Source organism: Rhizophagus irregularis, chromosome 4 (genome assembly GCF_026210795.1).
Source record: "Rhizophagus irregularis chromosome 4, complete sequence".
In the NCBI taxonomy this organism is placed as follows: domain Eukaryota; kingdom Fungi; phylum Glomeromycota; class Glomeromycetes; order Glomerales; family Glomeraceae; genus Rhizophagus; species Rhizophagus irregularis.
In genome coordinates, this window is record NC_089432.1 from 347,357 (window position 1) to 480,857 (window position 133,501).

General features: G+C 27.2%; 30 protein-coding genes across 30 annotated transcripts; 13 read left to right on the forward strand and 17 right to left on the reverse strand.

Annotated features, from left to right (window-relative positions):
- Window positions 1–2,865: 2,865 nt before the first annotated feature.
- On the reverse strand, window positions 2,866–7,147 carry OCT59_023451 (uncharacterized protein; the record flags this gene model as incomplete). Its single annotated transcript, XM_025309219.2, has 9 exons — window positions 2,866–3,228; window positions 3,310–3,626; window positions 3,694–4,114; window positions 4,187–4,311; window positions 4,381–4,827; window positions 4,967–5,080; window positions 5,152–5,257; window positions 5,318–6,609; window positions 6,682–7,147. The coding sequence occupies 9 exons, from the start codon at window positions 7,145–7,147 to the stop codon at window positions 2,866–2,868; spliced, it is 3,651 nt and encodes a 1,216-aa protein (XP_025180884.2).
- Window positions 7,148–7,659: 512 nt separating this feature from the next.
- OCT59_023452 (uncharacterized protein) lies at window positions 7,660–8,853 on the forward strand (the record flags this gene model as incomplete). The annotated part of the gene is made up of 2 exons (XM_066134699.1): window positions 7,660–7,923; window positions 8,104–8,853. The coding sequence occupies 2 exons, from the start codon at window positions 7,660–7,662 to the stop codon at window positions 8,851–8,853; spliced, it is 1,014 nt and encodes a 337-aa protein (XP_065990796.1).
- Window positions 8,854–10,460: 1,607 nt separating this feature from the next.
- Window positions 10,461–12,744, forward strand: OCT59_023453 (uncharacterized protein; the record flags this gene model as incomplete). Its single annotated transcript, XM_025331874.2, has 5 exons — window positions 10,461–10,718; window positions 10,800–10,866; window positions 10,937–11,121; window positions 11,199–11,529; window positions 11,612–12,744. 5 exons carry the CDS (start codon window positions 10,461–10,463, stop codon window positions 12,742–12,744), a joined length of 1,974 nt encoding a protein of 657 aa, XP_025180883.1.
- Window positions 12,745–14,941: 2,197 nt separating this feature from the next.
- OCT59_023454 (uncharacterized protein) lies at window positions 14,942–15,336 on the forward strand (the record flags this gene model as incomplete). Its single annotated transcript, XM_025325509.2, has 2 exons — window positions 14,942–14,972; window positions 15,038–15,336. The coding sequence occupies 2 exons, from the start codon at window positions 14,942–14,944 to the stop codon at window positions 15,334–15,336; spliced, it is 330 nt and encodes a 109-aa protein (XP_025180882.2).
- Window positions 15,337–16,623: 1,287 nt separating this feature from the next.
- OCT59_023455 (uncharacterized protein) lies at window positions 16,624–20,117 on the reverse strand (the record flags this gene model as incomplete). Its single annotated transcript, XM_025316278.2, has 13 exons — window positions 16,624–16,646; window positions 16,727–16,763; window positions 16,846–16,884; window positions 16,949–16,995; window positions 17,063–17,083; window positions 17,187–17,278; window positions 17,504–17,565; window positions 17,651–18,250; window positions 18,333–18,501; window positions 18,651–18,753; window positions 18,880–19,692; window positions 19,792–19,903; window positions 19,983–20,117. The coding sequence occupies 13 exons, from the start codon at window positions 20,115–20,117 to the stop codon at window positions 16,624–16,626; spliced, it is 2,253 nt and encodes a 750-aa protein (XP_025180881.2).
- Window positions 20,118–22,348: 2,231 nt separating this feature from the next.
- Window positions 22,349–23,434, forward strand: OCT59_023456 (uncharacterized protein; the record flags this gene model as incomplete). The annotated part of the gene is made up of 4 exons (XM_066134700.1): window positions 22,349–22,352; window positions 22,426–22,459; window positions 22,721–23,079; window positions 23,163–23,434. 4 exons carry the CDS (start codon window positions 22,349–22,351, stop codon window positions 23,432–23,434), a joined length of 669 nt encoding a protein of 222 aa, XP_065990797.1.
- A 1,540-nt stretch (window positions 23,435–24,974) lies between these two features.
- OCT59_023457 (uncharacterized protein) lies at window positions 24,975–26,342 on the reverse strand (the record flags this gene model as incomplete). Its single annotated transcript, XM_066134701.1, has 3 exons — window positions 24,975–25,712; window positions 25,951–26,035; window positions 26,182–26,342. The coding sequence occupies 3 exons, from the start codon at window positions 26,340–26,342 to the stop codon at window positions 24,975–24,977; spliced, it is 984 nt and encodes a 327-aa protein (XP_065990798.1).
- Window positions 26,343–29,715: 3,373 nt separating this feature from the next.
- On the forward strand, window positions 29,716–29,967 carry OCT59_023458 (uncharacterized protein; the record flags this gene model as incomplete). The annotated part of the gene is made up of 1 exon (XM_025325508.2): window positions 29,716–29,967. The coding sequence occupies one exon, from the start codon at window positions 29,716–29,718 to the stop codon at window positions 29,965–29,967; it is 252 nt and encodes an 83-aa protein (XP_025180877.2).
- Window positions 29,968–32,913: 2,946 nt separating this feature from the next.
- On the forward strand, window positions 32,914–34,421 carry OCT59_023459 (uncharacterized protein; the record flags this gene model as incomplete). The annotated part of the gene is made up of 3 exons (XM_066134702.1): window positions 32,914–33,176; window positions 33,263–33,711; window positions 33,820–34,421. The coding sequence occupies 3 exons, from the start codon at window positions 32,914–32,916 to the stop codon at window positions 34,419–34,421; spliced, it is 1,314 nt and encodes a 437-aa protein (XP_065990799.1).
- A 2,010-nt stretch (window positions 34,422–36,431) lies between these two features.
- On the forward strand, window positions 36,432–36,653 carry OCT59_023460 (uncharacterized protein; the record flags this gene model as incomplete). Its single annotated transcript, XM_066134703.1, has 1 exon — window positions 36,432–36,653. One exon carries the CDS (start codon window positions 36,432–36,434, stop codon window positions 36,651–36,653), a length of 222 nt encoding a protein of 73 aa, XP_065990800.1.
- Window positions 36,654–40,495: 3,842 nt separating this feature from the next.
- Window positions 40,496–41,150, reverse strand: OCT59_023461 (uncharacterized protein; the record flags this gene model as incomplete). The annotated part of the gene is made up of 4 exons (XM_066134704.1): window positions 40,496–40,651; window positions 40,716–40,857; window positions 40,929–41,030; window positions 41,104–41,150. The coding sequence occupies 4 exons, from the start codon at window positions 41,148–41,150 to the stop codon at window positions 40,496–40,498; spliced, it is 447 nt and encodes a 148-aa protein (XP_065990801.1).
- A 1,411-nt stretch (window positions 41,151–42,561) lies between these two features.
- Window positions 42,562–42,900, reverse strand: OCT59_023462 (uncharacterized protein; the record flags this gene model as incomplete). Its single annotated transcript, XM_025325507.2, has 1 exon — window positions 42,562–42,900. The coding sequence occupies one exon, from the start codon at window positions 42,898–42,900 to the stop codon at window positions 42,562–42,564; it is 339 nt and encodes a 112-aa protein (XP_025180874.2).
- A 2,628-nt stretch (window positions 42,901–45,528) lies between these two features.
- On the reverse strand, window positions 45,529–47,523 carry OCT59_023463 (uncharacterized protein; the record flags this gene model as incomplete). Its single annotated transcript, XM_066134705.1, has 15 exons — window positions 45,529–45,548; window positions 45,623–45,685; window positions 45,758–45,812; window positions 45,981–46,037; window positions 46,112–46,144; window positions 46,230–46,258; window positions 46,334–46,353; window positions 46,449–46,467; window positions 46,563–46,582; window positions 46,712–46,717; window positions 46,792–46,924; window positions 47,047–47,114; window positions 47,249–47,254; window positions 47,415–47,453; window positions 47,513–47,523. 15 exons carry the CDS (start codon window positions 47,521–47,523, stop codon window positions 45,529–45,531), a joined length of 579 nt encoding a protein of 192 aa, XP_065990802.1.
- Window positions 47,524–51,747: 4,224 nt separating this feature from the next.
- OCT59_023464 (uncharacterized protein) lies at window positions 51,748–53,010 on the reverse strand (the record flags this gene model as incomplete). Its single annotated transcript, XM_066134706.1, has 4 exons — window positions 51,748–51,930; window positions 52,014–52,102; window positions 52,165–52,510; window positions 52,573–53,010. 4 exons carry the CDS (start codon window positions 53,008–53,010, stop codon window positions 51,748–51,750), a joined length of 1,056 nt encoding a protein of 351 aa, XP_065990803.1.
- A 137-nt stretch (window positions 53,011–53,147) lies between these two features.
- Window positions 53,148–53,468, reverse strand: OCT59_023465 (uncharacterized protein; the record flags this gene model as incomplete). Its single annotated transcript, XM_066134707.1, has 1 exon — window positions 53,148–53,468. One exon carries the CDS (start codon window positions 53,466–53,468, stop codon window positions 53,148–53,150), a length of 321 nt encoding a protein of 106 aa, XP_065990804.1.
- Window positions 53,469–57,257: 3,789 nt separating this feature from the next.
- OCT59_023466 (uncharacterized protein) lies at window positions 57,258–58,206 on the reverse strand (the record flags this gene model as incomplete). The annotated part of the gene is made up of 3 exons (XM_066134708.1): window positions 57,258–57,569; window positions 58,057–58,083; window positions 58,168–58,206. The coding sequence occupies 3 exons, from the start codon at window positions 58,204–58,206 to the stop codon at window positions 57,258–57,260; spliced, it is 378 nt and encodes a 125-aa protein (XP_065990805.1).
- An 801-nt stretch (window positions 58,207–59,007) lies between these two features.
- Window positions 59,008–59,442, reverse strand: OCT59_023467 (uncharacterized protein; the record flags this gene model as incomplete). The annotated part of the gene is made up of 1 exon (XM_025325505.1): window positions 59,008–59,442. The coding sequence occupies one exon, from the start codon at window positions 59,440–59,442 to the stop codon at window positions 59,008–59,010; it is 435 nt and encodes a 144-aa protein (XP_025180868.1).
- A 4,781-nt stretch (window positions 59,443–64,223) lies between these two features.
- On the reverse strand, window positions 64,224–66,941 carry OCT59_023468 (uncharacterized protein; the record flags this gene model as incomplete). The annotated part of the gene is made up of 5 exons (XM_025331102.2): window positions 64,224–65,805; window positions 65,880–66,210; window positions 66,290–66,474; window positions 66,562–66,628; window positions 66,708–66,941. The coding sequence occupies 5 exons, from the start codon at window positions 66,939–66,941 to the stop codon at window positions 64,385–64,387; spliced, it is 2,238 nt and encodes a 745-aa protein (XP_025180867.1). The 3' UTR covers window positions 64,224–64,384.
- Window positions 66,942–68,593: 1,652 nt separating this feature from the next.
- On the reverse strand, window positions 68,594–70,893 carry OCT59_023469 (uncharacterized protein; the record flags this gene model as incomplete). The annotated part of the gene is made up of 6 exons (XM_066134709.1): window positions 68,594–68,621; window positions 68,702–68,744; window positions 68,812–69,176; window positions 69,405–69,461; window positions 69,533–69,726; window positions 69,796–70,893. The coding sequence occupies 6 exons, from the start codon at window positions 70,891–70,893 to the stop codon at window positions 68,594–68,596; spliced, it is 1,785 nt and encodes a 594-aa protein (XP_065990806.1).
- A 1,635-nt stretch (window positions 70,894–72,528) lies between these two features.
- OCT59_023470 (uncharacterized protein) lies at window positions 72,529–74,719 on the forward strand (the record flags this gene model as incomplete). The annotated part of the gene is made up of 5 exons (XM_025310583.2): window positions 72,529–72,735; window positions 72,819–72,882; window positions 72,959–73,143; window positions 73,225–73,549; window positions 73,620–74,719. The coding sequence occupies 5 exons, from the start codon at window positions 72,529–72,531 to the stop codon at window positions 74,717–74,719; spliced, it is 1,881 nt and encodes a 626-aa protein (XP_025180865.2).
- Window positions 74,720–77,328: 2,609 nt separating this feature from the next.
- OCT59_023471 (uncharacterized protein) lies at window positions 77,329–79,595 on the forward strand (the record flags this gene model as incomplete). Its single annotated transcript, XM_025330275.2, has 6 exons — window positions 77,329–77,544; window positions 77,646–77,709; window positions 77,781–77,965; window positions 78,053–78,383; window positions 78,463–79,053; window positions 79,246–79,595. The coding sequence occupies 6 exons, from the start codon at window positions 77,329–77,331 to the stop codon at window positions 79,593–79,595; spliced, it is 1,737 nt and encodes a 578-aa protein (XP_025180864.2).
- Window positions 79,596–83,147: 3,552 nt separating this feature from the next.
- OCT59_023472 (uncharacterized protein) lies at window positions 83,148–84,770 on the reverse strand (the record flags this gene model as incomplete). Its single annotated transcript, XM_066134710.1, has 5 exons — window positions 83,148–83,161; window positions 83,231–83,275; window positions 83,343–83,618; window positions 84,150–84,201; window positions 84,270–84,770. The coding sequence occupies 5 exons, from the start codon at window positions 84,768–84,770 to the stop codon at window positions 83,148–83,150; spliced, it is 888 nt and encodes a 295-aa protein (XP_065990807.1).
- Window positions 84,771–87,944: 3,174 nt separating this feature from the next.
- OCT59_023473 (uncharacterized protein) lies at window positions 87,945–89,121 on the reverse strand (the record flags this gene model as incomplete). Its single annotated transcript, XM_066134711.1, has 5 exons — window positions 87,945–88,054; window positions 88,123–88,206; window positions 88,278–88,343; window positions 88,700–88,830; window positions 88,898–89,121. 5 exons carry the CDS (start codon window positions 89,119–89,121, stop codon window positions 87,945–87,947), a joined length of 615 nt encoding a protein of 204 aa, XP_065990808.1.
- Window positions 89,122–92,550: 3,429 nt separating this feature from the next.
- OCT59_023474 (uncharacterized protein) lies at window positions 92,551–92,859 on the forward strand (the record flags this gene model as incomplete). Its single annotated transcript, XM_066134712.1, has 1 exon — window positions 92,551–92,859. One exon carries the CDS (start codon window positions 92,551–92,553, stop codon window positions 92,857–92,859), a length of 309 nt encoding a protein of 102 aa, XP_065990809.1.
- A 2,878-nt stretch (window positions 92,860–95,737) lies between these two features.
- OCT59_023475 (uncharacterized protein) lies at window positions 95,738–95,950 on the forward strand (the record flags this gene model as incomplete). The annotated part of the gene is made up of 1 exon (XM_066134713.1): window positions 95,738–95,950. The coding sequence occupies one exon, from the start codon at window positions 95,738–95,740 to the stop codon at window positions 95,948–95,950; it is 213 nt and encodes a 70-aa protein (XP_065990810.1).
- A 2,467-nt stretch (window positions 95,951–98,417) lies between these two features.
- Window positions 98,418–99,951, forward strand: OCT59_023476 (uncharacterized protein; the record flags this gene model as incomplete). The annotated part of the gene is made up of 3 exons (XM_066134714.1): window positions 98,418–98,641; window positions 99,479–99,869; window positions 99,943–99,951. 3 exons carry the CDS (start codon window positions 98,418–98,420, stop codon window positions 99,949–99,951), a joined length of 624 nt encoding a protein of 207 aa, XP_065990811.1.
- A 2,814-nt stretch (window positions 99,952–102,765) lies between these two features.
- OCT59_023477 (uncharacterized protein) lies at window positions 102,766–103,547 on the reverse strand (the record flags this gene model as incomplete). The annotated part of the gene is made up of 3 exons (XM_066134715.1): window positions 102,766–102,768; window positions 102,879–102,968; window positions 103,038–103,547. 3 exons carry the CDS (start codon window positions 103,545–103,547, stop codon window positions 102,766–102,768), a joined length of 603 nt encoding a protein of 200 aa, XP_065990812.1.
- A 1,941-nt stretch (window positions 103,548–105,488) lies between these two features.
- On the forward strand, window positions 105,489–107,377 carry OCT59_023478 (uncharacterized protein; the record flags this gene model as incomplete). The annotated part of the gene is made up of 8 exons (XM_066134716.1): window positions 105,489–105,502; window positions 105,682–105,757; window positions 105,818–105,941; window positions 106,174–106,289; window positions 106,406–106,965; window positions 107,045–107,070; window positions 107,229–107,258; window positions 107,328–107,377. 8 exons carry the CDS (start codon window positions 105,489–105,491, stop codon window positions 107,375–107,377), a joined length of 996 nt encoding a protein of 331 aa, XP_065990813.1.
- A 753-nt stretch (window positions 107,378–108,130) lies between these two features.
- Window positions 108,131–116,285, reverse strand: OCT59_023479 (uncharacterized protein; the record flags this gene model as incomplete). Its single annotated transcript, XM_066134717.1, has 2 exons — window positions 108,131–108,892; window positions 108,969–116,285. 2 exons carry the CDS (start codon window positions 116,283–116,285, stop codon window positions 108,131–108,133), a joined length of 8,079 nt encoding a protein of 2,692 aa, XP_065990814.1.
- A 15,511-nt stretch (window positions 116,286–131,796) lies between these two features.
- On the reverse strand, window positions 131,797–132,173 carry OCT59_023480 (uncharacterized protein; the record flags this gene model as incomplete). Its single annotated transcript, XM_025329764.2, has 2 exons — window positions 131,797–132,089; window positions 132,161–132,173. 2 exons carry the CDS (start codon window positions 132,171–132,173, stop codon window positions 131,797–131,799), a joined length of 306 nt encoding a protein of 101 aa, XP_025180857.2.
- Between the last annotated feature and the right edge of the window lie 1,328 nt (window positions 132,174–133,501).

The window sequence follows — 133,501 nt, forward strand, 5'->3', positions numbered from 1 at the left end:
GATTTTATGTATTTGAAAATAACAATATGTTTTAATACTTTTAAATTTTAAATTGAACGTCAAATTTTGTAATTACTATTTATTAATTAATACTTATAAAAAATTTGAATGAGTAATTTTTTGGATGAAATTGGGACTTTGATAATCTTTAATGTTTTCACTAAAAAAAAAATCAATTAGAGTTAGTAAGAAACAAAGTGTAAGGATATAAGTTAGAAATAAAAATAAAAAGAAAAAAAGAAAAATACCTCGAGACTGAGAAAACGAACCTTGAACCTATAATAAAAATGAGATTTGACAAACAAATAAATATGACAAATCTGCCAGACCCAGGCGATGTTTACCAATTCCCAATATAATTTAATATTATAATTATAATTTAGTACATATTATTTTGTTAACTAATTATTACCTATATTAAATTCCTAATTATAATTATAAACAAAAAACTGCTGTATCCATCTTTAATTTACTTAGTATTACATTATAATACTAAAATTTTCTATTTAAACAAACTCATTGGTCCCGGTGCGGAGCAACAGGTAACTGCTAGTAATAAACTACATTTTTAATGATTTTCAAGATTTTCAACTTAAATAAATCAAAAACATATACTTTACGAATTAAAAGTTTAAATAGCCTAAATGATTAGATCACGAAAAATAAGTACCTAAGGTCTTAGGTTCGATTCCTAAGGTAAGTAAATATTAAATTAATTATTTAAATATATAATTTTTTCAACAGCTCGAACGTTCATATACCTGAAATTTACGGTTTATAGATGTACATAATATAACGTCCAACCTACGGAAGGTCCATCAATGGACAGTTAGTGGACATATGTCCAATAATGGTTGCCGGTCTACCTGGAAATTTAGTGAAGTCCATTTAGGTTATATGAAATTACCTTTTATGCTTAAGCTGTTCAGCAAGTTGAACTTACAAGGCTAGGTATGATATTTGTACGTTTTACATTTAGTGTTACATGATCTTATAAACAAAAAAATAAATAAATGAAAATTATTTATTCCTATCAATTACAGATTGTTTAATTATGTTAATTTATTAAAAAAATTAAAATAAACAATGAACTAACAATGGGGTTTAAGATTATAATGGATTTTTGGTAAAGATAACAATTTGCTATTCACATATTAAATATAGGTATTTTGTTATCCAAAAGTTTTTAACATGAGCTAAAGTTATAAGAAGTTGTAAGGGTTCAGGACCTTAGGCAAAACTTGGTATGATTTATTTCTTTTTTGTTTATATTATATTTGTTAAAGATATTTAAGTTAGGGCAAATTTTTATTCAAAATCTGAGACTGAGAGTGGCTTCCTATTAATAAATATTATTCTACAAAAAAAAAAATAAATAAATAATCTAGTCTATTTTTTGTTATTTTTGAAATTTCAAAATTTTACGTACGTTGATAGTGATAGTATCGTTCATAGTATTAATGGATGATTAAGATCATATTCCGTAGATCGGCCCAAATGTAAAATTTTTTTTTTTTGATTTTTAATTAAATAGAATAAACTAATGTTGTTAATTAACAGAATATTCTGGATACATTTAGATATTTTATTAACGCTCTCCAAACAATATTTTCATGATAATATGGTAATATCTATATACATTTGTAAAACATTTTTAATTTATTCGGAAAATTACAATAAAAAGTCTTATTTATTAACACCTTAAATTTGGGTAATATATTCTATTCATTTTACTTAGTATCTGATATCCATAGTTCCATAGTTGACATGCAAAACATGTAGCCTATAAAATGATCACGTGATGTTTAAATTTAAAAAAGAAAATTATCAAGGTAGGGGCGTCTTTAACTCTTTAACGTACAGTACATCCTACCAGAGTTTAGGAGTTATGCACTTGCACTGTTGCACATGATACTGTTAACGTTAACTCCGGCCAGTTCGTACGTTAATATCGTACACCCACACTGTGCATTCCCATCTACAAGATGAAACTGAAATGACGAATTAGAAATAATTACAAATGATGCGGCAAAATTGTCTAGCAGTTGGAATATTCAATAAAGTTAATTTTTAACAAAATTTATACCACTAGTCGTCCGTGATTTTCCTATCAGCGCGGTATAAACCAAATATTTCGCGAATCAGATATCATTGATCACCGTGATGATACGACTTCTACGGCTTTCCGAGAAATAACTATTACATAATCAATATTTTTAAATATTATTGAATTCAATTACTTAAATTATTACTTTGTTTTTTTATTTATTTAAAGAACGTAAAAATTTACTGAATGATATACAAAAAGTTTTGCCGTAAAATTGATCAATGGCAAGTGCTTACCATCACGTGATTAATAAGCTAACCAAAAAAAAATTCTTTCTGGAATTTTAAGCGTTTAAAATAAATGAAGTGCATGATTAATGGATCACTACATCGACGATCAATACATTCATTACATTGACGATCACTATATCTATGATGGGTAGTTAAGGTCTGTTGATAAAAGTAAGATTCTGGGATTTGGCCAGAATTATATAAGGTCGGCCTACATTACGATTCTCAAATTCCGGCCAAATTTAATATTAGCCAGCATTATGAGGGCCCCTGAATGCCACTGTGGCGCATATATGAAACCTCGTCCTTGACAGTTATAATAAGTGTACATAAAAATTTTAATAAAGAGTGTACATATATTTTAAAATTTATTATTAAATGTACTACATAAATTTATATATAATTTTTGCGTTCTAATAGAGTGTACAGACAAAGTTGAATCAAAAGCAAATACAATGTACGACAAAAGTTTATTGATAAATCACATGTACACTAAAGGTTATAGAAGGAAAAAAAACTATTTTAAAACTATTCATCGTTAGAATTAGCATTATTTTTTCTCATCCGCATTATTTTTTCTGCTTCTTTAATGGATTGTTCAAGTTCGCAGGACTTTCCAACAAAATGGAAATATGTCGCATATTGAAGATCTCCTAATTTTAGTGTTTTTCCTAACCAGTGAGAAGTACCATGATATTCTTCTAATACAGAACCCAAATGTGCAATGAAACGAAATGGATTAGACTCACATGTGAATTGTGTACGGTCTTTGCTTATAATCGGAATAAATTCACATGCTGAATCCGGCTTGAGATCATACAAGCGTGCATGAATTTTTCCTTCGTTTAAACCAGATAATAAATCTACACGAACATAGCTTGATCCACGTTTCTTAAATTTGTAAAAAAACCATAAATTTTGAAGAATAATAAAAAAATTTAGTAAAAATAATAAAAATTTAAAATAATTTACCTCAAATACTGCAATAATTTCAGCAATGACAATAGAATGACTATTTTCGCAATAATAATAAAAATCTCCTCTTTTGAATTTAGATGATTGTGGATTTATTTTTGTGGAATCAAAGACCTTTTTGCATGCAGTTTTCCATCGTGTAATTCGTCCTTTTGTTCTTGCTTGATGTTCAGTATTACTTAATCGGTCCTGACGAACGGCAGCCATAATATCCATTGTGCCTAGTTCAGTGACTACTGTGAGATTATTTTTATTGAGTGTAGCTTTATTTCCAACTTTTTTCTTTTCCTTTTGAGTAAAGTAATCATATTTTTCTAAAGTATCAAATAATTTATTAAAACATTGAAAATAAAGAATAATAAAAAATTAAATTCAAATTACCTCGATAATATGACATTGCTTGCATTATTGCTAATGGACTCAATTCATGAGTTTTTCCAAATGCCTTATTTATCTTTTCAAAAAAATTATCCTCAAAATCCAGTTCCAAAGTTGATTGAGTATTTTCATTATCCATTTCATCTAAATCATTATTAGGAACGTCAAGATGTTCAGGAAATTTGGATCTATTCAATATGCGTTGTTGATGTCGTGTGAGCAATTTGCCAATATCACATTCATTATCCAATTCATCCTCTGATTCACCCTCAAGTTCATCAGTTTCACTTGTGTTCTCCATAGGTATATTATGATTATTTATTTTTTTAAGTGAATGTAAGGATTGTTGAATTAATTCTGAAAAAATTTCCTTATTTACTACTATGCCAAGACTGCAAAGTATAATTTTCATAGCATACGAAGTCTAAAATTTCAGTAACATACAATTAATAATAATAAATGATGGATAAATATAAGATAATAATGTAATATATACCTTTTCTATCATATTATCAATATCAAAAATTGATGGAAAATCCGTCAAATTTTTTGGCAATTTTTCTTTAACTGTGGATAATTTGATATTATAACCATCATTATTATCGGGTCTGATTAAATCACCTAAGATTATATATATAATTAATTTAATTATTTTTAAAATAACTAATAAGTTTTAGTTAAATTACTAACCTTTCATTTCAATCATAATATTTTTTAAAATTTTTTCATTCATTGATAAGAAATCTAGTACGGTAAAATCTTCAATAATCCGTCGTGCACAGCCAAATATATGCTCAAGAAAGGCAGTAGAAATCATCCACGGACATAAAGGATAATTTGAATAAAAATTTGGCCATTGTTGAATTAATAATATCAAGGTTAATCCCAGATAGATAAAATCATCGCATGATTGCCAAGATATTCCAAATTTATTTCCATTACACGTGGCTTGATTTGCTTTTAAAAAATGTTGTACTCCTGCAAAAAAAATGCATGCGCCCCAAGCAAATCCTACACGATCTATATGGGCCATGCTATGTGATTTCCATGATTCGAACAAAATTCCACAAAAAAAATGGTAACAAGCGTCACCATACATTTCGTCATCATTATTTTTCACAGAATAATCTGTAAAGCCTATGAATAATAAATAAATTATTAATTGTATTTTTTAACTAAAATTACTTCACATTTTACTTGCCTTTTAAAACAGATGATGAAAAAAATCTCTCAGCTGATTCATCTGCCTGCTTATCTTTAGGATTAAGAATATTACTTGTTAAACCTGAATAAATTTCAGAATTTTCTTTTAAAATCCACAAATGTTCAGTAGACATAATGTAATATCCAATTGGACACACTCTTGTTCCACTATTATGCATATTTCGTCCTTAATAATCAAATAAAAATTTATTTATATAAAATCAAATATAACTACAGCATATATTTACAATATTTTACCCTTTTTCACACAATGATAAATATCCGTTCCACAAATAAATGGTAATGAATTATCCATCAAATGTAAGGCTATAGGATATTTCATTTTACTGAATATAGAAGTATTCTAATAAAAAAAAGTCCATTTTAATTATTGCTATTTAAAATCTTTTATTAAAGATCTTACCTTTTTAAGTGCAAGTTCACAAGTAAAAGTTGGATCTTCGCTATAAACTTCACCTAACCAATTCCGATCAAGAGTAGCACCATCAAAATATAAACCAATTGTCATAGCTCCTGCACGATTTAATTCTCTCATAATTAAATTGTTATCATGTGTATTAATTTCTGCTTTTTCCGTTTGGTCTGACGGATTGACAGCAATCACAATTGGCGGTATTCCAGGAATACAAGCTGAAAGAGCATAAACTGTAATATATGTTGCTTTTTTAAAATTGCTAATTTTATTATGAAGTTCCTCTATTGTCATTGTTGTTGGAATTATAGTATCTTCAATAGGCACACATCCAATCCATTTTTGCCGCTGTTTACAAACTTCAATCAATTCTGCAACTTTTGTTTGATCTTTTGCACATATTGTAGGACCAGCATAATCATATGCTTTACGCCACATTGTAATAATATCTGGAAAACTTGATGTATTTATTCCATATATATTATAATAAATATCTGATTCATTTCTTTTATGCCGTAAAAATCGAATTGTTGGTCCAGCCAAATTTGCTGTGAGCCAACGTGTTGCTAAAGTGCTAATAGACATAAGCACAACTAAAAAATCAATAAAACTTTCATGATACTCTCCAATTCCTCTCATAGAAGTTACACCACGTTGCAATTTATCAATAACTTTTGTTACAGCTTGTGCCATTCCAACAAATATAGGTCGATTTTCTTCCAATGTTTTGTCAATTAAAAAGGTTATACATTGGCTAACCCAATTCTCAAGCCCATGGGTCTCAACTGCTTCAATAATACGTCCAAGTGCTGGATATTTGTTAACTATTACATAATAGGAATGATCTGATACTTCTTTTTCAACATATGTGCATAATTGTTGTAATTCTGTTGATTTTGTATGTCCAGGTCGATGTTTAAGTGAAGTAATTATTGTTTCATGCAGCTTTTTGATATCGTATTGAGCCCAACTATCTCCAAATTGAGAAATAATACTTGCAGGTATTGGTTGACCTTCTTTCAGGAGAAACAAACAATCAATTTGTGCAATAAGTTCTTGATAACGTCGATTCCTTTTTTGTACAGCATCCATTTGTGCTAAAATACCACATTTGGAACAATATTTGGATGTTGTATAACCTTCACATTCGTTGCTTTTGATATATCCATGTGCCTTAACATTTTTATCAAAAAGATTATCATCACGTAAAATTTTGTATTTATCTGTTGATGTTCCATATCGTGCTAATGCTGCAAATGATTTAGAATAAAAACCATGGCACACTAAAAATAGAGAATTTGGATAAGATTCTTTACTTTTATTCTTTGAACATTATTAAATAATTAAATAATTACCTTTTCCTGATGATTCTAAATGCATTCCTGTATTTAAAGTTTCTTTTCGTTTACTTTCAAAATTCAGGAAAGTGGTACGAAGTTTTTTGGAAGGATTTGATTCAGTATTTATTATGTTATCTTTATGCATATTTGTTTCAAGATGCTGCCATAATCGATAGCCATCATTAATCCGATGTAAAGTAATAGGCGTTCCAGTATCACAATAATGACAATAAACTTGATTATTACTAAGTTTTTCTAATTTTGGATCTTTTAAGAATTCACCAAGTATCGGTATCTTTCGATTACTTTGAGTTTTAATTTGGGCTTTTGGTTTTATTGCCTGTTTAGCATTTACAAAGAGTGTAGAATTGTCTTTTTGTATCTTTCTCTCTGTGGAAGGACTATCATTTACTTTTACAGGAAAATTCAATTTTGTTTGTACATAAGCTTTACGTTTCACTGTTGCTGTTTTTTCTTCCATTTAAAACATTTAAAACAAAGAACGTTGAAAAAAAAATTATAATTGCTAACCATAAAAATATTATATAACGCGTACATCATATGTACTACAAATCTATATTCAATTGTACATCATATACATCTGTTCTTTATGTCATGTACTACGAATTGATCTTAGATTAATATAAACCGTACAACAAAAAATTTTTGATAATCATATTAAGTGTACTTCGAACGTCAAGCCACAATACCATCAAAAAAGGCAAATTGTGTAACTGTACGATGAACACACAAAAAAATCTAGCCTGAGTGTACGACAAGGTCATTATATATGTATTCAGGGGCCCTGCATTATGATGATTGCAAATCCTAAATCAGGCCAAAATTTTAAAAATTCTACAATAATTCTGTGGCACGTCATACTTGATCAACGGTAACAGTGTCACCAACTGAATCACCATACACTTAAAATAAATTTGTAAAAAAAAAAATTTACACAAATTTTACTATTCTTTCTCCTTAAAATAATTTACGATGCCTGATACGAAAATCAATTCAAATAATAATGATTTTACAAAAATTAATGATTCAATCAATGAATTTATTCAAATTATTAAAAATTTTGATAAAATGAATATAAAAGAAATAGAACCTACAACTAAAAATATCAATAAATATATTTTTGAAGGAGATATAAGTATTGTGATTGATGAATTAGTTAATCTTATTTTTAATAAATTAAATGAAGGTAATGATGAAATAATAATTAAACAACATGTTTTAAATTATATTAACCCTGTAAAAAAAGTCAATCCGTTTTTTTTATTCCATCTTTTTTCCGTAAAAGGCTCATATTTCCGGAATTAATAACTTTATATCACGGAATTTATCGAATTATTTGCATTTTCCGTGAATGGATCCGTGAAAGGCTCATTTTCACGGAGTTTTTACAAAAATAACGGATAAAATTTTTTATAGGGTAATAATAAGAAGATAAATTCACAAGAAATCGATAATTGGCTTTTAAATAATCAAAATAATTCAAATTCTATTTATTTATTTGGATATTTTAATTATCATGGAATTGAGATTGATCTTAATAGGAAAAAAGCAATTGAATTATATCATAAATCAGCAGAATTAGGAAATTATGTAGCTCAAATAGATCTTGCTAATATTTATATTCATGGAAAAGGAGTTGAAAAAAATCCTGATTTTGCTTTTAAATTATCTAAAAAATTAGCAGAAAAAGGAATTCCAAATGCAATAAATAGATTAGGATATTGTTATAATAATGGAGTTGGAACTGTTATTGATAAACAAAAAGCATTTGAATCATACAAAAAAGCAGCAGATTTAGGAAATTCAACAGGAATAAGTAACTTGGGCTATTGTTATAAAAATGGATTTGGAACTCAAATTAATATACAAAAAGCATTTGATTTATATCAAAAAGCAGCAGATTTGGGCAATTCATATGGAATAAATAATTTAGGATGGTGTTATGATGGTGGGGTTGGAACTAATGTTGATAGGCAAAAGGCATTTGAATTGTACCAAAAATCTGCAAATTTGGGAAATTATTTAGGTCAATATAATATTGCTTTAATATATGAAATTGGAGACTTAGTTGAAGAAGATATTGATCAAGCAATTTATTGGTACAAAAAATCTGCTGAACAAGGATATAAACATGCTCAAAAAAAATTAGACAAATTAATAAAATAAATTATGTATTTTAATTTTTTTAATATAAAGCAGCATGTCAACCTTATATAGAAATATTTTTTCAAAAAAAAAATATTAATTTCGAAACTACAGATATTAATACTTTTTTTTTTTGGAAGGCTTTTTTCAGTAAGATGTTAATTTTTAATTCTTTTTTTGGAGGCTTTTTATTTTACCATTAACATTTCAAGAATATTTCCATTTTCTATTTACTAAAAGCGTTAACCACTAAACATTAATAGGTTACATACAATATGTTTATATTTCTTAAGAGGTTATGCAAATGTTAAACACTTTATGTAAAATTTACTAAAAATAATTATTAAGTTAAAAATAATTGCGTATAATAAATATATTTGTTTTGTACTTTTAAAATAAATATTCAATACTATTTTTTTTCATTTTACTCTCATCAGATAATTTCTGAAGTTTTTATATGAAAATTTAATACGGATAATGAACTTTTACGATGGATTAATTCTGAAACTCAGCGAAACTAGTTTCGTCGATTTTCAAATTTCCAAAACCTAAACTCTGAAATTTATGAAACATGTGAATACTGATGCAACCAATCAGAATGATGATGTTATTTTATGATAATTTTAAAAATATTATAAAGTGAAAATTTATAAAACGATCATACCATACACCTATTATAATATTATTTATATACAGTACTAAAATTATAAAATTGATGCCATTTTCAAAATAAAATATCAAGAAAGAAAGTAAGGTATTAGCAATACGATGTTACAGTAAAATTGAAAATCACTGGACACTGCAAATTTTGTTTCTTATCGAGAGAATTTGGTAACATTCAGAAAATTCATCTTCCGAACAAGGCATGTAGCATACCACTATGTTTGGAACATCGATTCAGACGTAGCGATATGCTTATTTCTTCAATTTTATATACAGTATAGTTCGATATTAATTATTGGTTATACGTTACTATACTTTATTGGACTGTTATTTATACATATATAGTTCCTGTTCTTGATTGATGTGGAAGAGAAATTATGGTTCCGATCTGGAACCTTTCGAATTATAATTCACACTAGCGTCTGGAACTGTCAATCTAAGCTTTAACTCTCGCTGAAATTATATTTTAGACAGAATTAAATGTCAAAAAATGATTTAGCTCTGCCCACAATTATAGTATTGGCACAAAATGAAAATAATACTGGATGGAATTAAAAAATCGAATCAATCCGTCAAAATAATCGGATAAGGTTCCGATTTTAACGAGTTTAACACTTTAACGAGAAGCTGCGGATCACAAAAAACTGATCGACGGCAAGTTTAAATTGCGTAATAACAAAAAAACGTGAAAAAAATAATACATAAAGTATCCATTTTTCCCTTAAATAAGATAATAAGATTAAGATAAAATTTTAAATTTTCATGAATTTAAAAATTTTAATTGACGTTAATTTTTTATAAGATTGTTTGTCGACCAAATTCAAAATGATAAGCATATAACGGTGCCGCAGAAAATTGATCTGCAGTACTGTATTACCGTACACACAAACAAATATAAATATTTGCTACATATGATAAAATTTTTTTTACTCCTTGCATTTTTATTATTATTTCACAAATCAACAATGTCAATTTCTAATAATACTGAAATACAAATTTTCAATAATTCATTTGAATGGATTAAAGAAGCTATTTCTAAAAAACATATAAAATATTACGATTATAAAGATTTTTATAATATTGAAAAAATTGATAATAAAAAAATTGATGATCATAACTTTGGAAAAGTTTATCGTACAAATTTGAAAAATTCTGAACAATATTTTGCGTTAAAATCATTCAACTTTGATAACGCCGTCATTGTAAAAGAAATCATTCATGAGGTAATTAATAATTATATATATCTTTGATTTACAGTTATTTTATTTTTAATATAATATATTAAATTATCATTTTTATCCCAGATTAAACTTCATCGTAAAATAAATTTTCATAATAATATTATTCAAATTTTTGGATTGACAGCCAAAGGTAATGATAAATGTATATAATTTTATTGAACTTTATTAATGAGATTGATTCAATTCTTTTTTTAAAATAGAAAATCGAAACGGTAATTTGAAGAAATATTTATTAGTTATGGAATATGCTGATGCAAATTCCTTACAAAATTATTTAAAAGAAAATTTTAAGAAACTCACATGGGAAGATAAATACAAATTATCATATCAATTAATCTGTGGGATATCATACTTGCATGATGAAGAAATTATTCATCGTAATTTGGTAATTTATTTAGAATTGTTTATAATACAGAATTTATTAATATTTGCTCATGTTTTATTATATTTTATTTATAATAGCACTCTAACAATGTTTTGATCAATAAAAATACTATCAAATTGGCCGACTTTGGATTATCGAAAAGAATCAAGGAAGCTTCTGAACGAGATCTGGATTTATTTGACACAGTCCCTTATGTTGACCCCAAAAAATTTGTCAGTAACAAGTCATACTTACTAAATAAAAAGAGTGACGTATACAGTATTGGAGTGATTTTGTGGGAGATATCAAGTGGTCAACCGCCATTTAAAGATCAACTTTATGATTCTAGTTTAGTTATGCAAATTTCGAAAGGTTATAGAGAAGCAATTGTTTCAGATACCCCTTCAAATTATTCAAGTCTTTACATTGGTAAATATTATTTAATATACTCTTATTTATATTATGCATCTAGTTTAAAATTTTTAAAGTCTTTTTTTTACGTTTTATTTAGAATGCTGGAATGGTGAACCAGACAATAGGCCAACTATGAGTCAAGTTGTTGCTAAAATAAAAGCAATTGTCACAAATTCAAGTATAATAACAGGAGATTATCAAACATTTGATCTCACATTAAACCCTTCGTTAATAAAAAATAAGCAACAGTTTAATATTGACCTATCAACTGCTGATGATTTATCTCACGAAGTAAATTTTAACAGAATAAGTATAAGGGAAGTTGAACCTACAATTCAAAATATTAACGAAAATATATATGAAGAGGATTTAAGTATTGTAGTGAATGAATTAGTTAATCTTTATTTTAAGGAGGTAAATGAAGGAATAGAAGAAAGAGTAAGAAAGAAACATATTCTTGATTATATTAATAATCTCAAGATTAATTTACAAGAAATTTATAATTGGCTTTTAAATAATCAAAATGATTCAAATTTTATTCAATTACTTGGTTATTTTAATTATTATGGAATTGTAATTAGTGCTGATGTACAAAAAGCATTTAAATTATATCAAAAAGCGGCAGAATTAGAAAATATTGTAGCACAATTTGAACTTGCTAATATGTATATGGACGGGGAAGGTACTGATAAAGATTATGAAAAAGCTTTTAAATTATCTAAAAAATTAGCGGATAAAGAATATTCAAGTGGAATAAATTTGTTAGGATATTGTCATGATATTGGAATTGGAACTGATGTTGATAAGTTAAAGGCATTTGAATTATATTTAAAAGCAGCAAATTTAGATAATAGTATAGCGCAACATAATATTGGTCATATGTATAAAGATGGAGAAGGTATTGAACAAGATTATAATAAATCTATTGAATTTTTTAAAAAATCAGCTGAAAAGGGATATTCAGATGGAATGACTATGTTAGGATTTTGTTATAATAATGGAATTGGAACCGATCCTGATAAGAAAATGGCATTTAAATTATATGAAAAAGCAGCAAATTTAGAGAATAGTGTAGCTCAATTTAATATTGCTTTAATGTATGAATATGGTAATGAAATAGAAAAAGATATAAATCAGGCAATTTATTGGTATAAAAAATCTGCTAAACAAGGTTACCAAAATGCTCAAAATAAGTTAAAAAAGCTTAATAAAAATATCCAAGAAATTTAGCATTTATTAATTTATTTATCTGAATAGCCAATAATCATTTTTAAATGTTACTATTAACATAGTTTAACAAAAGAATATCAAGTCGTATGGTAAAATTTACTTGAAGATTTTTTTTTGTATTAAACTATACTGTATTATAATTTATACTATAATCATAATAATTTAATAATAAATTTTTTATTATTTTAATCCTTAATAACTCTGGACTCTTTAACATTTTCGTTTCAAATTTCGCGAAAATATTCCAAATATCTGTCTTTTCCATAAAGTATCTCGCTTTTTTTTTAAAAAAAAAAAATTAATAATAAATCAAACCTTTCAAAAATTTTTTCTTTAGAAGTTTCAGGAGAAAAATGAGTTATTTCATGTTTCTTAAAATTCATCATATATCCATTAAAATTTACAAATTCTAATAGAGCATAAGTCATGAAATTTTAAAAATTTTAGGATAATTTACTAGTAAAATGACTCGTCCATCAAAGCAAGACTGCCTTATTGTAATATTGTGTAATCATATTATATTTAATTTATTTAATTTATAAACTGGTGAATTATTAATCGTTGTTTTTGGAAATAATACATATATTACTTTATATTTTATGTATTATGAAAAAAAATTAATTTAAATTTTACTATACGACTTGATATACTTTTGTTAAACTACACTCTAATGTTACATCAAGCAGAAAATGAGATTAAGGCCGCTGAAGATGGATAATGAAAATTATTGAAGAATGGACAGAGGATGGAATTATTGAAATCGGTTAGATATGACAATTAATGATTGGATAAAAGGCGAATTGAATTAAGTTTGCATCGGTCTACAAAATCTCAGATTTTTATTGGATGGTGTCGCATCATCACATCACCAGATACAGACATACAGTAATACAGTATTGTAAATTAAACCATATACTGTACCTATCATACATTGATATTCCAATTGAATACATTTCTTACTATTTTATTTCAAGTTCGATATTTAAAAATTTATTCTAATTGGTAATTTAAATAAAGCTAGTTAATTGATATACTACACAATTTATTTAATTCAATTATTTCGATACATGAAATTGAAAAAAAAGATATACTATATTTCAAGAATAAAATTAAAAATGTCATTATAACAATACGATAATATTATAATAAATATAACTACAGTAATAAAGTTAATGAGGAAATGGCTCGATCTCGTAGTACCCGTTTTTACACAACTAATGAAGTTATATTCTAAAATCTAAAATAATAAAAATAAGAATTACTATACCGTATAGACTGCTTATGGTCTAAATGACTAAATGTACCTTCTTATACGATACTAGAGCACTATATTTTGGCCTATTGTATGTCCTTTTATAATAAAGAGATGTGTGCGTAGAATTAGCATAATTACATTCAAATTGTCTTATAGATTAGTATCACTTTACATGAATTTCCCTAGCACTGTTCAAATTAAATTCCAGATTTTTATTAAACCTAATATGATCAAGTAATTTACTGTTATCTTTATTTCATGTGAATTCCAAAATTTTAACTCATTTTACTTTACTAGATGATAAGGTCATAGGATTTAAAATATAATACAACTACCCCAAGAACACCCCAAAAATTCTGCGTAAATCATGTGATCATCACGTATCACATGATTGTGATTAAGTAATTTACATAAATATTACTAGTTAGTTAATCTTTTATTAAAGTTTCGCCTTTCCACTTTCAATATGGATATTGTAACTACTAATAATTTACAAAAATGTAAAAAATGTTGAAAAACATTAACGAAAATACTCAGCAATTTAAAATTTGTAATATTGTCATCATAAAGCTACTTTGCAATATGAACAATCTAATTATCTACTAACACAGAGGTAGAACTTTAACTCTAGAAGAAATGTCAAAACAATTATTTGAAAGAATTTTAGAAATCAACACTAATGGATATTTAGAAAATGATTTAACTAGTAGTATAGATTTTAATGGCAATATTTCAAAAAAATTTTCGACCACGTCTTGATTTAGTAATTTATATTCTTCTTACACATCATTAACAACAATAAATATTTATGTGGTCGTGAAAAACCTTCATGGTGAAAAGATTTTAAATTGTAAGCATCTTCTCAATTTACAATACTTTTTTTACAAAGTTCAACGTCAAGAGATAGTATACCCATTTATATTTTTACCAGGCGAAAAATCAATGCAAAATCCACCTTCTAATTCAAATAGAGGTAAATAATATTTATATTACCATATTGACAATAACAAAAATAAACTTTTTTTATTTTTTTTTTAGATAATACATTAAGCAATATAACAAATTTAATGGATAATAAAAAAACTGCTCAATTCGCAATTGTAAATTCAATGAGTGATGATGATGACGACCAAAAGATGCAACTTTTTAAAGATTACAAATTAATACTATGTCAAGCATTGAAAATTGTAGAAGAACAAGATAATATTGGTAATAAAAGATGGGCACAAGCAGTTCAGACAAGTTTTACTGATATTGATAAGTATGAAAGACAGATTACAAATCCACACACCATATCGGCGGATTTGGTTACTCATTCCGATAGTGTAATTTTTTAGTCAAAAAGTATTATATAAGACGCAAATAAGGTTTGGCAAATTAAAAATAAAAATAAACAAATAAAATTGTTACACGTTATTCTAATATTATGTTAGGCTAAAATTATGCTAATTCCGGCCAGAATTAAATCGTATTTCTAGTTTATCGCACTTGCGATAATGTCATGTATCATATGGACCATTTATAGTTTATTTTTTATTTTTCTAGTAACGACTTAGGACCTGGTTGTCCATATGAATTTCTCACATAAGCATTGCAATACTATAAATATTTGATACAAAAATATATTCTCTTCCAACAATAACTTCAGGCGCTACATAAGGAAGATTTCCATTTATAATTTTTAATGGATTATTGGCATATCTTTTGAAATTGGAACTTTCGTAAAAAATGCATGACGGTGTAAGTATTCATGATTATGAAAAAATAATTTTTTTTTATTAATGAAAATTTCGTTTTTTTCGTAGGGTTATCTTCGGTAGATACGGCCTTGTTCTTTTGATTTGGAGTTATTATTGAACGTAATCGTACTGGGTCGCTCATAACGGAATACTCTTGAGTGTTAGGATTTTGATTCATTAAAAATGATATATATTAAGGCTTTAAAAATATTAATGATACTCGTAAATAGTCAATTATTTTATTAATAGTTTGGGATTTCAAATGCTAAAATATTTAAATTGTACCTTTTATGAGAAACAGTATTTTAACTTAAACCCTTTGCTCAGTTTGTATGTTCTATCGTGCTCAGATCTCATAGTAAAAAACTTAAACAAACGCCAAATGTTTTATGACGGATATGACGCACTGTGATTATACAATCACATAATATAGTGGTGTATAGGGATGACGCACTTACTGCGCATGATATTTTTTCGATATCTTTCTGTGCATTTCAAATGATCAATTTCATGAAATTGCAAAGTGTGTATCTTTGTTTTATTTATTTTTATTTGGTATTTTGTGGTTTTTTTTTAATTTGAAAACATCACTAACATTCTCTTTTTTTCTTTTATTTAAGAATTCCAACAATAAAAAGAAGTAACATGAAATAAAAAAATCATCCAACTAGTTTATCTCATTGAACCTAAAGATAACCCCTCATAATAATAACTATTTTAATTAGCTACGAAAAGTACAAAACAAGCTAAGATCAAGAGATATGATCAAGATAAATTCCAAGAATCAAATCAAGAAACACAACCAAAAAATTCCTAAAAAAAGAAAGAAGGAACATTAATAATGCTCCAAGATTAAAAAAAAAGACGCAAACTACTTGTGAAAATTTATACTGAAGTCCAAGGTATTTCTAGAGTAAGAAAAAAATATTATTAATAACATTTTCAAATAGAAAAAAGATACTGAAATAAAAAAAAATGTGAAACTTACTTTTCCAATAAGGTCTATACCGAAGTGCAAAGTGTTTCTAAAGAAGAAAAAGAAAAATAATATATACAAGGTTCTCAAATAAAAAAAAAGACATTAAAATGAAAAAACGTGATACCCACCTTTCCAATTTGCAATTTTACTAAGTCCATATCAAAGTTCTAAAGAAGAAAAAACAATTGCGTTAACAAAAAGATACTGAAACGAAAAAAACAGGACACTCACCTTTCCAACCTGCGATTTCAAGGTCCATATTGAAGTGCAAAGTATTCCTAAAAATAAAAAAAAAGAGTATTATTAATAATGTTCTCAAATAAAAAAAGACACCAAAAAATTTACCTCTACATGCGTATTGCGAATCTATTAAAATCAAATTAACTGCATAAAAATTAAGTCACAAGATTTCTGCCAATTAAATTTAGTGGAGTGACCAGAGATATACATATTTATTTTTTTTATTTACGATCGAAAATAGTGAATGTAAGATTACATATAATAGAATTATAAAATAAAACTAAAAATGATATTGTTAACATTTTGCATCCCCTACGGGACCTATTTAAGTTTGGGAATAATAAAGACTGGAAAACTACGCTGCAGCCTATATTTAAAAAATAAAATGAATAAAAAAAAACGCACTGGGACCAGGAATGTGACCAATAAAAGGGGATGGAAAAAAAGCGGAAGCTAAAAAAAAACCAAAGACACCGAGAAAAAGAAAAAAGAAAGTAAAATAGAAAAAAAAAGAAAAACACCATCCTACCGATCCACCTAAATCACCTTAAACACCAATTAACTGCTTTCTTGGGTCCTACAAAAGAAATAAGCGCCACTGATTTCACCTAAAAAGAAAAATGTTATGACTGTAATACAGTTAAAGCCACTTATTCTATGCTATTTAGGATTTGATTATTCACAATCTTATACCAAAAGGTTCAGGAGTTTTAAAAGTAAAGAACGCGTGTCTTCAGTCTTTTGTTGAGTATTGGATTTGTTGCACGAACGAGTCAAGGAACTGAGCGATTTGCCCAAATTTTTCCCTTTACTTTGCTGTGAATAAGGTTTTTTGTCCTTTTTGGACTTTTGAGGAATTTTTTTTGTGGGAGGAGTTGAAATGGTCAGCTTCCAATGATGCTTAAATTCCATACATCTAAGTAGGTGTTCATGCGTTTCAAAGTAAGCAATCAACTGACATATCCCATGCACCTTTAAATGAATAAAAGCGTGACCCTTCAATTTATGACTCAATGTATGTTCAAAGGATTGATTATTGTGGTAACTGAATGCTAACGGATTAGATTTCCAGTCTTCCAGAAGAGAAAATTTTACTTGAAAATGTTCCCAAGCCTTATGTTCTCTTAATTTCCAATGTCCAGGATACCAGCGGACAAGACCATCACCCAATTTTTGTTGCCACGTTCTCATAACAAAGTCCGTGTCTACAGTTGGTTTTAGTATCATTTTAGTCCAAACGGACTGATACTTGTGTTGTGTCTTAAAGGATATTTCCAATACTTGGCCCCATGACTTTAAATGTTCCAGGATGGCATCATGTGACCAGGCCGCCAGAGATATACATCATCATACATTGATCACCATACATACATACATCGGTCACTACAATAAATACTACATAATCTTTAAAAAATATTAATTTTTTTGGTTTTGGTGTAGAAGTTACAACATAATCAAATAGGTAAAAAAGAGATCTACTTTCATACTCTAGGATATCTTTTATTACTGACTTATGCTTACTACCACCACCTTTAAAAGATTGTCTAAAAAAATAAGTAACTTGTTGATGATTTTTTTTTCTACAGGTGCGCAAGAAAACGCCTTTATGCCCCATTGCTTATGAATTTCCATAAACTTGGATATGTGATACACGAGAACATGTATGTATGGAGTAATTGCGCTTGGACTGTACAATCCTTTTTCAATGCGATTTGAATTTGGAATAACTCTATCTGGAGTTAAAAACAATTCCAGCCAGTCTTCTGCTTCAAATTGAAACTGGTGTGGGTCATAATCTTTTAATTTAAGATTGGAGTAAATTAGGTTGAATCTATCCCACAACTCTCAAATTTTTTTGGCTCGTGAAGGTGGTAATATTCAACCTAAATCAAAATCTTTTAGAACTTTTAACTTATCATTACCCATTAATGATGTATAATTCCATGTATTAGATCCATTCTCTTCCCAAAATTGAAAATGAACTCCAATTCTGTTCATTTCTTGCACAATTTCATTATGACATATGTTATCAAATTGATCAACATCTTTTAATTCTGACAAGACTAAGCTCCAAAGACGATCAAAAATTCGGAGCATAATATGAAGTTCATCTGGAATCCAATGATCTAAAGAAATCATATTAAAGAGTGGCTTTTTACTATGACCTGGATATTCATTTATTTTTTCCATTTTTTTACTAATTTTCCAATTAGTTTGATTATTAATTTGGTCATGCTTGGATATCTGACACCACGGACAGAAATAATTTGAATTAGCTGCATTAAATCCAAGACATATAGACAGAAACTTCCAGTCAGAGCTAAAGTACAACTCAAACTTCCAAATTATATTATTAATTTTTAAACCATAATTCTTAAGATCATTTAGTTCTTGAATGAATGGTGACATCATAACTTCCAAAAGTTCATAACTCTCTATTCCTGGAAAAAGAATGGTTGTATAGTGATGATCAGGTTTGTGAATGTTTTGTTCATCATTCAAAATCGCCATAGTGATCATAACCTGTTTTATTTTCCTTCCCACATTACGTCCATCTCCAGATATACGTAAATGAATTATTGGATTACTTATATCCAATACCCCTTCAAAGATGAGAGCTGGTATAATATATGTTAAAATATCTTTTGCACTACGATGCCCTCCATTTGTAATGTTTTTAATTTCAATTATCCCTTCACCAAAAATATATGAACTTTCAGCAAAATCTAATTCATCTAAAGTTGGAATAATTGGAATATTAATGAGACTAATTGCAATTTTCTGATTCATATTTTTTGTTATTTTAAGTCATTGTTCAGATACTATCCATTCACGTTCTAAATCAGGTTCCACTGCAACTAAAGCTCTATAACCCTCACGAGACAGGAAATTTTGGTCAATTACTTGTACTATTGAAGTGACTTTTTTTTCTGTTTCTCTATCATCCTTTGATCCATAAGCAATTTGAAAGCCCATATGCTTAACATTATATGATAGTATATATAATAAGGACGTTAAAAAATACTTGAAATGAGTTATTGAAAATTTCAGTAAGATTTTTTAATTGTCCTCTTCCTGGAGTACCAAACGTTTTTAATTTTATTTCTGGAACGCAACCTTTCAAATACTTTTTTCCATGTTCGATTGTAAAGTCTTCCATGGAATTTTATTATTATTATTATAGGAGAAATACTCTTCCATCCACTCGTAAATATATTCTTTTTCTCTATGCGTAAAAGGTACGTGGATGGTTAAACAGACTAAAACAAAGAAAAATTACTTCAAAGATTTTTTCTTTATAAAAAAAAGGATTATAATAATTTACTTATGTCGCGGATCCAACTTATTCCACCAACTACATTTTTGTGGTTAATAAATTAATTTAATATTTTTTCTTTAAAAAAAAGAGAGAACTGAAAAATTGGTTATTAACTTACGAATGACAAATTTGCCTGGGACTGTGTGGAATAATTTTACTCAATTCCACAAAGGAGCTTCGATTTACTCTTCCGTACTACTCCATTTATCTCATTCTAATAAAAATTATTAAAATAAATAGAAAATTAATATCTAAATTTTTAATATAAACTGCTTTAACATACATTCAGGTCAATTCTACAAATTGTTCTTCGTTAATGTTGGCATACTTGTTAATTTTAGTGAACGGAAGGTTAGTGAAGAGAATGAAGAGGATTTATAAAATTTCTAAATGCTTTCAGTTATTCTTATTATATTTATTATATATCTATTTTATTATACATTTTGTTATCATTTTAATAATATATTATTAAAATAAAATGCAGTTCAAGTCAATTATAGAAGTCGACTTTAATATACAGTGCATATGTTTAAATATTGATTGAATTATGCCTTTGTGTAAGTGAAAATTTTTTTTTGTGAGTAGGTAAAATAAAATAAAGTTATTAGGTCTAGATTGTAAAGAAAATATACATTTTAAGACAGGTAATAGATTACTCATATCTAGTTATCTTAATAATATCATGTGTTACACGTACAAATTAATCATAATGGAGAAATTAATTTGACAACGTTGACACAATTTAGTTCAATGAAAAAATCTCATCATTCTTAAATATTCGAAATTTCGAATTGTTGCTTCTTATTTTGATAAAATTCCCGAAATGATCCGTTAACATAAAAAATATTTGCTATAATTTGCTTATAATTACTTTATCTTTAAACTAGATACAGTATTTCCGATAAATATGATAAATATTATAAAATTCCATGATACTATTCCTAATAAAAGTATTATTTTTTTTTTTCACACACTAATCAGCTGATCTACTGATACGTTTTTCAATTATGATGGTACAGAAAAAATTAAATTTTTTTTTTTATATTCTTTTTTTTAAAAACGCATTTGAAAGTTCTCCTGATGTGATATCTTAATATTACTATATACAGTATGCAATATATTATGTATATATTGATTCATGTTCGGTAGATGCGGAGATTTGATCCGATCAAAATGAATGCGATCTGATATAGTGGTACAGAAAAAGCCAATAAAAAGCGGTTCTTAGATATCTCGTGACTTTTGATTTCCTTCGTTAGCGAAAAGTTTTATTTATATTTTCATAAAAAATGCAAAAATAATACATATATATATATAATTCCCATAACGAAATAATAAATAGCGTAAATAACATAAAACATAATATATGAATATTCTTGAATAACATAAATATCATAAATAATATCAAATAAAATAAAGTATATATATAATTCAAAAACAAACAAGGGTAAGAAAATACGACATAAAGCTTCAATAAATAAAAGGCATAAATTACAAATATCATAATTTTCCCATTTGTATAATTATATACAAAGAAATTATCTTAATCCTGACTAATTTTTTTCACAAGTTAGTTATCATAATTTAAAAGGCATGAAATAGAAATTTTTGAATACCCATTTTGATTTTTTGGAATAAGCAATTCATCGGAATTAACATGATGAAAAATGAATTTACGTTCATCTTCTTTAGCATCCAAATTTTTTACTTGTTCTTGTTCTTGTTTTTCGGGTCCAATCACTTCTTGTTCGTATTTTATATTTATTTATTTAGATGGATTTTAAATTACTTAATATTTGCCAGAATATATTCTGTTTTACTTTTTTTTTTATTTTGAATTATTTAAACACTAAGTATAGAGTAAGTAAAATTTTTTACAAGGTTCTTAGTTTGTAATTTAAATAATTCAATATTTCATTGTTTTCATTATTGTTATAACTTACCTGTTACTCATTAAATAATAATTTAACTTTTACGATAATATTAAATTCTTGCAAATAAATTATTTTATGTATGGAGTGGGAAGTTTAGTACTGAGTTAATGAAGCTTACAATAAATAAGTCGTAGAGGTATGAGTAAATTAACAGCTAAAATTTTTATGTTGGTATGATTTGTTTGTTGAATTTTGTTTATTTTGACTATTAAAAGGATGTAATAAAATTAACCCTTTCAATAATACAAAGTAAGTAAAACGGAAGAACTAAACTTATAAAAATTAATGATCGATCAAATTAATGCGAATAAACAATCATAATGCGGGCCGAAATTACTGACCCAATCACGTGATATGATCACGAATATTTTGGTCAATTGATATAAATACTGTATTTAAACAAATTTTGTCAACAAACCTATTAAACATTTACTATATAAAAAGAAATTTTTATTTCCTAAACAACAAGATTATACATTTTCGGTTCCTATTTTTCCCTCACTCCCACAGCAAAGGCAGAATTATCGCTGGTGTTGAATCAAGTACTGCGAAGCATATTCCCATAGTTAATCAACCATCACCTTCACTAGTCTTGATAAATAACCCTACCGATACTACTCCTCTTGTTACTACCGTAACCACACCTGCTACGCCTCTCACGACTTCCGATAATATGGAATTACCGAAATTGGATGGTCCTTCGACCCCTTTGGTCTCAATACATGACCAAATCGCTGTCAACATACCTCCTGTTGACGTGGATTTTGACAATAGTCACGCTTCTGATATTCCGGAGGAATTAAAACCCTTCATACCTGAAGGTCCCTTACTTTCAACGGATTCGAAGTTATCAAACAAACAGCACAGACGTAAGGGCGCGTTCCTTTAATACCTGGCAGCAAACGATATCTTGCAGAATTACGGAGACATAAAAAACGTCATGATGGCGAAGTTAAACAGAAAAGCATACGTTTAGCACGACAACATCAAGCCAAATGGCTCGGCACTTCCCTCAACAAATTAGAAGAACGTCAGGGTTTAACTAACGACCTCACTAAATTTCATGACATTTATCACACACGCATGACCTCGTTCACCAACAAACGCAAAAAGATCAAAGACCCTGCCAAATTAGCCAAATTGGAATCGGCATATGAAGAATTCGTATCGGAATTCTCTTTTTCGACATTCATCAACCCCAATCTTACCTCAATATCGCTATAAAGGCGATACATCTGATGATACCGAATCAATTGAATCACGCCCGAATAAGCGTGATGTTAGTACTATGGCAAGCTAGATCTGACGCCCTTGTTCATCAACTGTTACCCTGGAGACTCCTAGTTGTTTGGACTTATAGTTTTTTTTTTACTATATTTCTCTTTTTGTATTATTTTGTAATGAGTCTAGATACCCTTTTACCTGTAGGCTGTAGCTGTAGCTTTTTTAATATTAGTCTACATCATTTGTTACTTCAACCCACAACACAAAACAATTTTGAATAGTGTGAACCACTCCATCTCTGACAGTATTTACAGATGGCGGCCTTTTGGTCGAAAGAAAAATACGGATCATCAAAACCTTTTCTCTTTTTCTTAATTGATATAATTTCTTTTCTTCTTTTTTTTTCTTTGCGTTCAGTTTTAGACAGTGCTGGCTATACCTAGTATTGTTTTATCAATAACAGGCGAGGCGATTTCTTCTTCTTGGGAGGAGGTGGGTTTAAACGCGTACGGTGGTGTATGTAGTGCCTTCGTTAAGGCCTCGTTCCATAATACATTTCAAAAATAAAAATAAAATAAAAATAAAAATAAAAGTATTTAAACAATGGAAATATTTTTTAATTTATAATTTTTATGATTAAAAATATTGGACCATTAGCAAATTAAATGCGTAGATAATTTAATACTCATGTTAAAATTCAAATTACAATTTACTATTTCATCATTTATCGTAAAATTTATTATAATCATGAAAACATTTGATCCAAATTTACCAACAGATTTTTATTTAAATCATTGTAAGAATTACAAAGGATAAAATAATTTACTCTAGATTCTACTTATTCAAATGGGAATGTCAATTAAACTAACATTAATTATTCTCATTTCAAAATTAGCCAAAAAAAATACATACCCATACATTAATATTAATTAATATTACGTAATTCAAAAGTCAATTATTTCGTCACGTTATTTATATAAAAATAAAAAATCGTAAATGATCAATATAATAATAAGACATCTCACATAGTTGTAAGATACTTTTTCCTCAAAGTGGCACAAGAGTGTTCTGTATATTTGTGTGTAAATTTATAGGTTGTTCTTGTTTCTTATAATAACTGATAAAATACATTTTTATTCCTATTTAATTCAACTGCAAAAGATCTGCAGAAAATGGGAATCTGGCGTGACGTCAAATAAAAGTAAAAAATTATGTGAAAAATTTATTGTAAAAATCAAACTATTTGTAACTTTGGGATAAATATTATGCATTAAAATATGTTGGTGTCGAATGAGTTTACATAAAGAGCATTACTTTTAAGAAATGAAAATAGGGTATCGGAAAAAATTACTAATGATCGACATAAATTTGCGAATTTTTTGCAGTTGACTCACGGATTACGAATTAATCTATTTAATAAAATTTAAGATGAAAAATTAAATCTTGTCATTAAAACTCAAATTAAAAAAATTTTAAAAATGTTAACTAGGAGAATAAATTATCCAATAAACAAAAAAAAAAGTCCCCGTACACCGAGACTTTATTCCTCATTCGGAGCATCACTTAAAATCCATTTTAAATTTAAAGGATGATGATTTGATGTTATAACAGTTGACGTTTGGGAAAAATAAGGTTGAATCCATTGTGGCTCAATGGCTTGAGATGGTGGGAAAGTAGGTCCATTTTTGCGTATATTTTGAGACGGATTGCTTGCGACAAATGTTGGATATAATGGGGAAGTTGTGGTTGGACTTGTAGACGCTATCCATATTCGTTCATCCGAAGTAGTAATTGGGACACGCATTTGCTGTAATGATATATCATTTGAAGTAGTTGTTGAATAATCATTTGATGCACAAATATAAATTGCATTAGATGAAGATGCTGTTCTTAACGATGACGTGAATGAATTATTGATGTCATTAAGATCTATTTGACTTACATCGTTCATAATAACGTCACAAGGTCCGTCTTTGTTTTCATCATAAATTGTGTGATTATCAATTATGGTTTGATACATTGCTAAATTAACAATCCCACCATAATGTGTGTTTGGATCTCTATTATCAACATTTTTTATAGCTTCACTTCTTATTAATCTAGAAGAAGCAAGCCTTTTCTCTAACATTGCTATCCTATCATTTAAAGTTTTGATTTCGTTCTTTGCCGAAGTATAAAGCACTTCAAGATTTGAAGTTCTTAACTCTAAACTTCTTATATAGTTTTTCTTACTTTGACGAAATGTTCTTTGGTTGGTTAGGTTCTGAACGTGCTTTTTCTAATTGGATGAAAAAAAAAAGGTAAGAAATAAGGAATAGATACTCAAAAAATGAGAATCGTTTAGGAAGTATGTATACGGGAAAATAAATTAACGTACTTGGCTGTTATTAAGCACCCTGAAAACGGGTATCATCGAATTTGACCAGCATTATATGCAAAAAAGGGTGCTCAATAACAGTCACATACTTTAAATTCATATTGCAATCTTGTCGCGTAAAAAAAAACACAACACTCACATCCAAAGGTATAGTCGCCAATGGTTTTCCACCGCGTCGATTCGGCATTGGTTTTCCGATAGGTTGCAATTTAGAGTTTGTTGTTCTATGCAAGTATACAAAACAAAAATGAAAAGATTACGTTAAGGGAATTGGTTACAAAAAAAAAAAGTATTTATGTAATTGTTTCTTTAATATCGCGCAATTGTAAATGAAGCTCTACTTTTACGGATAAATTATAAACAAAATAACTTACGACAAAAAATGATATCTAATGATGATGCTTGAGAAAGTTGAGGGTTAGGAATACAGTTATTTATTGGAGATTCATTATATTTGAAAGACGAAAAGGAACCGTTAATAGGTTTTGGTAAAGGTAAACTGAAACGTTGGGGCAACGATCGGTCACTCATTTCGAAAGGGAAGGAGAAATAAGGAAAATTTCGTTGCACAAGGAAAGTTTTATTCAAGATTTAACATTATATAGAAAATAATCCATTAAAACGTGTCTGTACTTGATATATGATTGGCCTCAAACTTAATTCAGTTTTTAATTTGAATGCATAATTTGCATTTAATAGAAGCCAATAGTTTAAACACAGTGCTTTTGATCTACTCAAACTTAAAAATATATAAGGTAATAAGGCTTTAAGAAAAAAAATTACATTGTGATGATACAACAATGAAAATTTTTCCGTATAAAGTTTCAAAAAAGAATATCAAAGTACCTTTATATAAATATAAGAGTTGAATAAATAAATAAATAAATAAAATATATCAATATTATTTATCCATTTGACCTTTTTAAGACTCTTTTAATAAGGTTACACACACTAAAAAAATAATCAAATATGCACAGTGATATATTTAGAAATCAATTATAACATCTTTGGTTATAAATTTGTAATTGTTTGTAAAATACATACTCACACATGATTGAAATAAAACATGAAATCATATCACATTAAACGGTTGTAATTTTCTGGGGTATTTACTTAAATAAGAAGATAAAAAAAGAAGGAGAACCCAGTACTAACTATTTATTGCGCAATCAAATTATTGTTTTATAGATCTTAGGAGTAACGAATAAAATTTGTTTATTGTACACACGTGCATTTCTTAGGGCTGAAGAATAAAGAAAAAATCCCTAAAAAATAATAATAATACTTTTGAAATTTCTCTTCTTGGCGCTCATAAAAAAACAAAATCTTTAAATTTCTTAAAATAATCTTTTCGTTTTTGGTCAAAAGGCAACATGGTTTACATGATAATATGATGATTCAGTAAAAACCTCAAATAAGGCCGGGCAAAAAAAAAAATTAGATTCTTGGGTCTTTTTTACAAAAATTCATGATTTTTTTTTTATAATAAAATTTTTTATCACGTGACTTAATATAATGAAATTATTAATTGCTTTATTATATAAAATTTAATTTTAACATTGATTATTTTCATGAGATAACAGACTTAAATAACAATTATGTAAAATCTGCATGAACTTATGAGGATAACTGATAATATTAATTATTATTTCGTCACGTTATTTATATAAAAATAAAAAATCGTAAATGATCAATAAAATAATAAGGCAGCTTACATAGTTGTAAGATAGGTAAAAAAATTTTTATTTAACAAATTATATAAATTGATTTTTATGAGAAAAGAATTCCTTTCCGTCGTTAAATAATCTGACTAGTATTTACCTATCATATTATCACGTGATTTAAAATTATATTTTTTTGTCCTATATAAAAATTTAAAATGAGAATTGCAATCTAAATTTAAATAAATTTTAAAAATGTAATTTCACTAAAGTTATTCAAAATAGAAAAATTATGATTATCGTTAAATTATTTAGTCGTCGTTGTTCATTTTGTATTTATGGTCACATGATAGTCTACACAACATTTCAACATTTTTGGTAATACATAAACCGGGACGAAAACTCCCGCTCCTATATTTTTTTTAAAATTACATAAATTAATTTTTTTTTTCCATAATTTAAACATTTTACATTATGTCTGATATTCGATATGGATTAGTTCATGCTTTAATTAATAAAGTGATTATATCAATAGATTTTAATATTTACAGTATGTACATAGCAATAAAGGAAATTTTTTTATTCATTTCGTTAATTATCCAATATTTTAAGCCAAATGATATGTAATTATTTAAATAATCTTTTTCGTTATCATCCTGACTTTATTAATCATTTAATCAGATAAAATTCATTTATAAATGATAATTCAGATTTAAATAATATGTAATTATCCTTTATTACCCACCATCAGGTACACGATTTGTTAATCTCAGGTACAAAAGCACATATTCATCCAAAATAATAAATAACTGCTACTTAGATTACATACAGGGAAACGCAAGATCGCAAGCCAGTGCCATGCATATGAAGCTTGTATGAAATCTATCTAGGACTTTGTTTAATTATATACTTACTATACCCCAGTAAACCAAGGTAAAACCTTCCTTTGACGAAATCTACGGTCTCCTAATAGTTTTCTTTAATGACCGATTTAAATTTTCCTCCTTTATCTTCAAACCGCGGTCTCTGTCACGTGATCCCTCCAATTACCACGATAAGTCGATAAGTCGATAACTCGACATTTAAATATCTTGACCGTGTCAAATAAACTATCAAAAATCCAAGAAAACAAAAAAAAAACAACCAAAGGAAAAAAGAAAAGGTATGGGTAAAACAACATCACCAGAAAAAGCTATTCACCTCTAATCACTTCTATCCAATACACTTTCCTGAATATCCTTTTACCAAACAAACTCTTCCTTCAAAATATTACCTTCTATCCAACCAAAAAACTTAATTGACTTCCAAAATGCTGACGTTTTAGATCAACCCCGTCTCTAGGATTACCAGAAGACCGTTTGAGTCATTTTAAGTGTATCAAAATTCGAAAACTGCAGTTATTAGGAGCTGGATCAACCGTTATGAAGTTCTAAAAATGTTAAAAACCCTTCCCAAGAAGAAAAAAAAAAATCTTTCTAAACTTATGAATTAAGAGTGAATTTGTCAAAAAATCGAATTTTGAATAAAAATGAATGTTTGTTAGTTAAAATAACGAGAAAATAAAGTTTATAGTCTTGTAGTGATGTGGTCATGATCAGCAGTAAGAGTCACCACAGTATAATGAAGCTAATTATAAAAATCACTCGATATGTAAAAAATTGCTTTATTTATGGTAGTGAAATTTATAATGATAATTATTTCAAGATACTTTTGCCGATCTATCATGTATTCATTTTACATACTTATGCACAGGCTTTGAGCTTGATTTGTAGTTAAATATAAGAAATAAAAAGAAAAAGAAAAAATAAAATGCATCTTTAGAACCTAAAAAAAGACCTAGAAAGAATGTTATTAAAAACAAGAAGCAGAAACAAAATAAAAGTAGGAAAAATGAATAGAAGCATCTTTGGCTGCAAAATCGAAGAAAATCCAAAAGATATTAAGAAATAAGAAGCCGAATATTATTACGACTGCAAAAAATGGATCTAGATAATTTTATTTATCCTATAATAAATTAGTAAATGATAAATATTGAACTTATAGAAATTTGTAAAGACCTAATAGTAAATCCAATAACTGATGAAAAAGTTTAGAGCCAGAGTGATTATTTCGTAAATAAATCACGTGATTATGCCTTTCGGTGTTTTTTCGGTCCGAAATAACCAATCGAATATATTTAACAAATATTCTGTATTTTTTATTTTTATTCTTCGTTTCTCTGAAAAATACGAAATTCGAAAATAATGTATGATAATAAATTTTTACCAAAATTATCTCAAAGTTTACTTGAAATTTTAGAAGATAATGAATTTTATGATATTACCATTGAAGTTGTTAATGACCTTTACGTGAAAATTTTCCGTGCTTGCATGGTCATTTTAAATTATCGTTCTCCTCATTTGCGAAGAATTTTATCAACTAACGTTAATAAAAAGAAAGATGATGGAACTTTATTTTATCCGGAATTTTTCAAGGTGAGAAGAAAATTGAAATAATAAATTATGACGACTTTTTCTTTCTTTTCAATTTAGATACATCTATTGAGGAAGGCTTTCTTCAAAAGAATATGATACTCGAATATTATTAAAATATTGATTTCTTCCAGTAGACTTAGCCTTCAAGAATTAATTACTCATTTATAATTATTTTTGATTGAAAACAAAAAGGATTGAATGGAACAAAATCTTAACTTGATATAAAACAAGTTTTGAGAATAATTCTTTTGAAATTACAAAATTATTGCACTGAATTAATGTCTAAAGAACAGAAAAAATTTTCTAATTTGATTGATTTTATTTCACTTTCAGAAAATTGTTTGATTTCTCTTATTCAAAATGACAACTTTTAAATGAAGTGATGTTCAATTTGGTAACATGTACTTAAATGGGTATTGCTCAAAATTCTGAACTTTCTTCGGATCTTTCAAGTTATTCAAAAGATGATTTCAATACTTTAATAAAGAATACTTTACAACAATTTATTCCTTTAATTAAATTCTATAATTTAACTCCAAATGAATCTGTTGATAAAGTATATCCACATAAAAAATCATACCCGAAGAATTACGAGGTAAATTAATTCAAACAAATATCAAACCGGAACCAAAGATAGTAACAAAAGAAATTAGTTCAAAATTATTGATTCAAGAATTATTACATTACAACATGTTGAATTAATCTCGAAGTGAATTGATAAATTAGAAATTACCGACAAAGTGAAAATTTTGTACGAATTCAAATCAATTCTTCGTGGATCTCGTGATGGATTTTCATCTCGTGAATTTCATAAGATCTGTGATGATCTATAGTGAAAGCTACTATCCGATTTTCTAATCATGATGTATTTGGCATTACTAAAGATAGTTCTATATTCTCTTTCAAGAATAAGGTTTTATTTTTATTGAACGCCTATCGAGCATACAAAAAGTTTGACTAAATGACGTATACGTATGAAAATATATATATAGTATACAATAAAATGACACAAAAAGGATGATTCCTATTTAGAAACCTATACTGAGATAAAACAAAAAAAACTATCCTTTGAGAAGTTTTCTAGTCTTATTACTTATACTACCTACACTACTCTCTGTATCTTTTGTGCTCTTGTTGGTATCAGAAATTACCTTTTCAGGCGCACTTGATTCTATCAAACTCATGAATTCATTCCCACGAAGGAGTAATTTGGGCCTTTTTCTTAGTTTCGACATTTTCACAATATTTTATCACTTTTTAGGAAAAGACGCATGAGAACAACTCTCGTTCAAGCAGGATCTTACTCCACAATCACAAATTTAAAACTCCTCCGTTTATCTACACATATTTTCTATACCTTTCAACCGTATTAACCACTTCCTCTTCATCCAACTCATCTCCTAAAACATGCGCAATTTCTTTATTCAAATTTATCGAAGAGCAACCACTTTTTGCAGGTAAATTCACGATAGTCTTCCTTGATTCATGTTATTCCCTTCGGTAATCCATTTCCCAATTGTGGCGCTCTCGTTCTCATCGATGGCAATCGCTTCATTCTGGCTACTCTTCTTGAAAAAAGGATTCATCTAATTCTTTAACGCATCTTTAATCTCTTTCGCACTAGCCTCCTTCGTAACCTCCTTCGTAATGTTTTGTTTAGGAACCGGATGTATCGTCTGTTCCTTTCTTGACGATTGAATCTTTCGCGAAGTAAACTTAATGTGACTTGATTTACCCCTTCTACACCTTCTTCAGTCACACTTTATTTCCAAACTACTCTTAAATCCTCTTCCGATTTGAATGTTGCGACAAAAAGTGTCGAATCTTCCTCGAGCACACATTTTCCATAACTAAAATTATAATTCTCAATCAAAAAACAGTTCAAATATGGTGTTGATATATCTGACACAAAAAGAAGATAAATTTAAGAATGGGATACGTCGGTGTTATTTATAGAATTTTTTTTAGATTACGGTGATAAGTTGAAGGATATCTTTCAACAAATCCAATGTAGTTGGTACGTCATAAACGTGATCTCACGTGCGACCGCTATTTGACGATCCGCCGAAATTTAGTAACTAAACTCCTCAATGGCCCTTTACATTATTAATTAATGGTCGTACTAGAATCTATTATTGGAAAATAAGTTTTATCTGATGTTTAATTGAAAAAAGAGTGGCATTGGATATATTAGCCCTGTTCATTTCCGGTCGGTTGCATTTTTCAGTCGGATTTTGTTGTACAAAAATTATCCAATAAAATTTTTTTATTTTCGATCGCAAATTGAACTGCTTTAGATTGAAATTTAGTTCGAACTCCTTCTATTGATATATATTTTTTCTTAAATGTCACCTAAACAGAAATTATCTAATTTTGGTTGGTTATTTTGGCGTTCGACAAAAAAACCCCAAAAAAAAAATGGGCTAAAAGTTCAGAAAATGGTTGCGTTGTACAAACTGATCAGCCCAATCAAAATTAACTTAAATCTGACCGACCGACCGGAAATGAACAGGGCTATTTTGATCACATCAAATCACCCCATTTTCCGGAGATCTAATTCGTTCCTCAAAAATCTTCCGTTGCCATTTTTGCCATTTTGGGATTCCAATCGCGTGCTGAAATTTTTGCTGCGCCGGCCGGAAAACGAAAATTCCCAAGAAACCGAAATATCCAAAGCGCAGAATAAAGACCTCCACTATCGAAAAGTGTATCTTGTCTGATTATTCCTAGTCCTTTGTATGTACTTTCCGTCAACTTTTGTTAGTGCAGCACCTCGCCTTGGCTTCTTTTTGGTCGTCACTATTACAGTAAAGACAAGAAATACTATTGCTTCCAAACTCGTAAATTAATCACGTGATTAGACTTTCGGATGTTTTTTAATTACCAAATAAATTTTTTGATAGAATACTTATTTAGTTCAACAAATATTCTGTATTTTTTTTTTATTCAATACGAAATTCGAAAATAATGTATGATAATAAATTTTTACCAAAATTATCTCAAAATATACTTGAAATTTTAGAAGAAAATGAATTTTATGATATTACCATTGAAGTTGGTAATGACCCTTACGTGAAAATTTTCCGTGCTCACATGGTCATTCTAAATTATCGTTCTCCTTATTTGCGAAAAATTTTATCAACCAGCGTTAATGAAAAGAGGGATAATGGAACTTTGACACATATTAAATTACCAAATATTTTACCTGAAATTTTTCAAATGATATTGAGGTGAGAGTTGGAATAATAATTATCACGACTTTTTCTTTCAAAAAAGAAAATATATGTTTATATGCTTACGAAAAAAATTCAAATAGATACATCTATGGAGGAAGACTTTCTTTGGAAGAATATGATACTTCGGATATTATTAAAATTTTGGTTGCTTCTAGTGAACTTAATCTTCAAGAATTAATTACTCATCTACAATTATTTTTGATTGAAAACAAAAAGGATTGGATGGAGCAAAATTTTAACTTGATATATAAAACAAGTTTTGAAAATAATTCTTTCTTGGAATTACGAAATTTTTGTACTGAATTGATGTCTAAAGAACCAGAAAAAATTTTTAATTCAATCGATTTTATTTCTCTTTCAGAAAATTGCTTGGTTTCTCTTATTCAACATGATAATTTTCAAATGAGTGATATTCAAGTTTGGGAACGTATACTTAAATGGGGCATTGCTCAAAATCCTGAACTTTCTTCAGATCCTTTAAGTTATTTAAAAGATGATTTTAATACTTTAAAGAATACTTTACAGCGATGTATTCCTTTAATTAAATTCTATAATTTAACTCCAAATGAATTTGTGGATAAAGTATATCCATATAAAAAAATCTTATCCAAAGAATTACGAGATAAATTAATTAAAGATTTTATAATTCAACCAAATAACAAACCGGAACCAAAGACGATAACAAAAGAAATTAATACAAAAAGTATTGACTCAAGAATTATTACATTCCAACATGCTGAATTAATCTCGAAATGGATTGATAAATTAGAAATTACCGATAAAATCAAAAATTTGTACGGATTTAAATTAATCCTTCGTGGATCTCGTGACGGATTTTCATTCCGTAAATTTCATGAGATCTGTGATAATAAACCTCGTACTGTATCAATTATTAAAGTGAAAGATAGTAATGAAATTCTTGGAGGATATAATCCGATTGTATGGGAATCTAATCATGATGTATTTGGCACTACTAAAGATAGTTTTATATTCTCTTTTAAGAATAAAGAAAATATTGAAAATTATGTTTTAAGTCGTGTAAAGAATGAAATTTATGCTATATATAATCACATTGATGGCGGTCCGTTATTTGGTTGTGGTGACTTTTTTTTATATGGAAAATATGGCTATGATAGGAGTTGTTGTTATTATTCTGGATATTATGACAAATTAATTAGAGAAACTAAAGACCATTTTTCCGTAGAAGAATATGAAATATTTCAAATTTTGAAAGAATGATTAATATTTTAATAATTAAGGATCCTAGTGTATTCCTCCTGATATATATATATAATTATTAGTTATTACGGATTAAGTAAATTATTCAGATCAAATAGAAAAAAAGATTTTTTTCCAGGCTTCTTTTGTTTAATAAAATTCTACTTTTCAAAGAATAAACCAATTGTTATTAATCGTAGGAAAAGTTGAATAAATTTGTTCTTATAATAATGTTAAATGTATGAATTGATAATTGGTTTAACTGATTTAGTATTCCAAAATGTAATGTCTAAAGTTATTCCTCGTTGTGAAAAATTATTTCATACAGTAAATGATGATAATTTTCTGGTTCTCTTTAACAAATAAATGGATTTACCTTTTTTATCTTTTTTCCAGAACTCTTGTGAGTGTTTAAGTAAGAACATTTTGCTGTGTCTAGAAATGTGTCGAGTTAGATAAATTACGTGACCAACCTTCGGTCGAAAGATTTCTCAATTCTACACTTACTGAAGGTACCAAAACAAAATATTTCGTGTTCGTGTGGTTATTTTAAATTATCATTCTACTTATTTGCGAAAACTTTCTTATCAGTTTACCAAATATTATACCTAACTGAATGATATTGAGATAAGTTTTTTTTTAAAAAATAATAATAATAATAATAATTATAAGGTAAGGGCAGTGAACATATCTTAGCTAATATTAGTTTCATAACTATGAAAGAGCTTTACCCCTCCACCCCCAGGTAAGATTTTTTTTAGCCAATAATATTTAATTTAACCAATAAAATGTTTAATTTTGTGTCACGTAAGATTTTGCATTAGCTAATATATGTCATGGCTCTAATAGGATACTTCGAAATCTTTGCTAGTGGAAATTAGTCTCCAAGAATTAATCTTTAAATAAGCTTTGATAATAGCACTTCCGTGAAACTAAAGATTTACAAACCTGACGCTCACAATTCCTGACAAATCATAATCCCGAAAATTAACTTAAATCCCAAAACTACGTAAATCCACTTTTAAATACTAAATATTACGTCATTATAATGTAATTGTCAGGAGGATAATATGTTTTGTGATAATGAATGTCAGGAACAATGTGGTTTAATTTTTTGGATTATGATTTGTCAGGACCTATAAAAATTTTATCCGGTATCTCTGTAAAAACTCCGTAAAAATGCGCCTTTCAGGGATCTATTCACGGAAAATGTAAATAATTCGATAAGTTCCATGATATAAGGTTATTAATTCCGGAAATATGAGCCTTTTATGGAATAAAGATGGAATATAAAAAACGGATCGTCTTTTTTTACTGGGGGATTGTGAGCTCGGGATTGTGTTGTAACAGGATTCTGATCGTTGGGATGTCGGTGAAATCCTATTTCCAACGAAAAAGAGGTTATATTCATAATAGTAGGTGGATGATCAATGATAATTGATGTTGTTGATTAATAGTATCACGTGATTTCAAATCCGGAAGAAAGTACATGTTGAGGAAGAGGATTTTCGTCAGTATCCATATTATCTGAAGGAAAAATATTATCTATTTTTTCCATATCATCTTTTATATGAACAGCTCTAATTTTACTAGGTCGTTGTTCAGAATTATCTTTAGAAGATGATGTATGAACTGAGTAAGTTTCTTCTGCTATCTCAGTGTCGGTTTGTGTTCTTTTTATATTATCTATATTTTTTTGCAATTTTAGTTTTGAAACGAGTATTGTGACTTATTTTCTATTTGTAACTCACGTCGGAGAATTCAAAATTTAATTATTTAGTAATGTTAACTAGTCCAAAAAAGTTTTTCTAATAAAGTTCTTTAGCGAAATTTTTGGTCAAAGGATCGACCGATCTCCAACTGAGAGTCAGAGTAATTATTCGTAAATAAATCGCATGATTATGCCTTTCTGTGTTTTTTTTTCGGTCTAAAATTGCCAAGTAAATCAATAATCAAACATTTATTTAGTTCAACAAATATTCTGTATTTTTTTTTTATTCTTCGTTTCTCTGAAAAATACGAAATTCGAAAATGATGTATGATAATAAATTTTTACCAAAATTATCTCATAATTTACTTGAAATTTTAGAAGATAATGAATTTTATGATATTAATATTGAAGTTGGTAATGAACCTTACGTGAAAATTTTCCGTACTCACATGGTTATTTTAAATTATCGTTCTTTTCATTTGCGAAGAATTTTATCAACCAGCGTTAATGAAAAGAGGGATAATGGAACTTTGACACATTAAATTACCAAATATTTTACCTAAAATTTTTCAAATGATATTAAGGTGAGAATTGGAATTAATAAATTATGACGACTTTTTTTTTCAAATATACATATATATATATATATTTACATGCTTACGGAAAAATTCAAATATTTTTATTTTAGATACATCTATGGAAGAAGACTTTCTTTGGAAGAATATGATACTTTGGATATTATTGAAATTTTGATTGCTTCCAGTGATTTTGTCTTCAAGAATTAATTACTCATCTACAATTATTTTTGATTGAAAACAGGATTGGATGGAACAAAATTTTAACTTGATATATAAAACAAGTTTTAAAAATAATTCTTTCATGGAATTACGAAATTTTTGTACTGAATTGATGTCTAAAGAACCAGAAAAAATTTTTAATTCAATCGATTTTATTTCTCTTTCAAAAAATTGTTTGATTTCTCTTATTCAACATGATAATTTTCAAATAAGTGATATTCAAGTTTGGGAACGTATACTTAAATAGGGTATTGCTCAAAATCCTGAACTTTCTTCAGATCCAAATTTTCATTTAAATAATATAGCCTAATGATATAACTTGCTAGCTGAATGAAACCAAATATAAAACACAGAACCAAATAATTTATCTTTTTTAGTCAGTATAATAGTATTGATGCTCCAATAATATTAAATTAACCGAAATTGTCCTAAAATATTAATTTTGTCGATATTTATTAAGTTTAAATAATTTTAAATTACTCGTAATTAAAAGTTACAGTCACGTGATAATTTGTTTGTACAAAACGTCCAATCAAAGACACCCCCCCTATTCAATGACTTTGCCGATAAAAATTAAAAATTAAGAATATATAGATAATCTTTTTTTTTTATTCACCAAGTTCTAAAGTTACAATAAAAATACTGTCAATATATTTTCTTCATTTAATAATGGAAGAAGTATATACTTGTATTCGTTGCTCTCAAAGCAAAACAACAAGTTTTTTTCTTAGTAAAAAAGGAAAGGAGTTAAGAAAAGTTGTTCTCGCTGTCATGAAAGCATATCTGTTAACAATTATTAATGAGAGAATTCGATAAACAAAACCAAAATAACAAGTTAAATGAGATGTTTTTGATTGGACTTTTTGTTTTGTAGTACAAAAATATCACATGGCTGTAACTTTTTGGTTACGGTGCTCTTGGAGTAGTTATAATTTTTATCTCAACCATGTGACACTACTTTTACAATCAAGTAAAATTAGACGATCAAATTAAATGTTTGAGATGCAGATCCCCTTAAAAACGACGATAGCCTAAGACAAAAGTTAGTGAATAAAACAAAAGGAAAAGGAAAATAGTAATCGTTATAATTGAAAGTAGTATTTCTTTCTTTATATATTTTATTATTTGTTTTTAATTGATTTTTATGATATTCTTTTTAAATTTACATTAAGAGGATTTTGTAATAGATTGTGAGGAGTGCATAGAAAACTTTCTTTTCAGCTTAAGTATTAATGGATATATTGAGAAAGATGGTCCATTATATTATTACTTTAATAATAAGAAGATATATAAAAGGAAATCAATTATAAAAATTGTACTACAAAAGTTTATATTATGGTTCTTGATCATTTTGATCATTTATATTATTGTGAAAAATGTGGTTATAGTAAAATATTAGAAAAATATGTATATTACGGGTATTGCATACTGCGGACTAGTGGAGGTATATATGTGTGATTAAAACTCTTTTTATAAATGAAATTATATATTGTAATTTATTAATATTTTCGAATAAAGTGTTTTTTATAAGTTAAAAGAATTGCATTTTTTAATTTAACAATATATACAGATTGCGCTATTACGCTATATAGTTGTTGGTGTCAGAAGTCAGAACTGTCAGATGATCTCAATTTATATTGTCATTGTACGTAATTGGCTATAGTTTATTATAATGCATTCCCAAAAGGAAGGAGTAGGTATAAATTTGGTTAGGATCATGCAGCATCTATTGGGTGCATTTTTATAAATATTAAAAAAATTGATATCTTAATAATTTTAGCTATGAATAAATTAGTATCTTCTATATATATAGCCTAAAAAAGTATAATTTGTTATTTTGTGACGATATATTATTTGTGCACAAAATTACAAATTATTAAAATTTTTTAAATTTTCGATTACATTGTATTAGTCATCAGTTATCATCCAAAGTAAAAAATGCGCCTTTTTATTTTTATTTATAAAGGTAAAAAGACAAAAATAAAAAAAAATATTTTATTAACAAAAAATGGTGCTTTCTTTGTTAAAATAAAATAAACAACAACTATTAATAAATATAATTTAAATTATCTTGGATCGGCCGGATAATCAATCGAATTAACTGGCAGATCCTACATTAATTACTATTTTTTCAATATTAATAAATATTTATTGGTGAATATTTTGTGATTTAGTGAATGGATAGGCTGCTGCGGCAAATTTGGTGAGGTGTTTATTTTTTTTGTAATTTAGGTTGGTCTTATGGTTATGGGTAAATGGATCAATTTTGTAATTTAAATTTGAGTTACCTACCTATGGATGAATGGATTGGCTGCTACTGATATATGCGGGTGAATATCTTTTTTAATCAATTATCAATTACATTTTTTTTTAAATAAATTTATTTTTCTTATAGTTTAGATTCAACCTTACAGTTATGGAGTTTTTTGTAATTATACTTAGAATCAACTGCTGCGGTAACATTGATATATACAGGTGAATTTTTTTGATTAATTATTAATTAAAATTTTTTATTTTACTAACTTTTTTTATTAAACTTATTTTCTTTATTATTCTTATTTGTTTATTAAATTTATTTTATTTAATAAAATTTATTTTTTTTATACTAGTTTAGATTCGGATCAGCTGCTGCGGCAAATTCGATATGTTCAATGATTATTAATTAGTAATCAATAATTTTTTTTAGCATACTTGTGATGTATGTTGAGGTTACAGGTTTAAATCCTCCCCTCATGTACTATCTCAACATTGATGTCCTCCCAAAACATGGTCTAGGTTTGGTTTGAGTAGCAATTTTTTTTTTTTTTAAAAAAAAAAAAATATTGGGCAATTTATAAGTAAAATCTCTTTGAAAAACAATTTATATGAACGAGGGAAATAATTTTAATATCTGTAAACCTATTCTGTTAAAATTTTTTTATTATACTTAAATGAAAAACAAAATTTATTATTCATTAAATAAATTATTTAAATTATTTATTATTTTATTAGTACAAACCAAATTTCGTAGCATTGCATTACTATCGAAATCTTCCAGCTTGGATTGTTCAATTAATGAACAATCTGAAATAAAGAGTCACCCATTCAAGGAATTAAACATATAAAACAGTCTGTTTACCTATCTGTTTTTGATTTACATTTCAAACCCACCCATTAAATTTAATGATTGCACATATCACAACTGTCATCTATGTACTTTCTGTATCTAATGAAAGTATCAATAGTGGTATCTTACAAAAAGGTACCTTCGGACTCGCTCTTATCCTTGAAATCCTTTACTCCTGGTTATGAAACGGAATGATCAGGATCATGTGAATTTTTGTTATGCTGGGATCGCACATTTCCTTCCATCACTCACGTCACGTACGCGTTATAATATACGCCAGTTTAAGTTGCAAACACTCAAAGCATGATGTAAAAACTATTAAACTATTAAAAATAATATTTTATTAGTGATTCATTTGTATTAATACATCTAGAACAATTACATATATTATTTAACTAATCAATCTTAAAGGCGGAAAACTAGTGCACATGATGATCTCATCCTACAAATCTGCAATAACTTATTGATCAGGGTAAATAATTTAGTGTAAGGAGTAATGCAAAATGCTACTTTCTTGCAATCTTGCTGATTTCCTTTTGGATGGTGACGCTTCTAGCGGCTTTTCATTGGTGGGAGAATATTTCTGTACCTTACGCGATATATCTTGTAATTTTAAGTAATAGTCCATTACCCTGCTCTATAATGTCAAATATGAAATTAGATCAACAATCATTTTTATAAAGTGATTACAGGACTCATACCTTGGAGAAATACACTTTTTCAATCACCTCATCAATCACATACAACTGGTCCTTGTTGTCTGGAATCGTAAAGTTCGTAACAGTGCCTACAATGTGTAGACCTTCTTTAATATGGTGCATCAGAATATATTGTTGTTTCACGCTCTAAAATGATAAAGCAAGATACGATGAATAATTGATCAATAACTGTTACACAAACGTAATGTTACTTACGGTACACAAGCACACCCAAGCTTTGAATATTTAGAAGTTATTCTTCTGTTGCATTGCGTTTTAAGTGGTGCTGGCGTTGATAAAAAATTGATATTTGAATCACTATAAAGATAAACAGACTGTGAGCTTTACTGCATAAATTCTTCAAGGCAAAGAATATCCAATAATTGCAAACCTTTGAACAGTTTTCCATATCCCCACAGCATCCGGTAAGATCCACATTCATCACATTACCCACCACTTCCAAAAACTAATCTCAATTTCACATGCATTCACATATATCCTTTAGGATTCCATCAGGGTTTGACCCAAGGCTTACACGAGACTTTTGGACTTTTGTTTAATTTCAATGTCTTTTTCGTAAATTGCTCTCTATCTCTTCACTAGAAAATATAATATTTGATAAATAAAGAGATTATTATTGTGTATGTACAAAACTACATATATAATAACATACTGATGTTGTCGCTCATATCTTAAAATGCCTTCAGAATTATAGGATTAACAAATGATTCCTGATAAGCTAGCTCCAATGTATTTGCATCTTGAAAGGTGAGGAGAACAAAAATACACTAAAAGATAATATAAAATTAATGACTGTGTTATGATACATTAAGTGACAAGTTATGCTTACAATCACTGATAGATGTCCTCATAGTCTTCGTAATTATCACTTGAAAATACATCATCATCATCTATCCTTGCTTCCTGGATAAAGACGAAAGACAACCAAGTCAAAAACTAATTTTGAGGAAGCAATTCATAAGATATAATATACCTTTCTGGACAACTCTTCACAAAGGAGGTTTACAGTTGTTTTGGAAACCTTTTGAAGTTCATCAAAAGAAGAAATAATATTAGCATGTGGTGCCATGCAAAAAAAGCTGCCACCTTTTCCATGGCAAGTGACGTTAAATTAATGTTAAATAAAATTAAGAACCTTATTAAATAAAATACATTGCTTGGTTTATTATTACATAAAAATTATAAGACACGAATTTTGGGTTATAAAAATATAATATTTATTGGGTTAAGATTATTACATTGTGAAAATAATTATAAGATTAATAAATGTAAGAATAACCTTTCCAGAATCATCCCCCTCAAATTCTCTCAAAAGTTACTCTTTATATAACGAATTTAAGGGTACTTATTTTAGGGTTATTAATTTATAATGTTTCACTATCCTTTAATGTTACATCATATTTACTATTATTATTAATGTTTATCACAATGCGGGTCTATTTGTTTCATAATGAAATGATCTTCATCACGTGATCATTAATATTGCGCGAGGTGGTTTAATATTATTATTACCTAATAAATTACTGACCTATTTACTACTTTTAATTTTGATAAAATTATGACACTACAGCGGCATAGACCAAGAGAGTGGATATGCACACTTCTCCTGTCGAAGCATACTTCTTAGAAGGAAGTAATCCATGCACCACATGCAGCCACCGCCAGCAGAAGCACCACATCGACGATGGATGTGGACTACTGGTAGCTCGGACCACCCACACGCGAACAGACATCTGTTTTTGTGAAAGAGGCTGGTGACCGTCCACATCACGTGAAGTTTCTTCCTCCTATCTTACTCTCAAAACCAGCATACCTTTGTTCTCCTATTTTATAGGAGCTTTTTGGCAACACATAATTTTGCACCAGTTATGTTTCGAGACTTCGTCATATCAGCGGCTTCCAACGTGACTTCGGATCCAAAAATTGTTAGCCTTTTCTTCTTGAACATTCCTTCCCAACCATTTTCTAATCCTGTTTTAAAAGCGCGTAATACTTGTTCCCTTGATAAGCTACTCGGTCGTGATTTTACCGTATTGTGTAAAAAATGCGACAGCTTCCACTCCAAAGGATTTACTCTATCGAAATAATCTGAGACATACCGTGGCAACTCCATTGTTTCTTCTTCCACTTGTTCTTGTTTATTTTGGTGCGCTCTAGCTTTGACCATAATGCAATAAATAATATTTTGTATTGTATCTTCAAAGTTTCGTGGCTTATCAAAAAAGGGAAAGTAAGTTTGACGTGAACATAAACAACAAACGCGAAATTGTAGGAAACAAACTCACATATATACAGTACTTAAATTCTGCATTTTGGTTTCATGCACGTGATTCCATACACACGGATTGAGTAGTGCGTGATAATTAATATGTATTACATAAAGTTGCAACATGTTTTATAACAATTACATATGATTTTATTTGAATTATTTTATTCATCTTCACCATCAATTTCTTCATTATTTATTTCCTCATCCATTTTAGTAAGAACTTATTACAGATAACTTTATTAATTCAAAGAAAATTGGGTGAAAGAAAGGTTCCGAAGTAAATTGTAATTTTATCGCGTATCATTAATTTATAGTATATTGCAAAGTTAATAAAAAATGGTATAAAGTCTATTTTGATGCGCAGTCATGCACATGCATGGTGCGATTGGTGCGTGCTGCATAGCATGTTATCATCACTACTATCATGCACCTCTACTTATTTCACATGGTTAATGGTTGATTGATTGAGATTTAGACATTTTCCACGTCATACAGAAACCTGCCAAATTCAAAAATATATCAGATATATAGCAGGTGTGCTTCTGTTAAGTGTTAACTCTCTTATAACTCGATGTTTATGATATATCGGACATATGTTAGAAATCAGGATAAAAATATGTTAGCAATCTATCGAATATATATTAAAAATATAATATTTTTTTATATAATAATCATATATATCGAATATATTTTAAATCTTATGACGGGAGTGATCGACATTCATATTTATTATTAAACTATTACATTTAATCATAAATTTTGTTATCTATCAAAAATAATTAAAAAATATTTTTCGGCAAAAAATTTTCTAAAAAGGCCGCAGCAGTCATCACGTGGAATTTTTTGATTGGATATGGGTTCTTTGATTGTCGTTAGAAACTAGGTAAAATATGCAAACAAGAATTTCTTGTTCTAAGAAATACCAAAAGGTTTTTAATGGCAATCTAGAATAGATTTTATGAATTATAAACGCTCTTTGGATTGGAGGAGTTTTTTGGAATTTGGAATTTGGAGAGAGGTATTAGGATGCGTGGACGGATGAGGATTCACTGTTCAAGGTCGATTACGATTACGCTTTCAGATTTTGGAAGGCTTCTTCCCCTTGGTTTTTTTGGACTATTGGATTTTTGTACAGCGTTCAGAACTGCCATTTTTTCATGGCCAGGCACAGGTTACGAAGCCGATTTCCTAAAAAAAAAGAAGAAAATTAAAATCGTTTTTTTACTGTAAAGTTTCGAATTATTTTTCGAAACTTATCTGGATTCTCGAAGCTGATTTCCTACAAAAAAGGAAAACAAAAAATTTTTTTAAAAGCTTTACTTACAATATTTGGTATTTTCGATTTTTAAGTTGAAGCCGATTTCCTATAAAAGAAAAAAAAAAGGTCAGAAATGATTTCGGGCTAAAAAAATTTTTTTTTTAAATCATAACTTGGAAATCCAGCGTTCATTTCGGAGCTGGGTAAAATATACTTAGCTGAATAGTCTGTTCCTTTTTTTTTTAAAAAAAAAAATCAATTTTACGGTATAAAAATCCTTTTTCTTTCTATGCTTTTGTTCAAAAGAAAAGTAAATTGATAAGTAAAAAAAAGATGATAAAAAATAGCTTTTTTTAAAAAGAATTCGGTCATTGGCACGTTAAAAAGGATAAAATTTAGTAATAAAAAAAAAGAAAAAATCGAATCGTTTATTAAACGTTTCTTTAATTATTAAGAAATTTATAGAGGGAAGAGAAAGGATGAGGGAAAAGGAAAGGCATAGGACGAGGGAAAGGGAAAGTATGAAGGAAGGGAAAAGTTTCGAAAAAGCTTAAAATTCTAAAAGGGATAAGGTTCGAAAAAGCTTAAAATTCTAAAAGGATAAAGTTTAAATTTTAAAAAGGGAAAAAGTTTCGATAGTTTAAAATTTTATTAAATGAGTTTAATATTAATCACGTGATATACGTAATAACTAAATAGAGAAAGGATTCAAAATAAACTTTAGTCGAAATTTATTGCAATAAACCATAAAATTCCACATGACCAAATTTATATACATTTCAAATACTAAGAATTGCAAAATATATAAATTAAGAAATACATACAAATGTAACAGTCATAATTTTGCAATATTTTTTGCATATATCCGTAATAAATATTTTATTAGTTGTATTTCAGTATATAATAGAAATATTCCAAAAATATGTTATTTATATTACAAAAATATTTGTTAAATTATTAGTAATTTGGAAATATCATAAAGCTATTCTGTCTATATCTATATGTCATTGATATTACAAAAATATTACATAAATTAAAATATGTTAAATGAATGCCATCTATTAGTGATATGTTTAACATTTTATGAAAATCAAAGATTCAGCAAAGTAGTAAAAAATAGATCGCCAATGGACAATGATAGATAGTGTTATGTCGTATTTGATATCAAAGTGAATAGAAATAATGTACTATTCAAAAGATAGGAACCACAAATATATATGTAACTGTCAAAAACATCTAATACGATCAAATCGGATAATTCACTATATTTACAGTTCATCGCCAATGTCTATTATAATATAATTTATTAGTATCTTATTTAAAACGTAAAATGTACAATTATAAACCATTAAAATCAAATACCTCTTAATTGTATAGAATTAGAAACTTCTAGGTCGTTTAATTGACTAAATTGAGAGCCGAAATCTATTAAACATATCGTTATATTATTTTTAGTTATTTTTCTTCTAAAATGATCTCAAAAATAAAAAAAAATACCTCCATCGCTTTCTTCATTATTAACATAGTATGCCGTAGTTTTGGTAATAAATTGCTAAATGTGAACGTTCTACCAGTATATATAGCATTAGAATTATTTTTGTATGAAGATGCGATGCTTGGCATTTTTTTATCAGATTCTTCAAACGCAGCCCTAACTTCTTTTTCTTCATAGGATAGTTTTTCGCATATTTCTTTAGGAAAACGTCTAGTAGAACAATACCAAAAAACTAATATCTAGATAATTCATCGCTGGTTGGTCTTTCGTTTGATCCAATTTCTTATCACCGGTCAAAATCTTAAAAATCAGAATCTTTCAGTAAAAAAACAACAAAAGTTTCGTTTGAAACCCACCATAGACCCAAGGAGATCCAAGAAGCCGAAAACCTTACAAAAAAAAGAACAAAACATCAATATGGCAATGTTTCGGCAAAAAAATAACGATGAAGTTGAGTTTCATTTCGAAACTCACCCATAGGCCAAGGGGATCCAGCTGAAAGACTACAAAAAAAAAGAGAACAAGAAACAATTAGTTAACATTTCTTAAAAAAAATAAAAAATTTCGAAGGAGCCGACCTAAAAACCGAAGACGATACCTATAAAATAGACAAAAGAAGAAACGATTAGTTTCTTCAAATAAAAATTAAAAAAAACTTTCTTAAAAAAAATAAAAAATTTCGAAGGAGCCGACCTAAAAACCGAAGACGAACCTATAAAATAGACAAAAGAAGAAACGATTAGTTTCTTCAAATAAAAATTAAAAAAAACTTTCTTAAAAAAAATAAAAAATTTCGAAGGAGCCGACCTAAAAACCGAAGACGATACCTATAAAATAGACAAAAGAAGAAACGATTAGTTTCTTCAAATAAAAATTAAAAAAAACTTTAAAGTAAATAGAATTTAATAAAAAAACTCATCGATCCTACCATTCCGGATCCAGGAAAGCTCAATTACCGATACCTGCAAAAAAAGAAAAAATTAAAAAAATAATAATAAAAAAAAAATAAATTTAAAAAGTTCAAAGCAAATCTTACCAATCCAAGTCCAGGTGCCATCCAACGTCGAGAAATTCAACCGAAGAAGTCCAAGAAGCCAACGTCCGAACGGCAATTCCTACAAAAAAAGAAGAAATGATACCTTCCGAAGCTGAAATGAAGCCAAAAGGACCTACAAAAAAACGAAACCGTTAGTAAAAATGTTTTGTTAAAAATTCGAAGGTATATATCCTCGAAATCCCATATAACCGATCCTGGATCCTTACAAAAAAATAAAGCAAACAAGAAATTTACCCCTGATTGTATTGCATGTCGGATGAACTGAATAAAACGAAAGAAGCTGACCCAAAAATCGAAGAGACCTACAAAATAGACAAAAGAAGAAATGGTTAGTATCTTCAAAACAAAATTAAAAAAACAAAAAAAGTTTAAAAGTTTCAAAATGAACCGTTTCGAGACTTACTGATCGTCTCATGATCCAGGAAGCTCAATTTACCGATACCTGCGAAAAAAGAAAAAAAATCAAAAAATCAAAATAAATAAATATATAAATAAATAAATTTTAAAAAGTTTAAAAGTTTTGAAGCAAAGATTTGCTTCGAAACTTACCAATTCATTCCAAGACCGATCTACAGCAAGGTACCGTCCTACAAAAAGGATACCGAAACCAAGTGGCGTCCAATGCCAAAAGAACCGGATACCTACAATAAAAAAAACAAATTAAAAATATTATTACAGATAAGTTTCGGTAGAAACTTACCATATCGGCATATCCGAGTCCAAACCAAAGGAACCGATACTTACAAAAAAAAAAATATGTAAAGTTTACAAAGCGAAGCACCAGCCCCAAAATTTTTTAACTTCTTTTGAATCCTTATCATTCTGTATAAAAAAAAAGATTTCAATGAGTATTTATATAAAAGAATTTTTAAATTAATACTTAAAAATTAAAAACTAATAATAAATTAAAAAAATATATTAAAATCTGACAACTTTTCGGAGGCTGCCAGATTGAGAAATAAAAGAAAATGTTTAATCTGGTGACTTTTCAGGGACTACCAAATTAAACAATAAATTAAAAAAGATAAAAATTAAAAAAAAAATACTAAATAATGATTTTTTAAAAAATTAATAGATTTTAAAATAAAAGATAATCTGGCGACTTTTCAGGGACTGCCAGATTGAGAAATTAAAGGGAATGTTTAATTTTGCGACTTTTCAGGGACTGCCAAATTAAACAATAAATTAAAAAAACTGAAAATTAAAAAAAATTACTAAATAATGATTTTTAAAAAAATTAAAAGATTTTAAAATAAAAGTTAATCTGGCGACTTTTCAGGGACTGCCAGATTGAGAAATTTAAGGGAATGTTTAATTTGACGACTTTTCAGGGACTGCTAAATTAAAACAATAAATTAAAAAAACTGAAAATTAAAAAAAAATACTAAATAATGATTTTTTAAAAAATTAATAGATGTTAAAATAAAAGATAATCTGGCGACTTTTCAGGACTGTCAGATTGAGAAATTAAAGAAAATGTTTAATCTGGTGACTTTTCAGGGACTACCAAATTAAACAATAAATTAAAAAAGTTAAAAATTAAAATTAAAAGAAAATACTAAATATATGATTTTTTAAAAAATTAATAGATTTTAAAATAAAAGTTAATCTGGCGACTTTTCAGGGACTGCCAAATTAAAACAATAAATTAAAAAAGTTAAAAATAAAAATTAAAAGAAAATACTAAATATATGATTTTTTAAAAAATTAATAGATTTTAAAATAAAAGATAATTTGGCGACTTTTCAGGGACTGCCAGATTGAGAAATTAAAGGGAATGTTTAATTAGGCGACTTTTCAGGGACTGCCAAATTAAACAATAAATTAAAAAAACTGAAAATTAAAAAAAATTACTAAATAATGATTTTTAAAAAAATTAATAGAAGATAATCTGGCGACTTTTCAGGGACTGTCAGATTAAGAAATTTAAGGGAATGTTTAATTTGGCGACTTTTCAGGGACTGCCAAATTAAAACAATAAATTAAAAAAGTTAAAAATAAAAATTAAAAGAAAATACTAAATATATGATTTTTTAAAAAATTAATAGATTTTAAAATAAAAGATAATCTGGCGACTTTTCAGGGACTGCCAGATTGAGAAATTAAAGGGAATGTTTAATTTGGCGACTTTTCAGGAACTGCCAAATTAAACAATAGATTAAAAAAACTGATAAAACTGAAAATTAAAAAAATAAAAGATAATGATTTTTTAAAAAATTAAAGTTATTAAAATAAAAAATAATGTAATATTATAAAAAGTTAAATAACACTGCGATTAAAAAAAAAAAAATTTTAAATAATTAATTATTTTTAACAAAAAAAAAATAAATAAATAAAACAAAAAAATATAAATACTCATTGAAATCACCTTATATCCTGTATTGATTTTGGTCCTTAATTCGGGATTCAAAATACATTCTATGTTTCTTTCATATGTATAGTATTTATTTCTCCAAAAAAATTTCTTATTTGACACCTTTGCATGTCTTTTACGTTTTATTATTTGGAGAATCCATTTCTGTAAATAAAAAATTTTATTAGTATTATTGTATATATAAATTATATTATAATTAAAAATATTTTTAATTTTATGTGAAATAATATAATTAAATTATATAAATAATAATAAATTTTATAAACTGAAACTTACTATACAATTCAAAAAAATAAAAACGAAAAAACGGAAATTGAAAAAGTTTGTATGGTCCTATCTAGATGTTTCTAGAATGATCATCAGTTATATATGAATTTTGATGATGATAATCGATAATCTTGTAAATCGTAAATTTTTTAAGGGATGAGTTTTTTAAATAACGCGAAAATTAGTAATCATGCGAATTGAATTTATTTTTTTTGTTTTAATAAACCGAGTACTTTTTTAAACTTAGAAGTAAAATGAGTGATATAGCAAGTAAGACACCTGTACAAAAAAACAAAACAGCTGCTAAGCCTGGTACTCATAGAGGTTTGGAATTTTTTTACAATGTTGGACAAAAAAAAGATGGACACCAAAGTTGTAAATGTAATTACTGTCTATGACGTGGTGAGCCAAGTAATATAGAAGCACATTTAGCACATTTAGCACTTAGCTGTCATAAAATGCCTCTTGATATCAAAGAAAAGTTTTTACTTGTGATAAAATCACGTGATAAAATCAAATTATTAATTTAGAAGAAGAAAAATCTATATTACCAATAAAAAGTCGAACAACTATAAGGGCAAAACACCGAAATAGTTTAAAGATATAGAAGAAAAATATACGTTAAGCAACTATCGTACGCTTATGTATCGCATCCACGAGCTAATGGACACTACATTGGAACAACTCTCTCAAAGAAATATTCTTCGGCAAGACCTTATCACAAGACACCAACAACTACTCCTCTATTTCTCCCAGCTTCAACGAACCATACTATAGACCCATCGAGTACCGTTGATATTGATTCCATGTCCGGGATGTTCGCTCAATTCGTATTATCCGCGTGATATAAGACCTAGATGTGTCATTACCAACAAGACCAATCGCCTCAACATTTTCAAAGTACAACACAAACATTTTCTAATTTTTTTCCTTCTTCCAAATATTTTTTAGCTACTAAACCTTTATTTAATTTACGCTTTATAGCATATAGTATTTTTTTATATAGTCAGGGAAAACTGTCTTCGGAGACTGACTCTATGGCTCAGTTATCAACGCCTGATATATCTTTTTCACTCAAAAATGTCATCTTACAAATCGGAAAGGCGATCAATTGTCACCATAATGTTAAATCTAGATTAATAGATCTAGCAACTCAATTCGCTCCTTATGACTATTTCCACTTTTACATTGACGGTTCAGTCAAACAAATAGGCTCCCAATATTGCAAAAGCGGATTTGGATGGATTCAAGTTTCCCATCCCGCTCCTCAGTGCACGTTCCATGGATCAACCGTTTTTTTCCTTCATCCTACAAAAGCGAAGCCATGGGTATTCTAACGGCCCTTCTAACACTTCCGTACAACAGTACATGTACTATATCCACCGACTCAGCCAACTGTATTCAAAGTTCAAACGTACCAAAAGCGCATGAATTCACTCACGCTCAGCCCACGTCACAACTCAAACAAAATAGTTTTCTGATCTGGAACCTAATATTTTGGCTTATTCACCATCGAAATATTGTATTGGTTCTGAAAAAAGTTAAAGCTCATGAAGTCGACACATACAATAACCGCGCGGACGAACTTGCTTTGCCAGGGACTTATTTAGAAGATCTAATAATCGTCAATCACAATTTTTTTCATCCACTTCTCTGGGTTTCATTAACTGAAACAATATATACATAGTGGATCGCAGCATCAGAAAATGGAGTGATACACCCATTCAAGCCTGGCTCTTTAATTCCGTAGTTAACAACTCTTCTTTAAAACCTATTGAAAATCAAATCACCCATGAAAAAATAGACTGGTATTACACCCGCCTTTGGCTTTTATACAATCCAACAGAATCACCTACAAACGACAAATTGGCACGTATTCAGGGATCCCAAGGTCAAAAAATCTAATTTGTTATATCCTACTGCAGATATTCTTCAACGCAATTACCCAGCTGGTTTAAGCATTTGACATATAAGATAAACGAGAAACCCGATATTTATAGCCTTGTAGTAATATTCTGGGAATTAACAAGTCGTTCATCGCCTTTTAATTACGAAAAAGAGGATCTCATTTCTCTTTATTCTTGTTATAAACTAATTGTGATTTATTTGAATAGAATGTTGGGAACTCGAACCAGAAAAACGGCCAGATATTCATCAAGTAAATTCGGCACTTAAATGCATTGATTCCGAAAACAATAATACGTTTATTGTTTTTTATTCCAAAGAGGAGATAAACAAAAAAAAAGAATTTTCTATTTAATATGCATTTATTGTAAATAAAATAGTTTACAATTTTAGTTACTAATAAAAGAATTTAACTCATAAATGTTTAATACATCATTAATTAATTCATTCACACGCTCATAAAATAGTAAATATGCTCCACCATTATGTACTTCATCAACCGTAACAGCTCTTACAGAACTATCAATCCATTGTCTTTCACTACCTGTTTTATGAGTTTTTACATAATTAGGCTACGATTGGCTGGATCAATAAGTGTAAGACCAACTCCATATCTTGTTTGGACATCACTTAGTATCAGATGTATAGGAATTACAAAATGGTACGGGCCGTCAAATGCATAATATATTCCCCATAAGCATCCATCGTTGTCAAACACGGCCGATCCTGAATCACCAAGTTTGCCTATATAAATAAATTTTAATCAGAATAGGAAAGACGTTGCTTTAATACATATACCAACTTACCAAATGGTTGTCCATTTATGCCAGAAACGAGTAAAGCAGATACTTTTAATACTTTTCCAAATGTATCAGTATAAAAGTACATCATTTGATCAGTTATTATTCCTTTTGTGAGGTAACTTGTTCTGCCACATTTATAAACATATGACATAGCTTTTGGGTCATTTCTAATAAAACTCTTGCACTTATGAATAACGATTTCAGTATCACCAAGTGGTTTGTTTGTATTAACTAATGGCACCCTGTGACAATTTTCCACTTCACAAAAAGCGTAATCTAAAAGATTACTACTCTCGTTAACACCATGGAATTTGAATGTAACTTGCGCGCAGGGACTTGTTTTTGGATCCTAATTGAATTTCAAAAATGTAAAACTTCAGTTCAATAGTTACGGAAAAAATAAATTCATACGTTTTCAAATCTTCCCTCTCCAATTGCATGTCCCGCAGTAAGTATAAATTTCTTGTCGCTTGTCTGGAAGAAAGCTCCTAATGTGAAGGCATTTTCGGCTTCTGAACATCCAATGCTAATACCGGGCCTGAGTATTTCATGATAAACTCGAGGATTAGAAGCTAATTGAGCAACTCCGTATCTAAAGAGCACTTGGTATCCTTCAAAAGTTGCTGGTAGACAGATTTCTACCGTTTCGTCAGGGAAAATAACAATCAATGAAAGTTTATCATCAACTATTCCCGGACCTACAAAAGCTTCCAGATTTTTCCCTTCTTTTTCAAATTTATTAAGAAAGGCTATTCTGGCTCCCATAAGCTTTTTGAGTTGCTCAAAGTCATCTACTGTTTCAATTTTACGATCCCCGAGATGTTTTGCGTATTCTTCTTGATGTATCATTAAGTTACTTGTTTCACACTTTGAAGTAGTTCGTAGGTAAGACAAATTATTTTTTCCACATATTTTGCATATCTTGCACATCTTGCACACGTGATATACTGGAATTTATTTGTTAGTTGTTACATAATACAAAACATTTAAACAAACGCCATAAGTTTTCTTCCTTGGTTACCTTGAATATAAATATTGTCTTCAACCCGGTTGTTAAAAATTTCTTCAACACTACTTTCGTTTTTTATCTCCATTCCTTCAACGTTTTCGAGTTGCAAATTTTCTTTTTCACTAAAAGGGATTTTCACTTTCCATACGGGTATGTTGATATCAAGGATTCCTATATTTTCCCAAATTAATTTTTTTAAATCATGACCGTTTTTATCTGTATCAATAATAATTTTGAAATAGTCTTGGTTTCCAAGAGCTGTTTCCTTGACACAACAATTAAGTGTAAGAGTAGTCATTTTTCACGTAATTTATTGCGCTTTTTTTTTATAAAAAATAAAAAATGTTTAATTGGGGTACTATATATATGTAAATTAAATTATCAAATAGCTTATAGGAGTTTGTACAATTATGGTCGCGTTATCATTAGTCATTTCTGCTCGGAATGATTTATTATAATATATAAAGCAGATGTTGATTTAAAAAAATATTTACAACAATCTCAAAATAAACTTTCATGGAAAGAAAGAATAAATATTGTTTATGATATAATTCTTGCACTAAGTGTTATTCATCATGAGAATGCAATTCATAGAGATTTACACTCTGGGAATATATTGTATTTAAAACTAAATAAAAGATGGGTTATTAGTGATTTTGGATTTTGTGGACCTGCTGATAAATCAACAGAAAGTATATATGGAAATCTTCCTTATATAGCACCAGAAGTTATTTCTGGAAGGAATACTACAAAAAAAATCTGATATTTATAGTATTGCAATGCTTATGTGGGAAATTTCATCTGGGCAACCTCCTTTTAATGATTTTGAAAATGATTATAATCTTGCATTAAAAATAATTAATGGAATGAGACCAAAAATAATAGCAGGAACTCCTTTAAAATATGAAAATTTAATGAAACAATGTTGGGATGCTGATCCATCAAAAAGACTGATATTGCAACACTTTGGAAAGAAATTAAGAAACTTTTGAAATCTTATCAAAATATATCAAATGAAACGCTTCAAAAAGAAATAAATGATAACTTAGAAACGGATAAAACAAATACAAATTATACAAGTAGCAAATTATTTACAAGTAAAATTTATCAATTTAAAAATTTACCAAAACCAAAAAATGCTACGGAAGGTATAATTTTAATATTTATTATATTTAATAATAGTTTTATTATTTAAAAAAATATTGATGTTGTTTTTTAATTTAAATAATTTAAATAATAATAGAAGAGCAAAAAGGTAAGATTTATACTATAACAATTGAAAATATAGATATGTATTATAACGTTTGTTTATATATAAGATAATACTTACTGTAAAACTTTTAAATAATTTATTATCTTTTAATAGAATTTCATAGTAATAAATCATACGACCACTTTAATATTCCTTATAATAGTGAGTATTTGTAAATATTAATTTAACAAATATGACATATTTATTAATTTTAGTTAATGATTTTAGTAGTTCAAGTAATCAAAGTTATGGTAACACATCCAAAGCAAGTAGTAAAATTTTAAAAGGTAATTGGTCATTTAAATTTTATTCTTTTTTTTTTTAATAGTATGAACTTATAGCCATTTGGCTTTTAAGTTATAGCAATTATAAATTATTAATTTGTGTTTTAATAAATTTTTAGATGACAGTAAAGAATTATCCAAATCATTTGATGAATTGCAAATAAATTCAAATAATGGCAAGTAAATAATTATTCTTATTTTAATTAAATTCTTAACTCCTTGAATATAACATATTTTACATTTTTATAGATATTCAAATTAATTATGGAAAAGAAATAGTGGAACAACAACAAATAAAGAATATCATCAATGATGGTATGTATAGATTTTCATAATTGACTCTATTAAATTTATTATCATAATATTATCATTCTATTTTAATTTTTCTTTATAAACGAGGATGAAGTCCATGATGATAAAAAATTTTCATTTGGAAGAACAAGATGAATTGGAAATTCCGGATGGAAAGTGTTTTCATATTGTCATATGTGTTTTATATATTTGCAAGAAAAATATTTTTGTATTTAATTATATTTGTATATTATTTATTAATTAATTTATTTATTTAGATGGATTTTAAGTTACTTAATATCTGACAGAATATATTTTGCTTACTTTTATTTTTTTTTGTTTTGAATTATTTAAACACTAAGTATAGAGTAGTAAAATTTTTTACAAGATTCTTAGTTTGTAATTTAAATAATTCGTTATTTTTATTATTATTGTTATAACTTTCTCATTAAATAAATAATTTAACTTTTATGATAATATAAAATTTGACACTGCAAATGAATTATTTTATATATGGAGTGGAAAGTTTAAAACTGATTTTATGAGCTTACAACAAATAAGTTATAGCGATATCTGATATGGGAATGTCGTACGATAATAATATTTTAGTACGATGCTAAAATTTTAAAATTTTTATATTAGAGCAAAGTTGGTGTGATTTGTTCGTTGAATTTTGTTTATTTTCTGTATGAAGGACCATTAGAAGAACACATTGTGGCGGATTTATGAAATTTAGCAAAAACCCTTCTGCGTCCTTGAGAATTAAATTGACTTAACAGAAACATTAAACCTTTTTTCCTAAAATATCAAATAATGACACGTCATTAACACTGGAAAAATTGGTTAGGTGACGGGAAAATTGGTTAGACGCAAAATTTATCATTTTTACTGTTCACTAATAAATTTGGGACTTAAATAGAAATTTGGTGACCAAAATACTGTCAAATATTTATTTAATTTAATTTGAATCCGCCATGATGTTAAAATTAACTCTATCAATAATATAAAGTAAAATTGGAAGAATCAAATTTATAAAAATATCCCATTTTCCATGTCAATTAATTACGTGCATTTTTGGCCCGAACAGACGATCAAATCATAATGTAGGCTGAAATTACAATTCTAATTACGTGGTATTTATCTTTAACGATCACGAATATTTTGGTTAATTAGTTAATTGGTTAATTGAACGATGAGAATAATTTTAATATATGATTTTTAATAATAATTATTATTATTACAAATATTGGATGTATGGATAATTTAATACTCATGTTAAAATTCATTAGTTATCGTAACGAAATATGAAAATTATTAAAAAAAATTACCAAGATGATATTTGATTTCACCTTCATTTTTCTTGATTTCTGCTTGTGTTGTTTTAATCTCTTTACCACCTTTACCACGATAATTTTGGTCCCAATTTTGTTAATTTTGTTTTCCTAAAAAAATTGAGTCATCCTTTTCATATTTTTTTAGAGACGTAAGTTTTGATCTTCCTGAATGTGAATTTAATTCAAAAAAAATTTTTTGAGAAAAAAAAAATGATTAAACCTCAAACTTTCGCTTACAATTCTAAGAAAAAATATATTTTTTTCTTACGCATGAATATTTTTCTGATTTTTTTTCATTTTTTTTCCTAGCAAAATTTTTAATTTTTCTTAGTCAATGACATGTATTTTTTTAGAGACTTTTAATAATAGATCACACTGACAATATTTGATGATTTTGTAAACTATAAAATAAATAAATACCCATAAATTAGATATGTGCAGTAATACTTGTTTCCGATTCGTCTACGTACTTGGCCCATAACTCCTTTATTTGATATATATTTTGTATCAATTATTCCCATTAATACTGTATAACATATAATACTATTTTTAATACTAAAATCCATACGGCATCTCTTAAATGAAATATTTGAAGGTGAATAATATAAAATGATTAAATAAAGTAATTCAAATCCATTACAGGGAAAAAGCAAAAAACCAAGTGTAGAGCAGGTATAAATGTTATAAATGAACAGCATATTAGTATATATAAAGTATCATTCAGTTGTGCTGAATAGATGAAAAAGACCAAACATCACCATCTTTGCCGTATATTATGCTGGTGGTAAAGTCATTCTATCTACTTATATTTTATCCTATATTATTAATTCAGAACAAATTGAGACCATCAATTATGTGCCATTTAGTTGTACAGAAAATTATAATCAAATTTAATTTATCATTTTCCAAACGACAAGGTCTGGAAATTATATTAAGAATAATGTTAAAATGCCACATTTCAATACAACATGATGATTCCAGTTTACAATGTAGTAAACTGGAATGTTGTTTGCATTCCAGTGAATTAAGTATGGTGCAAGATAAGGTCTTGTATTTTGGCTGGTTGGATTTGCAAGAATCGAAATTGCTCCAAGATTAGGGTTCCCATAAAAATGAGATCCTCTATCAGGTAAAGCAATTGTGACAAATTCAATGTTAAAAATGCTATCTAGGTCATGTTGAACCTTATCAATTTTTTCTAATGCATTCTTATGATCTGGATCCCTATTGTAAAATACCTACAGAATTACAAATGTGTTGAAGTTAAGATTAGTGAAGATTAACATGTTTATCCTTTTTAGTTTTCAAGCAAAATTTAACAATAACCTCGAGCCATAGATCAGGAGGTATACAATAATTCTTAATAGGTTCGTGTAATTCTCATATGATGGCCATTGGAACCAAGCACCAGCATCAGACCTCCATTGATCATTCCCAACCATACAAATTACAGCCTCCATCATATTAATTTAAAAATTAGTAAGAATAATATCATATGCAACATGTAAGTTAGAATGAACTACTCTGATGAATAGACGATCATAGTTAACTATTTCAGCATTGTAATATTAATGTATCATTTGGCATGCACTAAGGTTCTTAAGTTTACCATCTGAAAAAGTGGACTTTAACTCTCACCGCCTCTTCTATTTGTGCAAGAATCTGATATGATTGTTAGTCATTATTCACTTTTTATTGTTCTTACAATAAATATCATACAAATACCTTTTGAGTTTCTGAAGCTTGTCTGTTCTGTTGTGAGATTTTCATACAATATATCAATATATATCATTGAAAACAGACTGTTTGACCAAACAAAAGTGAAAAAAATAATACCTGCGCGGACTTTTCAGAACCAATCATTTCAACACTCATGTTTGTGAAGAATGGAAAAAAAGATGAGAGAGATAGAAAAAATGTAGGTTATTGTCTTATTAATCTGATCAGTGATGATGATATTTGATTTTACAATCTTCCTGCAAAAAAAGCTCGGACACATGGCTGAAAGACTTCTATTATCAACATGGATTTGCTGATCAACTACTACGGAATAGTTCAGGCGCAGACAAATCATGTGTTAGCTAATCTAAACGTTATGTTATACAGGGAATTTTTTTAGTATATTACTAACCTAATATGGAATAGATTAGGCGCGGCAGATCATGTGTTTCATATTAACACAATTCAAATTATTTATATACGGTAATCTAAACATGATCAAATTTTTGATGTTAAAATAAGTTTCAGTAAATTTTGGTTATATAAGTTTCAGGTCGGGATTATGGATTCGGGAAAAATAAATACATAGTGATAACATTTCATCTGTATAGAGATGTATTAAAATTATAAAGTTAACAATTAATACAATTTCCAAAATAGAAGTTTGTACAAATTGGAAATAGCATAGAAAATATCATATAAATCTATAAGGATTTTTTAAATTTAAATAAATAATACAATAGATAAAAATTTTATTATTTTATTTATTTTATCTTAAATTTACAAGTACTAGATTAAATATTAAATATTTTAAATTTTATTATATATATAATTGTCACTTCATCAGCAGTTTTCCATAGAATGCGACGAAATCCAATTACTAATATGACATATCCCTTCAATTTATTAGGATTTGATTTTGTTATTTTAATACGCTCATCAATCACCCCTGAAGAATTACTGGTTGCTTTTCCTTTTGAAATTGTTTTCATATGAATTTAATTGATTCATCCCATTATTTAATATATCACCTATAGTTGTTAGTTTTGTTTTTTTATCTTCTTTTGACCAATATGTATATGGTCTTTTTAATATAGATTCTTCATCTTCCTTTTCAAGTATTTTGTCTAGCTTTTCAAGTTCATTTGCACCAAGATTATTTTTCTGCATACCATTCATAAGGCCAACTAATGAAATATACTTTAATTCTAAAATAACATTATTATTTCCTTTATAACTTAAAATAAAAATGTCTGAAAAACCAAAACGGCCTGAACCTTTTGGCCTTTGACTATTCATTACTAATGTGAGCTCTGGAATACAATACTTTAATGACAAAAGATTTCCCATGATTGCCTGAAGTACATATTCATTTGCTGAAGATAGAGACATTCATGATCTTGAAGATAAAGAAGCAATAAAAGGTATAATATTATTTGCAATGAGGCTTTCATATGCTGAAGCAATATGAAGTGCATTATCAATAATTTGTCTCTATGCTAAACTTTCCTTGTTTTGCCCTAAAATTCAGCTTTGACTTTCCTAGTGTTCTAATAGATGTAATTTAATATCAATATATATAAATGTAAAAAAAAAAGAAATAATATGATAGGTATTATAACTTACCAGTAGTTAACTCTCTATTATCATCTTTTACTCTTTTCAACTCTCTCTTTTGTTTATTTTGAAGAGTATATTTTTATTTTCCTTAATGACTTTTTCCAGAATATTTGCATTTCTTTTACATAATGCAAATACTCTACATTTATCTGTTATTAGAAAGAAATTTTTAGTGGTGTGTAAATTTTTTATTTAGTAATAATTTAGTAACAAAAAGAGTACATAGCCAATTCTGCCTCCAGAATTAGCAGACTTTATCAAAACAAATGTAGGATGCCTGAAGTGAGATATTGAGTTGATTACCAACATGTCAAGACAGTAATTCTCCTAATTAAACAAGGAATTTCCTAACTTGACATATATTGTTATTTCCTGATTTGCTGATTGTTAATAAAGTAATTTCTTGATTTCCAGGTTGTTGATACAATAATTCTTTAAATCAAACCAGGAATTCCAAGCTCACTTAGGAGTTACCCTACTTTGCAAAATAAAAAAATAACACACCTTTTCTTTAAAATCCTCTTGATATAGATCTAACTTTTCTACTTCTTCTAAGAAATGACTAATCCAGGTATTATTAAGATCCTGCCAATTATCTTAGAATGTTGAAGTAACAATTACAACATTATAATATGAATTCAAAAATCCATAATATGATGATTTACTGCCTCGCTCATTTAGATATGAAATGAGATCTAAAAGGTCGAAAAATTAGTTAGTAGCTAAATATTACAAGTCGCCATACTGTTCACAGGACTTACCCTTTTGGCCAGAATAACTCTAGAATGTGCTCATGTTGATTAGTTTCGTGTAAATAATAAATTTTTAAAGAAAAAATAAAATAAAAAGAGTAAAGAATTAAGATAAAGAATGGAAACAGTCAAGAATATAAATTATTAAATAATAGAAAGAATAAAAAAATATAGAATAGAAAGTATAAAAAAAAATAAAGAATAAAATTGAAAGAATAAAGAGTTAAGAGGATGAAGAATAAAAAGATTAAAGAAAAAATTAAGGATTTAAAAGAAAAATAAAAGGAGAATAAAGAATTAAAAAGAATAAAGAATTTGAAAAAAAGAATAGAAAGAGAATAAAGAATTTTAAAAAGATTATAAAGAAAAAGAGTTAAAGATAATTTGATTTAATTAAAAACAATGCAATAAAGTCTATGTATATATATTATTTTTTGTAACACAAACATAAATTTACTATTTATAGTTACACAATAAATATACTAGTCGCGGTAGTGCGGTACTAAAAACATTTCATTTCATATTTAGTTAGAGGGATAAGCCAAATAGTCTAAATAGTTTAATCACGGCGGAACTGTGATGATCAATGATATCTATGATATCTCGACTTCCCTATGAAATAACTAATTTTCTAAGACTTTCCTTTAAAGGCTACGGCTAAAGTGTAGCCTATAAATTTAATTACGTAAGCTAATTGCTTTAATTATAATATTATAAACATTCTTTATTGTTAAATAGGACTGAAATATTTGTAATCAAATATATATATATTATATATATACTGCAACTAATAATAGACTCCTCTTTACTTTTATTTGCATCAATGTGTTTTTTAAATGTATACAACATTCTTTACTAATTACTGTATTATGTAATTAAATGTGATTATTCACATATATAAGATACTATATTATACTCCAAGTAATATTATAAAGGTGCTAACCATTTTTTGTTATTATATCCATAAGAACATATTTTAAAGGTACGAGTCCATACATGGCTCTAAACCGGACCGCACTACCATAATTATAAACTTCAGAAGAGCTGAATCTGTTGTTAACAGTTGTTTTTCCGATATAGTTGCGCCTCCTAACAAATATTATTTGACACAGGTAGTTTGTTTTTGTTTGAATAAATATGTTGTAACGAAAAATACTAATATTAATCTTATTTCAAGTAGATGTTCGTTCGATTTAGTTGACAAAGGGCGCCTCCTGACAGATATTATCTGGTTCAGGAGTAGCCCAAGTGATAGTGAAGGACAACTCCTGACAGGTATTACCTGAGTCCGGATTGTGGGATATTATCTAGTTTTTACTATTTGCGAAATGGTCGATTAAGCAAATTTTATAACGGAAATATTGATGATTATAATCTTGTTTCAAGCAGGATGTTCGTCCATGTGGGAAGAATGTAGTTAGATGAACGTAAAAAGGCAAATGAAAAATTGTCAGACGTTTTCATGCACGTTATGCAATGCAAAATTCACGACTAAACCATCACTATAGGATCACGTGAAAAGAATTTTTCACTCACATTCATTTTCCCTACGACTTGCTTTTTATCGAAGAAATTCAAAATGATTTTGGACTATCGTTGAAAATGCTTAACAGAAAGATATGAAAGCTAACAAAAGTATGATTAACATTTTTATTTCATTATTTCGCTTATTTTATAACCTTATATCGAAAATTGTGTTTATCTATTATCCAGCTGTTATGCGATAACGGATATATTAATGGATCAGTTTAATGAATTGTTTATCCGACGTTTTTTTAGACTTGGATTTTATAGAAGTAATGGAATGAAAGCAGCGGTATGTTATAAAAATCTATAGCTTTAGGAATGTCCATATGTATTTTTTTTTTAAAATGTTACAGCTTCTTGGCTTTATGAAGTTATGGTATTTTGTGAAGGGGTTGAACTATGGAACTTTACAATAAAAAATGTATTTTATATTTTTATATTAGGTTTAAAAAGTTTTAACTTACAGTCGGTGGTACATGTTTGCTTAACACAAATGTTAAAATAAAGAAAATTACATCATATTATAATAGAACAATTATATGTTTTTAAGCTTCAAAAATATTACACAGATAGTTCTTAATTATTTGCAACTTTACTCTGCATTAATTAAATTTTTAGTCAAAAATTAAGTTAGTACAACATTAGAATTAGCCCAGAATCAATATAAAAATTTAAAATTTTATATTTATTATATCGACCAGTTTTATACAGAAAGTTTGGCAGAATTAAGAAATTGTTTGTCAAAGTACACCCATAGTTTACTTTATAATTGGCTAGAATTAGCAGTAAAATCTCATAACCTAAGTTAGCATTATCGAAAATAAATTTTAGAAATATTTTTTCAAGACGGTTAATTCTTAAATTTCGGTAAAAAAATTTCGAAATTATTGACGCGAATTACGCATTATTAGTAATCACATTGTCTCAAAAACTTCAACAAAATTGTTCAATTTCGTTTACATATTTACTAGAAACGTAAACAGCGTGTAATGAAATGAATGAAAAATAACAAACTGAAACATTGCGAACATATTACATATTTTAGTTTTTATAACTTCCATTTATTGAAGGAAAAAATGATTTATTTATTTATAACAATTATAACATTGTTTTAAACATTGGAATTTACAAAGACTAGTTGCTACTAGTGCTATCTTTTTTATATGACATCGATTTTCTTGCAAGAAAAGGCTGACTTTGGAAATCTCATTTCGAGGATACCATTTTCAAATTTAGCCGTAACCTCTTCAGCTTTTATATTCGGAGATAGCGAAATATTACTAGAGAAGTTGCCATAACGACGTTCTTGGACAAGAGTTTTTCCTTCTTGAAATTTTTGGTCTTTCTTGGGAGATGACAACAGCGTTAATTTGATCCTTACCTAATTCCTATAAAATAATAATGTTTCATTATTTGATTCAAAGAATACGTAAATATAACGAAAAAAAAAATTAATTACATACTGGCAGTTCTACATTGACTATATATTCTTAGTTTCATGAACTTTCAACGCAGGAAAGCGGCGAGAACGAATGTTGCCACGTTTAGCGACGTACAAATCTTTAATAAAATCATCGAAGATGCTGCTAAAAGAATCCAAATCGAAGTTATCCCAATTATTGTTAATTAGAGACAACTTGTTTTAATAACCACAATTTTTATAGAAAAATTTGATTTGTACTTTTTTTGTCCTTGACGAAATTAAGGGAGCTAGGAGAACTCTGAATTCAAGATATATTTATAGTCGCATTTTAATTTTTCTCATAATTCCTGGAGATGAAGATTATAAGTAAAATTTAAATTTAAATATGATGCAATATGAATTCTCACTTAAATTATTAATTTTTATTTGTTATATGCTAGAAATTTCTACATGTTGCGTGGGGAATTCAAAAAAAAAATTTTCTCATTTAAATTACGAACTTTGCCTAAAAAAATATCCTTTGATTTTTTTCATATAAATTGTTGGTAGTTAATAATTTTCACTCGTCAAATCTCTTATTGGACTTACAGTAAAGTGGAAATTATGTTCAATAATTTTCTGTATAAAACTCTTATGTATTATATTGTTAAATAAGACCCTCGTTGTATGTATGGTCAAATATCAGCTATACTGTATAGAATTTTAATATGAAAAGTAGGTACCATACTAGTCATACATACCAATATCTTATATACAATGTAGGTCATACCATACTCATTATCTATATTGTCGAAAACAAACAGAAGACAAAGAAAATATCAATATGCTTTATTAATAAATATAAAATAATTAAGTTAATAAACACTAATAATCCAATAATTTATTATCCAGTAAAGAGAAAAAATATTCTCAAATAACTAGCCATTGCTAAATGAATACATCTATATATAATGTACTTTGATATAAATAAGATTGATATTTATATCATAATTTATATCATAAAGTTTAAATATTATAAATTTAAAAAAATGTTGTTTAATTTATCTTGAGCATCGTCACTTCCTTGTGCAGCAGATTTACTATACCAATAAATTGATTCGTTCAAATCTTTTTCAATTCCAACTCCTTCCTCATAGCACACCCCTAAATTATACATTCCACATAAGTTTCCTAAATCTGCAGACTTTTGATACAATTTGAATGCTTTTTGTTCATTAGTACTAGTTCCAACCCCATTTTTATAACAACATGCTAGATTATTAATTCCACTCGAATTTCCTAAATTTGCTGCCTTTTGATAAAATTCAAATGCTTTTTGTTCACTAATATCAGTTCCAGTTCCATTTTCATAACACATTCCTAAATTAAACATTCCACACGAATTCCCTAAGTTTGCTGCCTTATAATATAATTCAAATGCCTTTTGAATATTAATACCAGTTCCAATCCCATATTTGTAACATTTTGCTAAATTATTTATTCCATATGAATTCCCAAAAGCGGCTGCCTTTTGATATATCTCAAATGCTTTTTGTTCATTAACATCAGTTCCTGCACCATTTTCATAACAAAATCCTAAGTTATTCATTCCACTTGAATTTCCTAGATCTGCTGCTTTTTTATATGATTCGAATGCTTTTTGTTCATTAATATCAGTTCCAGTTCCTTTTTCATAACAAGTTCCTAAGTTATTTAATCCATTTGAATTTCCTAAATTTGCTGCTTTTTGATAAGATTCAAATGTTTTTTGCTCATCAATATCAGTCCCAATTCCATATTTGTAACAAAATCCTAGTAGATTTATTCCACTTGAATATTTTTTTTCCGCTAATCCTAAAGATAATTCAAATGCTTTTTTATAATTTTTATCAATGCCTTCTCCATCTATATACATATTAGCAAGATTATATTGTGCTGCATTATTTCCTAATTTCGCTGCTTTCTGAAATAGTTCAAATGCTTTTTGTTTATTAACTTCACCAATAATTCCTTGAAAATTAAAATATCCAAGTAAATAATAAAAATTTGAATCATCTTGATTATTAATAAGCCATTTATGAATTTCTTGTAATTTCAACCCATTATTATCAATATAATTAAGAATAGTTTGCTTTCTCATTTTTTCTTCTTTTCCTTCATTAACTTTCTTAAAATAAAGATCAACCAATTCATCAACTACAAAACTTAAGTCCTCTTCAAAAATATATTTATTGATATCTTGGGTTTTTGGTTCTATTTCTTTTATATCAATTTTATCAAAATTTTGAATGACTTGCAATAAATTATTATCATTAATATGAATATTTTCCACATTATTAAATTGTTGAGTACTTAATGATTGATCACAGTTAACTGATTTTGTAATAATTTCTTTTAATTTAGTAACTACTTGAATCATATCTGGTCTATCATCTGGTTCAAAGCTCCAACATTCTAGTTAGATAAGATATTAAATTAACAGTTACTATTATAAATCAAAACATCAGATCAAAAAAAGATATATTTACCAATGTAAAGATTAGAATAATCTATAGGAGTGTCTGGAACAATTATTTCTCTGTATCCTTGTAAAATTTGGGTAGCTAAATTAGCGTCATATATTTCTTCTTTAAATGGTTTCTGACCACTTGATATCTCCCATAAAATAACTCCAATACTGTAAACATCACTCTTCTTATTCAATGAATATGGCTTACTACTGACAAATTTTTTTGGATCGACATAAGGAATCATACTAACTAAGTCAGATTGTTGTTTGGATGCCTCAAAAATTCTCTTTGATAACCCAAAGTCAACTAATTTGATAGTATTTTCATAAACTAATATATTCATAGAATTCTATTACAAATTATAGAATAAAACATAAGTATATATTATAATTACAAAATTACAAATAATAAAATAATAAATAAATTACCAGATCACAATGAAAAATTTCTTCGTCATGTAATAATGATATGACACATGTTAATTGATACGCTAACTTATATTTATCTTCCCAAGTTAGCTTCTTAAAGTTTTCTTTCAAATGTTTTTGAAGAGAGTTATTACCAACATATTCTACTACTAATAAATATTTCATTACTTGATTGTTTTGATTTTCTAATTATAAAAGAATTAAAACAATTTAATAATATATACAATACAAATATTACAAATGTCTTTTTTAATTATTATATTTATTATTACCTTTATATGCAAATCCAAAAAATTGAATAATATTATCATGAAAATTTACTTTACGGTGAAGTTCAAACTAAATAAAATTAAATAATTAGTATTACTATAAATTTCGAAACTATATATATTTATAGTATATTTCAATTTACAAATACCTCATTAACGATTTCTTTTATAGTGAATTTATCAAGATTAAATGATTTTAAAGCAAAATATTGTTCCGAATTTTTCAAATTTGCACAATAAATTTCCCCAAAAGTACTATTTCTAATTTTTTCAATATTGTGAAAATTTTTGTATTCATAATATTTTATATACTTTTTAGTAATTGCTTCTTCTATATAGTTAATGCATTCGTTTAAGTCGTTGGAAGCAATTTTATCGGACATTGTGAAAAAAAATGAGGTTTGAACGAAATTTATTTGAGTAACATTAATTATAGTTTGCGGCTAAAATAAGTATGCAAAGTGTAAATCATTTAGTCACAGACGCAGGGATTTGCCGATCATTATGTTATCACGACGTCACAGGATTGGGAGTATTTTACGTTATTTTATTTGAGTTTAAGACTAGAGAAAATTCTCGAAATTACTTTCTTTTCCAGTTTAACTTTAAGGTGTTTTGGTATGATTTCCAATGGTTCTTTTAATAAGATTTTTACATGTATCACTAATGAAAAGCCAACTAAACATTCAGTCATTAGAGTTCTTAAGTTCTTTGTTGCACACCTAAAAATCCAGAAGTGTATTTTGAACATAATCCATTATCACGTATAAATGATTAAGAGTATCTTCTGAGTCATCATCCATTTTACGAAGTTATGACATTAAGTGTGGAATTAGTGTTAGTGTTACCTTACTAAGCAATATGCTTGATTAGAAGTTATTGAATTGATTCCATTAATTTCAACATAGTATGATTCAATTTACCCAATCAAAAATCCATATATAAATCCAATTGAACTATTTGAATAACTTTTTATAATTTTTATTAAGTCTCCCAAAGTGCCTTAAAGATTAATTTAGGAATTCTACGTCTAAAATATGCTTTAACAGTTTAACTGCATCGAAAGGGACAATAGTGCGACTAGCAGCGAGAAAATTTTTGAATAAATAAAAATAGTATTCTAAAAGAATTGCCACAATTATTCTTTTTATCACTTTGGGTAATTTCCCTCAAGAGAGAATTTTCACAGTATAAAGTATCATTAACAAGAACACCTATGATTTTACCTTCATACTTAACATAATAATAATGGAATTTTTCTAAATTATAATTAATGTTAATTAACTCTTTGTGCAATAGTTACATAATCAAATATTATCAGATATCAAGTATAAATGTTGGAGATTATTTTACTTCTCACATGCGTGTTACTAAATGAGATTAATTAAAATTTATATTTATTATCACTTTCTGTAAATATGTTCTCAATAAAAATTCCTTGCCAAACTATACGTCATTAGCAGAAATCTTTTTTGTATTTTACGATATGTTAAATTTAATCAAAATATCATTCAAAACTATTGGAAAAATTTGTAAAATGTGCGACCATTTTTTAGAAATTAACATAAATAAAAAATTTTTATAATAGATAATATAAATAAAAAATTCGTTGACACAATATATATATAATATTAAATAATAATATAAATAAAAATTTTTATAATAGACAATATAAATAAAAATATGTTGACTATAAAATCCTACAATTTTTTTTATGAATAAGTTGCTGAAGTGACAACACTTTTAAAAACTTCGGTTTGTCAATCGTTACAAGTTTGGGTTTGGTTAAGTCTATTTTTAACTGATAAGATTTTTTTTTCAACATATTTATTATTTTACCTGCGTCTTATAAATTAAATTTTAAGGAGAGGAGTTCATAAATAACTGAAAACTAATTTTTAATGCGTTTTCCTATTTTTAAAAATAGAAAAATAAATAAATAATATAAGCAACAAATTTTAATAATATTTTAAATCAAATAAAATATTTATTATTATTTTCACAAGAATTAATATTTAATTCTTCAATATTTCTCTTAATTCCAAGTTGAGTTTAGTCCACTACTAATATAAAATTGTATTTGTTGAAGACTTTCGTTGTTGGATTAAATTATAAATGACAAATATTTTTAATTTTATAATACCTTTCAATATCTATGTCTAATTTTAATTCTTCTGAAATGTAATCTATAAAAAAAAAAAAAATTAATTTATCTATCCAAAGATTATTTTTATTAAATAGCATAATACATACCATTTGATGTAAAATTTATTGATGAACATTTAGAAAATATAGATGAACATTTGGAAATGTAAGAGTTTAATGATCTACTTGTATAAATAGCTTTTGGATGAAGCTTTTCACTGAACTCAGGACCAAACTTCTTTGAATCTATTAACTCTTTCCTTATTAATTCAGCTTGATCAAATTGATTTTTGAATGATTGATCGGATTTACTTTTGGATTGAAGCCATTTATCACTAATATCATCAATTTCATTTATAGAAGGTCGTTTTTTGGGATCAGGATCCCAACAACTTTTCATTAAATCAGCATAGCATTCTGATGTATCTTTTGTAATTTCAGGTCGTACACCATCAATAATTTTATAAATAAGACTATGATCATGTTCAAAATTAGCAAAAGGCTTACAACCTGTTGTAAGTTCCCACATAATCATACCCAGGCTATAAATATCAGATTCTTTGGAAAATGCAGACCCCTTAAATATTTCTGGTGCAATATAAGGTATCACTCCATATATTTCATTATCCGATGAGTTATCATTTGCAGGTCGTGATAATCCTAGATCTCCGACTTTACAATCTTTAGACGAATTTACCAACACATTTCCACTGTGGAAATCTCGATGTATGAAATTTTCTTCATGAATATTATAAAGTCTAAAATAATAATAATTAATAAATTTGTATTATAAATTAATCATTTACCAATATATTTAAAATATAAATACCCATTTATAATAATTTCTAGGAAATTTAATTTATCTTTCCATTTAATTTCTCTAAAGTTCTTTTGCAAATACTTATGTAAATCTCCTTCCGGAGCATAATCCATAACTAATATATAAATATCTAATTGAGGATCTTTTGTAAAACCATAAGTTTTAATCAAATCAATATCATAACAATGATAATTCGACTTTAACTATAAATTTCAAGATTAAATTTAAATTTCCATACAACAAATACGAATTTTTTAATCCAAAGTATTTACCTCATTTAAAAAATATTTGCTAATGTCCTGAGAATTTTTAAATATTTTTAAAATAGCAATTTCACCACTATATTTTGGACCATCTAACCAAGTTGCTTGATACACAATACTAAATCCTCCTTCCGCTAATTCTTTTACATTTGTAAATTGAGAATATGGTATATAATTCATAAATTTATCTGTTACAATATCATGCTTTAAAGAATCACATATAGTTAACGAGCCAAACAATTTATCAATATTTTTTGCTTTATCAGCAAATTTGGTTATTGCTGATTGATATGATCTTGTACTAAGAAGAAAATCATCTAAAACGCTATTCCCACTAAAAATCTTTCTAATATCAATAGTAATAGTTGATATTCTCTTGCACTTTTTACATTGCGATTGATTTGTATATCCAAAAATCATATTTGTTGTTAAACAGTATCTACATCCAATAAAAAATATAATACAATACATACAATACTTTTGACAGTTTGATGTAAATACTAATTCCTCATTACAATAATAACACTGAGACACATCATCCCACCATGGTAAATAAATAATTGAAATAAACTTTTTAGTAAAGGGTGATTCGATACATCTGGAAGATATTAGATAACAACTTGAACACAATATCATCACCTTTGTGTCTGTTTCATTATATAATAATTTTCCACATAGCTTACAATATTTTTCGCTTTCAATTAAATTTTTGTATAAAATGTATGAATCACTATCCACATCCCGGTCAAAATGATAATCAGATATTTGTTTAAAGCATAATATTGTCAAACAATTTTTACAGCATTCTTGGATATTTTGTGGTACTTTTGTGCTACTTATTTCATGTTTATTACATTCCAGTTCCTTTGTGAATAAATGTACGTCCAAGTATATATTATTAGTATCGGTTATATTGGTTAAATAACTCGATAAACATTTTTTGCAATATCTTTGATCGTAAATAGTCATTTCCGTATACTCTTCTCCACAATGAAAACAATTTTTATCTTTCCAATTAAATGAAACAAAAAAAATCGGTACGGGACTAGATTTTAATTTTGGTGTTGGATCAAAAGAATTTTCATCATTTAATTTTACAAGTTCCATTTTATGATATTATAGTATAAGCAAGTATAGAAAACTCGACATATTTATAGTTTTTCAAATTCTTATAATGAATCCCTAAAAAAATATGGAATTTTCTGTTTGTGAATTCGCTATGGTATGTACTACGGAAAATTCGGTTTTATGGAAGTACTTCACTACTTCATCGAAGGGCAGATGCATATTTGTAATGAAGTTGATCTGCAAGACTAACCTTATTTGTTTCACATATCAGCGGATTTGATTATTTGCGTTGCATGAACAATCACTTACTTCAAGAAATTCTATTCTTTATTAAAACATGCTTTCCTGTTCTATTCTCAAGCTTAATTCATTTGTAAGGATTTAGGCACTAATTCTCCTTGTATTTTTTTGAGAGAAAAGAATGAAATCTGTATACTTTTATTATTCAGTTAATATCACATTCATTGTTTTCTAGAAGTAACATTGCTGTCACCTGACTATGCTTTTTAATTTTCCCAGAATGGCTAGTTAATGTAACTAAGTGTAACTCTGTGACTATAATAGACTTTTTATTCAGGATTATTCACATCCATGCGTCAATTAAAATGCATTATATTGTAAAATTTAAAGAAATCCACTGCAAAAATAAAAATTATTTTTATACAAAATGTCAGAATTTTTTTGAGATCAGAGTATCGTAGCAGTCCCATTTCGGATATTTAGTAGAACAATAGGGGAACTCCACGAGAACTATAATATTTATATGAATATTAAATTTTAAAAACTCTTACAAGGAAACGATTATAACAATTTTAACATACGCCAATTAATAATTAGTTATTTGAACGTTTAAAATTATGGTCATATCAATCAATGAAGAATATCTAAGTAAAATATAATTGCACAATTATATTGACTTAACAAGGCACGGTTAGAAGATATTATTATATTGGGTACGGCCTTATTAAAGAATTATTTTGTAATATCTTAACATTAATAATATGCTAATTACGAAGCTCTTAAAAATAATTACATCAAGGAAAGTTTTAGAGTACTTTAAAAACACTGAGTTAAACTGACAAAATATCATCAAAATACAAAATATAGAAAAAGAATAAACTACTAAAAATACGGAATAATAATAAGAATAAACTACTATGTACCAAAATATAAGAAAAACTATCTACGGTAGTTTCTAAATACCAATCTTTGAAAATTAAATTACCCGCCCGCCCAATACACTCCTATTTTGGCGAGTATATATACAAAATAGAGGTTTTTATTGATGGTTTACTATTAATTATTTTTGTCATACTTAGTTAATTAATATTTAATGCATGTACATGCATAAATCCAAAACATACAATACATACTGTAACTATACTTATTGATCTGCAATCAATCAATTAATTAATTAGTTTAGTACTACTGTACACCCTGTACACAAATAAGTTGTATAAATTATTTACATTTGCATAATATATACAAAATTTTTTTTTTCACTTCTTATTATATTAATCATTTGAATTTTTTTTTATTTTCTGAACTTGGGAAACATTTACATTTTATCGCTTCTTTAACTTTTTTCGCAAAGGCAAATATATCATCTATATTGGACCCGGGACCTTCATAGCCATTTTTATCCATTCATTCAGTCCTATTAAATTATCTGAAATGCAAGCTGCTGACAATTTAAATGAATCAATTGAAAAAGCTATCTCTATAAAATATTATGAATACAAGAATTTTTACAATGTTGAAAAAATTGGTAATAGTGATTCCGGAGAAATTTATCGTACAAACTTGAAGAATTCAGAACAATATTTTACGTTAAAATCATTTGATTTTAACGATATAACCATGAAAGAAATTATTCATGAGGTATAAATATAATGATAATTCTGTAACTTGTTTAATATTAAAGATTACTTATAGTATAATTTATTGCTATATTAAAATTTTAGCTTGAACTTCATCACAAAATCGTTCATAGGAATATTAGACAACTTTTTGGGATCACGGAAAAAGGTATAAAATACTAAAGAAGATATACACATTAGCATTAAAATATCAACAATTAATTATTATATTTTTTCATAATTAGTAAATGAAGATAGCCAAATAAAGAAGTATTTATTAGTAATGGAATATGCTGGCGACAATACTCTCCAGAACTATTTGAAAGAAGGATATAAAAACCTAACTTGGGAAAATAAATATAAATTAGCATACCAATTAGTTTGTACTATATCATGGTTACATGACAAAGGAATTGTACATGGTGGTCTGGTAATTCGTCTATTTTATTAACTTTATTTATACTAGTAAATTTATGATTTGCTTATATTTTATTTTTTTCTTTTATAATAGAATTCTAGTAATATATTAGTTTATAAAAATATCATAAAGTTAACCGACTTTGGATTATCAAAGAGAATTAAAGAGGCATCCAATCAAAAATCCGACATTATACCTTATATTGACCCAAAAAAGTTTGCTATTAGTAATAAAACGTATTTACTAAATAAGAAGAGTGATGTTTACAGTATTGGAGTTCTTTTGTGGGAGATATCAAGTGGTCAGCCACCATTTAAAGATGAAATATATGATGCTAATTTAGCTACTCAAATTTTACAAGGATATAGAGAAAAAATTGTTCCAAATACTCTTATCAATTATTCTAATCTTTATATTGGTAAATTTAATTTCTTTTTACAATTTTATATTTTGATTTATAATAATTGTTAATATCTTGTTTAACTTAGAATGTTGGAACTGTGAACCAGATGATAGACCAGATATGATTCAAGTATTTGCTAAATTAAAAGAAATTATTACAAAATCAGTTAACTTTAAGCAATTGTTAAGTATACAACAATTTAATAATATAAAAAATATTAATATTGTTCATAATAACATAATGCAAATCATTCAAAATTTTGATAAAATTAGTATAAAAGAAATAGAACCTAAAACTCAAAATATCAATAAATATATTTTTGAAGAGGACTTAAGTTTTGTTGTTGATGAATTGGTTGATCTTTATTTTGAGGAGGTTAATAAAGGAAAAGAAGAAAAAATGAGAAAGCAAGCTATTCTTAATTATATTGATAATAATGGGTTGAAATTACAAGAAATTCATAAATGGCTTATTAATAATCAAGATGATTCAAATTTTTATTATTTACTTGGATATTTTAATTTTCAAGGAATTGTTGATGAAACCAATAAACAAAAAGCACTTGAATTATTTCAGAAAGCAGCGAAACTAGGAAATAATGCAGCACAATATAATCTTGCTAATATGTATATAGATGGAGAAGGTGTTGATAAAGATTATAAAAAGGCATTTGAATTGTCTTTAGGTTTAGCAGAAAAAGAATATTTAAGTGGAATAAATCTACTAGGATATTGTTACAAATATGGAATTGGGACTGATATTAATGAACAAAAAACATTTGAATCTTATCAAAAAGCAGCAAATTTAGGAAATTCAAATGGATTAAATAACTTAGGAACTTGTTATGAAAAAGGAACTGGAACTGATATTAATGAACAAAAAGCATTTGAATTATACCAAAAGGCAGCAGATCTAGGAAATGCAAATGGAATGAATAGTTTAGGAATCTGTTATGAAAATGGAGTTGGAACTGCTGACATTGATATTCAAAAAGCATTTGAATTATACCAAAAGGCAGCAGATCTAGGAAATGATCATGCTCAATTTAATCTCGCTTTGATGTATGAATTTGGGAATGGAATTGAGAAAGACATAACCAAAGCAACTTACTGGTATATTAAATCTGCTGAACAAGGACATAATGATGCTCAAGATAAATTAGAAAAGATTTTAAATAATTTATAATATTAATTATTTATTTAAAATTTGGGATATATTTAATATAAAGATATAATGATTTGCCAGAAATTTTTGCCTTACCGTGTTACCCAAATAAAAATATTTTACTTCATTTAGTTAAAGATATTTCGAGTTTTGATGACCAAAAGCTCTATGAAACATGATTACTAGTACCAGCAGATTGAATGTGATAAATGTTTTGTCATAAATTTATGACATATTGTCTTATTATTATTGATCAATCAAATTAAGTTTTCTGTAAAGAATTACCACAACCCTATCATATCATTTTCCTTCATTCCAGTTCTGATTATTTAAAATTATCTTTATAAACTGAAATATGAAGTTCTTCATAATAAATTATAGTTGAACAGTTAATTTTGGAATAAAAATCTTTTTATTTAAACGTTCAAATAAGTTTGATAATAAGAATGAATAGTTTAAAAGAAAGGTTTTGTAAAAATGCGTACGGTTTTTTTATACTTACTAACAAGCTTAAATTTATTTTAACTTCAATACTTCAGTTATCAGACGACTAAATTAAACTCTATAGGTACAGTATTGTCTTCCATAGTATGAAATCGTTGTATTATTACTATAAAATGTAAAATATCTTCTATTTATGATCTTTAACAAGTAATGATTCAACTGACTGTAATTATTTGAACTGGACAAAAGGGTATTGTTTGCGTAATTTGGAAAACAGGTACAAAATATAACGGTATCAAAAATCATACGATATCGTGTCATCATGAGAATCATGTACTGCAACTACTGCTATTTGTTTAACAGGACCCGAAATATGTATACCCATTGATCCGTAATTAATTAGTACTTCATGAATCAATGAATCACAAAAAATTTTCAATACTTATATCAATCATCTGATAAAATTAATAACAAGTAAGTGCTAATAATTTAAATGAATTAATTAAAGAAGCTATTTCTAGAATTAGGCAAGGCAAAAAATATTTTTAGATTCTCGTGACATAAAATTTTAAAAATGACCCGGCCGGCCGGCATTTTTTTTTATATTTGTAAAATTTTTTTACGCCACATTGGCCAATAACTTATAATCACATGATAAAATTTTTTACTATAAAAAAAAAATTCCCATTTTTCGAAAAACTGACCTGGCCGGGTCACGAGAATCTAATTTTTTTTTTTGCTCGGCCTTATACGAATATCAAGATTTTCACAACATCGAAAAAATTGGTAGTAGTGATTCTGGAAAATTTTAACGTACAAACTTGAAATATATTTTACATATAAAATCATTTGACTTTAGCGATATAACCATAAATGAAAGTATTCATGCCCTGTAAAAAAAAAATGTCCGGAAATTGTAGCTAAAAACATCCGGAAAATGTCCGTGTGTCCGGAAAACGTCCAGAAAATTGCAATATTCCGGACACTTTCTGGACGCTGGGTCTGAACCCTCCTAGACATTTTCTGGACATTTTCCGGAAAATGGAAATTTTCCAACGTCCGGAATATTGCAATATTCCGGACATATTCCAGACAAATAAACATTTTCCGGACGTTTTCAGCTACAATTTCCGGACATTCTTTTTTTATAGGGATGAGATATAAAATATAATAATGATTCTATAATCTATATGGCTCATTTATTATTATTAAAATTATTTATAGTATAATGTATAAATGTTCTTATATTTATCGCCGTTTTCAAAATGGTGTACGCAGTTAAATTTGAATAAAAAAAAAAAGAAACCCGAAAACCGGACGAAACCGGACAAAATATGGACAAAATATGGACAAAAGCTGGATAAAAACCGGGCGAATATTTGTATTTGAATATGCAAATCACAAATAAACTGCGTACATCATTTTGAAAACGGCGATAAAATTTAATTTGAACTTTACTATAAAATAATACATAGACATATTATTTTGCTTAAATTGTATTAATAATGTTAGTTATTTTAAAAATCAAAAAATGAAACTGATCAATTGAAGGAACATTTGATTAGTAATGGAGTAGTAATGGAGCATGCTGATGATAACACTTTTCAAAATTATTTTGAAAGAAATTTATAAAAATAAGACTTGGGAAAATAAATATAAATTAACATATCAGTAACTATTCGATCAATTTGAGCAAGAATTTTTTAATAATTTATGATATAATAATTTTGGGATTGAAAATTAAATTATAAATTATGCTTATTAATTAAATTATTTTATTGTCATATTCTCTCCTATTGAACAAGAAATAAATTACTGTGAAAAATTTTATAAGCTTATCACGGTCTTATCATATTATTTCCCTTCGTTTTGAAACATTTAATAACCCTAATAAGTTTTTATAAAACACGTTTTATATGTCACAAATATGAATGAATCGTTCATCATCATATTTAATAAACTTGGAAAATTTACTATTCTTATCAGGTGGTTAAATTAAACAATTGCGTAATAGTTAATACATATTGTACGACAAAAACATGCATATTGGTTTAACCAATAACCATACCAATTGATCTAATTGATCTGCAATTAATTAGTACTACTGTACGCAAATAAATAAATCATTTACGTTATTTTTATGCCTAAACAAAAATTTTTTTTTACTTCTTGCAAATTCAAATAAAATGCAAGCTGCTAACGATTTAAGTGAATTGATTAAGGAAGCTATTTCTAGTAATTGTATAAAATTTTACGAATATAAAAATTTTTACAATGTTGAAAAAATTGGCAAAAGCAATTCTAGAAAAATTTATCGTACAAACTTGAAGAATTCAGAACAATATTTTACGTTAAAGTCATTTGACTTCGACGATATAACCATAAAAGAAATAATTCATGAGGTGAAATTACATAATTATTATAATAACAATATCTCGGTTTTTTTTTATATTTAAATATATTAATATCACTTACAGATTCATATAAAATATTTATAATTTAGTTTAAACTTCACCATAAAATCGTTCATAGAAATATTATTCAATTTTTTGGAATTACAGATAAAGGTATAAATTATTAAAAAAGATAGTGGTAAAAAAATGTATTAATAAAATTAAAATTTCTCTTTAAAAATTAGAAAATGAAAACGACCAATTAGAAAAATATTTATTAGTAACGGAGTATGTTGGTGATATCACCCTTCAAAACTATTTGAAAGAAAATTATGAAAACCTTACTTGGGAAAATAAATACAAATTGGCCTATCAATTAGTTTGTACTATATCATATTTACATGATAAAGAAATTGTACATTGTGTTTTGGTAATACATTTATTTTATTGACTTTATTATTTTATTTGCAATTTATTTTTATTATTCGCTTATAATTTATTTCATATTTTATAATAGAATTCTAGTAATATATTAGTTTATAAAAATAATATCAAATTAATTGACTTTGGATTATCAAAGAGAATTAAGGAGGCATCCAATCAACATTCTGATTTGGTTGGTATGATTCCTTATATCGATCCAAAAAAATTTGTTAGTATTAAACCATACTCATCAAATAAGAAGAGTGACGTTTACAGTATTGGAGTTCTTTTGTGGGAGTTATCAAGTGGTCAATCACCATTTAAAGATGAAATGTATGATGCTAATTTAGCTACACAAATTTCGCAAGGATATAGAGAAAAAATTGTTCCAAATACTCCTATCAATTATTCTAATCTTTATACTGGTAAATATTAAATATATTTAACAATTTAATATTTTGAATTATTAATAATGATTGTTAATTTAATGTCTTATTTAATTAGAATGTTGGAACTGTGAACCAGATGATAGACCAAATATGGATCAAGTTATCGCTAAATTAAAAGCAATTATTACAAAATCAAATGTAATAATGGAGGATTATTATCAAACAGATATTAATTATGAATTAAATCCTCAATTATCAATTAATAATCAAAATTATAATTTGGATTTACCACATGAAAATTTATCTCAAAACATTCAAAATTTCGATAAAATAAATACAAAAGAAATGGGACCTATTATTCAAAATATTAGTAAAAGTATTTTTGAAGAAGATTTAAGTATTATAGTCGATGAATTGGTTGATTTATATTTTAAAAAAGCGAATGAAGGAAAAGAAGAAATGATAAGAAGGCAAGCTATTTTTAATTGTATTGATAATTATAAGTTGAATTCACAAGAAATCTATAATTGGCTTATTAATAATCAAAAAAAGTCAAATTATATTTATTTACTTGGATATTTTAATTATCAAGGAATTGAAGTAGAATCTAATAAACTAAAAGCATTTGAGTTATATAAGAAAGCATCAGATTTAAATAATAGTGCAGCTCAATATGACCTTATTAATATGTACATGGATGGTGATGGTATTAATAAAGATCATAGAAAGGCATATAAATTATCCTTAAAATTAGCAAAAAAAAATTATTCAAGTGGAATAAATTTACTAGGATATTGTTTTTATAATGGAATTGGAACTAGTGTTAATGGATATCAAGCATTTACCTTATATAAAAAAGTTGCTGATTTAGAAAATTCAAATGGAATGAATAATTTAGGACTTTGTTATGACAATGGAATTGGAATTGAAGCTAATGAACAAAAAGCATTTGAATTATATCAAATGGCGGCAAATTTAGAAAATTCACATGGATTAAATAATTTAGCTTGTTGTTACAAAAATGGATTGGGAACTGTTATTAATTATCAAAAAGCATTTGAATTATATCAAAAGGCAGCAGATTTAGGAAATACTTATGGAATGTATAATTTAGGAAAGTGTTATGAAAAAGGAATTTTAGTTAAGAAAAATATAAATAAATCAATTTACTGGTATGAAAAATCTGCTATGCAAGGTCATGGTAATGCTCAATGTAAATTAGAAAAACTTTTAAAAAATATGGATTAAAATATTTAAGATTTTGGGATTATATAATGAATCTTTGTGTAGTCTTGAATATTAAATTTATTAAAATATTCCTAGTATAATAAAAATATTACAATATTATAAATATTACAATATATTGTATTTTACATATAATTTGTAAATTAACTTTATGGAAAACTCTTTTCTTTAATCTTTCTAGTTCTATATTAATTTCAAGTGAACGTAAATTATTATAGTAACGTTTTTCTATGAATATACGCATCACTGTCATTATAAGAATATAATTATTAACATAATTTCATCCTTCTTAAATTTTAATACAATATCTGTTTAATGGTAAGATTACAATCTTTAGTTCTTTCTGATTTTTATGAACATTAAATCATACTTTTTTTACTAATTTGAAATATATATACAATATACATATTTGTTCTATCATCCAAAATGATCAAAGTTTGTGAAAATTTTAAATTTTAATTTTTAAAAAATAAATGACTCTGTTTTGTACAAATTCCTGTTTGCAAAATCTAATAATGAAAAAAATGAGGACCATATTAATTTAATAAAATTCGGGGTTAATTACGATAATAATAAAAAGCTGTTTTTGCATCTCGCGCGTACTAAGTTCCCCACCCATAATATAATGCCAAAACGACGTCTTATATCACCAGGTCGGTGTAATTGTTGAAAAATACCATTATGAGCCATATCCTCGCTATTGATGGCAGCCTTTACCAATTCTAAAGAAATACTGTACATCTTACTTTCCTATTCAAGTAAAACAAACAATTAAGCAACGCTCAATAGTTGCTTGCAATAAAGACAATAATATATTTTTGCCAGGCTATGTATGTCTATGTAATGATATTATAAGATTAGCAAACTATCCGACTAACGCTATATCTGAAGTTTACTCAAAATTTTTTGCAACAAAAACTCGCTATTCTGGCTTATTAATGATGGGACGAAATGATGAAAATATAATAAATACTGTAAATGAAGTTGTTTCTTTTATTCCTCGTTTTTTTTTTTACTTGAAAAAATAAAAATATTTGTATATGGAGTGGGGTATTCAACAAATATGGATTGGTATTAGGCTGGATCGGAATATAACTCTTCACTTCTTTATAATTTGATAGTAATAAAATAGTTTCTATAGCTTTTAAAAAAATACGCTAACAACTAATGGACGCTCAAGTCAACAAACCAAAACAAGTTCATAGTAACGCTTAGGCGTTGATTATACCGTTACAATTAGGAAATATAAACATTCTCTATCAATATAAGAGGTGAAATGGCTATTCTTGGATCACACTATCAACAAATACAAAGGAGTCTATTATAAGGAATATAAAAACTTTAAGTTTGACATAATACATTCATACAAACAAATAGAACGTTAGAATCGTATTACTCGGCTTCATTAGAGGAAAGAACATAAAGGTCATTAGCACCTTTCTCGTATACACCAGCAACTACGAATAAAAATGCTTTTTGCTAAAACAAATTCAAGACTTTCTTACAACCACCATTATCTCGAGAGGCGAAATGACAAAAATGTAGAGAAAATTTTCGTCGGAAATTAAAAAAAGCAAAAAAGCCAGTTATGACGGCTATCAGCTTAATCTTAAATCAAGGAAGCAGAAGTGTTCGAACTCGCCAAGATCGTCGTAAGAAAAAAGATAAAGAAAGACTTTCTCAACTTACTCCTATTGCCCTTAAGGCCCTATTCGAATTATCGAAAAGCTCACTGACCTAAGAATACTAATGTTAGTTTGACATTTCAGCATCAGATCAAGAAATTCTCAGTCAACCTAATGTCTATTTAAGATGTCGACCAAATTATTCTTCTCCAAACGCTTCTGATGAAGAGGTTTCTTTCTCCACTTTACACTGGCACAACATAATTAGGAGTATTATCAAAAAAATTGCCCTCTTCTAAATAAACCATTCCGTACTTGTCAGTATTTACATATGGTACCTTTGATGAAAGAAAAATACGGATAAATTAAAGTTTTTTGTTTTACTATGAATTTCTTTTTTCATTGGTTAACCCCTTTGTGTTAGGTATCTTAGCGGCGTAGTCTCTCCAACGATAGCTGGTTTGATTCTTTTTTTTCTTTTTTTCTTTTTTACACAAAGAAAGAGTGAGCCTCTTATGAGCACTGAATTTATTTATACCTCTAGTTAGAATTCTTCACAAAATTAGTAAGGTTTCATCCTTTTTGAATAAAATAAAAAAAAAATAAAATTTATTAATTAGATCAAAAAAAAATAAATAAATAAATATTTTGATGAAAATCCTAATTTTTAGTAGTTTTGGTCAAAATTAAACTTCAAACCATCCAGAACAGGATCGTGTGTTATTTACCGTTAAGTAAATAATGTTCAGGCAAATGTGGTACTAAGGTACTAATTTGTCAAGTGCATTCATTCCTTTTATCATACTTTTACAACATAAAATTTAGTTTTTATCATATCTATCATATAATCAATACAAAAATGAACAAAATATAAAATTTTGATGGAATATAAGAATACAACTTTGGAAATTATATATGTTGATAGTAGTAATACAAATATTTGAATACATACACATCTACAATAAAATGATTGTTCATATTAATTATTAATTTAGTTAGTTTTTCATCAGCTTCTAATTAGATCATAAGCTAAAAAAAGTATAAATTTATGTAATTTTTTTTTAATAAAAATAGTCCTCTGATTTATTTTTTATTTTTTTTATAAATCAATCAAATACATTAAATACTGTATATTAAATATTTAAATTACTATGTACTGTTTGTTTGTCAACTTCATAGCCTTAGCGATAGTTTCAGGAGAAGCTTATGAATCGTCATTTAACTTATATTGTTTAAACTTATTAACTTTTTTTTAATACTGTAAATCGTGTTTTTTTAATTTGCCAAAAAAAATGGTTTTTATTTTGGAAATTTACGATCTAAATAATTTCATTTTTTTCAACTAGATAATAAATCACGTCATTGATAGGTTTTTAGTAAATAAATTTTAACAAATTTATTGATAATTTTTTATAAACACAATACAAAAATTTTTCTTAATAAGTAAATACGAAATTTTTAATAAGTAGAGGTTTCTTAATAATATTATATAATACTAAGATTTCTTTTTAATAAACGATTTTTTTCTTAAAGATTACCATAATTAGAAATTCTGATTGAAATCTGAATCGGACTTTTGTGAAGGATTCCAATCTAGAAGACCGTTAAATAAGGAAATTTATATTAAATCCAAATCATAAATAATTCTTTCAATCTCTGATTGCAAAATACAAATACAATTAAAATAAATAATTACCGTAAAGTCCCGAATATAAGCAACCTTTTTTTGTTATAGGGGTGCTTATATTTGGGTAAATTTATATATTTGGTATATTGTAGTATTGGCCAAAATTATCATAGTGTTGGTCAAGGGTGCTTACTTTCGGGTAATATAAAAATCTGGGGGTGCTTATATTCGGGGGTGCTTATAATCGGGACTTTACGGTACATAATAAGCATAAATACGATATCTTTTATACTTTAATTGAGATTAATTACTTTCTTCTATAATAAAAGATAGTTTTAATTAAAATTTAATAAATCAAAAAAAAAATCACATACAAAAGTAATTACCTTTAGAATTAATATCAAGTTTAGTAAAATCCATTTTTAAGGAATCTATAAATGTTAGTTGTTAGCATTGTAAAATAAATTTAAATTATTACAGAAAACTATATATATTTACCTGAATATTCTATTAAATCATTATTATTATCGGCATTTTTTGGTTCTGGAAGATTTTTAAAATCTAAAAGTCTACTTGTGTAAACTGCTTGAGGATGTGTCATATATGATATAGTACCGGTAGATATTAGAGGTGATGAAATAGATAACTTTTTATTAATATCATCTGCTTCTTTAACTTGCCCATAAATTACAGAATCCATTTTATTGCAAATATCATCCCATAAATTCAAAAATAAATTATTTAATTCAGATGCATTAGGTCGTTTTAAAGGGTCTGCATCCCAACATTGATTAATAATGTCAAAAATTAATTGAGGAATTTTATAATTAGACTTTGGCCTCAACCCTTTACAAATTTTCATTGCTAAAAATTCATCATGAGCTATATCATAATAAGGAGGGAAACCTGTACAAATTTCATATGCAATGATTCCAAATCCATAAATATCGCTTTTTTGAGTATATTCTTTTCCTCTTAAAACTTCCGGAGCTACATAAGGTAATACTCCATATATTTTTTTATTATTATTTTGAGAGGATTTGACATTTGCCGGTTGACTTAATCCCAAATCAGTAATAAAAGCCATGTCGCTAAAATCGCTTAATATATTTCCACAATGAAAATCATGACGAATTAATCCTTTTTTATGAATATCATTAAGACCATTTACAATATGAAGTAAATTCCACAACTTTTTTTCCCAATCCAGTGAAATGAAGTTGTTATTTAAATGTTGTCTTAAGCTACCATTTTTTAATTCCATTACCATCATAAAATTATTTGTTTTTGGATCTTTGGTAATACCAAAACAACGAACTATCCAACCAGAATCATATACTAAAATGTTTGATTCAACCTTAAAAGAAAATTATAGTTAGTTTAACATTTATAAAGGCTAATTTAAATTTAATGAAAATAACTTACTTCTTTTAAGAATTCTGTCGTAATACCTTGTGAGTTATGTAAACACTTTAAAGCAACTTTTGTTTCACCTTCCCTTTCCAATTGAGAATTATTTATTGTCCAAGGACCATCTTTCCAAACTGCTTTAAAAGTAGTTCCAAATCCCCCTTTTGCTAAATATTCAACATCTTCAAATTTATCATATTCAATCCATTCTATAACACTTTTGAGTTTTTCAGCTTTTAATTGTGCTTTTTGAATAAATTCATCAACGACATGATTTCCACTTGTCCAATTTTTGAAATTTTGTTTAAAATATTGTGAATCACATAACCGACAATAATTATAACTAGTTTTAGGCTGCTTACAATTTTTACATAACCCATTATTTTTATATCGTTCATTTAATTCTTTGTCTATTATTAGTTCATCAATTAACGATTTTTGTTCTTCAGTCAAATGATCATGATCGAACTCTTTTATTTGCTCAAATACATCATCACTTAGTTTAATTTCATCCATTTTAATAAATAATTTATTAACAGTTAAACAAAAAATATGTTATTAATTTGTATGTAAAATTACAAAAAGTAAATTGAAAAAAGAATAAAAAAAAATGGTGAAACGTTATTTTATGTTGAATGCTTTCAAGATCGGCAACAAAATTATAAAAAAGGACTAGTTCTAATTAGATGTGATAAATAATGTGCAACATGAAACATATGATGCGTCTGCACCTGATCTATTACATTTGATTGGCTATCATGTCATACCCGACCGTCCCGTCGTCCTGCTAAGGAATTTTTGATTGGATAATTTTTAGTCTAGATATCTTATTTTCTTTTTCCAAGACTTTTTTTTATTTTTATTCCTTTCAGCCTTTCCCTTAATGGTTAAACCAACTAAATCTATTTAATAATTTTTTTATTTTTTTCCAATTAAACCGAAATTTTTTTTGGTTTTTCTTTAACGGTTAAACTGAGATAATGGTTAAACCATAATTCAATTTTTTTTTCTTTCCATTTTTCCGATTTTATAAATCAAATTTTTTTTTAATTTTTTATTAAATTTTTTTGGTCTTTTTAAAAACCGGATTTTTAAACTTTTGTTAAACTTTTATTTTTCTTTTTCCGATCTATTGAAAATCGGATTTTTTTAATTTTTTATTAAATTTTTTTATTTATCCATTTTTTCTAATCTTTTATTACAGTAAATTTATTTATTTTTTTTTAATTATTTAAAATTTTTTTTTTATTCTCTGGTTTTTCAAAATCGAAATTTTTATTTTTTAATATATCTAATATTTCTTTCTTTTTTTTGGGCTGGAATTTTTATTTTTTTTGTTCATTCCAGTTTTTGTTAAGCCCATGGTTTTTTTTATTCTTTCAACTTTTAGGTTGGATCAGTGATCAGATTGACGCTGCAACACCTTTTTTCCTCATTTTTTTTTAATTTTTATTTTTATTTTACTAATATTTTCTAATGGTTTTTTTTGATCTTTTGCCTTTCAGGCAAGTATTGTAATGTAATCAAAATAAATATTTTTTTTTTAAATATATTTTATATGATTTTTATTTAGGTAATATGATTATTAAAAAGTAATTTGAACACTATACCGGGGAATACCAGTATCTAATTTTATCATATCATATGATTTCATGTGGAACTATAATAAGCTCAATTTATCTATAAACATTTTTGTTGAACTTCGGTTCAAAAAAAGAATTATACGAACACCTTCATAGTATGAGGTTTCCACTAGTTATCTCCGGGACTTAGTTTACAGTTTTATATTTGTATTACTTTCGATTCTATTATAAAACATTTTTTCATTTTTCACGAATTTTACTCTCATTTCTCATGATTTTTTTCATTTTTACATTTCTTTCTCATTTCCCATGAATTTTCTTTTAATTTTTTTTATTTCTTACAACTTTCTTTTCATTATTTACAAATTTTCACGAACTCTCCTCGTGAATTCCCTTTAACCAAATACCATGGATAATAATTGACATATTGGTGAAGAATTAGGAATGTAGGATTGGATTAAGGTGCAGAATTAGGGTAGAGATTGGAATCGATTCTATCAAAATCGAATTAATCGAAACTAATCGATTTAAATCGATTATCGAATAAAAAATCGCGACCAGACTTACGACATTGTAAATCATGAGAGTTCGGATAATCAGCACTTTTTTAACTATTATTTTTTTCGACCAAAGAGATGATTTTCCATTTTCTGTCTTTTAAAGTTATTTTTACTATTTCCGTTGGGCATTAATTAATTTTCCGTTATCACACTCAACTCGAAAAACATTGTTCTTTAACCGCTGTTTTACTGTACTATAAATCCTTAATTTTGGCCGGTTCTGTAAATCGGCCTATATGTGTAGTTGTGTACGATTCAAATTTCAAAGTTGTACAAGACTTAAAGTTGTACGAAAATATTTTAGATTTTGGCTATCAAAATACAGGTATTAAGTAAAGTAGTACTGTACGTAATACAAATTCAGACGGACTTTAATCCTTTTTGTTCGTACGTACGTTTCTAATAGATAGATTTTTTTATACTAGTACGTACGAATGCTTTAAAAATTTTCGTACGACTTTGAATTTTCGTACAATTTTGAATTTTCGTACATGTTTTGTTTTTTTAATAAAATACTTTATGTTAAAATATAAATATATCAATTATACTCTTTGAAATAAGCTTATATATTTCTATTTCTTTAATAATATTCAGCTCTATAATAATAAAATTGACTCATAAAGTCATAATAATTATATAAACCTGTTCAAATTCAGAATTTATCAATTCAATTGGAAAGTCTTCAACATCAGAATATTTACAATTATTTTTCTTCTTCAAAGCAGTAAAGATTAAAAAGAAATATTTATGACAAATATAATAAACAAAACGTTAAAATCATTACATTACAAATATATAAAAATTATGTTACTCAAACATTATGTAATTGTAACATTTTCATTATCGAAAGTTCTATCACATGATGCTACGATGTAAAATTATTAGTACGGAAAATAAAAATTTATTTTTAATAGTCCGTCTGAGTACGGAAAAATTAAAAAAAAAATTTCGAACGTCTGTCCAAATTTGTAGTACCGTACAGTACTATTTTAATATATATTCTCAAAATACAAGGGCGTACATCTGAACTTGCATCAACGTACAGTTGTACAGTTTATTTATTATCTCATTACCTTGATCTGCATCAGGGTAACAGCTGTGTTAGCTGTGTAAAGTAAAGTAGTACAGTATGTTAGTCTAAATTCGTACGTACGCGCTTAAAATCAATCAGTACATACGGTTACAAATGCTAAAAAATTTCGTACTAGTACAAATATTCTGAAACTTTTCGTACATTATTTTTTTTCATACATTATTTTTTTCTGTACATTATTTTTAATATCATTTTTCATGGGTTATTTTTCATATTTACTTTACAATTATAAATTACAAAGAATATAAAAATTATAAAACTGCTAAAAATTATAAGGCTAAAGCTGCTGTTTCATTTCTAAGCTTTACTACATTCTAATAATGCCTAAGAATATAATAATTATAAAGCTAAACCCATGTTTATTTTAGCTACCGATTTTGTAATTCAATAGCTTCTGCTTCCGCCACTTCTTTTCAAGCTTTGCTTGACGTGACGACGTGACGTTCTAATAATGTCAATTTTCTTTCTTTAAGTTCAAATTTAACATAACTTCATTTTCTTTATTAATTGAGCTTGTAGATGACCTTCCCAAATTTTCAACCCTAATTCCATTATTTATATTTTCTAAATTAGTAGTATTAGATACTGTTTCTGCTAAAATGTTGTTTGTTATTTGGGAATTTGTATCATACCGTAATCTTTTTCATTAGAATTTATAGAAGTTGTTTTTTTTTTACATGAATTTTTGGTCTCATCTTTTTTGTTATATTTTGCAGCTAAATTAATAAATGTATCAGTATATTTAAACATACATATTAATTTTGTAATATTAATAATTAATATTTACCTTTACGATTTGATGCAATTTGCTGCCTTTTGACTTCGCTTTTATCACATCTGGTATATGGTATGCCTGAATTGTCTTGGGTACTTTTAATTTTTAATAACTTTTCATCATGCCTTTTACCACTAAAAAAAAAATTAACAATCATAAAAATAATATAAACAAATAATTAATAACAATACATAGAAGTAAATAGCTGATAACAATTTTAACTGTTTTCCTTCTCTATTAATTAAAGCATGGGCTGCTTCCGCCGCATTAGTATTATTTCCATATTTTCTCCAAATTTGACGCTCCATTTTTGACATATTTATATTTAAAGATGAAATTATTCATGGATTCTTATAATATTTTGCCTAATCTAAATAATAAAAAATGTTTTAATAATTATTTTTGATATTATTTCAAATTTAATAGTGATTTACCTCTTGCACCAGATTCATCCAAAGATTCAATTGCATTTAAAAAAGATTCAATAGATTCTTGTGAAGGAGCATTAAGAATGGATTTTGCTAAATTATATGTTTCTTGTGAAAAATGTTTGTTGAATAGGTTTCTATATTATAAAATAAATAAATATTTAAATTGTTTTTAATAAAATGTTATAAAAATAAATTACTAACCGCTGAAAATGAACAACACAAGATTTGAAAATATGCATTAAATGTGTCCCCCAATCTTTTGAAGAATCTAGTTCATATAAAGCAAGACCTAAACCTTTCGATTGTCCATCACCTAAGATGAATTCCCAACCTTTACCATGAATATGATAAATATATAGAGACTTATGGTAAGTTCTTGAATAATGAGCTGAATAACTTTTTGTGATCATCAGCTGATGACACATTTGTATATATTCTACAAAAACTTAAAACTAAATAAAAAAAAAGATATTAATATAATATAAATTAATTCATTATAATTATAACAATAATATTTACCCAATTTGTATTTTTCATCATATGTATTAATTTCAAATTCATTTATATCACCCTTTACACGCTTAAAAGACAGTTCAATTTGCAAATTTTTAGATTTATTAATAATTCTGCCTGTTCTTTCAGGATACAGACAATCAAAATAAGTCCAGTATTATTAATCCATTCTAAATTAACAAAATATTAATTAATTATTTCAATTTAAATAAAATTTATAATAAGATCATACTTGCCTATTCGACGGACATAATTTTTTATTTCTGGGTTATTACTTTTAGCAGCATGAATATTTTATTACGTTTTTTCATGCATGATTTGAATCTGTCCAATCTGCAATATGAAATATAGTGGCTACACCTTCTGGTAAAGTTGATGGATACTCTACAGGTACATGTTGTAAAACTAGCAATTTCAGTGACTTAATCATCTTTGTTATCTACTGATTCTTCGCGTGGTGGACCATTTTCAGATAATTCCTAATAATTCAAATCAAACTTAAAAAACACAAGCAATAATAATGAAAAAAAATTTTTTGATATAAACCCGTTCAAGTTCAGGATTTACTACTTCCAATTGAAATCCTTCAACATTGGACATATCAATATCCATATTTATTATTATAATTTTCGTTGAATGATTAAAGTATTTAAGAAAAGAGAAAGATTATCTGATATGATGATCATATAGAATATTATTAATATTATTATATATATATGTATTCAAATAATTATAAATCATTATGTAATTGTGTAATTGTTAGACGGACAATCATGTGTACAAAATTGTACGTAACTATGCTATCATGTGTATGTCTGAGTACGAAAAAATTGAAAGTTTTCTTTTAAAGCGTCTGACCGAGTTTGCGTTACCGTACCGTACTAGTTTACTATATACTCAGTGACATTTAGATCATTTGTGTTATTTCATATCATGCCATACGTTGTAACGGAACACCGATTGACAAAAGATCTAACCTTATACTCCATGGGGTGTCATGGGATGCGGAATTAATAAAAAAAAGGAATGATTTTTTATGACAACTATGAAAATTGATAAATTTCATTTCATTGTTGAAACAAAAGAAACCTCCCTTACATGGCATGCTCAAAAATATTTTCAGGTGACTTACCTGAATCAGATGAAACTATATTCATGAGTTAATAGATTATGATGTCGTCTAACAAATTCCATGATTATGGGAAGATCCTTTTTCAATTTCTAACCAACATTATCGTTGTATTGCTTTTTAAATGAAGATAGCAAAGCAAAATTTAATGAATATGGAATTAATAATAATTTATCACTTTCAAATACATTATTCAATTATCCCAGTTTTATTAAATACTTAGATACATATAAAGTTTGTTGTTCTACTAGAAAATGGGTCGTTACTTTAGTGGATAAATACAATGAGAAGCCAGAAAACTTAGCTTATAGGTATTTATTTGAAGTTTTCATTGAAAATAAAATTTACATTCTTTCAAAGTTGTACTACCTACGGGTATTGATAATATAGACTTGATTTTACAAAATCCAAATTTTACATGCAAAAATTTAAAATTAGATAGTGGTAATGATTTTTCATTTGGAACTAGTGGCGGGAACCGTTAGAGGGTTGTAAGACTTGAGCCTATGTCCTTTATTTATAATAACAAAATATTAATATATACCGAGTTACACCTGCAATATAATATAATAAACTGACTCTAATAAACTATAAAGGGTAATTTCTTAAATCCTAAACTAAAAATGTAATTCTCAAATTCTAAACTAATTAAATTCTAGATTAAAAATGCGATAGTTTCCCCTCATTATATCTAATCTATAAATCATTAATTAAAATAATTAATGAGGCACTTTTTCATCATAAAAAAAAGGCAAAAAGAATCGAATAAGAAAATTATGTATGTATGGAATTACGTGGGGTCATGTTCAAAACTAATAATTTTCTAAGAAGAATTCGCTTCATATTTATAATATTTTCCCTATGCCTTTATAACCAACTTAAAATAACACATAAATTAAAATACACAACACATTTACACAAGAATAGTTTAACGTCAATTACGGGTGTTACCCTTTATGGAACCCAATTGTTGATAGTTGAACGTTTCCGGACCGCAGTTAATAAAAATACTTTAAATTTTATATACTTAAACTAAATATAATACTGCGCCTTATATTTTCGTAAAACGGGTACAACCGGTTTGACCTGATTCAACCCGATTCAACCCAATTCAACCCGATTTTTACAAAGCAACTCATAATTTCAGCCAAATTCATAATTCTGGGTTTTTTTATACGTAATTTAACAAATTCCGAATTAGGAATTTTCATGTCGATCACAATGATTACGTGATAATGGTTCAAAAAAAAATATGAATCCGGTTCAAACCAAATCATTGTTGGAAACCGAATTACAGCCGGTTTGTGCAACAGGTTCATACTCCAGTTCCTTCGCCGGAATGGTTTTGGCGAAATGACCTTCGGTAAAATGTCTATTCGGGAAAATGGCATTTCGGTGAAACATCCCATCGGCGAAATTTGCTTCAGCAAAATAGGCTTCTGTGAATTGGACTTCAGCGAAAAGTTTGGATACTCCTAACAGCCTAACCTTAATTCGTTTCATATTTATGATTATGTGTACAAAACGTCTAAAAAAGCACCATTTTGTACATTTCGTTTTTACTGTTATCACTTTTTTAAACCGTTTTTGGTAAGATTTCTGGTCATTAACCGGAACATATTTTATTAATGTTTTAAATTTGGAAACACTTTTAAAGGTTAATATTAATAGACATGGTTATATTCTAGATAAGGAAAAAATTCGCTAAACACAATATTTGTTTTCGGAATGTACAAAAATAAATTGGTTTTAATAAATGCGTTCGTGATAATATGATGACTCTGGATTATTTTTTTGGAAAGGGACGGAGTCATAGCTCTTGGCAGAAAATCATCAAAAAAAGTGAATCAAGCCAATTCAAAGCTCTTGGCAGAAAATCATTGAAAAAGCGAATCAATACAAGTCGTAGCTCTTGGCAGAAATTCTAGATTTTAAATTATATATAACCACTGCCACCAAAATTTTTGTTTTACAGAATCGACTTACGCTTAGAAAAGAAAGCAGAAATTAAAACTTTAAACTCCCAAATTATCAACTACCCAAACTACCCGAACTACTACTCCCCCAGGTCTATTGAACAACCGAAAAGAGTCATTAACAAATATGAAACTTCAAAGCTTTTACCTTCTTACTGTCCTTTTCATGTGTTTCTATATAATGGACATTAAAGGTAAAGTCCTTACATTCAATATGTTCTCCATTCTCTTTTCTAATGATTCAACTTTTTGGTTTAATTAGTGCCAATACGGATTTGGGTTTGACTCTCAGCAGTTGTAGAATTTGGATAGAGGATTCAAATGGTTATCGCATAGCCGGTGACGCAGACTACCGTGATTGTAGTTACACTTCCACTGGCGATGACCATGAAGTTATTAGTTTTTCAGACCAAACGTACACGGTTCATGCTAAAGTTGAAGGTAGTTTCAGGAAACAGAAAGTACGAGGACCTTTTAATGAAAATACCTGTTTTAAAATATATGGCAGTGTTGATGATTGGGAATTTGATCAAACATCTTGTTAGTATGTTGAAGATGTGAACCAATTAAATCTGTTTCTCTAGTTGCATAATTAATTATTTTCTAGAAATATGACATCATTAGTTAATACAAAAATTTTTAATTTTTCAGAAAATTATTTACCAAAAAATTTTACCGAAATTTCTCTGTGGCAAATTTAATGTAATGTAATTCAAAATTATAATCAAATTACTCATGTTTTTCGCAAATAATAATAAAAATTATGAAAGTTATTTATAATAACTATATTTATCAATTGGGTAATACTTTTTATAATAAAATTATTATTTTAAAACTATTAAACATTTTTCATAATATATTTGAACTAACCCGTTACTGGTTTTTACTCATTTCAATTATGTTATTGAATAATATATTTACGATTCCATGATCCACATTCTTATAAATTTCTAAACTAGTAATGATTCCCTTATAGGTGATTGGAGATACTCTTCCGCCGACAAAACCTAATTTTTTAAGGCCCCGTAAAAAAAGTCGATCCATTTTTAATATTCCATCTTTTTTTCCATAAAAGACTCATATTTCCGGATCAGTTTCCGTAAATAAATCCACGAAAGGCCCATTTTTACGGAGTTTTTACAGAAATAACGGATAAAATATTTTATAGGGAGAACGTCGTTAACAGAGGAGGCAAGAAAGTAATTACAAGATAAACATCAGACGCAGTATAAGAACCTAGTTGAGGATAGACAACAGGTTCCGAAAAATGATAACATACCTTCTATTGCCGGGTTGTTGATATGGTCAAGAAGGACTTGCTGAATGATGAATGAAGAAGAACCGATCACTGTGCCAACGACAATGCGCTGGTTGATGATGCGGTAGGAGTTATAGAAATAAAGTAGAAGAAACAAAGAACCAATGAACCCTTTTAAGAAATGGCTAAAAAAAATTTCAAAAAACAAGTAGCGACGTTTCAAGGTCACGTGTTAATAATACCGAACGAATAAATATGAAGGAAGAGGATTTAGATAATGAATCAGGAAAAAAAACTCTTTCCTCAATTTTTTTCCATCCGTTAGAATGGCGCAGTAGAAAATTTTCACATTAATAGATTTTTAGTATTCTTTAATACATTATAGTAAGAACACCCAAACAAAAACAACTCGTAAATATTCCATTCCATACCTTACAGTATATACGTATAGTGAAAACTTCGGTTTTTATTTGGTAGAAGTTTAATAGTGCACCTTGTTAGATATTGAACGAACACCCATCTCAAATATTTTAGCTATCCCCTTTGGTTAGAGTTATAGTTTTTTTTTCTTTTCTAACTGCCCATATACCCTACTTTTATATATATATAAAAATTTTTTTTAGACATTTTTTCTCTTTTTTATAAAATGTTTTCTTCAAAAACCACTTTCGATATTTCGATAAAAAAATTTCACGTGACAAAACCGAACCGATCAGGGTTATAACAGGATATACGAAATCAAGAAGTTAACTTTTTTGATCAACACGTTAACACCAATCATCTTCACTTAAAAATACGATTACCACATGAAAACCAACCTAATACGATATTCATCCACGAGCATGAAATTGAAATGCATGCCAAATTTGAAATATCCAAGTTACTCACGTACTTTTTTCTAGCACAAAGAGGTAAAAAAATTTTTTTATTTCATTAGGGACAAATTATTGGCCCGTATGGAAATGATAAGATCACGTGCCTTGAGTAAGGACAAAAGAAATTCAATCACAAAAACTTTCTTTCATTTTAGTTACAAACGTTATAGATTTTATTTTGGTATATATATACCTTGTTCACAATTTTGTTCTTCTGATCAATTTATACCTCGTGTGCATTATTGTGATATACCCTTCCCTTTCATTATGTCGAATAATAGAAGAACGTGCGTTTCTCATCAACCCTATTTCTTTAAAAACAAAATTTATAATTTTGTTAAAAATCCTGATCGTATTAATATATTAGCTGAACACAATTCTCAGAATAACAAGATAGACCATGCTAACTCTATATTTAGACAATGGAAAACGCATACTAGCAAACGAGTAGTTTCACGCTGATTGGATATTGAATATCAGGTCAGATATCACGCCAACGTAAATCATCAATCTTTAAAGGAGGCAAAAGATATATGCACAAAAAACGATTCTCAAATTTGAAGTTCACCCCGAGCGAGAGATCTCGTAACAACAAAAGCGCTTTTCTAGAGCTTGTAAGAGAATATTTTGACCTGGAAAATTTAGCGCTACAATTACTGTGGACGATAAGTTAATTGCCGTTAGAAGACATTGCTTTCTTTTTGTCAAATCACTATATATAGACAAACCGTTGAACATTTACAATACCGCGACAAGGATCGTATTCCTGATCTGAACGATTATAAATTTTTGGTTCCGTTATTCTCTTTTAAAACACGGACCTTAACAAAACTCGAAAACTCTATTAAAGAAAAATCGGTCATCACTGCACATGCTGCATCATCATCTTCACATACTACTCCACTTGTTGACACAGATTCTGATGAACTTCGTCTTAAATATGTCAAGAAGCAATAGATAATTATAATCCACTATCACCACCAAGCGTTTATGCTCGCCCAGAATTTATTATATATATACCAAAACGTCTGCTATTTATAGGTTCAAAATGACACCAAAATCGCTTATAAATATCACAAACCTGGATCAAAAGCGTGGCTAGGATACCTCAAATCAGAATTTTACAACGATAACCCTTGAAATTTGTAAAGCTGAAAAGGCTCGCGAAAGGGAGCAAAAATTCATGGAACACCTGAATAAAGAAAGGAGTAAAGATAAACAATTGACTGATTATCACGACACAAGTGTAAAGAACGCCAGCTCGAGGAAGATCACTTAACGAGTTATACCATGAGTTTTAATAAATGTACGAAGGAATTTACTAATCCCCAGAAACGTAGAAATGCAGGTAAAACTGCAGCACAAGCGCGTCGCGAAATTTTAGAATTCACGTTAGATTACCAACAAACCATCCGAAAAAATTTTAGATATACGGATGATAATGAACTAATGAACCTACTTTCAAACACAACCGTCAAAAAGACTTCATCCCTCCTTGAGTAACGTAAATGACTCCTCATCGGCGGGACCTTCGAATACATCACCACCTAAATAGTCATTTTTTTAAAAGTCATTGTATTATTTTTACCCAGTAGTTAATTTACTACATCATCGAACCCAAATTTTTTTTTACAATGATTACAAAACAATTTTGAATTCCACCTGTTACAGTATTTACAGGTGGCAGCCCGTTAATTGGCTGAAAGAAGAATACGGATCATTTTATTTTAGATTTGATTGACACCTTGTAAAAATTTTACAACTACAATAGCAGCTACTTTTTTTATTTTTTTTAGGTCCCCAGAGTTTTTTTTATTATTGTTGCTATTCCTTATTGGTCGTGGTAGAGAGTAGGAGGTTCTTCTTTTACAAATGAGGGTCTGGTTTTTACTAGATTATAGCCGTACTGATGTAACACTATACTCTGATTATTCATTGTAAAATAGTAATACTTAGAAACTTAGAAAGCTGCCTGCTTGACATAAATAAATAGATAAATAGATAAATAGATAATGGATCAGTGATGCGAAAAAACCTCTTTCCCACAAACTCTGGAACAATTTTTTCACCGAACATTGACGTTTATTTCATATAAATATAACATTTCCAGTCACATACAAAGGGTTTTCAACATCAAACAAACACTTTTATTAATAAAACACTACTTTTACGACGGGGTTTCATATTTTTCTTTCTATTGTGCTTCGTACTAAAAGTTAGGAACAAATAGTGCTCCTACCGGGTCAAGTCGGGTCGGGTTTTGAGGAAATATTCGACCCGATCTGAATAAAAAAATATAAGACTCGTATTTATTCGGGTCTCATATTTTTGTAACCCGACCCTTGACTCGACCGAGTATAATTTAACTCGTGTAACCCGGGTTAGACCCGAACATTTAAGTAAAATGGGTACTAACTTATATTATGTGAGATTTTCTTCTAATAATAACAAAATTAATTTCCTTTTATTTGAAAAAAAGGCAACTTAGTGATTAACCACTAGTAGCCACCTGAAATTTGTATCATGAATGGTTATACAAAACATGTAACACTAGCTCTTATTTTTCTCCTAGACTAAATTATCTAAAATAAAATTAAAAATACGAATTTTGAACCTGGTTTAATATAATAAAAGTCAAAGAGTTAGGCAAAATAATTAGCAGATATTCAAATCAAAGATAAATTGGAATTCTAAAGCTATCAGAAAAATATTATTCTCAAAAGCCAAATGTTAATTTTTTTATTTATCTGATTAAGCTATGTTAATATTTGTTAAAACTAATTCTTGGCTTAATTTTGGCCAAAATTATAATTTTGCCAGAATTAAAAACATCCGGGTCGATCCGGGTCAAACCCGGGTCAAGGAAATTTATAACCCGACCCGGCGGGTCGGGTCATGCGGGTCATGCGGGTCACGGGTCATTAAAAATCGTTAGTACCGACCCGATTTAAAAGTCGAGTCGGGTCAAATTAACCCGGGTCGACTCGTATCATTCGGAGCACTAGGAACAAATCTTGACGACCTGGTGCTCTGCACCTCAAACAACGGTCCTTTTTATAATGTTTAAAATCTGGTGCAAATCTGTCTATTCGAACAAAATTGCACCTGGCTCCCGGCCAATTGTGGCGATCTGAGCATATTTGTCTATTAAGCCACTTCTCATTCAGCCACTTTCCATCGCTAAGCTTCCGTTGTTTATCTAATCACTACATAACCAAAAATAACTAAAATAACTCTATATAATATAACTAAAAATAAATAAGTAAAAATAAAAGATAAAAATAGATGAAAAAAAATGAAAAAATATCCCGTGACAGTTGGATGAACCGCCAAATTGCGTTGATAGATAATGAGTCAGATATAGACACACATATTCAGAACCAAATACCACTAAGAACATTAATTTTTTCTCTTATTTAAGCCATTTTAAACTACAGAAACGTTCTCAAAAGCAGTTCATCTGCTTCCAGTGCTATTAGATAAGGTCCCTCCAAGCGTCACGACATGAAGAAGGATCTATGGAATTTTAGTTGTTATTTCATTTTTTTCATTTTTTTTCTATTTATTATAGTCATCATACTCCTTAACATGTAGTCCTCGTCTACAGGGCTATCCATAGAGTGAATGCTTAAATTTTGTGATATCGTCAAAAAAAGGATTTGCAAATAAAATCTTTTTTAAAAAGATATACATATGATTTTTTATTGTATGCATAATATAAATTACATATTATTAAAAATAAAAATTAGTAGTTAATTAATATAAAATTTTCACGATGAACGGTTTATTCAAATGAACGATTAGTCGATTAGTTATTAGTAAATTATGACGTAAATAATTTTTATTTTGGAAGGGATTTACATATATTTCTAATTTAACCATACATGAAAACATGAAACAATTACAGTGTTACACTAAAACTTTATTATATAATTTCACAAAATATTTTTAAAACATTTTTTAAAAAATGATGACGCAATTTTTTTCGAAATTAAGTCAAAATTATGTTGAATTATTGAATGATAATGAATATTATGATGTTACGATCGAAGTTGATAATGTAAAAATCCCCTCACATAAGAATATATTGTGTTGCCGCTCACCATACTTACGACGAGTTTTTTCTTCTAATAAAAACCAGAGTAATATTAAATTACCAAATATATCATTCGAAATCTTTAAAATTGTTTTAAGGTAAGATACTACAGTACAGTAAAATTTAAAATATTATATAATTCGTATAATGGTATAATATAAAATTTTGTAATATAGGTATATTTATGGTGGTATTCTTCTATTAAATGAGCGAGATACTTTAGATATTTTTAAAATTTTATTGGCAGCAGATGAACTACTTCTTCATGAAATAGTAGATTATTTACAGAAATATTTAATTGAAAATAAAACTGAATGGTTAGAACAAAATTTTGGACTTATTTATCAAACAAGATTTCAAACCGATTCTTTAGTAGAGATTCAAAAATTTTGTACAAATTTTATGATAAAATCTCCAGAGAAAATATTCAAATCACTTGATTTTACTTCACTCCCAGAAAATTTTTTAGTTCAACTTGTTAAAAGAGATGATATACAAATGAAAGAAATTGAAATTTGGGAACATTTATTAGAATGGGGTTTAGCGCAAAATCTAACTCTCAAACCAGATCCTAATACCTGGTTAGATGATGATTTTAAATCAATGGAAAATACTCTACAACTTTGTTTACCTTCAATTAGATTTTTTAGTTTATCATCCAAAGAATTTTTGAACAAAGTTAAACCATACAAAAAGCTCTTAAAGTATCAGTTTTATGAAGATTTAATAAATTCTTATATGAACCCTGATAGTAAACCTAATGAAAGTATTTTACCTCCTAGAAATATTAAATTTAATGGAATTATTGATTCAAAAATTATTAATTTAAATATTGTTTCAGTTCTTTCAAGGTGGATTGATAAAACTGATGTCAATTATAACTTTTCTCATTTAAGAGAATTATATTTTCCATACAAATTTGAATTATTATTAAGAGGAAGTCGAGATGGATTTACTCCTAAAAAATTTCATGAATTATGTGATGATAAACCAAACACTATTACTATAATTAAAATAAAAGGAACAGAAGAAATTCTCGGTGGATATAACCCTTTAAAATGGGAATCTCATGGTGGTTGGATTAAAACTATGGATAGTTTTATTTTTTCTTTTGACAGTAAGAATATTAAGAACGCAATTATTAGTAATATACAAAAGACGCATGAAGCACTTTTTTGTGGTTGTAAAAATGGTCCAGATCTTGCCGATATAATTATAACTTCTTCTGATGAATTTATGGATTACGATAGAAAGTACTATGAAATGCGTCATTATGAAAAAAGAATAAGGGATATGAACGGTGACTTTCCTATGGAAGATTATGAGGTATTTCAAATCATAAGGATATAGTTTCTTGATATTACAAATAAAAAGTAAAGGCAAACTGAAATCATTATAGAATATATAAATCTTATAATAGATTAACTATATTTGTCTACTTCTAATAAAATTTAATACGTTAAACCTAATTTTGGCGCTTAATTTGATGTACAGTATATATTGAGTGTTCGTCAAGAAAAAGTATTTCGATGTTTGACGATAAAATTTAATAAATTTAATGAATATCTTTGCAAGCTTATTATATTATTATTATTGTTAAAAAAACATCTAGTACTCATGATAGATATACGTTATCCTAGTATAAAAGTGCCCTCCCTTACTACATCATTTCACATTTAAACAATTATGAAAAGAGCGAACAATTTCTTACCTGAAAGAATTTACGCAAGACATTCCCTTCTGGGTCTGAAAGAATAATTCGGATCAATAGATTGAAAATTTTTTATTCAGGTGCAGACGGGATGGTTATTATTAAATTCTCTTGTCGATTTCCCCCTTTTTTTCACCATTATCCCCGGGTGGCTTAGTTTACAGTTTTATATTTGTATTACTTTCGATTCTATTAAAAAACATTTTTTCATTTTTTTATTCCTACAATTTTTTTCATTTGTCATGAATTTTGCTCTCATTTCTCATGATTTTTTTCATTTTTACATTTCTTTCTCATTTCCCATGAATTTTCTTTTCATTTTTTTTTCATTCCTTACAACTTTCTTTTCATTATTTACAAATTTTCATGAACTCTTCTCGTGAATTCTCTTTAATCAAATACATACCATGGATAATAATGACATATTGGTGAAGAATTAGGAATGCAGGATTAGGGTTCAAAATCGAATTAATCGAAACTCCAATTAGAATCGATTTAAATCGATTATCGAATAAAAAATCGCCGCCCGAATTACTACATCGTAAATCACATGACTCATATAATCAGCATTTTTTTAACTATTATTTTTTCCATTTTCTGTCTTTTTTTAAAGTTAGGCGACACAAAGTGGTAAAAATGGTTTTCATAGTCCGGCCGGGTCAGTTTTGTTAAGTCTTAAAAAAAAATTTTTATATTATTACTATGCCGGGTGAGAATTTTTTAAAAATTGAAAAAAAATTTCGCATATAAAATTTTTGAAAAAAAAAATTAAAAGCCGGGTTGCCGGGTTATTGATGAAATTTTTATATTGTGAAAACCATAAAATCAAGTTTGTATGGCCTTATTTCCATTGAGCAGTGATTAATTTTCCGTTATCACACTCAACTCGTAAAACATTGTTCTTTAACTGCTGCTTTTATTGTACCCCGGGTTTTGAAAATCCTTAATCTTGGTAGGTTCTGCTGTAAATCGGCCTATGTGTACAAAAATTCAAAGTTGTACAAGACTTGAAGTTGTACGAAAATATTTTAAATTTTCGTGCGTACTAGTATAATTTTTTTTTCTAGATTTTGTATTTACTATCAAAATACAAGGGCGTATATCTGAACTTGCATCAACGTACAGTCGTACAGTTTATTTATTACCTTATTACCTCAAGGGATCAATTTCATACTAGTACCTATTAGCTGAGATAAAGTCTCCACACATCAACTTAATTTAGAAATCAATACTATATCATTCAGACAAATAAGGCCATTACAACTTGATTGTTTAATGTACCCACCCTTTTATTTTTTTTTTTAAGAATTTATAAACATATAACAACATATATATTTAAATATCCCTCACTTTAAATGATTTTCTGAAATTTTCTAAAATGATTGTACTTTTTAAGCGCTCACACAACTTGTAAAATGAATGTGATAACAGATAACTACTATAATTATCAAATAACTCGTCCTCTTATTGATACTTATATATTAATCAATATATGCTGCAACTTTCTATAGAATATAAAGCAGTTTATTAAGTAAGTTAATGTTATTTTTCTTTTATGCAGGAATTATAATAAACATATAAATATAATTTTATTTTTTTTAAACATATTTTTATTAATCTTAAAACAGATATAAATATAAGGTTAAGTTTGATAAAAACAAAATTTTGCTTTTACATCATTTTAATGTTCATTTAATTACGTTTCATAATATTGACTATGTAAATAAAGAATTTAAGCGCAATCTTCAGAATTGATATTGAGTATGGTAAAATAAACTCTTATAGATTCTATATATATGTATAAAAAGGAATAAATATTGTATCAAAAATATGATCTAATAAAACAAATTAAATTTATATAATTACCTAGATTAGATATTCTATTCATCATTATTATCAGCATTTTTTGGTTCTGGAAGATTTTTAAAATCTAAAAGTCTACTTGTATAAACTGCTTGAGGATGTGTCGTATATGATATAGTACTAGTAGGTGATGAAAAAGATAACTTTTTATTAATATCATCTGTTTCTTTAACTTGTCCGTAAATTACAGAATCCACCTTATTGTAATGAATATCACTATATGAATTATAAAATAACACACTTAATTCATGTGCATTAGGTCGTTTTAAAGGGTCTGCATCCCAACATTGATTAATAATATCAAAAATCAATTGAGGAATTTTATAATTAGATTTTGGCCTCAACCCTTTACAAATTTTCATTGCTAAGAATTCATCATGAGCTATATCATAGTAAGGAGGAAAACCTGTACAAATTTCATATGCAATGATTCCAAGCCCATAAATATCACTTTTTTGAGTATATTCATTTCCTCTTAAAACTTCTGGAGCTACATAAGGTAATACTCCATATATATTTTTATTTTGAGAGGATTTGACATTTGCCGGCTGACTTAATCCCAAATCAGTAATATAAGCCTTGTCACCAAAATCGCTTAATATATTTCCACAATGAAAATCATGATGAATTAATCCTTTATTGTGAATATCACTAAGACCATATGCAATAACAGTTAAAATATACGACTTTTGTTCCCAATTCAGTGAAATGAAGTTGTTATTCAAATGTTGTCTTAAACCACCATTTTTTAATTCCATTACCATCATAAAATTATTTGTTTTTGGATCTTTGGTAATACCAAAACAACGAACTATCCAAACAGAACTATATACTAAAATGTTTGATTCAACCTTAAAAGAAAATTATAGTTAGTTTAGCATTTATAAAGGTTAATGAAGATTCATGAGAAAATACCTCACCTCTTTTAAAAATTCGGTCGTAATATCTTTTGAGTCGTTCAAACATTTTAAAGCAACTTTTGTTGCACCTTTTCTTTTCAATGGACCTGCACAATTTAAATTTATATTCTGAGGACCATCTTTCCAAATTGCTTTAAAAGTAGTTCCAAATCCCCCTTTCGCTAAATATTCAATATCTTCAAATTTATCATATTCAATCCATTCTATGATATGATCTACATCTTTAGCTTTTAATTGTGCTTTTTTAATAAACTCATCAACGTCATGATTTCCACTTGTCCAATTTTTGAAATTTTGTTGAGAATGTTGTGAATTACATGACCGACAATAATGATGACTAGTTTTAGGCTGTTTGCATGTTTCACATAAACCATATGATTTATAACATTCTTTTAATTCTTTGTCTGTTATTAGTTCATCAATTAACGATTCTTGTCCTTCAGTCAAATCATAATATTTGAACTCTTTTATTTGTTCAATTACATAATCACTTAATTTAATTTCATCCATTTTAATAAATAATTTTTTAAACAAAAAATGTTATTAATTCGTAAGTAAAAATCACAAAAAAAAAAGAAGAAAAAAATAATAAGAAAAATAGTGAGAAAGCTTTCAAGATCGGCAAAAAAATTATGAAAAAAAAGACTAGTTAAAATAACAGAGGAAACACACTAGTCCTGATCGGCAATTAATTTATTCAATTTTGGAAAATTATTAAAAATTTCCATAATAAGTAATATTAAATGATAGAATAAATAACTAAATATAGTTTAAAAGAATTATGTATGTAATTCCTGTCGCACTAAATGATTTACCTTCATACTAATTTTTGGAAAATTACGAGTGATTTAGCTGAGTTTATAAAATGATCGAGAATCTTCGTTTACTTATTTTCCGGTCTCATATAGATAACCGGGAAATCCCTAATTTTAGTTTAAAATAGTTAAATATAGTTAATCACATGTTAAATTTCCATGAAATAAATAATCTGAAATTTAATGAAATTTTTTACAAATTTAGCAAAAAGAAAATTGCATTTATTATTTCAAATTAAATTAAACAACTTCCAAATTTCCAAAATTCTCTTCTTATGTCTAAAATTTGACTTCTAGAATGGATTGAATATATATGATAGCTAGATTTGAAAAAATTACTAGTTGTAGATGTTCAATATTATATGACTGTCACCAATGCTACTGTATATAAAATCATAAATGTGTTAATCTGATTACATACTCATATAAACCATAATGTTCAGTTTATAATAAAATTTTAATTCTTTCATTTATTACTAACAATTTTTGTTTTTTGAGGTTTTGATGGTCAAGATCATATTTGAATAAATTATAGCTAGGTTTGAGAAAATATTATATCACGTAAAAGTTTAGACTAGTTTTAATTTCGCTGAATTGAAATATTTAATAATGTCGTCATATGTATTAATTTATCTTATTCGTAATAATTATTTTTTTTTACTAAATTCATAAATAATTATTGCTTAACTTGAATAATTTTTTAATTTAAATTTAATATTTAATATGTATCATATAAAATCATATTTTTTTTACGTAGCTCAATAGTTTAGAAACAGAAACAATCCAAAGATAAAATTCATTGGGTGCCAATCCCCCCCTACCTGTTTGTAGAGGAGGGCTTTTCATAAGGCTAAGTATATATACATATAGTATGCTATAAATACCTTAAATATAATAATAATAAATTTTAAAGATTATAAATAAAATATCAGGCGAAAAGCCCTGTTTATATTAAATTAAATATCACGTGCATCACGTGACATACCAATAACGCACTGCTGAGTTGGTTGGTTGGATTGCATTAATATCCTCTTTTTTTCACCTGGATAATCGAGATGATGACATTTTCCACTTTTATAGCTTAATCAATAGGTCTTTTTCCATAGCTTTTAGAAATTTCATATTGAAAATCTCACCACCAAAGATTGATACGATATCATAAATAATGTGGGAAAATAAATTCACAACGAGTGGCCTCTTTTTTAATAGAAATTTTGTTTAATTATCATAAAATATATACAGCCATTCCCTGACGACATTCATTACTTAAGGGTCAAATTCTATCTAAAAATATTAAGAACGTAGATGATAAATGTATGTTAGCGATTAATCATTTATTAGATTATTAATCATATATTCATTCATTTATAATTGAAAAACTATAACATGATGGTTAGTGTATTTTAGTGGCCGACCATTTGTCCAGATTTTAACTAAAACGGGAAATAAATGATAATTAAAAAGGATTTTATTCCCAAGTTTCTTGATTGATTTGTTTTTTAAAAAAAAAAAAAATTAAATTGACGAAAAAAAGAATATACTTTTTTTTTACTGTTTTTGTGCACCGACAAGAAATATTTTGATTGCGATATATGGTTAACGTAAGGTCGTAAGGCGTAAAAATTATTTAACAATCATGTTGTACAGGATGTATGTACTAATTAATAAATAAATATGTTTAGGTCAAAAACTTAAAATATATTGGTAATTCAAAATTATAAATTCGGTTTTCGTTATCATTTAAGGTAAATAAGCTTATTTTTACATTATTGTAATAGTGTAATATTTAATAAATAAATATAATTATAAAAAAAAAATACAAAATTTAGTATAGAATTATCAAAAAAGAAATCCGAAGAACAACCAAGGAATTTATGGATACGTGTTGATAAAAGAAAATATCATGTAAAAAATTTATTTATAATTATTTAATTTATAATATTTTTTTTTTAATTAAATTGAAAGCTTCATGTTACCATTGGTTCAACTACTGAATTACTAGAAGATACAGATGAAAAAATAATTTATATGGAAGATTTAGAAAAAAGAACGCGAATATATGGAATATGTGGAGAACGTTATGAACCTGGTACAGGAAGTTCATGGTGTCGACCTTGTAATGCTAAAAGATTTAAAGAAAATTTTAAAAATTAGACTAGTGGAAATAAAGATATTGATGAATTAATTCAACGGTCACAACTTAATGCTTTACATTTTACAAAATGTCTTGAATGGATACATACATTATAATAATTTTGAAGATATTACTTATATTACAAGTGGTGGATTTGGTAAAATTTATTCTGTTAAATAGTTTGAAGGATATGTTAGGTGTTGGGATATTGAGAATCAGAAATGGATAAGAGATTCGTATTTCACAGTTGCGTTAAAAAGTTTGGATAATTCTTCTGATATAGGCGTAGCTTTTCTAAATGAGGTAATTCGAAATCTCCTTCATGTCATATATGTGTAATTATTTTTTAATAATATGATCTTTTGCCTAAAAAATAAAAAAATTATTTTCTTTCTTCTTATCTTTAATATTCATATTAGGTTAAATCCCATCTTCTTATTTATTTTAAAGAGGTTGTTAGATGTTTCGACGTGACTCAAGACTCAATTACTAAAAATTATATGATGGTATTAAGATATTGTAAGCATGGAAATTTAAGAAATTATTTAAGCCAGTTTGAATATATTAATTTAAATTTTAAAACTGGTAAATTATCGGAAATTGCAAGAGGACTTTTAAATATTCATAATTCAGGAAATATATTACTAAATTCTGAGTTTTCATATATAAGTGATTTAGGAATGTGTCAACCGGTAAATGGTAAAATGATTGAAGAAGGAATCTATGGAGTATTACCTTATATGGCACCAAAAGTTTTACGCGGACATCAATACACAAAAGAAGCAGATATTTACTCGTTTGGAATAATAATGAATGAATTTATAACAAAAGAAATTCCTCATAATAATATTCCTCATGATCATTCTTTAGTTGTTAAAATATGTAAAATATGTAAAGGACTTCGACTAAAAATTTCTAATGATACATCAAAATTAATTTCAGATTTAATTATTAAATGTTGGGAACTTGGGATGCTAAAGTAAAAAATAGGCCAATAACTAAAGAATTATATCACAAATAGTAAAATGTGAAAAAATTAGAAAAATCCAATTAAAAAGGAGTGGATCAAATGAGACTTATGAGAGTAAGCAATTTATACTAGTAGACTTTTAAATTTTAATAATCTCCCGGAACCAACAAATTCTTCAGTTTTATTATTTAGAAACCCAGGCAAAATTTAATATTTATTATGAAACTTTTATTTTTCATTAATTATTAATTATTAATTATTCTTTTAAATAGATGTTGTCCAACCACAAACAGAAAATTTAAGTAAGTATTTTTACGTAATCATATGGTAATATTTATACAATAATATTTATTGTTTATTTAATTTTATAGTTTTGGAATGTTTTGATTATCAATTGAGTGAATCAGGTAAAACATTTTAAATTTTCGTGACGCCTAAAGAATTTGTTAAATAAGTTCAATTTAGGCTTTTAAAAGTATAATAATTATTATTTATAAAAGTTTTGTATTAATTATTTATATTATCTTATATATGTTAACATTTTTTTTTATTTTTAATTATTTAAACTATTTTTTTCTATAACTAGGTAACAGGATCCGTTATATTAACTTATTTTTTTTATTAATTTTATTTGATATTAAATTTAAGATAATGAAATCATCATACTCCCAATTTTCTGGAATAAGCAAAAAAAGAGAACTTGTTCTTTGAAAATTTATTATTTTCTTTGTATTAAATTGTTTTTAATTAAAGAAATATGTCAAATGTCTCTTATGCAGAACTTCCAAAACTTTACTGTAGCAAAATGACTTTGAAAAATGGATTTCTGCGAAACAGACTTAGATGAAATGTACCATAATCATTATAATTTATAAGAAATAATGAAATAAAAATAGTATAAACAAATATTATTCAATAATTATTATATTTGTATTTAATATATTTATTTTATTGCAAAAATTATAAATTACATAATATACTGATAAATAATTCAATAAATAACAAGATCATTGATTTTCAATTATACATTCAAAACACTCAGAATTTTCTTGAACTAAGATTTCAGACTTTTCCTGAACTATGATTTCAGATTTTTCTCGAGCAGTAAATTTGCGACTTGTATAATATGCTTGTGGATGAGATTGCATAATAGAAGTATTTGCTTGTTCTTGTACTAAAGTTTTGTCTGCTTTGCAAATTCCAACATATCATCTTTTAATTGATTATCAACATTAGGTACCATAAATTTATAATCTCCATCCCTGTTTATACTATAATATTCACTAATACATCTGATCCATTCAGATACAATATTTTCAAGCATTATTATGGTTGGTCTATTGGATGGATTTGAATCCCAACATTTTTTCATTAAATCTATATAACATTTTGGAGTATTTTTTATAATTTCAGGGCGTTTCTCTTCACAGATACTCAAAATAAGGTGATGATCATGTGCTTCATGATTAAATGGAGGAATACCGGATGTAAATTCCCACATTATCATTGAAAAACTATAAATATCACTTGCTGGCGTATAGGGTTTGTTTCTTAATATTTCAGGAGCCATATAAGGTAAAACTCCATAAATTTCATTAACCTTATTACCAGAATCACTTATAGGTTTACATAGTCCTAAATCAATAATAAATAACTCATTGTGATTATCTGACATTAAAATATTACCATCATGAAAATCACCATGAGTTAAATTTGATTCATGAATTACTTTAAGTCCTAATATAATTGTTTTCAATAATTGTAACTTGTCTTGCCACTTAAATTTAATTATATCAGATAAACATTTTCTCAAACTTCCTTTTTTTGCATAACTCATTACTATTATATAATTTAAATTATTTGGATCTTGTGTAATTCCAAAGAATTGAATAAATTTTGAAAATGATTTTTTTTGACAATTATAATGATATTTCCACTATATAGATGATAAAAAAATTATTAAATTTTTTGCAAAAGAAAAATAAAATTTGCTATTAAAATAAATACTATACCTCATCCAGAAATTCACTATTTAAATTTGATGAATTATTAAGTGTTTTGAGAATAACTTCATACTCTGTTTGTCTATACCATTGTTGTTTGTCAAAGTCCCAACCATAAATAGGTCCATCTAACCAGATAGCTTTATGAATTTCACCAAATCCTCCTTTATCATAATAATCAATACTTGACAATTTATTATAAGGTATCCATTCTAAAATTTCATAACTATTTTTAGCATTTAGTTGTGCTTCTTTAATAAATTCATCAATAAATTCATCTTTACTAGTCCACTTTGAAAAATCTTGTTGAAATCGTCTAGTATTACATTGTTGGCACCACTGATAATCAGTATATGGTCGCTTGCATTCATTACATAAATTCTTCTTTGTCCCTTCTTCATTATTATAACATTTTACTAAATTAAACATTGCTACTTCATCACCATTTTCTGCTGCTTTTTGATACCAATAAAAAGCTTTTTCTAAATTCCTCTCTGTTCCTTCTCCATTAATATAATATTTTACTAAATTAAACATTGCTGTTTCATCACCATTTTCTGCTGCTTTTTGATACCAATAAAAGGCTTTTTCTAAATTCTTTTCCGTCCCTTCTCCATTTTCATAACATTTGGCTAAATTAAACATTGCTACTTCATTATCATTTTTTGCTGCTTTTTGATACCAATTAAAGGCCTTTTCTAAATTCTTTTCTGTTCCTTCTCTATTTTCATAACATATGGCTAAACTATTCATTGCCTTTTTATTACCATTTTCTGCTACTTTTTGATACCAATAAAAAGCTTTTTCTAAATTCTTCTCTGTTCCTTCTCCATTATTATAATATTTTACTAAATTAAACATTGCTGTTTCATCACCACTTTCTGCTGCTTTTTGATACCAATAAAAGGCTTTTTCTAAATTCTTTACTGTTCCTTCTCCATTTTTATAACACATGGCTAAACTATTCATTGCCTTTTTATCTCCATTTTCTACTGCTTTTTGATACCAATGAAAGGCTTTTTCTAAATTCTTTTCTGTTCCTTCTCCATTTTCATAACATATGGCTAAACTATTCATTGCATTGATATGACTATTTTCTGCTGCTTTTTGATACCAATGAAAGGCTTTTTCTAAATCCTTTTTTGGTCCTTCTCCATTTTCATAACATTTGGCTAAATTAAACATTGCTATTTCATTACCACTTTCTACTGCCTTTCGATACCAATAAAAGGCTTTTTCTAAATTCTTTTCTGTTCCTTCTCCATTTTCATAACATATGGCTAAGTTAAACATTGCCACTTCATTACCATTTTTTACTGCTACATGATACCAATAAAAGGCTTTTATTAAATTCTTTTCTGTTCCTTCTCCATTTTCATAACATATGGCTAAATTATTCATTGCTTTTTTATTACCATTTTCTGCTGCTTTTTGATACCAATGAAAGGCTTTTTCTAAATTTTTTTCTGTTCCCTCTCCATTATCATACCTATCAGCTAAATTAAACATTGCTTTATTATCACCATTTTCTGCTGCTTTTTGATACCAATGAAAGGCTTTTTCTAAATTTTTTTCTGTTCCCTCTCCATTATCATAACTATTAGCTAAATTAAACATTGCTTTATTATCACCATTTTCTGCTGCTTTTTGATACCAACAAAAGGCTTTTTCTAAGTTCTTTTTTGTTCCTTCTCCATTTTCATAACATATGGCTAAACTATTCATTGCATTTTCATTACCATTTTCCACTGCTTTTTGATACCAATAAAAGGCTTTTTCTAAATTCTTTTCTGTTCCTTCTCCATTTTTATAACATATGGCTAAACTATTCATTGCATTAAGATGACCATTCTCTGCTGCTTTTTGATACCAACAAAAGGCTTTTTTTAAATTCTTTACTGTTCCTTCTCTATTTTCATAACATATGGCTAAACTATTCATTGCCTTTTTATCTCCATTTTCTGCTGCTTTTTGATACCAATGAAAGGCTTTTTCTAAATTCTTTTCTGTTCCTTCTCCATTTTTATAACATACGGCTAAACTATTCATTGCATTAATATGACCATTCACTGCTGCTATATGATACCAATGAAAGGCTTTTTCTAAATTCTTTTTTGTTTCTTTTCCATTATAATAACACATGGCTAAATTAAACATTGCTACTTCATTACCATTTTCTACTACTTTTCTTTCTGTTCCTTCTCCATTTTCATAACATATGGCTAAATTATTCATTGCTTTTTTATCACCATTTTCTGCTGCTTTTTGATACCAATGAAAGGCTTTTTCTAAGTTCCTCTTTGTTCCTTCTCCATTTTCATAACATATGGCTAAACTACTCATTGCACTTTCATTACCATTTTCTGCTGCTTTTTGATACCAACGAAAGGCTTTTTCTAAATTCTTTTCCGTTCCTTCTCCATTTTTATAACAAATGGCTAAATTATTCATTGCATTAATATGACCATATTCTGCTGCTATTTGATACCAACAAAAAGCTTTTTCTGAATTCTTTTCTATTCCTACTCCATCTTTATAACATATGGCTAAATTAAACATTGCTGTTTTATTACCATTTTCCGCTGCTTTTTTATACCAATGAAAGGCTATTTCAAAATTCTTTTCTGTTCCTTCTCCATTCTCGTAACATATGGCTAAATTATTCATTGCTTTTTTATTACCATTTTTTGCTGCTTTTTGATACCAATGAAAAGCTTTTTCTAAGTTCTTTTTTGTTCCTCTTCCATTTTCATAACATATGGCTAAATTATTCATTGCACCAATATAACCATTTTCTGCTGCTTTTTGATACCAATGTAAGGCTTTTTCTAAATTCTTTTCTGTTCCTTTTCCATTTTCATAACATATGGCTAAATTAAACATTGCTTTTTTATTACCATTTTCTGCTGCTTTTTGATACCAATGAAAAGCTTTTTCTAAATTCTTTTCTGTTCCATCTCCATTTTCATAACATATGGCTAAACTATTCATTGCATTTTCATTACCATTTTCTGCTGTTTTTTGATACCAACAAAAGGCTTTTTCTAAATTCTTTTCTGTTCCTCTTCCATTTTCATAACATATGGCTAAATTATTCATTGCTATTTCACTACCATTTTCTACTGCTTTTTGATACCAATGAAAGGCTTTTTCTAAATTCTTTTCTGCTCCTTTTCCATTTTCGTAACATATGGCTAAATTAAACATTGCATCAATATAACCATTTTCTGTTGCTTTTTGATACCAGTGAAAGGCTTTTTCTAGATTCTTTTTTGTTCCTTCTCCATTTTTATAACATATGGCTAAATTAAACATTGCTACTTCATTACCATTTTCTGCTGCTTTTTGATACCAATGAAATGCTTTTTCTAAATTCTTTTCTATTCCTTTTCCATTTTTATAACATATTGCTAAGCTATTTATTGCATTAATATGACCATTTTCTGCCGCTTTTTGATACCAACAAAAGGATTTTTCTAAATTCTTTTCTGTTCCTTCTCCATTTTCATAACATATGGCTAAACTATTCATTGCATTAATATGACCATTTTCTGTTGCTTTTTGATAACAATGAAAGGCTTTTTCTAAATTCTTTTCTGTTCCTTCTCCATTTTTATAACATATGGCTAAGCTATTTATTGCATTAATATGACCATTTTCAGCCGCATTTTGATACCAACAAAAGGCTTTTTCTAAATTCTTTTCTGTTCCTTCTCCATTTTTATAACATATGGCTAAATTATTCATTGCTTTTTTATTACCATTTTCTATTGCCTTTTGATACCAATGAAAGGCTTTTTCTAAATTCTTTTCTGTTCCTTCTCCATTTTCATAACTATTGGCTAAATTATTCATTGCACTTTTATCACCATTTTTTGCTGCTTTTTGATACCAATGAAAGGCTTTTTCTAAATTCTTTTCTGTTCCTTCTCCGTTCTCATAACATATGGCTAAATTATTCATTGCTATTTCATTACCATTTTCTACTGCTTTTTGATACCAATGAAAGGCTTTTTCTAGATTCTTTTTTGTTCCTTCTCCATTTTTATAACATATGGCTAAATTAAACATTGCTACTTCATTAACATTTTCTGCTGCATTTTGATACCAATGAAAGGCCCTTTCTAAATTCTTTTCTGTTCCTCTTCCATTTTCATAACATATGGCTAAATTAAACATTGCTACTTCATTAACATTTTCTGCTGCTTTTTGATACCAATGAAATGCCTTTTCTAAATTCTTTTCTGTTCCTCTTCCATTTTCATAACATATGGCTAAATTATTCATTGCTTTTTTATCTCCATTTTCTGCTGCTTTTTGATACCAACAAAAGGCTTTTTCTAAATTCTTTTCTGTTCCTTTTCCATTTTCATAAAATATGGCTAAACTATTCATTGCATTAATATGACCACTTTCTGTTGCTTTTTGATACCAACAAAAGGCTTTTTCTAAATTCTTTTCTGTTCCTTCTCCATTTTTATAACATATGGCTAAACTATTCATTGCATAAGTATAACCATTTTCTGCTGCTTTTTGATGCCAATGAAAGGCTTTTTCTAAATTCTTTTCTGTTCCTTTTCCATTTTTATAACATATGGCTAAATTATTCATTGCTTTTTTATCTCCATTTTCTGCTGTTTTTTGATACCAACAAAAGGCTTTTTCTAAATTCTTTTCTGTTCCATTTCCATTTTCATAAAATATGGCTAAACTATTCATTGCATTAATATGCCCATTTTCTGTTGCTTTTTGATACCAGCAAAAGGCTTTTTCTAGATTCTTTACTGTTCCTTTTCCATTTTCATAACATATGGCTAAACTATTCATTGCATTAATATGACCATTTTCTGCTGCTTTCTGATACCAACAAAAGGCTTTTTCTAAATTCTTTTCTGTTCCTTTTCCATTTTCATAACATATGGCTAAATTAAACATTGCTACTTCATTACCATTTTCTACTGCATTTTGATACCAATGAAAGGCTTTTTCTAGATTCTTTGCTGTTCCTTTTCCATTTTCATAACATATGGCTAAATTAAACATTGCATTAATATAACCATATCCTGCTGCATTTTGATACCAATGAAAGGCTTTTTCTAAATTAGTTTCTGTTCCTTTTCCATTTTCGTAACATATGGCTAAATTAAACATTGCTTTTTTATTTCCATTTTCTGTTGCTTTTTGATACCAATGAAAGGCTTTTTCTAAATTCTTTTCTGTTTCTTTTCCATTATAATAAAATGTGGCTAAGTTATTCATTGCATTAATATGACCATTTTCTGCTGCTTTTTGATACCAATGAAAGGCTTTTTCTAAATTCTTTTCTGTTCCTTTTCCATTTTCGTAACATATGGCTAAATTAAACATTGCATTAATATGACCATTTTCTATTGCTTTTTGATACCAACAAAAGGCTTTTTCTAAATTCTTTTCTGTTCCTTTTCCATTTTCATAACATATGGCTAAACTATTAATTGCACTAATATGACCATTTTCTTTTGCTTTTTGATACCAGCAAAAAGCTTTTTCTAGATTCTTTACTGTTCCTTCTCCATTTTCATAACATATGGCTAAACTATTCATTGCATTAATATGACCATTTTCTGCTGCTTTCTGATACCAATGAAAGGCTTTTTCTAAATTCTTTTCTGTTCCTTTTCCATTTTCATAATATATGGCTAAATTAAACATTGCAACTTCATTACCATTTTCTACTGCATTTTGATACCAATGAAAAGCTTTTTCTAGATTCTTTTCTGTTCCTTTTCCATTTTCATAACATATGGCTAAATTAAACATTGCATTAATATAACCATATCCTGCTGCTCTTTGATACCAATGAACGGCTTTTTCTAAATTAGTTTCTGTTCCTTTTCCATTTTCGTAACATATGGCTAAATTAAACATTGATACTTTATTACCGTTTTCTACTGCTTTTTGATACCAATGAAAGGCTTTTTCTAAATTCTTTTCTGTTCCTTTTCCATTTTCGTAACATATGGCTAAATTAAACATTGCATTAATATGACCATTTTCTGTTGCTTTTTGATACCAACAAAAAGCTTTTTCTAAATTCTTTTCTGTTCCTTTTCCATTTTCATAACATATGGCTAAACTATTAATTGCACTAATATGACCATTTTCTGTTGCTTTTTGATACCAGCAAAAAACTTTTTCTAGATTCTTTTCTGTTCCTTCTCCATTTTCATAACATATGGCTAAATTATTCATTGCTTTTTTATCTCCATTTTCTGTTGCTTTTTGATACCAACAAAAGGCTTTTTCTAAATTCTTTTCTGTTCCTTCTCCATTTTTATAACATATGGCTAAATTATTCATTGCTTTTTTATCTCCATTTTCTGCTGCTTTTTGATACCAATGAAAGGCTTTTTCTAAATTTTTTTCTGTTCCTCTTCCATTTTCATAACATATGGCTAAATTATTTATTGCTATTTCATTACCATTTTCTACTGCTTTTTGATACCAATGAAATGTTTTTTCTAAATTCTTTTCTGTTCCTTCTCCATTTTTATAACATATGGCTAAATTATTCATTGCTTTTTTATCTCCATTTTCTGCTGCTTTTTGATACCAACAAAAGGCTTTTTCTAAATTCTTTTCTGTTCCTCTTCCATTTTCATAACATATGGCTAAATTATTCATTGCTATGTCACTACCATTTTCTACTGCTTTTTGATACCAATGAAATGTTTTTTCTAAATTCTTTTCTGTTCCTTCTCCATTATAATAACATATGGCTAAATTATTCATTGCTTTTTTACTACCATTTTCTGCTGCTTTTTGATACCAATGAAAGGCTTTTTCTAAATTCTTTTCTGTTCCTTCTCCATTTTTATAACATATGGCTAAATTAAACATTGCATCAATATAACTATTTTTTGCTGCTTTTTGATACCAATGAAAGGCTTTTTCTAAATTCTTTTCTGTTTCTTTTCCATTATAATAAAATGTGGCTAAGTTATTCATTGCATTAATATGACCATTTTCTGCTGCTTTTTGATACCAATGAAAGGCTTTTTCTAAATTCTTTTCTGTTCCTTCTCCATTTTTATAACATATTGCTAAATTATTCATTGCATTAATATGACCATTTTCTGCTGCTTTTTGATACCAATGAAAGGCTTTGTCTAAATTCTTTTCTGTTCCTTTTCCATTTTCATAGCATATGGCTAAACTATTCATTGCATTAATATGACCATTTTCTGCTGCTTTTTGATACCAATGAAAGGCTTTTCCTAAATTCTTTTCTGTTCCTTTTTCATCATAATAACTATTAGCTACTAAATTACTAAGATTAGTTCCCATTTGGTTATTTTAGAAATTTATTTTATTGAAAAAAATTTTTTTGAAAAAAAATTTTATTTTTTTTCTTTATTTAATATACCATGAATTAGTTACTAAAAAGGGGTATATTTTACCAATAGTAGAAGTTACAATAAAAATGAATTTTTTTCGGGTCATTTTTTTTCCGATGCACTAATCTGCATCATACCAAATTCTAAAAAAAGTTTTGGTCCGATGTGTCAAATTTCACTGTGTTTCATACTTTCAATATAGTAGACATACGCAAAATTTCAAACAATTTATGTATTTTAATATCCTATTATTTAAATAAACTTAATAATTAAAAGCTCTATTTAAGTAGAATCTAAATAAAAAAGCTAATTTAAGAACAAACAAGCTTAGTTTTTGAAAAATTTTAAGATTATTAGAAACATTTTTATCAGCATGTTCTTCAATGAAATTGGTAGGCAAATAAGTAGGTATGAATTGAATATTTTCACAAATAAAACTAATAAAACTTATTATATAGGTGTACAAAATCGTTATACTAATATAATTATAATAATTACATTCAATAGTAATTTTCTTCTCAGAAATTTGACGATACATAGTATAATAAAATGATTATTATAAATTTAGAATCCTATTATACTCACGAATATACTTACAAATACACAAATAGTATTAAAAAAATTTCTGGGTATCATAACTATCATATGCTTAAATTTAAATATATAAATTAAATCTATTTTTGATAAAAATTGATGTCAAAAGTTACAATAAATGAATCCTAAATTTAGATTGGCCCATGTGCTATTACGTAATTCTAATTTTGTATATTAAAATTAAATTTGAAAAAAAAAATTTGAAAAATTTTAATGGCAAATAAGATTGTAGGCATGTTTTATTATCCATAGACGTAAACAAACATAATGCAGATCAATGAAACATAGCCTGAAAAATAAAAATCAACGAAAATTTTTAATTTTAGTTAAAAACGGCGATAAAAATCCGCCATAACAAATACTGTAAATGTAAACAATAAAATGTAAAATATATGGTATTTTGAACTTGTCCATTTCTAATAAAATCATGACATTAGAATTATAATATATATTTTTTAACCATAATTGAGTCAACAAGCAGTAAATTCCAAACTGTGGGTAAGAGGAGTTGTTGAAATGGTTGTTGAACCAGTATTATTAGGATAAATAAGCGCATATCCTCCGTCCATCGCTGCAACCGTTTCAAGCGGGTGGCCTGTAGCCTGTAGGATATATGTTCACAGTTTCTATAATCTTTTGTATTACTCCATTTTCATCGCTTAAAAAAGGAAATATTCGAATGTTAAAATTAATTTTTATCTTAGTTTTTATAATTAAAATTTAGAAATTTATTAGGATAAATTCATTTTAAATTTCTGTAAGGAATAACCAGTAGAATTTGTTGTAAGGAGTGGTTCGGATAAATCCATTATCACGATGAACATTTAGCATGATGGAATCTTGACCTGGCTTCCATTATTTAGAAGTGATATTAACGTACGATGATCCCAGCATAATTTTACTATAAAGGAGCTAAGTATGTATTATTATTTATATATATTTAAAGAAATTTTATTTATTACCCGTGAATTACTCCATCTAAGTCGATAACCATTCCCCAATCATTATAAGTGAAAGGATTGTTTGTATCATCAGCTTCCACATAAGTTATTAACAAACAATTTTTTTTACGAGACAAAATCTGAGAGGATTTGCTTTTAGATATTTTGGAAGAATATAAAAATTAAAAGATTGTATATTTAATGTATCTGAAGGAAAATCAAATCATTTAACAGTCGGTTCCATTGGGATAAATTGTACGAATAGATAAATATTCCTCAAATCACTGTAATTTGGAGGGATCTTTACGAACTATTCGAACGACTATAGTGTAGCTAACGTCACAATGCCACATGTGATGTCGTATCATTATAACAATCTAAACTGAACATTCTAGGTATTTGTGCGGTTAAAGGTTGGGTTTCTTCAAAAATGATTGATGGTTTTACTCAATAAAATTATCGATAGAGATATAAAATTTGATATATGATTTAATTTCATTTTGAAATTTTTTTTAGAGTTGTAATAAATTGGGCAAGAAATAATTAAACTTTTTTTTTTTAAAAAAAAAGGTAAAAAGAAATTTGTTTTTTTAGGGTATCTTATGATTTTTTTTAGACTTTTAATGAAATTATTATTCTCATTTGTTATAATTTTTTTAAATTAAAAATAATATGCACGTTGCTATTAAGCAGTAATAAATAATGGTTACATTTTATTATGCATAGGACTTACTTTTTTTTTACAATCAAAAACTTCAGATAATCTTTGAAGTCTCCAGTTACGTCACGACAATTTTGGAATCTTTGAATGAGTGAATTCAATTATTAAATTCTTTGACGATCAAGTTTGACTTTTTCGGAATCTTTGAATAAACTTCCTATTGCGTGTTCCAAATATTTCTATAAAGGGTAAAAATTAAAACAAACGTATGAATAAAGGTTTTTTGCAATAATATTAATTAGTTTTTCTAATCCGTACTCCGACTATCTTTGAAATTTTTCATGAAAACAAATTTAGTAAATCTTAATTTACATAAATAAAAAGATTTTATATTCGTTTACACGTTCTTATGATAAAATATTTTATTTGTTTCAAAGAAAATTTTTTTAGACATTAATGTAACTAATGTAACTTTTTGTAATATAATTTTTTTTTTATTAAAAAAAAAAATATTTATACATCATGAATCAAATAATTTATCTCGAAATTATTTGACAATAAATATCCTTGCCGCAGTTATTGTATATTAAGGTTATTATTTGTTTTTTAACTGTAATGTTTTATTTATTACTATAAATAAATAAATATATAAATAAACATATATATATAGATACGACCGATACATTCGATAGCTTAATATAAATGTTTAATAATAAACTTAATCAAACTTAATAAGTTTTATGTTACACAGCTTACGTTAAATTTGTTTCACTATTTTACAGTTCTTGACTCTGATAATCTGGAATAATTGATACGGGAAGAAGAGCCATAAAAAAAGTATTAACCAATTTACAATCATTAGAAGTTAATTACAAAAAAAAAAATTTCTTTACCATGTTTATTCATTAATCAATTTCCTATTTCCTATATATTTTCTAAAGATTTCACCCATATCATCCCTGAATGGTGTAGAACACATTTTATTCATTACTCTTTTAAAAAAATTAATGCGCTCAAAAAATTCCGAGCTTATAAATTTGCTTACAGAGAAAAGTATACATTCTTTAGCCTCGTTACATTTATTTTTTTTTATTTATTTTTTTTTTTTGGCTTTTTTTTTTGCTTTTTGATATACTAAGTCCGTACTCCGATTTTCTCTAACCTTATTTTGAATTATTTTCTTTCAAAGATGTTGTGTCTACTACACAATGTATCACAGTATGTACAGTATGTCGATCGTAGTTACATTATCATCTTGAATCTAACCACTTTTGAATTTTTAAACGATGTTGTGTCTACTACACAATGCATGTCGATCGTAACATCTTGTATCTAACCACTTGTGTTTACTGCATCAAATGATTGCTTTTCCGCTTGCATATCTATCAAATCCTTTTTTTTTTTTGTGATTATTATTAAATTGATTTTTTTATTTTTAAATATTATTGGTTTTTTAATATTTGGTTATTTACTTAATTATTTATGGAATTTTCAATGAAATTCTTTTTATTGTTCGCTAGACTTTAATTATTTAGTTATGGAATTTTTCAATGAAATTCTTTTATTGTTGTAATTATTTTAGTCTAAATGAATACAATTATATTAATATACAATAATATGATAAAAAAAAAACTTGTATCAAAACAAATAATTGACAAATTTTTAATGGGTGAAATGTTTGATGACTGAATTTAGAATCGGGATAGTGACGTAGGATCTAGTATACATTTTTTTTTTTGGTATTCCGATTTTGATGGAAAAAAACTAGATTATTTTTTATTGTTAAATAACATAAAGAATATTTTGTACAGTACGCGTGTGTGTACCTTTAATCAAAGAAAAATCGAATGTGCGTGCCGTTATAAAAATACGATAGTTAATAATTATTTTTAATTTCTTTTAAATCTCTTTTAAATCATTTATTATTAATTAAAAGCTAAGAATATGATGAATGATGCGACTATAAAATCGACCGTAGAGTCTACTATAAATACTGGCCGAACTTATCATAGTGCGGGCTGAAATTAATAATCAAATCACGTGATATTGGGTGTAGGTTTAAAAGTACTTTTAAGTTTTTTACAAATCGTATGAAGAATTATTCTCTTTGTGAAATAACAATAACAATTTGTATGAAGAATAAAGTAAATAATTAATAAATACAGTTTTTATGTAAGAAATGTTATTTTTTATATGTATTTATTAGTAGTTATTCAAATAATAATTAAATTGATCGAGTAATAAAAATTTAATCAAAATATAAAAGACAATACATAAGAGACTTAGTACCAACTTATTTATTTACATAAATTTGATTTTCTGGTAAGTTTGTATTTTATGTTGTGCCCAGTGTTGTCAGTGTTGTCACTTCATATATCCAAGTCCACTGGACCGTTTGTTCCACTTTAAGTCCGGTTATCAAAATTAATTCAGTCAAAGCAAATACAGTCATTTCATTCAATCCAGTATTATTCAGTCCAGTTCGGTACAGTAAATATAATGTAAAAATATTTTGCTGCATAAAAACATATTTTCAGTCCAGTGACAACACTGGTTGGGATTTGCGTCAGATGATAACTGACGAGCATCAGACGATCAGATGTAAATTGATACCTGACGCGTCACATGTTAAGGTATAATTATTAATCATTAAATAAGTATTATTTCATGGGAAGTTTCCCTTCCCAGGAAATAAATAATATTAATCCCTTGGAGCGTGTTCACTTATTAAATTTGACACGTGATTAACTATTTTAAATCTCTTTTTGATTATTTTTTTCTCACGCTTCTCTTTCCTCTCACACTTTCTCTTCTCATGTTTTCTCTTTCTTCTAATGTTCTTAAATTTTTCACATTATTTCTTATTAAATTTCACTTTTCATATTACTAAACTTGTTCTCCCTTTCTTATTACTATTTTATTTTTAAATAAAAACAATGACCACATGATTTGTTTCATCAATCAAAGAGAAAATTTTAGAATTTCAGAATGCATCAAGAAATGTAAATACATATAAATCTAACAAACAGTGGATAAGCTTATTTACGAAATTTCGTGAAGTTCATAGTTATTCAAATGATATTGTTGAACTGGATAACAAACCATTGTTTGACCAGTTAGAACAATTTCTAGTTGAAATAAGAAAATCTAATGGTTAAGAATATAAAGCTTTTCACTTTGTGTCGGATTTTGTGCTATAGCACGAGAGATATCTGAAATATTTGAAAAAATTAGGGTTATAAACTTATTTGACACTTCTCAATTTAAGAGTTTACATAGACCTTCAGATGGTCATATTGAAATTTAATCGGAATAATAACCAAAAACAATCAGATCAATTAGAATTGGTGAAATCACTACTGAAAATTTCTTGGATTTAATATTGAAATGGATGATGGTGGAATAAAGCTTGAGTTACCTAAGGAGCAGAGTGGATTAGTGATCCATATGCAGTATCTGGTATTAGTTTTATACCGCCTAATACTTTAGGAAATGTTATACTCCCGTTGCAGTTATTAAAAATACTTAACTAAACGTTCTAATAATGTTGAGAATGATTATTTCTTTGTATCAATCAATACTCCCAAAAAAATAGGTTATGGTGAATGGTACTTAACAAAAAAGCTAGGAAAAAGGCACATGACGCAATGATGCGTAATACACAGTGAAATTCGATATAATAGAACCCTCCGTTCTATTAGTAAAATTTGTCAAGAATCCGTTATATCAAGAAATCCGTTTAATATATCGGGTAAATTAATTATACTAGATTATGATAATCCGTTCCAGACCCCAATTCAGATATATCAAGACTTTACTTATATTAAGGTTCCGGTATAACAAATTTCACTGTGTATATGTATTGATTCTGGGTTGGATTTTAAAGATCGTAGCATTACTAATCATTCAATGTATTCATAATCTTGTTGAATCTGGTGTTATTCTTGATGAGTAGATGGCCTTTTCACGATATAAAAATCTGCTTATCAACATCAATCTATCAAACGTAAACGAGACAATGTTTCTCTTCTAATTCCTACTTAAAAACAGCACTAAAGGATTCAACCAACTATACAAATAAATTGGTATTTAAATAAACATTTGTTTTTAATTTTATTGTTCAGAACTAATCATTTGTTTGCTTTTTTTTTTAAGATTTTCCAAAGAATCTGATTTAATTGGACAACATGACGAAAGTAGCATGATTGAAAAAGAGGAATCAGAAGATGACGATTTAAAATATCAAAAATTGAAAATTCTAAAGATTTCTGTAGAAAATTGTAGTAATATTATATATATTTGGGCAATATATAGAACGAAATTATTAGGCAATTAGTAATCAAATAAAATTTTTAAATAAAGTATGTCATTTAGTACTGAAATAAAAATAAAAGCGCAAATTGTTAAATTATTATGATATTTTAAATAATACTTATAAAATTAGGGATTTCCCGGTTATCTATATGAAGACCGGGAAATAAATATGCGAAGATTCTCGGTCATAGTTATCACATGAAAAATCAGAATGAAAGTAACTATGAGTGACACTTAGCGCGACAGGAGGGATTGGAATCAATTCCCATAATTAGAATCGATTTTAGAATCGACTAATCACGATTAAATCATTTCTCAAATTTCGATTCTAAAATTTGATTTTCAATTTCGATTAATCATTTCTAATCGATTGTGCATCATTAAATTTGTGGCAGGAAAATTTCCAATGATCAAAAGTTTAGTATATAAATCATTTGGTCATTAAGTTTTATGATTTTGCATTCAAAATAAAACGTTTATTGCACGAATAATCAGTGATCGGCGGTAACTCTGGCCAAGCTTATAATTCCGGCCAGAATTAAAACTTTAGTATAACGCAAAGATCCTATGTCCCGTGACTTATAATCTTATAATTCTGGCCGGCACTATAGTTTCGATTTTTTATTAGATAATCGAGTTTAATCGATTCTGATCAAATTTTATTTTGGCGGAATCGATTCCAATCCCTAAGGGTTTAATTTATTATCACATTAAAAATACGTAATCCTAAAATATCAAATTGATTAGACTTAAACTCATAGAAAACACTTCATTCAAAATTCTTTATAAATTACAAGTTATGATTTCACCATAAATCAAATAAGTATAAAATTTTCATAATAATATGTGTAGTTTATTTATTTACTTATAGAATAAAAAATAATTTCATCAATAAAAAGTAATTATTATGTAATACTTGGTTGTGCTTTATCAATTTACATCTCACAACATATATATGAAATAAATTATTCAAGTACAAACTCTATTAATCAAAATAAAGGAATAAACAATATTTAAAATAAAAATTTTAATTATTGTAAAATATCAGATAAAGATCCATGTCTGCTCTTGTCAGGACTTAGGATTATCCGGGGTTATTAACTATCCGCCTAAATAAAATAATAAATCATTAAAATTTTCCAGTTAAGAATAAATAAACATATTAAATATTAATAATTCGTTATCTGTCATAGCAAAAACACTTTTAAATTAAAAATTTTAATCGTGAGAATAAAGTGATTGTAAAACTTATTTCAATTTAATACAATCATATGATGACAAAACTTTATCGAATTATCCTATCACTCAATATAATATTATAATAAAGACAAAGAGAAGCCCTATAAAAAATATGTATACGGAAAGGATACGTTTTGTATACATTTTATGTACGTTTCTATAGATTCCGTATACAAATTCCGTATATTTAATAAGTAATTCATTTTTGAACATTTTTTTAAAAAACTAATGTATAAGAAATGTATACGGAAAAAATTAATCATGCGGAATGTATACGGAATTTTTAAACTTAATATTTTTAGAAGATAATTTTACAAAAATTCCGTATCATAACACGAGATCACATGATTGTTTATTGTTTTGTTATGATACGTTTTTTGTTTTTTATATAAACCCTTACTTTGATGAGTTTGATCTTCCGATCTTCCTTTCTGTCTTTCCTTTCCTTTCTCTTTCTCTTGTCTTATTTTTGTTATTTTTTCTAAATTTTTCTTCTTTCTTCGTCACCCCTTTTAAAAATAATTTTTTTTTTCGTACCTCACTTTAAAAAATTTTTTTTTCGTCACTCTCCTTTGAAAAAAAATTTTTTTTCATCACTCCCTTAAAAAAAAATTTTTCTTTTATTTCCCACTCTTCTTTTTTTTTAAAAAAAAATTTCTTCTTTCTATTTCTATTTCCTCTTTATAAAAAAATTTTTATTTTTCTAACTTTGACGTCCTCCCTTTAAAAAAAAATTTTTTTTTAACTTTCCTAACTTCGTTATCCCTCTTTTTAAAAAAATATTTTTTTTGGTTTATTCTTTATTCCCCTTTCTTTTTTATTTGTATTTAATTTCATAGGCCAGTAGATTTTCTTTGTGAGAATATTCAGTTTCTTTTTTCTTTTTTGTAGATCAGTTTGGGAGTCCTTTTCTTTTTGTAGGATGATTCAGGATTTTTTTCTTTTTTTAGGTCAGTTCAAATTTTTTTGTTTTTTTGTATGTTGGGTTCAGATTCTTTTCTTTTTGTAGGTTGTTTCAGTTTTGTTGCTTCAGAGTCTTCTTTTTTTGTAGGTCAGTTTTGGATTTATTTTGTTGTTTTGGTTTCTTTTTCATTAGACGCCTCATAATTCTTTTCTTTTATGTAGGTTAGACATTCTGGAGTTCTCTTTCTTTTTTTGTAGGAATGCTGACCTTTGGTGACTTGGACGATTGCAGATGGGGGTTTTGTTTCCAATCTTTTTTTTTGTTCTTTTAGGTTGTTTGACTACAAATGAACCTGAACTTATAGATAATTTAGGTTGCAATAGGTGGTTTTAATAAAGAGGGAATTTTCATAATGTATTTGTACTTTGTTTATTTTTTTATTTTTTATTTAATTTAATAAAGTGAATTAGATTTATGTAAATACAATTATAGTAAACTGTAATACAAATAGTAAATTCAGTGACCAAATCGTATAAATTTCGTGATAAAATCAGTGATCAAATCATGTAAATTCCATATAAATCCCGTGCAAATTCCGTATCCAAACCATATTTTTGGTGATACGGAATTGTGCATTTTTCCGTATCCTATTATGATACGTTATTTCTAAGGAAAAAAAATCGTATAAAAACTTTATAAAAAACGTATCCAATTTTTTTATAGGGAAGAGATAATATAAATGATGAGAAAAATTTTAACGTAATTTAAATAAATAAAACCAAAAGATGGAAACTAACTAATTTAATAAGCTAAATAATAATCTTTGATTTTCCTGTAATATAAGAGATAAAAGAGTTTGTTGAAAACGTTTTACATTACATGCTTTACAGTATCCATCACCAGTATATTCTTGTTTGCAATATTTACATAGCATAGTTCAATTGATAAATTTAGAAAACTTTATTAAATGGTTAATAAACTCAACAGCAACAGAAAAAGCTGAATGTTACCTTGAAAATTTTTTTTTCCGATTTACGTTTCCCTATTTACACATGCACGACATAAGTGTAACATGAAATCGACAAAATAATTACTGCGTCAAATGTTAGTATACAGTATTGAATTTTTAAAAAATTTGTTTTTTCTTTACTGTAATTACTTGTATGTTCAAAAGTTTAAGAAAGTTTATTTGATAATTTTATATTTCTGGCCTTAGAGATCCTAAATAAGTTAATTCTACAAAAATTTATTATGCATTTGAATAATGTATGATAAAATATATAATTTCTCATAATAATTTATTAAAAAATTTTTATTGCAACAATTCAGGAATTCGAGTGTATAACAAAGCACGTCAACCTCTACAAAGCCATGTTCGGGAAGGTAATAAGGCCGTATGGATCTTCGTATATATTGTTATATTTTCACAATGAATGTAAGATGATGGAAGAGATTTATAAATCAACGATGGAAGAAGATGTGGTTTGCAAATGAAAAGTCAACAATAACTATTCGGAAAGAAGGAGAAATTTATCTTAAAGCAACCGAAAGAAAAGAAAAAGGTTCATTTCAAGTCGACAAATATCTCACCTTTGCAAAGGTCGAATGGCGTTTCAGATGGCGGTATTTCGACGCGATAGACCAGAACGTGAATATGGATGAAATACTAGCGTCAGCAGTTAGCCAGTTACACGGATGCAATCAACATCTTCATCACATATAGGAAATAGCCGAGAAAAATTTGAAGAAATTAGTACTTTTAATGATGATTTTAGCAAAAGACTACCGTCACGACCTTTAGCGTCAACGAAATCGTAAAAAGAGAGTACTGATTTGGATGACTCGAATGAGGCGGACGAAGATAATAGGAAGAAACGCAAGAAAAAGAAAATGATTACGCGTGCGGATATAGAGTTAGATTTAGATTTAGATTAGAGACTACGTCCCTATAAAAAAAATTGGATACGTTTTTTATAAAGTTTTTATACGATTTTTTTCCTTAGAAATAACGTATCATAATAGGATACGGAAAAATGCACAATTCCGTATCACTAAAAATATGGTTTGGATACGGAATTTGCACGGAATTCATATGGAATTTACATGATTTGATCACTGATTTTATCACGAAATTTATACGATTTGGTCACTGAATTTACTATTTGTATTACAGTTTACTATAATTATATTTACATAAATCTAATTTTACTTTATTAAATTAAATAAAAAAAAAAATAAACAAAATACAAATACATTATGAAAATTCCCTCCTTATTAAAACCATCTATTGCAACCAAAATCATCTATAAGTTCAGGTTCATTTGGAGCCAAACAACCTATAAAAACCCCCCTTCATATAGTATCTGCAATCGTCCAAGTCACCAAAGGTCAGCATTCCTACAAAAAAAGAAAGAGAACTCCAGAATGTCTGACCTACATAAATGAAAAGAATTATGAAGCATCTGATGAAAAAGAAACTAAAACAACAAAATAAATCCAAAACTGACCTACAAAAAAAGAAGACTCTGAAGCAACAAACTGAAACAACCTACAAAAAGAAAAGAATCTGAACCCAACTTACAAAAAAAAAAAAAAGAAATTTGAACTGACCTAAAATCCTGAACAATCCTACAAAAAAGAAAGGAAAGGACTCCCAAACTGATCTACAAAAAAGAAAAAAGAAACTGAATCTTCTCACAAAAAAAAATCTGCTGGCCTATGAATAAAAAAAGGGATAAATATAAATAAAAAAAGAAAGTGGAATAAAGAATAAATAAAAAAAAAAATATCTTTTTAAAAAGAGGGTAACAAAGTTAGGAAAGTTAAAAAAAAATTTTTTTTTTAAAGGGAGGACGTCAAAGTTAGAAAAATAAAAAATTTTTTATAAAGAGGAAATAGAAATAGAAAGAAGAAAATTTTTTTTAAAAAAAAAAGAAGGGTGGGAATAAAAGAATAAAATCAAAAAAAAATTTTTTTTAAAGGAGAGTGATGAAAAAAAATTTTTAAAGTGAGGTACGAAAAAAAAAATTTTTTTTTAAAAGGGGGTGACGAAAAAAGAAGAAAAATTTAGAAAAAATAACAAAAATAAGACAAGAGAAAAGAGAAGGAAGGGAAAGACAGAAAGGAAGATCGGAAGATCAAACTCATCAAAGTAAAGGTTAAAGGTTTATATAAAAAACAAAAAAAACGTATCATAACAAAACAATAAACAATCACGTGATCTTGTGTTATGATACGAGATTTTTGTATCTAAAAATATTAAGTTTAAAAATTCCGTATACATTCCATATGATTGATTTTTCCGTATACATTTCGTATACATTAGTTTTTTTAAAAAATGTTCAAAAATGAATTGCTTATTAAATATACGGAATTTGTATACGGAATCTATAGAAACGTACATAAAATGTATACAAAACGTATCCTTTCCGTATACATATTTCTTATAGGGCGTTATGTAATGATGAATAAGGACGGTCAGGTTTCTATTATGGATTAACGATTCATTGGTTTATAATATCAATGTAGGGTATAACTTACGGCTTTAATATAGAAAGTTGTATTGAGTCGATAACACAGTTCAATCTGGAGAGACTAACTAGATTTTCTTATTCATATAGCAAGTTTTTTTTTTAATTTAGGTTGTCTTTTTCTTTTTTTTTATATCATTCATTTTAATTTACGATGTATTTAGCATTAGATTTTCTTTTTAGTATATAGATACTTTATTTAATGGATGTTCTAGAAACGTCTACATTGTAATAAATTACAGAGCTTAAATATTACAATATTAATAAAGTTATAAATTTAAAAAAATATTTGGTACATCAAAATTCTTTTTCTATAATATAAAGCAGGTCAATTTAAGCTTAAGGTTGATCTGTTTTCGGAATATGAATTTCTTTTCTGATGTATAAGTTCAAACACATTAGTATAAATCTGCTTATTATTCTGTATAATAAATAAATTCTACTTTACTAAAAATAAGATGGCCACAATAATTTATAACTTGTTTAGCAATTTAATTTACGTGCGCTTATTTAAAAAAAAACATGTGCTTAAATTCAATTAAATTCAGTTTAATCATGAGAAAATCAATGCTCTCAGCAACAATATGTGATTGTTCATGTGATTACATAATTGTGTAAATTGAAAATAACAACTTTTAGTAAAAAATTTAATAAAAAATTTTCATTTTGTAAGGCCACACAAATTCGAATTTTCGGTTCACTTCACCCGGCCGGGTCACTTTTTCAAATTTCAATAGAAAAAAGTTTATATATAAAAAGTTTATCACGTGATCAGGACGTAATTTTATTGGCGGGTAAGTTTATCATGCGGCTGAGAGCGAAAATAAATTCCTCCCTTTTAAAAGTCAACCAATCAAATGTCACGATTTTATATATAAACTTTTTTTACTAATAAACAATAAACCCCGGGTCCCCGGGTCGATTTTAAATTTCAATGTTACGTGAACCGAAAAATTGAATTTGTGTGGCCTAACTTTTTAACTATTAGTTTAATACATCAAACCCTCCATAGTTATAGTATATTTATTAAAACTGAGCCTTCGTAATGCACTAGACTTTTTTTATCTTCCGAAGTGTTGAATTTTTCATACGGTTCAATGCACTCTATTGATTTTAAAGAATCAAATTTGTGTGATCGGTAGTTTTAATTAAATTTTACTCTTCATTCTTTTTTTCGAATTAAAAAGTCCATTATCTCCTGTTTCAAATTAGTGTATCAGCAGGTGACTTTTCGATCAATTATATAAAAAAATACCGTAAAGTAATCAAAAACAAATTAAGTACAAAACCAAATAATAATATAAATTTATCTCACACATTAATTAAAAAATAAATTTATTAAGGAAGAACAATAAATTATATAAAAAAATTAAAATTTTTTGTAAGATTATAATGAAAGGTAAAATTATTCCTTTAAAAAAAAAAACTTTCCCTTATATAATTATATTAAACACTAAAATATTTAGAAACAAGAATGTATGAACCATAAGGAAATTAAATTAGAATTAATTATTATAAACAAGAGTTCATGTTTAAAGGGGAGTTAGGACTATAAAATGTAAAATATATGAAATGTGATTTATTTTGAACATGTTCATTTCTAATAAAATCATAAGTTCATAACATTCGAATTTATAATAAATATTTTTTAACCATAATTGAGTTATAAATTAAATTGATAATTGAAAAATTTACAATAATTTATTATCTTTAATACACACCAAAAGAATGAGAAAAAAAAACATTTAAGAAAAAATTATCACAAAATAGATTATGAAGGGAAAAATTTTTTAAAAAAAATCAGTTTGAAAAAAAGATCAGAAAAAAAAAAATTATTATTAAAAAAAAAAAAAAATCTGAATATTAAAAACAAAATATATATATAAAATTGTTATAATACAGTAAATCGTGTAACAGGCAATATTTAAATAACGGGATACCGAATAAATTACTTATTCGCTAACGCTACCTAAAGGTAGCTTATTATAATTTGATTGGTTGATCTCGGGCTTCTGCAGAGCCCGGATCAACAAATCAAACTTGATTTACCCAAATATAAGTTATTCGGCACTTCGTGCTGAATAATTAATTATTAATTATTTGTCAGCAATTCTTATAATTAGCAAACCAATGATCAAGATGCACGGGAATGATCAAAAATCTATTGATTTTAATAATTAATAAAATGTGTTACTAATTTTTTTTTAAAAAAAAAACGATAGTTATACAGATTCAAATAGTGAAGGTGACGAATAATTTATACTAATTATACTACAAATTTACAAATTTCTTACAAAATATATGAATGTAGTAAATTTTACAAATTATGATTAATTGAATAATAGCCACAAATTTAAAAAATTGTCTTAAATTTTAAATTTTAATAAATCTTACAAAAATTATACATTTAAATTTTAGTAAAAACAAAATTTGATTAAACTCTAGTACTCTACAAATATTGAATGAAAATTGGACAATAATTACAAAAACTAAATAAAACTGTACAATTTCATACGATGACTTTTTACTGGGGGTATGTTATCATTTTTTGGAACCTGTTGTCTATCCTCTACTAGGTTCTTATACTGTCTGATATTTCTCCGTTAACGACGTCCTTCCTATAAAATATTTTATCCGTTATTCAGTTTCTGTAAAAACTCCGTAAAAATGGGCCTTTCGCGGATTTTTTCACGGAAAATGATCCGTGATATAAGGTGATTAATTCCGGAAACATGAGCCTTTTATGAAAAAAAAGATGGAATATTAAAAATTGATCGACTTTTTACGGGGCCTTAAAAAATTAGTTTTTGTCGGCGGATCAATCACCTATAAGGGAATCCTTACCTAGTTTAGAAATTTATAAGAATGTGGATCATGGAATTGTAAATGTATTATTCAATACCATAATTGAAATGAGTAAAAACCGGTAACGGGTTAGTTCAAATATATTATAACAGATTAGTTCGGAAAAATGATTAATAGTTAAATAATAATTTTATTATATAAAGCATTACCAAATTGGTAAATATAGTTATATTTTTCGCAAATAATAATAAAAATTATGAAAGTTATTATAATGAGTAATTTGCATTAAATTTATTTGCCACAGAGAAATTTCGGTAAAATTTTTTGGTAAATAATTTTCCGAAAAATTAAAAATTTTTTGTATTAATTGTTAATGATGTCATATTTCTAGAAAGTAATTAATTATGCAACTAGAGAAACAGATTTAATTGGTTCACATCTTCAACATACTGAGATAATATCCAAATAAACGATTAACAAGATCTTTGTTCAAAAGTCCAATCATCAACAGTGCCATATATACCATAACAGGTATTTTCATTAAAAGATCCTCGTACTTTCTGTTTCTCGAAACTACCTTGAACTTTAGCATGAACCGTGTACGTTTGGTCTGGAAAATTAATAGTTTCATGTTCATCACCAGTGTAGGAATGTTCACTACAATCATGATATTCTGAGTCACCGGCTATGCGATAACCATTTGAATCCTCTATCCAAATTCTACATCTGCAGAGTTCCAATTCCAAATCCGTGATGACAGTAAATGCTATACATTAAACCAAAAAGTTGAATCATTAGAAAAGAAAATGGAGAACATATTGAATGTAAGGATTTTACCTTTAACGTCCATTATATAGAAACACATGAAAAGGACAGTAAGAAGGTAAAAGATTTGAAGTTTCATATTAGTTAATGTTGTTCGATAGACCTGAGGGAGTAGTATTTTGGGTAGTTGTCAATTTGGGAGTTTAAAGTTTCAATCTGCTTCTTTTTCTAAGCGTAGTAAGTCGATTCTGTAAAACAAAATTTTGGTGGCAGTGGTTATATATAATTTCAAAACCAGATTTTCAATGATTTTCTGCCAAGAGCTATGACTCCCTTTCAGAAAAAAATAATCCCGAGTCATCATATTATCACGAACGCATTTATTAAAACCAATTTATTTTTGTACATTCCGAAAACAAATATCGTGTTTAACGTATTTTTTTCCATATCTAGAATATAACTATGTCTATTAATATTGACCCCTAAAAGTGTTTCTGAATTTAAAATCATTAATAAAATATGTTCCGATTAATGACCAGAAATCTTACTAAAAACGGTTTTAAAAAAGTGATAACAGTAAAAACGAAATGTATATTTGTGCTCATGTCTAAAAAGCACCATTTTCTTAATTTTTGTTTCATAAATCGGACAAAATGGTGCTTTTTTAGACGTTTTGTACAAATAATCATAAATACGAAACGAATTAGGGAGGAGTATCCGGAATTTTCGCTGAAGTCCAATTCACAGAAGCCCATTTTGCTGAAGCAAATTTTGTCGAAGGGATGTTTCACTGAAATGCCATTTTTCCGAATAGACATTTTACCGAAGGTCATTTCGCCAAAGCCATTCTGGCGAAGGAACTGGAGTTTGAACCGGTTGCACAAACCGGTTATAAATTCGGTTTCTAACAATGATTCCGGGTTCATATATATATATTTTTTTTTAACCATTGTCACGTGATCATTTGTGATCAACATGAAATTCCTAATTTGGAATTTGTTAAATTACAATTGACCCAGAATTATGAATTTAGCTGAAATTATGGGTTGCTTTGCAAAAATCGGGTTGAAACGGGTTGAAACGGGTCAAACCGGTTGTACCCGTTTTAAATTTAGTTTGCGAAAATATAAGGCGCATTATTATATTTAGTTTAAGTGTATAAAATTTTAAAGTATTTTATTTACTGCGGTCCGGAATGACGTTAAACTATCATATCAACAATTGGGCTCCATAAAGGGTAACCCGTAATTGACGTTAAAATATTCTTGTGTAAATGTGTTTATGTATTATGTGTTATTTTAAGTTGGTTATGATTTTGGGTAACGTAATTTTATTGGTTCCAACAATGAGATACTCAATTAAGATCTCGAAGGCATAGGGGAAATATTATAAATAAGAAGCGAATACTTTTTA